Source organism: Lepisosteus platostomus, chromosome 5, assembly GCF_059453375.1.
Source record: "Lepisosteus platostomus isolate fLepPlt1 chromosome 5, fLepPlt1.hap1, whole genome shotgun sequence".
NCBI lineage: Eukaryota > Metazoa > Chordata > Actinopteri > Semionotiformes > Lepisosteidae > Lepisosteus > Lepisosteus platostomus.
The window spans coordinates 46,473,604-46,608,348 of NC_142615.1; the positions used below are offsets into that span (position 1 = coordinate 46,473,604).

General features: G+C 45.6%; 1 long non-coding RNA gene, 45 other non-coding genes and 18 pseudogenes across 46 annotated transcripts; 14 read left to right on the top strand and 50 right to left on the bottom strand.

The window, feature by feature from the left end:
* Positions 1-1,165: 1,165 nt before the first annotated feature.
* Positions 1,166-3,480, top strand: LOC148667441 (uncharacterized). The gene is made up of 5 exons (XR_015936950.1): positions 1,166-1,619; positions 1,779-1,951; positions 2,343-2,407; positions 2,651-2,760; positions 2,987-3,480. It is a non-coding gene; the product is annotated as an uncharacterized LOC148667441 (long non-coding RNA).
* An 896-nt stretch (positions 3,481-4,376) lies between these two features.
* LOC148667442 (5S ribosomal RNA) lies at positions 4,377-4,495 on the bottom strand (annotated as a pseudogene).
* Positions 4,496-8,112: 3,617 nt separating this feature from the next.
* Positions 8,113-8,185, bottom strand: trnak-uuu (transfer RNA lysine (anticodon UUU)). The gene has a single exon. It is a non-coding gene; the product is annotated as a tRNA-Lys (tRNA).
* Positions 8,186-9,727: 1,542 nt separating this feature from the next.
* trnaa-cgc (transfer RNA alanine (anticodon CGC)) lies at positions 9,728-9,799 on the top strand. The gene has a single exon. It is a non-coding gene; the product is annotated as a tRNA-Ala (tRNA).
* A 1,317-nt stretch (positions 9,800-11,116) lies between these two features.
* Positions 11,117-11,189, top strand: trnak-cuu (transfer RNA lysine (anticodon CUU)). Its single transcript has one exon. It is a non-coding gene; the product is annotated as a tRNA-Lys (tRNA).
* A 3,462-nt stretch (positions 11,190-14,651) lies between these two features.
* trnat-cgu (transfer RNA threonine (anticodon CGU)) lies at positions 14,652-14,723 on the bottom strand. Its single transcript has one exon. It is a non-coding gene; the product is annotated as a tRNA-Thr (tRNA).
* A 730-nt stretch (positions 14,724-15,453) lies between these two features.
* trnai-uau (transfer RNA isoleucine (anticodon UAU)) lies at positions 15,454-15,547 on the top strand. The gene is made up of 2 exons: positions 15,454-15,491; positions 15,512-15,547. It is a non-coding gene; the product is annotated as a tRNA-Ile (tRNA).
* Positions 15,548-21,468: 5,921 nt separating this feature from the next.
* trnal-aag (transfer RNA leucine (anticodon AAG)) lies at positions 21,469-21,550 on the top strand. The gene has a single exon. It is a non-coding gene; the product is annotated as a tRNA-Leu (tRNA).
* A 12,688-nt stretch (positions 21,551-34,238) lies between these two features.
* On the top strand, positions 34,239-34,296 carry LOC148667449 (U7 small nuclear RNA). The gene has a single exon (XR_015938977.1). It is a non-coding gene; the product is annotated as a U7 small nuclear RNA (small nuclear RNA).
* A 946-nt stretch (positions 34,297-35,242) lies between these two features.
* On the top strand, positions 35,243-35,300 carry LOC148667450 (U7 small nuclear RNA). Its single transcript, XR_015939061.1, has one exon. It is a non-coding gene; the product is annotated as a U7 small nuclear RNA (small nuclear RNA).
* A 13,102-nt stretch (positions 35,301-48,402) lies between these two features.
* trnar-ucu (transfer RNA arginine (anticodon UCU)) lies at positions 48,403-48,495 on the top strand. The gene is made up of 2 exons: positions 48,403-48,439; positions 48,460-48,495. It is a non-coding gene; the product is annotated as a tRNA-Arg (tRNA).
* Positions 48,496-52,611: 4,116 nt separating this feature from the next.
* trnam-cau (transfer RNA methionine (anticodon CAU)) lies at positions 52,612-52,683 on the bottom strand. The gene has a single exon. It is a non-coding gene; the product is annotated as a tRNA-Met (tRNA).
* Positions 52,684-54,058: 1,375 nt separating this feature from the next.
* Positions 54,059-54,146, top strand: trnay-gua (transfer RNA tyrosine (anticodon GUA)). The gene is given in 2 exon segments: positions 54,059-54,095; positions 54,111-54,146. It is a non-coding gene; the product is annotated as a tRNA-Tyr (tRNA).
* A 3,478-nt stretch (positions 54,147-57,624) lies between these two features.
* Positions 57,625-57,706, top strand: trnal-uag (transfer RNA leucine (anticodon UAG)). The gene has a single exon. It is a non-coding gene; the product is annotated as a tRNA-Leu (tRNA).
* Positions 57,707-61,154: 3,448 nt separating this feature from the next.
* Positions 61,155-61,227, top strand: trnaa-cgc (transfer RNA alanine (anticodon CGC)). The gene has a single exon. It is a non-coding gene; the product is annotated as a tRNA-Ala (tRNA).
* Positions 61,228-71,363: 10,136 nt separating this feature from the next.
* Positions 71,364-71,482, bottom strand: LOC148667456 (5S ribosomal RNA). Its single transcript, XR_015938511.1, has one exon. It is a non-coding gene; the product is annotated as a 5S ribosomal RNA (ribosomal RNA).
* A 534-nt stretch (positions 71,483-72,016) lies between these two features.
* On the bottom strand, positions 72,017-72,135 carry LOC148667457 (5S ribosomal RNA; annotated as a pseudogene).
* A 537-nt stretch (positions 72,136-72,672) lies between these two features.
* Positions 72,673-72,791, bottom strand: LOC148667458 (5S ribosomal RNA; annotated as a pseudogene).
* Positions 72,792-73,328: 537 nt separating this feature from the next.
* On the bottom strand, positions 73,329-73,447 carry LOC148667459 (5S ribosomal RNA). Its single transcript, XR_015937397.1, has one exon. It is a non-coding gene; the product is annotated as a 5S ribosomal RNA (ribosomal RNA).
* Positions 73,448-73,984: 537 nt separating this feature from the next.
* LOC148667460 (5S ribosomal RNA) lies at positions 73,985-74,103 on the bottom strand (annotated as a pseudogene).
* Positions 74,104-74,640: 537 nt separating this feature from the next.
* LOC148667461 (5S ribosomal RNA) lies at positions 74,641-74,759 on the bottom strand. The gene has a single exon (XR_015938440.1). It is a non-coding gene; the product is annotated as a 5S ribosomal RNA (ribosomal RNA).
* Positions 74,760-75,296: 537 nt separating this feature from the next.
* Positions 75,297-75,415, bottom strand: LOC148667462 (5S ribosomal RNA). Its single transcript, XR_015937399.1, has one exon. It is a non-coding gene; the product is annotated as a 5S ribosomal RNA (ribosomal RNA).
* Positions 75,416-75,952: 537 nt separating this feature from the next.
* On the bottom strand, positions 75,953-76,071 carry LOC148667463 (5S ribosomal RNA; annotated as a pseudogene).
* Positions 76,072-76,608: 537 nt separating this feature from the next.
* Positions 76,609-76,727, bottom strand: LOC148667464 (5S ribosomal RNA). Its single transcript, XR_015938441.1, has one exon. It is a non-coding gene; the product is annotated as a 5S ribosomal RNA (ribosomal RNA).
* Positions 76,728-77,264: 537 nt separating this feature from the next.
* LOC148667465 (5S ribosomal RNA) lies at positions 77,265-77,383 on the bottom strand. The gene has a single exon (XR_015938203.1). It is a non-coding gene; the product is annotated as a 5S ribosomal RNA (ribosomal RNA).
* Positions 77,384-77,920: 537 nt separating this feature from the next.
* LOC148667466 (5S ribosomal RNA) lies at positions 77,921-78,039 on the bottom strand. Its single transcript, XR_015937400.1, has one exon. It is a non-coding gene; the product is annotated as a 5S ribosomal RNA (ribosomal RNA).
* A 537-nt stretch (positions 78,040-78,576) lies between these two features.
* LOC148667467 (5S ribosomal RNA) lies at positions 78,577-78,695 on the bottom strand (annotated as a pseudogene).
* A 537-nt stretch (positions 78,696-79,232) lies between these two features.
* Positions 79,233-79,351, bottom strand: LOC148667468 (5S ribosomal RNA). The gene has a single exon (XR_015937247.1). It is a non-coding gene; the product is annotated as a 5S ribosomal RNA (ribosomal RNA).
* Positions 79,352-79,887: 536 nt separating this feature from the next.
* Positions 79,888-80,006, bottom strand: LOC148667469 (5S ribosomal RNA). The gene has a single exon (XR_015937401.1). It is a non-coding gene; the product is annotated as a 5S ribosomal RNA (ribosomal RNA).
* Positions 80,007-80,542: 536 nt separating this feature from the next.
* Positions 80,543-80,661, bottom strand: LOC148667470 (5S ribosomal RNA). The gene has a single exon (XR_015937248.1). It is a non-coding gene; the product is annotated as a 5S ribosomal RNA (ribosomal RNA).
* A 536-nt stretch (positions 80,662-81,197) lies between these two features.
* On the bottom strand, positions 81,198-81,316 carry LOC148667471 (5S ribosomal RNA). Its single transcript, XR_015938512.1, has one exon. It is a non-coding gene; the product is annotated as a 5S ribosomal RNA (ribosomal RNA).
* Positions 81,317-81,852: 536 nt separating this feature from the next.
* On the bottom strand, positions 81,853-81,971 carry LOC148667472 (5S ribosomal RNA). The gene has a single exon (XR_015937402.1). It is a non-coding gene; the product is annotated as a 5S ribosomal RNA (ribosomal RNA).
* A 537-nt stretch (positions 81,972-82,508) lies between these two features.
* Positions 82,509-82,627, bottom strand: LOC148667473 (5S ribosomal RNA; annotated as a pseudogene).
* Positions 82,628-83,164: 537 nt separating this feature from the next.
* Positions 83,165-83,283, bottom strand: LOC148667474 (5S ribosomal RNA). Its single transcript, XR_015938204.1, has one exon. It is a non-coding gene; the product is annotated as a 5S ribosomal RNA (ribosomal RNA).
* Positions 83,284-83,820: 537 nt separating this feature from the next.
* Positions 83,821-83,939, bottom strand: LOC148667475 (5S ribosomal RNA). Its single transcript, XR_015937249.1, has one exon. It is a non-coding gene; the product is annotated as a 5S ribosomal RNA (ribosomal RNA).
* Positions 83,940-84,476: 537 nt separating this feature from the next.
* Positions 84,477-84,595, bottom strand: LOC148667476 (5S ribosomal RNA). Its single transcript, XR_015938544.1, has one exon. It is a non-coding gene; the product is annotated as a 5S ribosomal RNA (ribosomal RNA).
* A 536-nt stretch (positions 84,596-85,131) lies between these two features.
* Positions 85,132-85,250, bottom strand: LOC148667477 (5S ribosomal RNA; annotated as a pseudogene).
* A 537-nt stretch (positions 85,251-85,787) lies between these two features.
* LOC148667478 (5S ribosomal RNA) lies at positions 85,788-85,905 on the bottom strand (annotated as a pseudogene).
* Positions 85,906-86,442: 537 nt separating this feature from the next.
* LOC148667479 (5S ribosomal RNA) lies at positions 86,443-86,561 on the bottom strand. The gene has a single exon (XR_015937403.1). It is a non-coding gene; the product is annotated as a 5S ribosomal RNA (ribosomal RNA).
* A 536-nt stretch (positions 86,562-87,097) lies between these two features.
* Positions 87,098-87,216, bottom strand: LOC148667480 (5S ribosomal RNA). The gene has a single exon (XR_015937250.1). It is a non-coding gene; the product is annotated as a 5S ribosomal RNA (ribosomal RNA).
* Positions 87,217-87,752: 536 nt separating this feature from the next.
* LOC148667481 (5S ribosomal RNA) lies at positions 87,753-87,871 on the bottom strand. Its single transcript, XR_015938513.1, has one exon. It is a non-coding gene; the product is annotated as a 5S ribosomal RNA (ribosomal RNA).
* Positions 87,872-88,407: 536 nt separating this feature from the next.
* On the bottom strand, positions 88,408-88,526 carry LOC148667482 (5S ribosomal RNA). The gene has a single exon (XR_015937404.1). It is a non-coding gene; the product is annotated as a 5S ribosomal RNA (ribosomal RNA).
* Positions 88,527-89,063: 537 nt separating this feature from the next.
* LOC148667483 (5S ribosomal RNA) lies at positions 89,064-89,182 on the bottom strand (annotated as a pseudogene).
* Positions 89,183-89,719: 537 nt separating this feature from the next.
* Positions 89,720-89,838, bottom strand: LOC148667484 (5S ribosomal RNA). Its single transcript, XR_015938205.1, has one exon. It is a non-coding gene; the product is annotated as a 5S ribosomal RNA (ribosomal RNA).
* A 537-nt stretch (positions 89,839-90,375) lies between these two features.
* Positions 90,376-90,494, bottom strand: LOC148667485 (5S ribosomal RNA). Its single transcript, XR_015937251.1, has one exon. It is a non-coding gene; the product is annotated as a 5S ribosomal RNA (ribosomal RNA).
* Positions 90,495-91,031: 537 nt separating this feature from the next.
* On the bottom strand, positions 91,032-91,150 carry LOC148667486 (5S ribosomal RNA). Its single transcript, XR_015938545.1, has one exon. It is a non-coding gene; the product is annotated as a 5S ribosomal RNA (ribosomal RNA).
* A 536-nt stretch (positions 91,151-91,686) lies between these two features.
* On the bottom strand, positions 91,687-91,805 carry LOC148667487 (5S ribosomal RNA; annotated as a pseudogene).
* A 537-nt stretch (positions 91,806-92,342) lies between these two features.
* Positions 92,343-92,460, bottom strand: LOC148667488 (5S ribosomal RNA; annotated as a pseudogene).
* A 537-nt stretch (positions 92,461-92,997) lies between these two features.
* Positions 92,998-93,116, bottom strand: LOC148667489 (5S ribosomal RNA). Its single transcript, XR_015937405.1, has one exon. It is a non-coding gene; the product is annotated as a 5S ribosomal RNA (ribosomal RNA).
* Positions 93,117-93,653: 537 nt separating this feature from the next.
* Positions 93,654-93,772, bottom strand: LOC148667490 (5S ribosomal RNA; annotated as a pseudogene).
* A 537-nt stretch (positions 93,773-94,309) lies between these two features.
* LOC148667491 (5S ribosomal RNA) lies at positions 94,310-94,428 on the bottom strand. Its single transcript, XR_015938087.1, has one exon. It is a non-coding gene; the product is annotated as a 5S ribosomal RNA (ribosomal RNA).
* A 537-nt stretch (positions 94,429-94,965) lies between these two features.
* LOC148667492 (5S ribosomal RNA) lies at positions 94,966-95,084 on the bottom strand. Its single transcript, XR_015937406.1, has one exon. It is a non-coding gene; the product is annotated as a 5S ribosomal RNA (ribosomal RNA).
* Positions 95,085-95,619: 535 nt separating this feature from the next.
* LOC148667493 (5S ribosomal RNA) lies at positions 95,620-95,738 on the bottom strand (annotated as a pseudogene).
* A 537-nt stretch (positions 95,739-96,275) lies between these two features.
* LOC148667494 (5S ribosomal RNA) lies at positions 96,276-96,394 on the bottom strand. Its single transcript, XR_015938382.1, has one exon. It is a non-coding gene; the product is annotated as a 5S ribosomal RNA (ribosomal RNA).
* A 537-nt stretch (positions 96,395-96,931) lies between these two features.
* Positions 96,932-97,050, bottom strand: LOC148667495 (5S ribosomal RNA). The gene has a single exon (XR_015937407.1). It is a non-coding gene; the product is annotated as a 5S ribosomal RNA (ribosomal RNA).
* Positions 97,051-97,587: 537 nt separating this feature from the next.
* Positions 97,588-97,706, bottom strand: LOC148667496 (5S ribosomal RNA; annotated as a pseudogene).
* A 537-nt stretch (positions 97,707-98,243) lies between these two features.
* Positions 98,244-98,362, bottom strand: LOC148667497 (5S ribosomal RNA). The gene has a single exon (XR_015938383.1). It is a non-coding gene; the product is annotated as a 5S ribosomal RNA (ribosomal RNA).
* A 537-nt stretch (positions 98,363-98,899) lies between these two features.
* On the bottom strand, positions 98,900-99,018 carry LOC148667498 (5S ribosomal RNA). Its single transcript, XR_015937408.1, has one exon. It is a non-coding gene; the product is annotated as a 5S ribosomal RNA (ribosomal RNA).
* A 537-nt stretch (positions 99,019-99,555) lies between these two features.
* LOC148667499 (5S ribosomal RNA) lies at positions 99,556-99,674 on the bottom strand (annotated as a pseudogene).
* A 537-nt stretch (positions 99,675-100,211) lies between these two features.
* LOC148667500 (5S ribosomal RNA) lies at positions 100,212-100,330 on the bottom strand (annotated as a pseudogene).
* Positions 100,331-103,515: 3,185 nt separating this feature from the next.
* On the top strand, positions 103,516-103,680 carry LOC148667501 (U1 spliceosomal RNA). Its single transcript, XR_015937957.1, has one exon. It is a non-coding gene; the product is annotated as a U1 spliceosomal RNA (small nuclear RNA).
* A 1,387-nt stretch (positions 103,681-105,067) lies between these two features.
* trnav-aac (transfer RNA valine (anticodon AAC)) lies at positions 105,068-105,140 on the bottom strand. The gene has a single exon. It is a non-coding gene; the product is annotated as a tRNA-Val (tRNA).
* A 14,081-nt stretch (positions 105,141-119,221) lies between these two features.
* On the top strand, positions 119,222-119,340 carry LOC148667503 (5S ribosomal RNA; annotated as a pseudogene).
* A 10,747-nt stretch (positions 119,341-130,087) lies between these two features.
* trnal-uaa (transfer RNA leucine (anticodon UAA)) lies at positions 130,088-130,170 on the top strand. The gene has a single exon. It is a non-coding gene; the product is annotated as a tRNA-Leu (tRNA).
* Positions 130,171-134,745: the final 4,575 nt, after the last annotated feature.

The following is a 134,745-nucleotide window of genomic DNA, read 5'->3' on the forward strand; positions in this document are numbered from 1 at the left end:
AACAATCTCAATAGCTATATTTTTAACCAGTTATTAATATCAACTGATGCCTCATTTAGCTTGTACCTTGTTATTGATTTTTTTACAACCCTTTAAAATAAGTCATTTTGAAAGGTTTCTGTATGAAAATGTTAAAAATCTTATCAGATTTGTTGATCATGGAAATTGCTAAGAATTTTGGTTAGCTATGTTAAACTAGTTTTCAGTATTATATTGAAATATTATAATTTTCTATTATATTACAGACTTTGATTCTGATCCTGGTACTCCAAGTACGTCCATTTCTCTGCCTTCAAAGTTCCCAAAATAAAGGAAATTAATTTATTGTAAAAAGTTACAGATCAAGTTGATTAAATAATTTAATTTGATATGAAATATTTTACTGCCATATCTTTTCTGTTTAGAAAAGAAGAAGCCACTGAAGCTGCCAGTGCTACCCCCCAAACTGAGGTTCTCTCCTAGGAAGAGAGTCTCCCAAACCTCACTCAGCTGTTCAAGTACGCTTAAAGGTAGGTTATTGCAATCAAAGTTAAAATGTTTTCTTAATGTCCTTAGAAGATAATCATCATCAATCATATTTAAAGACAAGTTAACACTATTCTTTATGTTATTGAAGCCCAACAATCAAAGGTGAGAACCTCCCCAAGGAAAAAAAACGGTGCTAAGTTCTGGCTTCAACATTCCTGAAGTTATTACTACATTTTTTGCCTACATCTAATTACTCTATGAAATTCACAAGTTAATTTTTTTATTACGTCTGAGGTTATGTCACTATACTTTCCTAAGTCTGGAGAACTGTCTACCATAAGCGAATTATATTAAAAGATTATTGGACTTGTGAAAATTTTACGTCCATACTTAAATATTAAGTTAATCTGCAATATTATATTAACAGCCCAGGTAGTCCAAATTGTGACCTCACCACGCAAAGTTCGAAGCCCTAAGCAAGTTATAAGACCAAAGTCTTCAACTGAACCCCAGAGTCACCATGCCTCCTCAGCTTCGCACTCACCCTCGCCTTCTCCCTCATCTCGATCAGCTGAGGAAATAATGGCTTTATAAATGTTTTAACACAAGGCTTTGTAGACAATAGTACATTACTTGTATCATATTTATTAAATTATTAAATTTAAGAATAGTTTATGATCCCTCTGCATTTGATAGGTATGAGATTATTGTTAACTTTTTAGTTTCTAGTATCAAACCAGGATTGGCCAGATGGCAGAAATGATCCTGGAAGACTGTCAAAAAGTATGTATTTTTTATTGTATAAAGTAATAAATAAAACTACCCATATTATAGTTTTACACAGAATGTATTTTAATTATGTGTAGGCTCATACACAATATAAAAATATGATGTGTTTTACCACAATGCTACAAACGACACAAACATATTCAAAATTGAAGCTATTTTTTAAAATAAATACACCAATGGAGTTTAATTGACATTGTTTATAGAATCCTAGTTCAATGACAAACTAAATGACTAAATTGAAATATTGAGTTGTGTGATAAAGTAAATGTTTTCCATAACTGAATTCTTTTCAGAGTCTCCCAGGAAGAAGACCACGTCCAGATCAGAAGAGAAGAGAGAGAGATATCCTCTTTCAAAAGGAAGTAAGTACAGTTAAAATAAACTACAGATGTGGGAATTTTTACATTTTAAGATTATTAATTGCATGTAGCAACACTACAGTAATGCTAATGTGACAATAGTGTAAGAAACTCCTAACCTAATTCCTTTTAAATGCTGATATAAAATATAAATAATTTCAGAGTTTCAGAAGCAGGTATTGGGCCTCCTGATAGAGATGAGGGATGAATTGAGGCGTTTGGGTAGGTCCACAGAACCGGTGGACTCCCAATTCCACATCAGGAGGCTGACCACAATGGGAGAGTTCTGTGCATACGAGCAAGCACTTGACAGCATGGACAATCAAAACCTGCTGGTACGATATTATATTCTCACTGTGGTGTAGAAAATATTCACTACTAATGTTTTAGGTTTCAGATAGGTCATAATTTTATAGCCTACATCTGATTAATATGATCCATCTCTGGCATACGTTCATATTTTTAGTTTATAATGTATAATCTTGCTTATCCTTTAATGGCAAAATAAAGTGTTTTCATGTTCTAAAAAGTTACTACAATTTTTTTTACTTTGAAAAATGGTCACTTTGTATTTATAGACTGAGAAAATACTGCAAAAAAGTGCAGTTAATATGTGAAAATGTGTTTGTTTCATTGAATGGTCATGTGTAATGGGTATGTCTGATTAGTTGATTAATGAAGATCTAGTAGCTTCTAATATTATTGGTAATATAATATTATTTCCAGATAAACCAACTTCAGAGAGTAGGCGGCAGTGATGTTAGAGAGAGTGTGTTCACAGTCTTGTCAAGGTATTGCTTATTGTTTTTTTTAAATGTTTTTACATTACATTTTTACTTTGATCAAGTGAACATATCCACAGAATTGAGCTTATAGATACCTATGTGTTAACCACTGAATGTGCAAGGTGTAAAACTGCAAACTGCAAAATTGCAAAAAAAGGATTACAGTACTACATTTGATCCTAAATATTTGAGTAAATAAATGTTGAGTGGAAAAAAAGTCTAAACTAAATGTCTGAATTTGGTTTTCAGACTTATGACAAATGAACTGATGACAGAATTCAACTTCGCTGGCACAAACCGAAAAGATAAACAACAAAAGAGGGGCCTGGGAGACACAAATCTTTATAGAGTAATTAAAGGTACTTCTATTCTATGTTGTACTTTCAAACTTACTCTTTAATTAGGACAGGGTACTCTTTAATTAGGACAGACTTTATTGCTCAATCGCTATGATGCAAGCCAAATTTTATCCGTTTATTTCAGCTTTGAGCTTAGTAAACCTTATTGGTTCATTTTTGAGGTTATACTCAAGAAGATATTAATCATCATTTATTTGAGTAGTAATATTATATAATTTTCTCCTAGCTGCGGTGCTGAAGTCCCACCCTACATCGACAGAAAAAGAAATAAAGGAGCACGCAATGCGTTACTTGAAGAATGCATATGCAAGGCAGGGGGCCAGGAGATCTGGACACTGAAAATAATAGGTTTCTGGTCCTGTTAGGACAATAAGACAGGGTTTGCAAATGGTGGACAAAAATCGTCTTAACTTCAATTGTAATATTTTTTTTCCTTGGAAATATAGAAGTTGTACATTTTAAAATTTATATTTGAATCAAAATGTGGTTTTGAGTTAGTGTGTTAATGTAATTAGTTTGTGTTTGTCATTACTATACTGTATATTGCCATGTTACCAGAATTTGTAGCTGAAGTTTAAGACTAGTTGTGTTTTTTATGATTATTGCCCATATGTTGATTGTTGATTGATTGTATACAATGTATAATTTGAAATACATATTTTTCAGGTGTGAATGTGTATTTTCAGAATAAATTTCTAAACCAAATCATTGGCTTGGTTTACTTGTTTCTACACCTACAAAACCTATCTGATGTATAATAGACCTCTAACCATATACGTATAATAGACCTCTAAAGTTATCCGTATAATAGACCTCTAACCATGTATGTATAATAGTCCTCTAAAGTTATCCGTATAATAGAACTCTAACCATGTATGTATAATAGTCCTCTAAAGTTATCCGTATAACAGACCTCTAACCATACACGTATAATAGTCCTCTAAAGTTATCCGTATAATAGACCTCTAACCATGTATGTATAATAGTCCTCTAAAGTTATCCGTATAATAGAACTCTAACCATATACATATAATAGACCTCTAAAGTTACCCGTATAATAGAGCTCTAACCACATATGTATAATAGACCTCTAAAGTTATCCGTATAATAGAGAGGACAGCTCCGTCACGTCTTTTACGATGCTGCTTTTTTTCCCTTGCGTTTTTCTCTTCTTCCCACGTTCTCTCTCTTCACTGCCTTCGCCTCCGCTCTGTTTCACTTCAGTCTTTCACTCTTGCTTCCTTCCAATAAGGACGGAGCTGCGGGAGAAAGGGCGCTATAGAGGATCGCTGTGGATAGCTGCTGCTGTGCTTTGACACCTGAGCTCCGTGGAAAACGATCTCAATACAATTCTGAAAAACGCGACTCCCAGAACGCCAGCCGAACAAGTCTCCACAGCCGAAGCGCTGTGTCTCTTTTCAGCTGGCGATAAACCTTTTCTCGATCCTTTGCGGACTTGTAAAACTGTTCATGATCAGAATAAAAAATGCTCACGCTAATACACAAGCACCCATGTCTCGCCAAAGCTGACAAATGAACAGACGGAAAAGCCGCACTGCACACATGAACAGGGGAATGAGCGAGCGAGCAGGGACAATGCACCTCCTGCGCTTAAGAGCTTACAGCACCTGGTATTCCCAGCCAGTCTCCCATCCAAGAACTAACCAGGCCCGTCCCTGCTTAGCTTCCGAGATCAAACGAAATCAGGCATGCTCAAGGGGGTGTAGCCGTAAGCGAGAATAGGGCTCACTGGCACCCTTCTTATAGAGAGGACAGCTCCGTCACTTCTTTTACGACGCTGCTTTTTTTGATTGTTTTGTGATTTTTTGCGATCTACCGGGTTGATTGCATACTTGATCTTGTGGTTTTCTGTGGTAAAACTGTGATTTCGTACTTAAAAGTAATACTCTTTTAAGTTTAACGATGGTTACTAAAAGGTCTGAATTCGAGTCGCTAGTAAGCATTCTCTCTAGCAGCGACAAGTCTGACCACGATCTCCGCCATATCTCCATCAGCAGAGAAGTTAGGAGAATAAACCTCCATTCTGTGAGAGAGCTAGCAAAGGACATGGAGAGATTTGACCCTGCAGTGTCAGAGAATAATATCGAGAGTTATATTCAGGACCTCAGGTATAACCTGCAGTACCTGCCAAACGCCACAGAACAGGAGAAAGTGTTTCTGGTCAGGAAAACTACCAGCAGAGCTGTACATGAGTGGATGGCTAGGCAGATGAAAGAAGTCTGTAATGACTTTGAACAGCTTTGTCATGCACTTATCGAGGAATACAGTGCGTTTATTGACCCGACAGCTGCGATAGCCGCCGCCCTTAACATTAAGCACGAGAGAGCAGAGTCCCCCCGCGAATATTACGAGAGACTTAGATGAACTTATTTTGCAGGACGAAATGATGAGGGTTGCGAGGAGAACACACATTTCAAGGGTTTATTCATCGCGAATCTCCACCCGTCAGTCAGAAAGATGATCTTAATGCATACAGATGCACAGACCATGAAAATGACTGATATTAAGAGATTCGTGCAGAAAGCCCGAATGGGAGTATGATGTCCAAAGTCGCTCTGAGCAAAAAGCTGCTAAAGCAACTGTATTCGCCGTCAGAGCCAGCAGGGTTAATTCCCCCCTGCTCGAAGGAGCACAGGCTCCTGAGCTGGCTAATCCCCGTTCCAAAGCAGGCACGCAGGACCGCACCCAGCATCCTAAGTGCCATGAGAACACCGGGGGAGGGAAAGGGCTAGAAAAAGCTGAACAAAAAGATTCAGTAGCCGCCCGCCTGGCCAGGCTTGAACAAGCTTTATTAGGACAGGGACAACCGCTCCCCAAGGCTGCCGGAAGCGTGAATGAGCTGATACTCTCCACTGGAGGAGGCGGAGACCCGCCCCCTCTCCCTCCCTCAGTCTATCTGATTGAGCGGAAGGGTTCCTGCCTGGATGAATTCAGCCACTCCCAAGTGAGTGCTGACTCCACCCCTGAAGTCACAGAGCAGGCAGTAAAACACAGAGGAAAAGCAGGAAGCTTTTACCTCGAGGCTGCCATGGGAGATGTCTTACCCAGTGAGACATTGATTGACACTGAGGTTGAAAGGTGTTTGATGTCATACGGCAAGCTCAAACGGGTAGAAAAAGAAAAGGGCATGCGACTCAGGGAGGAACTGTTGGTGGATCACCAGAAAGGCAAGGTGTGGGAACAGGTCAAGGCTCCTAAGCCTTCTGTACAGAAGGAAAGGGGGTCCAAAAGGCAGACTGTGCTCACACAGTGCCCACCGAACACAGAAGCCTATGTGGAGATTCCTTCTGTTCCCTCTGGACAAGAAATGAATTATTTCCTTGTTTCCCAGATGTACAGGGAAGTCGTGTCCCGGCCAAGGTCCCAACAGCCTCCATGCCACAGGAGCGGTGCTCCAAGCAGCCGCCTGATCCACCAGGTAAAGCACACCCCTTTTACATCCCTAAAGAGGAGCAGATCTCCCCACCTGGCGATGAAAAGGAGCTTTCCCTGTGCACCCTGGCACCCAAGAGGGGTCAGGAACACCACCCTGCAGTGGTGGAAGGGATCCAGATGGCAGGAGAGCAGGTTGGCGATGTAGCCCTCACCCTTAGCCCTGAGAGGTCCTCTATTAGTGAGGATCTGCTTGAGCAGCTGTCACAGGGCCACCGCCAGGTGCCCCTGGTGCAACATTCACAGGTTAGACAGGAGGTCCAGCTGGACGCTGAGACTACTGCGCTGTGGACACACCTGATCCCAGATGCCGATTCCCTCTGCTGTGACCCAGGGAACCTGCAGTCAGGTAACATTATTTCTCACAACTGCCAGGTATTGAGTGAGACTGACCTGATTGTTCCTGCCTCAACGGCAGGGTTGCCAACACACCCAGTCCCCCAGAAGGGACAGGGAATGAAAGCCGACCCGGTTTTCTTACAGCCACCAGCTCAGTCTGTCAGTCTGAGTCTGACCAACAGTGGTTCAGCCAGACTGGAGCTGGATGGTCAAGTCACCCGCCTGCCAGTGCAGGACATCGCAAAGGGGGGTGTCAGAATCCCCGCCCGCACTGACATGGGCCTGGTGGGTGATAGCGAGTTCGAAGGCAGTGAACTAGCTATCCCACTGCTGGGGCAGCTCCCTGAACCCTTAGCGAGGGAAGGGGGGAGCGAGCAGGTGTCCTACACCTACCCCCAGCGAACGGTTGTAAACATCCCGATAGAGGGATTCCTCAATCAGGAGGTGTGCAGGGTGGACCTGAACAGTGAGAATGGGATAACAATCCCAGATCACTCAGGTGCTCCAGATGACCACTCAGCCGAGGGTCAGGCATGCTCCACCGCTGCACCGCCCCCTGCAGGGTTCCTAGAGCACATGTCACGATATTAGTTCCCCCTCCTTAAGGGTGCTCCAGCTCTTTCACTTAAGACTTTATTCTGTGCACCTGTTTCCCATTCCCAGCCCACCTTAAAAGCCAGGCGCTGACGCTCATCTATCTCTGCATCTGATTTCCATATCGTGCGAGTCCGGGACCTGGAAGCGCCTGGTCCCGTTAAGGTTTTAACCTCGGTTCCCGTTCCTGTTCCCCGTCCGCCGGTTCCGACCCGGCCTTCGTGGTTTTTAATTCTTGCTCTGATGGATCTTCTGGTTTTGGACTTTATACTTGGTTTTGGACTTGTGTTATTAGGGATATGTTTTTTTTTCATGGGGAAAACTAGCCCGAGCAAATGTAAAGTTTAGAGTAGCGCTCAATAAAAATGATCAGAACCCAAAAGCGCTTCTTATGCGCATCAGTATATTCCGATACCACTGGTTCTGCAGAAGAAATAAGAAAAGCCGAACTCAAAGCACTGCGGTGGCATTACGGGTACTCTGTCTGCTGCTGCTTTAAGATCTACTCACACCGTGTTGCCATTAAGGCTACCTAGTTAAAAAAAACTTATCGTCACCTTTTTGAACGTGATTATTAGACACCCGTTAAATCTCCACCGAGGTTTCTTGAGAGATCGTTCAGCGAGCGAGTAATAAAAAAAACTACTTTGCTTCCAACCTCTGCTGTCTCTGTAAACTCGGACGTGATGATATGCAGTGTGCCTTTCCTCTTGTCGTATTCAAGAGTACTCACTGTGTGAGCTCCTCGCTGCGTGTTCTGTACTCTACTGTGATTTAATTTAGATGATTACGTGGAGTAGAGTGACAAGATCTACTTGAACATTTTCGGTTTGTGAAATGAAACACTAAATACACTACTGTAAATACAAGTAATGGACATTTAAAATAACCACAGTACAGCTAGAAGAGTGAAAGATAAAAGACTACTTAGAATGACATTCACAATAGACTTAAGAACGGCACAGCCGCCCGAACAGGGACTTGAACCCTGGGCCCTCAGATTAAAAGTCTGATGCTCTACCGACTGAGCTATCCGGGCTCTGAAAAAAAGGCGACACTCTCGGGATCCTGGCAAGTCACGTGTCTCTTGTGCCGAAGAGCAGTCATACCTGACCTGTCTGGAATGACCACTGACAGACTTTAACCAGAAGCGACGGCACCACTCCCAGTAGAATGAGTGAGAAATACAGCACGATATGAGTAGTTAAGCGGCTCCTACAATCCATCTTTCCTCACATTACTGATTTTTTTCAATAGCATTTTGACCTTTTTTCACATTCAGATTTTTTTCACATTTAATAAAATCTTTTAATCAACAACATTAAAAAGAAAACAAATGGAACATTTTTTTGGAACAATAATTAAAAAAAAAACTTTCAATGCCTTGGTTGTATACGTGTGCACACCCTTTATAAAGGGAGTTGCAACAGTGCTGAAATTTAAAGAGCATTTCTGTAGAGAAAACAGCATTTTTTCTGCCTTGATGTTAAGCTTAGGGAGCCTATCTTTTAGAAATTCTATTTTTTAACACCTTGCACAGCCTCCCGGCAGACTAACAAATATTTTTTTGGAGAAATTGGCTCACACACCGGAAAACACTAACGTTTATTTACGTTAGAGTATGTAAAACTCAGGCTTTAACAGATGTTTATGATGTTTCACACGGGGTGTTACCTGTTGTAGTGTTTCAAAAGATATTAGCTGACCATAAATTATCTTGAAAAGACTTGTGTTTGTACTGACTGGGATTCATACCCGACTCAATTATTTGGAAGGCGCCTGTACCACCAACGCACTTCCGAGAAGCACCTGCAAATTAGCACAATCCTCTCTCTCACCTACAAAGTCATGGAGACACACACGTCCAATGAAAACTAATTTTATTCACTGAAGGCTCCACTCATTTGTTGTGATGTCATTTTAATTAATATTAGCTTTGATAAGGTGTCGTTTTTGCCTCTTAAAGTTAAAGTCTGCTCCTTTCTTCCTGGTATAGAAATAACATGTTCCATCTTTGTTTAAAAACACCACTAAAAGTAAATTTTTCAGCTCTAACGACTGTGTGCATTGCCAAGACATCTCAAAAGGACTTATCAAATAAGAACACGATCCTTCCTATTACCATTCCTGTGGTTGGGGCGTTGTTTCACCCTTTTATTTTCTTCTACAATATTTGCAGACTGGGCTTTATCACTCGAGATGTACAGAACAAGTGTGCATCGGTCCATGAAAATCATCAGTAGTGCTGTTTTTCTATGCATAGTTTAATCAAGAGCACTTAAAAGATGCAAAAAGCTTTCAAATAAAACAGAATTGAAAGACAGTCGAGTAATGAGGCAGAAAAAAAGCACTCCCCCGTCTGGGAATTAACCACCGTCGCACGTGTGACTGGATACAAAAATAATAGATTGATTTGTTCCCAGTCTCTTGAAGCTTCAATGCGATTATTTTTCCTTCCTTATTTCTTCATTCCCATTAATTTACTCTGTAGTAGAGGAAACGCGAAAGTGGGAAACTGGAGTGAGTGGTGGATTGTGATCAGTGAGCATCTGGACAAGTCTGTTCCATTACCTTTGCCATCGGGGATGTAGCTCAGTGGTAGAGCGCATGCTTCGCATGTATGAGGTCCCTGGTTCAATCCCTGATATCTCCAGGTGCTTTGTATTACATTACTTACATCGCAATCTTCTGTTGAGTGAGAACTCTTTGCTTGTGTTCAGAGAGAGCCAGGTTTAGATAACTAAATGCAGGCACACTCGACTTGCTGCAGAGTTGCGCTGCTGTTTTAAATGTACCTCATTTAGTTCTGTTAAACCTTAAATTATTTGAACTAATAATTTAGTTCAAATTCAGAAAATTCAGAGATTGCTTCACACTTGTCGTGGCTGTTGCAGAAAACACCTGTTGAATCTCGCCCGGGATTTCCTGAGAGATTATTCAGCGAGCGAATCCTCCTTCTGAACTCCGCACTAAACTGAAAGCTTCACGAACTCCTCACTGCGTGTCCTGTACTGCTCTCGTGTAAATGTTAAGCACAGCCATAAACACACTTTGAACTTTTTCCGTTTAAGGAAAATGCAAAAGAGCATGACAAGTATTGATCGTATAAAATATCCATGGCACAACTCGAGAAAGTACTGAAGGACTACACATCGACTTTTGATGATTACAAGAGATTCAAGAAACACAATCGTCCGCACCTGGGTTTGGATCCTGAACGCCAGAGTTAAAAGAACATAAGCCACGTTTATGACCTATAAACTCTCTTAATTGTCTTATAGTTTATGAAATAAAACAATTTCTTAATAATCACGTACTGTTGATAGACGATTTATTGATTTTTTACAAAATCACAATTACAAACTTTTTCGGTTAAACTGTTATTCACATACTCTAACATAAATAAACGTTAGTGTCTTCCGGTGTGTGAGCCAATTTCTCCCAAAAATATTCGTTAGTCTGTCGGGAGGCTGTGCAGGGTGTTAAGAAATAGAATTTCTAAAAGACAGGCTCCCTAAGCTTAACATCAAGGCAGAAAAAATTCTGTTTTCTCTACGGAAATGCTCTTTAAATTTCAGCACTGTTGCAACTCCCTTTATAAAGGGTGTGCACACGTATACAACCAAGGCATTGAAAGTTTTTTTTTTTAATAATTGTTCCAAAAAATGTTCCATTTGTTTTCTTTTTAATGTTGTTGATTAAAAGATTTTATTAAATGTGAAAAAAAATCTGAATGTGAAAAAAGGTCAAAATGCTATTGAAAAAAATCAGTAATGTGAGGAAAGATTGATTGTAGGAGCCGCTTAACTACCCATGTCATGCTGTATTTCTCACTCATTCTACTGGGCGTGGCCGTCGCTTCTGGATAAAGTCTGTCAGTGGTCATTCCAGACGGGTCAGGTATGCCTGCTCTTCGGCACAAGAGACACGTGACTTGCCAGGATCCCGCCAGTGTCGGTTTTTTTTCAGAGCCCGGATAGCTCAGTCGGTAGAGCATCAGACTCTTAATCTGAGGGCCCAGGGTTCAAGTCGCTGTTCGGGCGGCTGTGCCGTTCTTAAGTCTATTGTGAATGTCATTCTAAGTAGTCTTTTATCTTTCACTCTTCTAGCTGTACTGTGGTTATTTTAAATGTCCATTACTTGTATTTACAGTAGTGTATTTAGTGTTTCATTTCACAAACCGAAAATGTTCAAGTAGATCTTGTCACTCTACTCCACGTAATCATCTAAATTAAATCACAGTAGAGTACAGGACACGCAGTGAGGAGCTCACACAGTGAGTACTCTTGAATACGACAAGAGGAAAGGCACACTGCATATCTGCAGAACATCACGTCCGAGTTTACAGTGACAGCAGAGGTTGGAAGCAAAGTAGTTTTTTATTACTCGCTCGCTGAACGATCTCTCAAGAAACCTCGGTGGAGATTTAACGGGTGTCTAATAATCACGTTCAAAAAGGTGACGATAAGTTTTTTTTTAACTAGGTAGCCTTAATGGCAACACGGTGTGAGTAGATCTTAAAGCAGCAGCAGACAGAGTACCCGTAATGGCACCGCAGTGCTTTGAGTTCGGCTTTTCTTATTTCTTCTGCAGAACCAGTGGTATCGGAATATACTGATCCGCATAAGAAGCGCTTTTGGGATCTGATCATTTTTATTGAGCGCTACTCTAAACTTTACATTTGCTCGGGCTAGTTTTCCCCATGAAAAAAAGACATATCCCTAATTACATAATTTCACTTTTTTCTTATCAACGAGTAGAAAGAAATAAAATATATACTTCATTATAAGTACTGTATCTGGGAACAGTGTGTAGATGACAGGTTTGTGACTTTCTCATGAGCACGGTATATGAATCCTTCAGATTAAAGACACTGTGAGCATTTGAATAAAATTAAGATAGTCTGTCCCAGCTCGCCGAGATGGTATAGTGGTCAGTACTTTGTGCTGTGACCGCAATACCCGCGCTTTGAATCCGGGTGACAGCAGCCCAAGACAAGAGAGTTTCCTTCGTCTATGTTATTTCAGTGAAGGGGGGGCATGCGTGTACAGCAGCGATCATCGAGTTGATGTGTTGCCCCATATAAGCAATGTGAGCCAACACTGCTTTACAAAGGAGCACGGTCTGATCTTATAGTTGATAATCTGGAGACCAGACCTCTTCTCTGACGAGAAGAAAAGGTCAGGAGCCGCAGTATTTAATGTAAATAAGAGATTTCATTTTTTTTCTGTGGCGCAGCTAGTACCAAACACTTAATCTCGGGGTTGTGAATTCGAGCTCCACGCTGGTAAGAAATCATATAGGTTATGATAAATTTACTTTTTTAAATAAAAAGTAATATTATAAAACTTTCCCGATACCAGTTTGCAGGTGATATGTTCTTTATAAAAGTAATCTTTAGTATGGGATCAATAACCGCGCCAGAACAAATATCGGTAAGAAATCGCCTGTCACTAATGAATTTAAGGAAAGTAGAGACATAGTCAGAAAACCTACATATAGGAAATGTTAGTTACTTTGTATGTGCTTTAGCGTTTTCTTTTATATACCGAAAAAAAGGTTCAAGGCGTTCTAATCGCTGTACTCCTCGTAGATAAGACGAAATCACAATACAGTACAGGACACGCAGTGAGGAGCTCACGCAACGAATAGTATTGAACATGCCAAGCGTAAAGGCACACTGCACATCTGCGAAACATCACATCCTAGTTTAGTTACAGTGAGATTATAGACTGGAAGCTAGGAAGTCTCAGATCAATTTTTTATTAAATGTTCAAGCAAACCCAAATACCTTTGCAAGAGACATTTCAGAATCCCAGTCAAATCCAGTATGATTGCTGGATCCCTCGAATTCGACAATATCACAGATCTGCAGTCCACGTTGTGCAAGACATACCGCCCAGAGCATTTCTAAGACAGGAAATACATTTTCGTTACGAAAAGAGATATACTGTACGTAGAGTGAAATGGTCTGGTACGAGTCCTAAGTTTGAATAGTTCAAAATAGACGAAAAAGGGTAATTACAGACTCTTTCGAAATGTAAGAACATTAAAGCTGTGCGGACCTTATCTTGATTTACCTAGTTTAATCGTTTTCAGAAAGTGTAATTTTATTATTTTATGTACCCTTGACGATTCTACTGATGTTATAAGTGCTCTTGTTTATATTGAATCTATTTTGTTGTTCAAATAAAAAGTAAAAAAAAAAACATTCCGGATGCGTCTGCTGTAGAAATAAAATGACATCAAAGGCGTTGTACGTAGAGTTCTGAAGCCTGTTCCACAGAAGAACTAGCTGAGATGAAAAGTTCGATATTCTACTGGCAGGGCTATTCCCGTCAACTCAGTTTCTTTCTGAAACAACGTTTTCCAAGAAAAACTTACACTTTGCAAAATTTGAAATAAAATACTTGCTTAAAAGTGCAGATTATTTTTTTCCCAAAAACTGTAAAAGGAGAAAACCGACTTGTTGGAGTCTCTGTCGTACCATTGCTCAGTGCGGTCAGGTCGGGACTAAAACGATAGTAAGGTGCTGGTTCAAGCACATCTAGGCATGCCTTTCTCACTGTTCCATCGTGAACATCATCTAGAGAAAAAGTGGCATGTAATGTTTAATACATTATTGGCCTTATTAATAATTTGAGGGAATATAAATGCTTTGCATGTATCGAATTACAGCACGTAACAACTGAGTACCTGAGTCGATATCACCGGGCAATTTCCAATAACGACCAACATCAGACACTTCAAGAAAAATAAGATTCCATATCTTGGAATGTAGGGCGGGAGAATTCATTTATACTCCTGTTGCATCTTGAGCTAAACTTTTTTTAAAAAAATATGACGCAGATTTGCTCAAGATGCTTGTAATCGCCTTAAAGAGAGTTTTCATGAAAACGTACATCGGGTAGCTCTCCACTGTTAATTGACAGAACTTTTGAAGAAACTGTTCTTATATAAGCAACATACAAAAACGCGCTATGGTATCTCATTGTATGTCCTTTTTTACTTAAAAAAGGTCTTCTTTAGCTCAGCTGGCAAGACCTGGGTTCGAGCCAATGCAGTGAGGCACGAACTAGGGTGGGAGCTGCGAGGGCACAAGCCCTACAACCCGAATCCGTTACAATAACAAAAGGACAGACATTGAAATATGGGCTATTTCGAAGTCGCAAATGTGAGATATAAAGTAGGAATTCTGAGTTACTAAGTCGCAATTCTGAGTTGCTAAGTCGGAATTCTGAGATACCATAGCGGGTTTTTTTTTTACTCCCTGGCGGAAACGGGCTTCCATAGAAATCCGGGTTGTGAATAACAACTGTCACTACACACGATTGAGTTCTTGAGGCTGGCACCTAAGACAACTCAGCCATCCTGACAAGCAGTGGAGGATGCCCGTTACTTTGTCAAAGGATTATTAACTACTTTTCTTTTCTTATTATTACAGAGATTTCTACATTGCAAGACAATTGACGATTTAGATAAAGGTATATCGTGGCACGCAAACCAGGCACGGACGGGGTTTGAACCCGCGCTTTTCGGTTTACGAAACCGATGCCTTACCACTTGGCCACCGCGCACACAGTTTAGTTTTTTTTCCCATCAAGGCTAATACATTTTGAAAAAAAAAATCTGTGCGCAAATTGCAATGGCAGGAGAAGTAAAGAATATAGTTCTTCTGTGGAGCTGGCTTCAGACTCTGCTTATAGCGCCCGTCAAATAAAATAGATATTTTATTTTTACAGGAAGACGCATTCCGAAATGTATCTCTGCAGTTTTAGAAAAGTTTTGAATGGTATATTTTATACAACGCACAAACCGTATTCTAATTGCAGACTGCAGATCTGTGCAGCAATCGTACTACATTTCACTGTGATTCTGAAATACTTCTAGCAAACATATTCAGGTTTCCTTGAACTTTAATAAAAAACTACTTCGCTTTCAATCTCTGGTGTTACTGTAAACTCGGACTTGATGTTCCGCAGATGTGCAGTGTGCCTTCTTGTCTTATTCAAGTTTACTGGATTTGTGAAACAAAAATAAAAAATGGACAGTTTCAGACACATGAAGACTCATAAATGTCACTACAAATGACAAATTTGTAGTGTAAATCCGCCGGGCTGATTTACGTGTCTGACCATCTCTCTCCTCCCTCTTCGGCAGTGAGCACTATTTTTTCATTTTCTTCCCTTGTAGTTTCCTCGCTCTTTTACTGTCCCTTTCTCCCACGGAGAGACGGAAAACATGCCGAAATCGTTTTCACCCTGTGTTTGTGCAACGTCAGTGTGTGAAGGGAAAGCAATCTACGTGGCTCCAGTGGCGCAATCGGTCAGCGCGCGGTACTTATACAGCAGTGCACAGCGGAGTCATGCCGAGGTTGTGAGTTCGAGCCTCACCTGGAGCAGTGTGGCCTGTCCTTAGCTACCGAAAGCAACCGTCCACTTTAGATACTGTCGTCCTTAACACCTTATCTAACGGGATTGTAGCTTGTTAGGTGTTTGCTGGAGATCCAGTCTAAATTAACATCAAAGGAACAGGTAAAGGTTTATTCCACGTCACACCCGAAGAAGGGTCCACGTTGTGTTTCCTTCTCCTTTCAGCATGGTATAAACCTATACTTTTTCCTTTGCAGCTGACGCAGGTCACTACTTAAATTCCCATCAGCTGTGGACCCCCAGCTGATCTCTACACAGATAGATGAGAGATATCTTCTTAGATGAGAGGTCTGCTGGGACTAAGGGAGCACGATGGGGTACTGAAGACTTGAAAAAGCTCTCGCATTAGATTCTGTTTTTGTTGTTTCCCAGATTTGTTTTTAATGTTCTTTTTGTTTTGAAGTTGTTCCTTTAAGTATTTGTTTATTTTATTTTCTGTAGTCGTTAGACTACTACAGTGATTTACCTAGGTTCCCGGAAGGCTTCTTGCATCATGGTTGTTGTGTTTTTGGGTTACAAGTATTTTTTTTCTATTGATAGGACCCCACGCATTACTGTGGGACTAGTTAACTTAAGTTCTTACATTGTACCTGAAATTACCACATAAACTACTACTCTGTTTTCTTTTTTTTAAATAAAGGCACAAATGATGTTTTTTTTTTCTTGCAGCTGATTGGCAATGACCCTACAACGGGTCATTGCAACGAACGTGGCTGCTGAAATTTGTCTACTAAACCTGTTCTCAATTGCAACAAACCTAAAATAACATATGCTGCCCATTAGATGTTACCGATGTAGGAGACTAACTTAAACCACCTCTTCACAGGGTTTATGTAGTTCAGTAGAGGAACAGTCGATCGCATTTGAACTGTTCTGAATGTAGTGGAAATAATATAGTCACAAAGTAACGAACATACGCACCACTTGCTTGAAATATTTACTGTAGCTAAAATTGTTTTCTAGACACCACAACTATTCACAATGAATTTGATGAATACATGTCTTTATTAATAAAAGTGTAATTTATTAATAATTAAGATTAATGTATATCTTTATTAGTAGCTGTATTACCGGTAATGCATGTACAGTCCTTAATATGGGATAGTGAACTTTCAGGTATCCTGGGGAGGTAAGAAAACTGAAATGAAGGAAATACATATTTAAAGGGGGTGTAAGTCTTAAATGTGTTCTGTTACATCTGGGTGTTAACTGAATAGATTGTATTACTTATTGTGATTTGACACATGTCTGTCTCAGGAGACAGCAGAAAAATTGAGGAATTTGCAGGTACAGAAAATAACTTGAACTGAACAGGCAAATGTAAGGTTATGTTAAAGAAAAATAAACTTTGTCACCTTTTTCAACATGATTATTTAAGACAGTTTATCGGAACCGTATCTCTCCTCGATTCTGTGGCTGTGGTCCAACAGTAACGGTGGTGAAACAAGCAGAATGTGCGGAAAGAATTGGAGACGTAACGGGAGACTCATCCAGTCGATAGAAGGGTTGTGTACGCTGAGAAGTGTAGTTTAAAAGCTTAACGAGCCAGGGAGGAGTCAAACCTGCAATCTTCTGAGCCAAAGTCAAACACATTATCCATTGCACCACTGGCTCTGATACCCTAAAGCCACCACTGTAAGCTTTGTGCTGTCATTAGTAATACTGTAGCACTCCGGTGTTCACAACAGCCCCCCACCACCAGGAACTCAAACCCAGGCCTCCTGCATCACTCAACAGGGACCTAGCCTGTTGAGCTAAAGAGCAATCTCCCTTCAGTCCTGCGGCTGTGGCCCTGCTATTACAGGGAAGGGCAGTGACATCACCGCTCTGGTAAGCCGGCTCTTACACACTCAATGGTGGCCGTATGCGTTACACTCTCCCCCGCTTAACTCACCAACCTCAGCAAAGGGCTATCCCATCCCACTGCTGACACCAATGTAACGCTCCAGGGTTCACATGGGCATCCTCGCCACTGCCACATCAGGTCAGTCCCCCACCGTCAGGGACTCAAACCCAGACCTCTGGCATCACTCAACAGGGACCCAGCCTGTTGAACTAAAGGGAGACCGTCCTTAAGCTCAAGCGGCTGGGTCCCTGTTGAGCTATGGTGGCAGTCGCAGGTTTGAGTCCCCGACGGTGGGGGGCTGACTTAAGTGGCAATGGCAAGGGTGCCCGCCTGAACCCCCAACCATTACAATACTATACATCGCTCCAGTCCAAATTTTCTCAATTAGATTCACGTGTTTTCTACTTGTATTTAGCTACTAGGTCTTTCGTTTGGTCTGTTTTAAAAATAGCATCTCAAACGATTTTATGTGTCATGCTGAAATTCACACACGGGGGACGTCACATGAAAGACAATCACAGATAAGATGTTGCATTTAAAAAGAAATCCAGAGTGGCAGTAGAAAACAAAGCCTTATACACGAGATGCAAGTGCTCTACCACTGAACTAAACTGACAGGCACTTTTGCCTGCAGCTCTTTAATTGAGTTAGGGAGAGTGAAGGGTCTACACAGTGTACAATTTAAAGGTCGAAGCAAGACAATCTGATGCGAGGAGAATTCACAAAACGAGCCTCTGCTTTATCGTTTACTGAGCATTCAATGAACGTCTAAGTGAAAGACAAATTCACTATTTTCACTTTTTGTTTAAAGAACACTTTTATCACGTTCTGCACTCCCGGTGTTTAACGGTGTTCTTTTCTACACTCCTGATTTGAGGATCCCCAGCTAAAATATTTTTTAAATACAACAAAATTCCGATATATTGAATAGTATTTATGTTTACATTTATATTCACTCGTGCCAAAAGCTTGTGTTCTCTGCATATATCAGGATGTGGAAAGAGGCCCAATCACATCTGGAGTAGATAGTATTTAGGTCAAAGCTAATTCAAAGTGCATCTCTGGGTGTGTTTGAATTACCTACGTGTTTGACTGAAGGACAAGCTCACGGTGCCATAAAAATTGACACTCGTCATCTTTTCTTCTACATTCACAGGTTTTACGCTAAAGACAAAAAAAAATTTTTTGTCGTTTTCATGCCAGCTGGCACTAATTATTCTGCACTGACAGGGAAGATTAGTATTTTATCTATCGCAATATGTGTGGAATTTGTTTTTAAAAAAGTTGTTCCAGAAATGAACACTTCCATTAAAGTTAAGGCAGACACCTGTTGCTGTCCACAACGACCAACTCTGCATGGCAAGAGAGGAGAAAAGCACTGTGGTGATTTCAACCCAGAAACTTATTTACTAGACATGCACATTAACCAGCTAAGCCACAGCACCAACAGAGCACTATCCTTTTACAGCCTCTTAGACACACCGCTCTGAGATACCTGCGTTCTGTGTGTGCTGAGCCTGCTCGCTGAGCAAGTGATGAGAAATGGCTTTTATCTGGTAATTTCAAGTCCAAGGAGCTCAATATGCTTTTTATGTTTGACATCTTCAAGGAAAATGGTGAAATCGCAGGTGGAAGAGGAAAATGATCCTTGAGTAGAGGAAAGACGACCATCTTGAGTACTAACTCATGTCAGGAGGCTAACTTCTGGGATGAGGTGGTGGAGTGGTAAGGTGATGGACTACTAATCCATTGTGCTCTGCACATGTGGGTGTGAATCCCATCCTTGTGAAGTTCAGTAGTTGACAAATGTGCCTTTTTAAACTGGGTGTGCTTTCGTTTCGTCTTTCGCTCCTGTACTACAGCAGTAATATTTCTAGATGTGCATGAACATGGTATAGTAGGCTGACGGCAGGAACACGGGGTCCACAAGCAGTGACAGTATCAGAGGTGTCTGCGGTGTGTTGGTTTGTGAGCACTAATAAAATAACTTGCCGTGGAAGCACGTGTGCCTGCATTAATACAGCTCCATTGAGCAGAAAAAGCAACACAAACACCGACTTGTCAACAGGAAGTTTCCGTAGCTGAAAACACAGCCATTGTGCTCCAGGTGAAGCTTGTGTCGCAGGATGTGGGTCATTGAGGCAGTCACGGGCTGGGATTGATTGGGTTATGTTGATTTGTGTTACAGGGTGTGGGTCATTGAGGCAGTAACAGGCTGTGATTGATTAGGTTATGTTGAATTCCAGGATGGTGTCAATGTTGCCTCTCACTCAAGGGGGTGACTGCAGTTGTCCCAATTAATACAGGAACAGTCAGTAAAAACAGTCAAACCCAAGTCGTTCAGGGAGCAATTAGGTATCGAGACTTGGAGGTGTGAGGAGTCGCTGAGCCAGTTTTAGCCAGACCAAGGGGTGAACTGATAAGGTTCCATGACACCTAGCTCAGCACTCCCACACCCCTCAAACAACACAAGCTTCCTCCTGGAAAAATACTGGGCAGACCTGATTCTGACAGGGACAGTGGAAACCCCCCTGAAAGGGATTGGCTAAGGAGAGGGATAAAAAGACCTGAGACAGAACAGAGGGGGCTCCCGATTCCCACTGGATCCTGGAGACGACACAGGCAGCACAAGGGAAGCTGCAGAGTGCAAGACCCCGGAGGAACTCTGCAGAGACTTCTAATACCTGGAGGCAAGGATCTACTGGTTCAGTAACTGACGACAACGAGAGACATTGGCATTGAAACAGAGGTACTGTACAGACTTTTAACACCTGAAGGTGAGGAACAAGGAAACTGGCACAGCTAGCCGATTCAAACTGAGAGGAATGTAATACAGTCGCAGAGGATTTCTATTGTAACCTGAACAGAGACTGGGAAAATAGGACTGGGTGATACCCCTCTCCTCAAAGTGGGCCATCAGAGACTACAGGTACTAAGTAGAGACGTTCGAGTGACCTCTCTTTAATATTTTACAGGAAAGACTGCTGCCCCTCTGTATTCATTATGACCCTGGGAAGGACCTTTTGCTGCTGTGAATTCTGTTTTCGTTGTGTTTTTGGGTGATAGTGCATGTGAATGTAGTTGGAAAATAAAAAGGGCACTTATACAATACAAATGCTTGTCGCTGGTCTATGTGTGCATTGGTGATTCTAGGAGATAAACAGAACCTGTGGTAATGTAGAGGGGCCCTAGCACCCCGTTTGTATTGCTAGGTGGTATAGTCGTACACGAGGCAGGAACATCCCTCGCCCATAGGGTTCACCTTACTGTGACACCTTCTTCATCTATGTTTTTTGAGTGCACTGCAAATGATCTTAGTATCGAAGTGCCGTCCCACATAACCGATCCGAACAGTCTGCTTTACAGAGGAGCACTGCCGGAGCTTATCGTTGGCAACGATTGCTGGATCCTTTGAATTCGACTGAACTATAGCACAGATCTGCAGTCCACCATTAGAATACTGTGGGTGTGCTGTATAAGCCATACCGCCCAAAATAGTTCTAAAACAGGAGAAGCATCCTCGTTTAGGAATGTGGTATAAAGTGAAATGGTCTGGGAAGAGTCCTACGTTTGAACAGTTCAAAATAGACGTAAAGGGGTATTTACGGACTCTTTCGAAATGTAAGAACAAGCTGTGCGGACCTTATCTTTATTTACCTTGTGTAATCGTTTTTCATAAAGTGTAATTGTATTATAGCATGTGCCCCTGACGATTTTCTTGATATGTTATATGTGCTCTTGTTTGTGTTGTATGTAGTTTTGTTGTTCAAATAAAACGTAAAAGACACAACTTTCTGGATGCGGCTGCTGTAAAAATAAAATGACATCAAGGGTGCTGTACGCAGAGGTCTGAAACCTGCTCCACAGAAGATCTTTATCCAGAGGTGTTAAAGAAGTCGAGATCTCGCCATGAGAGGGGAAGCATCTCAGAAAAAGCAGGTGCAGTCGGTTCCACGGTCATAACGCCACTAAATCGGGCGACAAGAGCAAAACCCACCCGGCTTCCTCTGGGCAAGTAATGAGACAAAGAGACAGCACACAGCGGGTAGCGTGACCGAGCGGTCTAAGGCGCTGGATTAAGGCTCCAGTCTCTTTGGGGGCGTGGGTTTGAATCCCACCGCTGCCAGGTGCTCCTGTTGAGATGCCCTTTCAGCTGGCTTCAGACAAAAGGGAGGGAACTGCTTTTTGGCAGTCTCTCGAGAAACTAAGCAAAGTGTTTAAAGATACTTTCTCAGCTTGACATCAAGGCACAAAACAAAAACCTTCTTGCGTCCTCTCAACCCAAAAGCGCTTTGCCACTTTTTGCGTTATGGAGGGAACGACGTCTGCCCAGATCACTTTTGTGTCAATGCAAATCGTAGTGTGCCCTCCGTTTTAATGTTGGCTGTGCTGGCGTGCTGCTTCTGTCTGTGAAACTTGAATGTTCTGCTTCTTCACACCAAACCGTCGGCGGGGGTTGAGCTTGTTAAATCTTTGCGCATAGCGCTCCTTTGGAAGTACTTTGTCCAAGTTCAAAAGCGATCGTGGGATTTACTTCATGCGTGCAAAAAGCATGCCTCGCACGACAGATCTAAATGGGGAATGGAGCCTGCTTCTTGCTGTTTTTCCTGTGGTTGCAGTTACAAAGTTGATCGTGCTTTCACATTCTGTTAACAGTATTCACTGGCTGAGCTTTATCAGTTGGTTCGTAAAGGAATCTCTGCTTCGGTTCCAGAAAAGTCATCTGTAGTGTGTTTTTTTCCGTGCCCATGGCAGTCTTTTAAAGCTGGTAGTAATGGCGGCGAAGTTAATTTTTTATCCTCTTTAAAAGAATAAGGACGGGCTGGGGCGAGCTCCATTTACCACTCTTTCAGCTAACCGCCGAACTCGCGAACTGATTACACTGCAGAGCCACAGGCGCCTCGCTTTTCTCCATTCTCTGGGTCAGGGTGAAAAAAAAACTTGCTGGTATTAGCTGGCCTGCTGGGAGCACCTCTTCTTCACTGATAAGCAAGATTTGTGTTTCATCTTTCGCAAGCTGTATAGATTTCTTTCAAAACAAGTTGTTCCAGAAAGGAAACGAACACTTGCATTCACCTGAATTAAAAGGCATGGGATTTGCCCATAAGGATAAATTCTGTACAGTAAGACAGGTAGAAAGGCACCGCTGGGAATCGGACCCAGGATCTCCTGTTTACTAGACAGGCGCTTTAGCCAATTAAGCCACGGCGCCAGCAAAGTGCTGTCCTTTGACAGCCACTTGGACACGTCTCAACTGCTCTGAGACATCTGCGTTCGGTGTGCACCGAGCCTGCTCGCCTTGCAAGTTGCCTCATTTACATGCGATAGCTCCACCACTAAGAGAAAGGATGAGAAATGGCTTTTATCTGGCACTTTTCATGTCAGAGGATCTCAATCTGCTTTCCGTGTACAAGAGGATGTCCAACTCATGTAGCTAAAGACGTAGACGACAGTGCTCCACTGAAATCTTGATCTCACAACCCTCGGCATGACTCCGCTGTGTTCTGCTTTAGACAAAGGGGGGAAAAGACTTCTTTCATCACACGTTTTGCACTGTTTACGGTGTTTGCAGTGCTCTTTCTTAAATGAAAACCAGGAATCGGCACCATATGAGGTGAAACTAGATAATATTGGATCAAGTAGCCTCGCCATTCCATGCGTGACGTGAGCAAAGTGTAATTCCTGTCTTTATAGTGTGCTTGTTAGAGACTTAGCTGGCACCCAGAGCGCTTTAAATCCGGGAGTCAGCAGCCCAAGACAAGAGAGTTTCCTTCGTCTATGTTTTGTGCGTGAAGGGGGAAACCATGCGTGTGCTGCAAACAATCTTAGTATCGAAGTGCCGTCCCACATAACCGATCCGAACAATCTGCTTTACAGAGGAGCACTGCCGGAGCTTACCGTTGGCAAACTGAAGACCAGGCTGACCTCTTCTGTGACTCTTGAACACTGAGTCTCAAGGTTGTGAATTCAAGCTCCACGCTGGCGGGAAATTCCATAGGTAATGATCACATTTTCTTGCATGCTTCTGTAGGGTTTGGGCATTTACTTGGACAATTATTAATTGTAGCAGTAAATCACAAAATTGATTCTTTTGATGGCTTTACAATCCAACCATGCGATATAACTCAAACAACGCACAAACACAAGTACTAATACACGAGGATACATTTATTAATACATAGAATATGCATATAAACAGATCTTATCGAGAGGGTTATCAGAATACAAAAGGTATATATTCAGTCAGTTACAAAGAGTTACATATATCAAGAGGACATACATTCAGTATATCAATCATTTAGACCGTTTCTTAATTGAACTTGGTTATAACTTCTACATTAGATACTCAAAACAAGTACATAACTCTTAGGAATTAAATTGATATCAACTGGTTGGGATAACAATTGAATTCTCGAGCAGTAATGCAGTGAAGTTGAATACTCATCCAATCTCTGGGGATTCAGATCTCCTGCGGGCACAAAGAAACAGTTTCAGGCTGTTGCTGTCCAATCAGTGCTCTCTGGCTCGGTGCCAGGCTGTGCTGTGCGGCTTGCGACGGTGCGCTGCTGATGCTCACTGACCGGCTAGTTAGTGTTGGCTTTAACTAGCAAAGTTTGCGCACAGGAGAAAAGATGACTGTGGGTCCCAGCAAGTCAGGAAGAGGACCGGTTCGTTCCTGATGAAGAGCTAGTTCTGAATAGTGATTCAGCTCTCCACAGTTCTGACCTGTTCACGAGGCCTGCTGCTGGTGTTAACCTCGGGTGGATCCTCTGGTTACTCTCTGGCAACCTCCGCTCTCGACTCTTAGAACAAAGGAAAGTTCTGGCACTCGAACACACTGGCTGTTCCGTGGTATTCCGGGTTGAGTCTCAGGATGGTCAGGAGGAACGCTGCGAGAATGTCCTGCCCTTGGGAGCCTTCTGCTCCTGGGCCGTCCTGCCCTGGAATTCTCCTTTGAATTCCCTTTAGAAAAGTCCACAGAATTCCACCAGGCCCTCTGTGTTGCCTGTTTTTACCTGGAGGAACTTCAGCTCATTGATTAGCTGAAAGTTCCATGGGCATCAGAGTCCCACGTGGGTTACTCGGCCCTACCAGTCCCTGATTGGTTGATTAAGGTGAGATATGAGTCACTTACTCCTGACACTTAGGAATGCAGTCCAGATGTCCATCTGGCACTCCCTAGACAGATAGGCACCAATGGATGACCATTGATCATGATAGCCAGGCTTAGCTAAGTGCATCCCCCTTTGGGAGCTGTCCCTTATCAAGAGAAAACATCTTTAAATCAGCCTGCATGAAAAGCTTCTCTGTGGTGCACCACAGAGATGAAGAGAGAGATGGGGCCTCATTTGGGAAAGCACAGCAACACTTAATTCTGTCTTATTAACAAGCATTGCCGCTACATATCCCCCCTTTTTGAAGGTCACGAGGTCCTGAGGCGTTGTTGCCTTCAAAACAAAACAGAGTTAAGTGATGTCCCTTGCCATTAGAACATTAACCTTAAATGTCCACATTACTCCTCGAGAATTCATACAGGAACCAGCATTGGGAACAAACAGGATGAATAACATCTGGAGTACGTATAAACAAGGTAGGAGACATCATCTCAGTCTAGGAATTACACATCAGGAAGTTCACTGTCAGTATCTGATACCTCTGTAGTAGATATTTGGGGAGAAGTCACTTCCTTTCTTTTGACATTCTACCTTTGAGTCATTCGTGCTACCCAGAGTATATCTTGATGTAAGAGTACAACAGTCAGAGTACACTGTCAGTCATGATCCAGCTACCCGGCAGTAGTGTTACAATAACACCAGTTCCTGTTCCCAGCCCCCCGATAAACCACAACACCTGTGTTGGATATCTGCTAGGGTGGTTTGGAGGTTTGTTCCATTAAAGCAACCTCTTCAGGGCTTACTGTTTCTCGGATTTCTATCCAATTCAATAGTGTGGCACCTGAAGGCATCCACGACCTCAAGTTTGGTCTTATATTGTCTGGTTACAGACCGTACAGTGTTAAGTTCAAGCTGTACTATGGCCTCCTCGGGAACTTGCAGGAAAACTGTTTGATTAGGTAGCTGCATTGCAGTAGCTGTATCATGCCTGTCACAAGTCATAGTGTCAGTTAAATGTGGTGTGCTGACCAGCCATTTACTTCCCACCTGCACTTCATGGGGTTCATTAACCTCCCTCTGCTCGTTAGTAGTTTTACACCCTTCATTGGTGAATCGTTTAGACACAGCCAATGGATAGCTTTGGTAGCCATACCCATCTCAAGATTTGGAACCAAATTAAATCTTGGATTGCCTTCTGGGTGAGCTATGAGCGATGGGGTTAATGTCACATACTCCTCTACTGAGAAGAGTAGAATCAAGTGGGTTGGGATTTGTGCCATGGTTAGACTGGCTACAGTGGCACTAAGCCCCCATAACAGGTCTTGTGTCAACATTCTGGCATGTTGCACACAAGCATAAACCCATTGTATAACACTGGCAATCATGTCCACTGGTTGGGGGATAAGGTTTAACCCTGTTGCATAGAAAGTTGCCTGTAGGGTTTTCCCTAAGCTTTCCAGCCTTTGCTGCTGTCGATACAGTCTGTCACTACCCTCTGGCATCTCTGACACCTGCCTTCTTGGGGCAGTCAGGGTGAGAGTGCCAGTAGCACACAAACCTACCAGAAAAAGCAAACGTGCAACAGTGGTGGCAGCAATCAGTCCTCCCAAAAGTCTTTTCAGGTGGCTGATCCCAGTCATCTCCTTCTGAGTGATTGTTGCCTTTCTAAGCTGGCGCAGCATGTACATGGTGTCTTTCTCAGTATGCCATGTGGCATCTTGGGCACCAACATCCTGGAAATCTGGGGAGATCTGACGCAGCTGCTGATGCTGCTCCTCCTTTTCCAGGGCATCTGCTTTTTCAATTTGTTCATGCCTGTGCTCTAGGAACCCTGCAGGGGGTGGTGCAGCGGTGGAGCATGCCTGACCCTTGGCTGAGTGGTCATCTGGAGCACCTGAGTGATCTGGGATTGTTATCCCATACTCACTGTTCAGGTCCACCCTGCACACCTCCTGATTGAGGAATCCCTCTATCGGTATGTTTACAATCGTTCGCTGGGCGTGGGTGTAGGACACCTGCTCGCTCCCCCCTTCCCTCGCTAGGGGTTTAGGGAGCTGCCCCAGCACTGGGATAGCTAGTTCACTGTCTTCGAACTCGCTATCACCCACCAGGCCCATGTCAGTGAGGGCGGGGATTCTGACACCCCTCTTTGCGATGTCCTGCACTGGCAGGCGGGTGGCTTGACCATCCAGCTCCAGTCTGGGTGAACCACTGTTGGTCAGACTCAGACTGACAGACTGGGCTGGTGGCTGTAAGAAAACCAGCTCGGCTTTCATTCCCTGTCCCTTCCTGGGGACTGGGTGTGTTGGAAACCCTGCTGTCAAGGCAGGAACAATCAGGTCAGTCTCACTCACTACCTGGTAGTTGTGAGAAATAATGTTACCTGGCTGCAGGTTCCCTGGGTCACAGCAGAGGAAATCGGCATCTGGGATCAGGTGTGTCCACAGCGCAGTAGTCTCAGCGTCCAGCTGGACCTCCTGTCTAACCTGTGAATATTGCACCAGGGGCACCTGGTGGTGGCCCTGTGACAGCTGCTCAAGCAGATCCTCACTGATAGAGGACCTCTCAGGGCTAAAGGCGAGGGCTACATCACCAACCTGCTCTCCTGCCATCAAGATCCCTTCCACCACTGCGAGGTGGTGGTTCTGACCCCTCTTGGGTGCCAGGGTGCAGAGGGAAAGCTCCTTTTCATCGCCAGGTGGGGAGATCTGCTCCTCTTTAGGGATGTAAAAGGGGTGTGCTTTACCTGGTGGATCAGGCAGCTGCTCGGAGCACTGCTCCTGTGGCAGGGAGGCTGTTGTGACCTCAGCCGGGACATGACTTCCCTGTATATCTGGGGAACAAGAAAATATTTGTATTTCTTGTCCAGAGGGAACAGAAGGAATCTCCGCATTGGCTTCTATGTTCGGTGGGCACTGTGTGAGCACAGTCTGCCTCTTGGCCCCCCTTTCCTTCTGTACAGAAGGCTTAGGAGCCTTGACCTATTTCCACACTTTGCCTTTCTGGTGATCCACCAAAGGTTCCTCTCTGAGTCGCATGCCCTTTTCTTTTTCAACCCGTTTGAGTTTGCTGTGTGACATCAAACACCTTTCAACCTCAGTGTCAATCAGTGTCTCACTGTGTAAGACATCTCCCATGGCAGCCTTGAGGTAAAAGCTTCTTGCTTTTCCTCTGTGTTTTACTGCCTGCTCTGTGATTTCAGGGGTGGAGTCAGCACTCGCTGGGGAGTGGCTGACCTCATCCAGGCAGGAACCCTTCCGCTCAATCAGATAGACTGAGGGAGGGAGCTTTATCTAACCCTTTCCCTCCCCCGGTGTTCTCATGACACTTAGAACGCTGGGTGCGGTCCTGTGTGCCTGCTTTGGAATGGGGCTTAGCCAGCTCAGGAGCCTGTGCTCCTTCGAGCAGGAGGGAATTAAACCTGCTGGCTCTGACAGCGAACACAGTTGCTTTAGCAGCTTTTTGCTTAGAGCGACTTTGGACATCATACTCCCAGGCTTTCTGCACGAATCTCTTAATATCAGTCATTTTCATGGTCTGTGCATCTGTATGCATTAAGATCATCTTTCTGATTGATGGGTGGAGATTCGCAATGAATAAACCCTTGAAATGTGTGTTCTCTTCGCAACCCTCATTTCGCCCTGCAAAATAAGTTCGTCTATGTCTCTCGTAATATTCGCAAGGGGACTCTGCTCTCTCGTGCTTAATGTTAAGGGCGGTGGCTATCGCAGCAGTTGGGTCAATAAACGCACTGTATTCTTCGATAAGTGCATGACACAGCTCCTCAAAATCATTACAGACTTCTTTCATCTGCCTAGCCATCCACTCATGTACAGCTCTGCTGGTAGTTTTCCTGACCAGAAACACTTTCTCCTGTTCTGTGGCGTTTGGTAGGTACTGCAGGGTATACCTGAGGTCTTGAATATACCTCTCGATATTATTCTCTGACACTGTGGGGTCAAATCTCTCTATGTCCTTCGCTAGCTCTCTCAGAGAATGGAGGTTTATTCTCCTAGCTTCTCCGCTGACGGAGATATGGCAGAGATCGTGGTCAGACCTGTCGCTGCTAGAGAGAGTGCTTAATAGCGACTCGAATTCAGACTTTTAGCAACCATCGTTAAACTTAAGAGTATTACTTTTAAGTACGAAATCACAGTTTTACCACAGAAAACCACAAGATCAAGTATGCAATCAACCCGGTAGATCGCAAAAGATCACAAAACAATCAAGCACTGCTTAAAGAACAAGGGGAACTTTTTTCCTTTCGGCTTTCAGCACACTGTATTGTCGTGTATGAAACCCGCGGCGTTTTATGTGAATTATTTCGCTTGGTTGACTCATTTCATTCTTGCCATAGCCCACCCAGGGACGCCAATAAAAATGTAGTGTGCTCTTTGAAGGCACCAGTTCTGTAGGGTTTGGGCATTTACTGGGACAATTATTAATTGTAGCAGTAAATCACAAAATGATTCTTTTGATGGCTTTAGAATCCAACCATGCGATATAACTCAAACAACGCACACACACAGGTACTAATACACGAGGATACATTTAGTAATACATAGAATATGCATGTAAACCTAACAGTTCTTATTGAGAGGGTTATCAGAATACAAAAGGTATATATTCAGTCAGTTACGAAGAGTTACATATATCAAGAGGACATACGTTCAGTATATCATTATATTCATTATATCAGTATATCATTCATTTAGACCGTTTCATAAATGAACTTGGTTATAACTTCTACATTAGATACTCAAAACAAGTACATAACTCTTAGGAATTAAATTGATATCAACTGGTTGGGATAACAATTGAATTCTCGAGCAGTAATGCAGTGAAGTTGAATACTCATCCAATCTCTGGGGATTCAGATCTCCTGCGGGCACAAAGAAACAGTTGCAGGCTGTTGCTGTCCAATCCGCGCTCTCTGGCTCGTGCCAGGCTGTGCTGTGTGGCTTGCGACGGTGCGCTGCTGATGCTCACTGACCGGCTAGTTAGTGTTGGCTTTAACTAGCAAAGTTTGCGCACAGGAGAAAAGATGACTGTGGGTCCCAGCAAGTCAGGAAGAGGACCGGTTCGTTCCTGATGAAGAGCTAGTTCTGAATAGTGATTCAGCTCTCCACAGTTCTGACCTGTTCACGAGGTCTGCTGCTGGTGCTAACCTCGGGTGGATCCTCTGGTTACTCTCTGGCAACCTCCGCTCTAGACTCTTAGAACAAAGGAAAGTTCTGGCACTCGGACACACTGGCCGTTCCGTGGTGGTCCGGGCTGATTCTCAGGATGGTCAGGAGGCGCGCTGCGAGAATGTCCTGCCCTTGGGAGCCTTCTGCTCCTGGGCTGTCCTGCCCTGGAATTCCCTTTAGAATAGTCCACAGAATTCTACTGAATCCCACTGAATCTTACTGAATCTCCCTGAATCTCTGTGTTGCCTGTTTTTACCTAGAGGAACTTCAGCTCATTGATTGGCTGAAAGTTCCATGGGCATCAGAGTCCCACGTGGGTTACTCGGCCCTACCAGTCCCTGATTGGTTGATCAAGGTGAGATATGAGTCACTTACTCCTGACACTTAGGAATGCAGTCCAGATGTCCAACTGGCACTCCCTAGACAGATAGGCACCAATGGATGACCATTGATCATGATAGCCAGGCTTAGCTAAGTGCATCCCTCTTTGGGAGCTGTCCCTTATCAAAGGAAACCTTAAATCAGCCTGCATGAATAGTTTCTCTGTGGCTGCACCACAGAGATGAACAGAGATGAACTTAATTCTTTCTTATTAATAAGCCTCGCCGCTACACTGACATTTGCTCTGCTTTAAGTAATCAATGAAGAACACAATGTGCTTCACTAGACTCCGGTCCAAACAGGATTAAAAGCCAGCAAGTATACCTTTTCAAATTGACGTCAGCAGGGACTAGATTGGCACTTTAACCAGTGCCTGATTGGCTCAGTCAGTAGAGCATGGAACTCTTTATCTCAGGGTTATGAATTCAATTTTGGGTGATACAGGTGTTCTCATTAATTAAGTTTCCTGTTCATCTTTGACCATGTTACATCTTGATGGTGACTCAAATTAAGAAAAAAAGGACTGATCTAGCTCCTCATCTGAGTAGATAAGTCATAGACTCCGTAGATAACCTATTCATACCAAGCACTTGGATGCAGCTTCACCTATCACAACTAGTATTTAACATTATAATAGCTCCTGTCTATTTACACTATAATTTACACTAGTGTTTCCTTAAAAATTGCTTGTAAGAATGAGACATTACACATGTATTCCAATAAAATAAATAGTATTAATCTTTTCACTGTAACAGTTTCACTGTGACTTGGCAGATAACTGGCAGTGATCAATAACCACACCAAAAAATATGGGAAAGCAATGGGGAAAATCGACTCTTCAACATGTGGAAATGTATTACTGAGAGGAGGAGTCCTTTTCTCTTAGGTCAACACTCTTTGTAAGAGTCAATTCTCCCAGCTCACATCCCTGGGTTTCCGTAGTGTGCCTGCAAAGAGTGATCAATTTGAGACAGGTAAACGTCCTGATTTTATTTAACAAAGCTAGATGCACATTTGCTAATGCTGCCTTCATTGTAATAGGCGGTTTATTTCTCGAAAGCACGTTATGTAAAAAAAGAAAAAATGAAAACATGGATAACAATCTTTCAAAGCTAAAGATTTTACTTTTGAGAACTGGACATTTTATGTTTCTGGGTGCTTTTGAAATGCTGGTTTTAGAACTTTGCTGTGCTTCAAGCATAATTTTTCACCTTATAAACTGGGTATTGAGTGTTAGGGTTAGTGTTTTTTATTTTGATGACTTAGTAAAATGTCTGGAATTTTTTCACTTTGATATTATAGAGCACTTTGTGTTGATGAGTGCAACAATTCTCAGTTAAATACATCATGGTTCCATACTGTAACACAATAAAATGTGAAAAGGCCAAGGGGGGTGAATAGTTTTTATAGGCACTAAACGTATTACAAAAATATAATGCTTCATTTTATGGAAACTTCTTACTATAACCACCAACACACTCGCTGTTTAAGCAATGGGGGTTTCACAATCCTCTTTCTCACTGGTAATGTTATGAGCAGGAAAAGCACCATTGAAAATGGATTTCAATCACTCAAAACTAATAGTTGTCACACCCTCTACAGCTAGAGGGCGCTCCCACTCTGTCCTGTCCTAGTTTCCCTGTGCTTTGCTTGTCCTTCTGGTTTGTCTTTGTCTGGGGCTATATATTTCCGGGTCACCCTTTCCTCCTCATTCAGTATTGAGGGTTCATATGTCTTCAGACCTGCCTAGCACCAGGCCATCTCCTCCGCAACCTGAGGACTTAAGTTTCTACCCGACATCATCTGACCTCCTAAACGGGCTAACACCCGTTTTGCCACTACACATAGGGCCTATTTTGCTCTCCTGGCCATTCCACGGTATGCCCTTATAACATCCGTGACAGTAGTTCCAACGCTGTGCTGCCCTTTTAATTAACATTGGCTGTAACAATGTGTTGTTTTTGTCTCTTAAAGGGTCTGCTCCTTTACTCCGTCTTGCCAGTGTCGTATAGAATTGAGTACCCATAAAATCTGAGACCCCTTTCAAAGTCTGCATGTGCAGTGGACATAAGAGGCTTGGCGCGTGTCGCAATTGTTGCCCTATCTACTAAGCCCATCCTCCAAGTTTGCACTTCTGTGATGTAGTCTCACAGGCCTGAGAGACATAGATTTCACACATGTAATTACTTATAAAAGCCAACAAACCTTTTCTGAGTGGTCTAAGGCTCTGTGTTAAGGTTGCAGTCCCCCTGAAAGCTGGGGTTATAGTCCTGACGTTATACTTCAACTAATTCTCAGTAAATAGATCTTGCAGTACTCTGAGTGCCAGCTAGCTATGGAACAAGTGCGCTATAAAGACAGAAATTACACATTGTTTGTGAGGCTGTGTGCTCCTGTATGGTCTAGTGGTTAGGATTCTGGATTTTCACCCAGGTGGCCTGGGTTAAACTCCCAATAAGGGAAACTTTTCTCTTCCCTTATGTTTTCCAAATAAGCAGCTCAGTGTAGAAAAGAGCCCCGTTAAGCACTGTCAGGAGAGCTAAACTTTTGATAAAAGAGATCGCTTGTTTCCTCCTGCTTTCGAACTGAAACCCTTCAGTGTGTTAAGAGAACGTGAAAATCACTACACTGCACAAGGTGGGGAGGAGTGACTTGCAGAGAAAAGGACTCAATCCAGGAAAATATTTCCACATTCTGGAGAGGAGATTTTTTCCATTCCCCCACTTTTGCAGCCTGACCTCCTCTATTTCTAGAGATCTGTAGAATGTGGAGAAAACGTTTGAAGTTGTTACTGCTACCTCCCCTTGCTTTGAACAATGTGTGGAGTTGTTTGAGTCAAAAAGAGTGATAGTTCAGGCCCATGGGAAGATCCACATTCAACTGTGCATGTTGTTTTGTTCTCAGAGTTTGCAAAGATGGAGGACATTCGCACCTGGCTAAGCCAGTATTCTATAGTCCTTCATGGAACTGAGTTCAGAGGTGCTGACGGAATAAAAACAGGAGGTTGAGGAACATGGGGGTGTTCAAAGGCATTGAGGTTCCAGTCAAGGGAGCAGGTAGCCTGGCCCTGTCCATTATTAGAGCACTATAACCTAAAGAGATGGTTTCATATATATTGTTTTGGGTATTGTCATGGAAATATAACTATCAAGGAAGCCACAAAAGAGAGTTCTCACCTGAGTAAGATCTTTATTTCAATATTGCAATATTGGGAGCCCTGCTGCCACTTCGCAAAGTGCAACCAGAGACTCAATTTGTTACAAGCAGTACAGGGTTTTTATAAGACGTTGCGCTGTAAAAAAGTTCAGCACTTGGACCCTTCTAAAACTTCCCCTTTCTCTAAGAGAAAACAGATTACATCATAGAGCGAGAGAAGAAAAACTAGATTTGTTATTCAAAGCTTATCAGTTACTTTCAGCTAATTCTAATGACCCAGACAGCATATATTGTTTTGGTACATTGTCTTCTAAACTAAACTAACCTAAACAGTGTACTTTGTTGACGAACTGTAGCACAGCAGTTACATCCTTGAAATATATTATCTAAAAGCACCAATATATTTCTCTACATTTTTAAGAATCAATTTACTTATTAGATTTCCACTTCAGTATATTTATTAAAGTTTCCTATTTTGTGATTCTTTGTATTTGTTTGTGAAATTAAAATAGTTCTTAAAAAATAAATGGAAGGTTTTTCTGAAGTCAGAAAGCCAATTTATTTGGTGGAAAAACAGACTGGTGAAGCTCCAACAAATAAATCCAGTTTATTTGTTTACTTTTTTTTCTGAAACAACTGAATTAGATGGTGTGCTAATATGCAACCTAACACCAGTGTGAATAACTAGAAGAGGGGAGCAGCGCTATTCCAGACCATGGGAGCTTTGTGATTGGCTGGCACAGATCTCTAATTTGCATATCAGATTTGGAAATATAACACTAAATTTAGTGGATTTAATTTACACTCAAGAGTCACCTACTGTGTATTGCCACTTCATTTTTTTTATGAGTAGCTGTAATTACCAGTTGACAGCTTTTATTTGTTTAATTTTAAATTGTTTTGTATTATCACGCTGAATGGCCTGTACTCGAGGTTTGGTAGGGTATATGTGTTTTTGTTTTTTTTCACCAACTGGATTTTTTGCTCTTTTAGTATTTGTCTAGAAGGCTTTCTGAAGTCAGAAAGCCTGTTTTCTGGTAAAAAAATAGATGTGTTTAACAATAATTTTCAAACAATTTAATTGGGACTTTTATGAATAAAAAGATCTTGTATGATAGTTTGAAGAACACTGCTGTTGTCAGCTGACTTTTAGTGAAGCTCTTTCCTCTGGCCACCTGCACAGAATTTTCTTGTGCCTTTAATTTCAAGATGTAAAACCTAACAAACAGTTGCGTTTGTTCATGTATATTTCTGAAACTGTTAAATGAACTACTGTGTGTAAATCTGCAAATGTTGTTTGATAGGATGCTGGATAAGCAAAGTACTTTCTGATTGGTTAGCCAGATATCATATTTGCATACAACATTTGAAACAAAACCATGTGGTCTCTTTCTTATATGCACTGAACGTTACAACCACATTCTTCTACATCTTCTTTATGAGCAGGTTAGTTTGAAAGCCATTTTACACGTTTTGTGTTCAATTTGAAATGCTCTTACATTCTTGAAATCTTGTGTTAGGCAGGATATGTCAGCTTCAGTAAACTTTCTTTACAGGGTTTATTGTTCTTTTAGTCCTTGTCCTTCATATCTTATGAGAAGGTTCACAAGCTTATCTGTCAAACTACAATCTAATGGTTGTGTTTAAATTCCAGGTCATTTGTTTACATTTTTTAACAATAACAAGAAGAGGAGAGCAGCTCCATTCCAGACCATGGCAGCTTTGTGATTGGCTGAGCCAGATCTCTCATTTGCATATCAGATTTGGAAGAATAACACTAAACTCTCTTCTTGCATGGATTTAATTTACACCCAAATATCACCTACTGTGTATTGCCACTTCAGTTTTTTATTAGTAGTTAGGATTGCCTGTTGACAGGTTTTATTTGTTTAATTTTAAATGGTCTTGTATTATCACCCTGAATCGCCTGTACTCAAAGTTTGGTAAGGTACATGTGTTTTTGTTTCCTTCAGGAAGTGGAATTTTTGCTCTTTTAGTATTTGTTTAGACGGTTTTCTGAAGTCAGAAAGCCTAGTGTTTTGGTGAAAAACAAACATCTGTATTAATATTTCTCAAACAATATAAATAGGGTCTTGCATTTGGATATCTTGATATAGCTGTGTGCTTCTGTAGTATTCCTGGTATTTGACTGTGGTTACTTGGGTTCAACCTTAGGTGTGGGAACGTGTCTTTTTCACCCTTTAGTTTCCAATTGATCAGCACAGTATAGAAAATAGACCCATAAAGCAACGTCAGCAGTGACAATTGTGAGAAAAGTGATCACTTGTTTTCGCCCGCTTTCAAACAGAAACCCTTTGCTGTGATAAGAGAATGTGGTAACCACTACACTGCGCAAGGTGGGAATGGGTGACTTGCAGGGAGTGTTGAACTTCGAGAAAGGACTTCTCTCAGGAATATATTTCCACATTCTGAAGAGGAGATTTTCTCCATTTCTGTAGTCTGACTTCCTCTATTGCTAGAGAGCTGTAGAATGTGGAGTCACCTATCCAACTCTAGAAACAGTGTGTAGGTAACAGGTTTGTTACTGCCTGATGAGCACAGTAAATTAATACAGCAGAAGACTGTGAGTATTTGAAGAGAATTAACAATGTTCTACGTCTCGCCACGTTCAATGCTGCTGTCATTTCTGTAATATTGTGATTATCACTGTTACAACCCCAAGTGTCTATGGGTAAAGGGGTGTAACATTTAGGATAATTTTTGGAAGCAGGTGGGTTCTGGTGAGGGACTAGGAAGCGTAATAACAAGGGTTGGTGCAAAGGTGATGATTTTAAGTTGAATAAGTGACTGGTAGGACACAATATCACACAGGGTAAGGAACTAGTGTGGTGCCAAAGAAAAGAAAATAACAAACAAAATGGAGCTGGCTAGGAAAGTGAGGGAAAGCTAATCTGACTACAGAAAACCCGAAACACACGGTCTTTGGTATCTTCAACACCCTAGCCAACCTCCACTGACTACCCAAAACCATACAAGACAAATGGCACTCACCCGTACTAAACTAGTGTTAGTAATACAAAATCAACATAGTGCGTAGAATGTACCCAACAACCTAAACTAAACTATACACAAAAGTTCACACAAAAACACAAGTGAACCAGGAATACAAATAAGGGAAGAGAGTAATCAACAGGAACAGTGTACAATAGAACACAAAGGTTGAACATATAACACATTAGGGCAAGGTAATGGCAAAACAAGGATAACACAAACAAACGAAAGTATAAAGAAACTAACAGAAACCAACAACACAAGAAAGCCGAAGTTATACGAAAATACACACACAAAGCAAAACAAACCAACAAAGCCGAAACAAAATCAGAAGCGAAGCGATAACCAAAACAAAATGAAGCGAAGCAAAAACGAAGCAGGACCAAAGTCAAACGAAAGGCTTCTCCTTCCTGAAAACCTCCATGTTATATGCTGAATAAGGTGCAGTCTGATTGGCTGAGAGGCTGATTGATGATGATGTCATACGGAACAGTGCTGTAATGGTGGGCCAATGGGGAAGGGAGAACAATCAAAGGTCAGCAGTGTGGAACATAACAAAAAAAAAACACACACAGACCACACACTGGGACGTAACAATCACATTCATCACACATGCGCAAGATCCCCTGTTTGAAATCAGGCAGAAACAGGTGTCTTTTTATCCGCTCAAGTTTTGTACTTCTGCCAGTGTTTTATGGATCTTGTTTCTCTTATTGCAAGAACACGCATTTACCGTGTCATTCATGATTACGCCAAACAGCCAGAAGATCATGGCACCTTTCAGATAGTCATTCCTCTCCTTCCTAAATATCCCTATAGACAGGCCATTTCAGCAGAACTGACAAACGTGCCAAAGCAACCTGATAAGACCAGGTCCTTGGAGTCACTTCTCAGTCAGTTACTGCTGCCGAAATGCGAGCCCTTCCTCCAGCCTGAAGAAGTTGATCCTACATTACTCATATGGAAAATGTATCTACCAGACCTCAGAGAGCTAAGCTGGATCACTTCCCTTCTGAATGACATCTCAGTAACACTCTACCACTCCTCTTTGTGCACTCATGCTGGAACAGTGGGTGGCTAATGCAGACAGCATTATTATTTATACTTACTCATCAAAAGAGGATAGCTGAGAAAAACGTGACAGTATTTAACCTAAATGGCAAACAACAAAGACAGCTTTGCAGCCTACGCATGCTGACGCAGCTACCCACCTGAACTACTACCGCCTACAGCTGCTGCGACCCACTATGCCTTCCTCCAAATCTTTTTCTAGATCTCTTCGCCATACCTTTGCCTACTGCCCTGTCTCTCTCACACCTGAAGAAGGCTCCACGGCCGAAACGTTGTGTTCTCTTTCTTCTTTTTTTCAGCATGGAATAAACCTATTACTTGTTCCTAAATAATAATAATACTATTTAAATACATACAGGTCTTACTTAATATTATTTTGATTAAAAATAGTACGTTAATAAGCAATAAATGGCACATCAAAATATTGTGAAGGTGAAGATCATACAACATCAACTACAAATGTGGAAATTTAACAATTTTAGGATTATAAATTGCATGTAGCACATTAACAACACTACAGTTATGCTAATGTAACAATAGTGTAAGAAAATCCTGACCTAATTCCTTTCAAATGCTGATACAAAATGTGAATGATTTCAGAGTTTTGGGTATTGGGTCTCCTGATAGAGATCAGAGATGAACTGAGGCGTGTGGGAAAGTGTACAGAACAGGTGGACTCCCAATTCCACATCAAGAGGCTGAGCACAATGGAAGAGTCCTGTACACACAAGCAAGTCTTTGACAACATGGACAATCAAAACCTACTGGTATGATATTATATTCTCTCTGTGGTGTGGAAAATATTCACTACTAGTATTCTAGGTTACAGATAGGTCATTATATGACAGCTTACATCTGATTAATAGGATCCACCTCTGGCATACTTTCTTTTTTTAGTTTATAATGTATAATCTTGCTGATCTTTTAATGCCAAAATAAAGTGTTTTACAAAAAGCTCCATGTTCTAAAAAGTTACTACAACTTTTGAACTTTGAAATATGGTCACTTTGTATTCTATGACTGAGCAAATACTGTAGAAAAGTGCAGTTAATATGTGAAAATGTGTAATGGGTATGTCTGATTGGTTGATTTGTGAAGATCTAGTAGTAGTTGATGATTAGCCATATGTTGATTACAATATTGTATATAATGTACTATAATTTGTGACTACTTAAATTACCATCAGCTGTGTACCTCCAGCTGACCTGTAAACAAATATATGAGAGAGGTATACTGAGACGAGAGGAGCACTGAAGACTTGAAAAAGCTCTCGCATTAGATTCTGTGTTTTTGTTGTTCCCCAGATTTGTTTTTAATGTTTTGTTTTCTTTTTCTTTTGAAGTTGTTGCGTTTGGTTGTTTTTTTTTCATAGTTGTTAGACTACTACAGGGATTTACCTAGGTTCCTGGAAGACTTCTCGTTTTGTGTTTGTTGTGTTTTCGGGTTACAACATTTTATTTTCTATTGATAGGACCCCACGCATTACTATGGGAGTAGTTAACTTTAGTTCTTACATTGCACCTGAAATTACCACATAAACTACTACTCTGTTTCCCTTTTTTTAAAAGGCACAAGTGAAGTTTGTTTTTCCTTGCTGCTTATTGGTAGCTACAATGGGTCAATTGCAATAAACTTATATACAATAAACTCCACTGAAATTTGTCAGCAGCTCTGTACTAAACCTGTTCTCAATTGCAACAAACCTAAAATAACAGCTGCTGCCCATTAGATGTTACTGCATTAGGAGTCTAGCTTAAACCACCTCTTCATAGGTTTTAAGCAACTCAGTAGCGGACTAAGCAGAACAATTGATCACATTAGAACTGTCTTGAATGTAATGGAAATAATGTACTCATTAATTAACAAGCTTATGCACCACTTGCTTGAAAATTATTATTATATTTAACTAAAATTGCTTTCCAGACACCACAAATATTCACAATGAATGTTATCATAACACATCTTTAGTAATACAAATGTTATTTATTAATAATTAAGTTCCATGTATATCTTTATTAGTAGCTGTATTACAAGTAATGCATATACAGTCTTTATTATAGTTAGTTTTCAGTTATCCTGGGGAGGGAAGAGAATGGAAATTAAGGAAATAAAAATTTAAAGGGCTTTTAAGTCTTCAATGTGTTCTGTCATAGCTGTGTGTTGTCATATCTGGGTGTTAATTTAGTATATTTGTTGTATTATTTATTGTGATTTGACACTACACTTGTGTTTCTCAGGAGAAAGCAGTAAGATTTTTTTTTATTTGAGGGTACAGAAAATTGTATTGTACGGCCAAATGTAAGGTTACATTAAGAAACCCTTATTGTTACCTTTTGCAACGTTATTTATTTAAGACGGTTCTTCGGAATAGTGTCCCTTACGTATCTGTGACTGCAGTCCAACAATAACGGTGCTGAAATAGCCGGAATGTGTGGGAAGAAGATGGAGATGGAACAGGAGGCTTATTCAGTCGATAGAAAGGTTGTGTCGGAATGAACACACTACGGTTATGGTATTGGGTTTAAGAGCATTACGATCCTACAGTCTCCTGATCCATAATCAGATGCGTTATCCAGTGCACCACTGGCCCTTGTACCGCATTCCTCAAGTGCACCACTGTGAGCTTGCACCACTACAATAATAAATCGCCCCAGTCCAAATTTTCTCAATAAGGTGCATGTTTTCTATGTGTATTTAGTTAAACAGTCTTTCATTTTGTCTGTTTTAAAAATTGCATCTCTTAAAAACAGACAAACGAGTTTATGTGTCGCGCTGAAATTCACACATGAGGGAATTCAAACGAAAGAAATCACAGAAAAGATATCGCGCTTAAAAAGAAATCCAGAGTGCAGACACCGGTGATAGAAAACAGAGCTTCATACGATGCATGAGATGCTTTACCTCTGAACTAAACTCGGCTCTTTAATCGTGTTAGGAAGAGTGAATAGCCAACAGTGTACATTTTAAAAATCAAAGCAAGACAATGAGACAAGAAGAGAATTCGGAACACGAGCCTCTCTTTCATTGTTTAATGAGCTTTTGATGAACGCCTAAGTGAAAGACAAATTCACTATTTTCACTTTGTGATTAAAAAACACTTTTATCACACGTTAAGCACTCCTGATGGTGTCGAATAGTTCTCTTTTCTACCCTCATCATTTGAGGATCCCCAGCTAAAATATCTTTTTAAACTACAACAAAATTGCAATATTTTGAATACTATTTAAGTTTACATAGTCACATTCCCGGTGATATTGACTTAGGCACTCAACTATTAACTTCTTGTAGTTAGCCAAAAGTTTGAAATCTCTGCAACTATCAGGATGCTTAAAGACATCCAAAGAAACCCCATCATATTTAGGGGAGATGGTGTTGAGGTCAGATTAATTTGAAATGCGTCTCTGGGGACTTTTGATTTACCAACGTTATGTTTAACTGAAGGATATGCTGACTGACTGTGCCATAGAAACTAACGCACATCACCTTTTTTCTACATTCACAGGTTTTTGACTAAAGACAAAAAAATCATTTTTGTTTCCTTGCCAGCTGGCAGTAATTCCTCTGCACTGACAAAACAGATGAGTATTTTATCTTTCGCAATTTGTATGGATTTTTTTAAAAACAAGTTGCTCCAAAAATTAAATGAACACTTCCATTAAATTTAATGTAGAAGCATGTTGCTGTCCATAATGATAAACTGTGTGGCAAGACAGGCACCACTGGGACTCAACCCCAGGATCTCCTGTTTACTAGGCAGGCACTTTAACCAACTAAGCCACAGCATTCTCGCATCCTAGTGTTAATCCCGCATCAGCAGGGTCAGCTTGTCGGCACGCCTGTCTCCATTTGGTGGTTTGAGCTGACGCTGCCATGACGTTCCCATTAAATGCGACCGAGAATACTCCAACCGGCGCGCCGCTACGCCTGCTGTCGGAGAACTAAGCCACGGCACTGGCATCAAATATCCCTTTTACAGCCACTTGGACACATCTCAATTGCTCTGAGACACCTGTATTCAGTGTGCGCTGAGCCTGCTCGCTGAGAAAAGTGACGAGAAATGGCTTATGTCCAAGGAGTTCAATATGCTTTTTATGTTCAATGGGGTGTCCACTACAGCTAACACTGAAGCGCAGCACAGGCTCTGTGGTTTGACATCTCACAAGGTAAATGTTGAAATTGTAGGTGGAAGAGGAAAATTACCCTTGAGTATGGGGAAAGAGGCAACTCATGTCCGGAGGGGGCTGAAGTGTGTATGGAGGTGGCCTAGTGGTTAAGGCAATCTCCTCTTAATACATGATACTCTGCACAAGTAGGTTTGAACCCCATTCTCCTCGAGGAAGGGCTTTGACACATTTTGACCTTTTTAAACTTGGTGTGCTTTCGTTTTGTTTCTTCGCTCCTGTCCTACAGCAGTAATATTTCTATAGGTGTATGATCATGGTAGGCTGACAGCAGGAACACGTGGCCCACAAGCAGTGACAATATCAGAGGTGTCTGCAGTGTGTTGGTTTGTAAGCAACGATAAAATAACTTGACATGGAAGCAGGTGTGCCTGCATTAATACAGCTCCATCGAGAGGAAAAAGTAACACAAGAACCGACATAAATTCAACAGCACGTTTCTGCAGCTGAAAACAGAACATACTCCACGTGATGATTGAGCTCACAACCTCGGTATAACTCCACTATAAAAGCACCACAACCTGACCAATTGCGCTACTGGAGCAGCACAGCACAGTAGCACATTTTCCTCAGTGCACTCAAACAGTGCTTCTTCCCTAGCCTACCAGCTTCAAGACTTTTTTAAATTGATCAAAGATTCATTGGAAAAGGTTTGTTGATGGGTCAGGTGGGAATCACACCCAGATTCACTGCTTGCAAGGCAGCTATGTTCATCATTATACCCAGGACTGGCGCCAGGGGAATGATCTGTAGGGGGGGGGGGAGGTCTGAAATCCTGAGGGGGGTAGTGATATTTCGGTTTAAATGGAGCCATTGCAACCATCCAAGTGAATTCTCGCAAGCATGCCACTGATTAGTATTTCATGTTAGAAGATAACGACAAGCAATCTGGTATTTAGTGATGAAGAACAGTTCCACGTTCATCAGAACTCACGTGATTATTTTTGCCTGGAGCATCAACCATATGTGTTCATTTTTGCAACAACATCAACGGTAACGAGGTTCTGAATCATTAAGAAATCATTGTAAAACCAACAGAAAGTAGAAACTTCTATAACTACAGTCCTAGTTATATAACCATTGTAAGTATAAGGATAAACTACTGCAAGGCATTGGTCCACCTGAGCAAATAAGGTCATAATAATGTTGACACCCCAAAACATAGACACTATGTAACGTGCTGTTCCTGGACAGATAGCCCTCCTGCACATTAAACAGTCTGATGTGAATTTGGGGTTAGTGTAGTTATCTGACCATTGACAATTTATCCAAAACTGAGGGGGGTGGGACTGTTCAGTTGAGGGGGCGATTTTGGCATGCCAGTAACATTTTGACAAAACGTCCAAGAGTTACGAAAACACTTACTTTGTGTATAAAGTACATTGTGTACACACTGTAAGTTCAGAACGCGAGAAATACTGCTCAATATGGGATCCTGTCCAGGAATATCAGGGCTGTAAGGGGGTCAGATCTATAGATGTAGTAAACACATTAGTGGAGACAGTGTGTCTGCCCTCTGTGTGAGAGCCAGACAGGAAAAATAATCTGTGGTCTGGGAAGAAGAGACCCTCGTTGGAAGAGCGGTGCTTCTCACAGGAGAGAATGAAAAAAAATATTTTTCTCCTTGGGGGAATTAAAAGCACTTATGGGGAGTGGTGTGATGGTAGTGCATCTGATACCACATCAAAAGGTTGTGTGTTCAAATCATGTTGAGATCGGATGATGTATGTTCAGGTTCAGCTGGTGCCGAACCCAGGAATTAGACCATGCCGTTTGGTTTTATCTGTACACCACATAGATAATCTAAATGAAATAACAGAGCAGTACAGGACACGCATTCAGGAAATTACACAGCAAGTCATTTTGAACATGACAAGAGAAAAGGCACACTGCACATCCGTGAAACATCACGTCCGACTTTAGAGACAGTTACATCACAGAATGGAAGTTTCAGGCCCCTTTTTCATTACAGGTTCAAACTAACCTGAAAGTTACAGAGTTTTAGGTCACTTTTGTATTAAAATGTGTCTGAAGCCTATAAATATAATTTGCCCTTTTTTAAATTGTGGATGAAATCCAATCCCATGTACCAAGACCTTACAGTATATTCATGTTAATTAAAATGACTAATGCTATTGGACATTAGCTGGTGCTTTTTGTAACGATTTGCTATTTCATGCTGGAAAGAAGGAAACCTGACCAACGTTTGCTTTCAGGTGCGGTTCATTCACATAATGGACTTCTATTTCTGAGTAGCCTGATTTAAAAACACACGAACCCGGTAGAAGTCGAACCTCCAATCTCATGATGCAAAATCAGACGCGTTATCCATGAAACCACTGGCCAATCATGTAACTGAATTGCACCATGGTGAGTTCAGCACTGCAACTAGTAATTACTAGTAATAGTAATAATCCCATCCTAAATTTCTAAGTGAGAAACGTGTTTTCTACATTTTTATCAGTTTTAAAATATCATCTCTTTAATACAGACAAAGGGTTTGTGTTTCACTTTGAAATTCTGATTGATTTAGAATTCAAAGAAAAAGATGCTTTCTTCAACAACACAGTGCAATTATGACATCTTTCACTCTACTTCTCTCTTGTAGTAAAGCAGACCTTGCAGTGTGAGCATTTACTCTAGTAAATTAGGTCATGTATCATGTTAAATCACTTCTTCAAAACAAAACATTCCTGGTGCACGTTTTCTCCATGAAAAAAATACATTTTTCCCTTACATGATTTCTCTTTTTTTTTCCATCAGAGTACAGAAAGAAGAAAAAAGGGAAAAGCAGTGTCGCAAAAAAACTCCATCGCCCTTGGGAGATGTCAAGCTCATCGGATATGAAAAGTGCCCAATAAAAGCAATTTCTTTTCATTTATCTTAGCGTCAGGGCTGCTATTGTGTGTAGAGGAGGCAACTTGCTCAGCCAGCAGACTCACCGCTTACTGAATACAGGTATGTTTTGAGTGTCATGCTGATCGTCTTATAAATGCAAAAGAAACTTTTAAAGCTGATAAAGTTTTCCATTGTAATTTGCATGTAGCTACAACGTCCCTGGAAGAGAGATTTTATCAGTTGCACGTAATCAGTATTTTTTACTTTTTGTTTAGTACTGGAAATATATATTTTTTTTAATTTTTCTAAAGAAGATCTCAAGAAGTATTGCCAGGACCTACCTTTAGCATTCAATAGCGATATTAATGGATCAGAAATGTAAGGTAAATTGGTGATCTGAGCCAAAATAGTCCTTACACGCCTCCTGGAACAGTGTTCATATTCATAGCAAGTTATATTCTTTTTCAACCCCAAACGTTGCTATTGCATTAAGCTTTGTGTGACCATTAGAGGTTTCGGTAGCTTCTGGAGAGCGCACTTTTCCAAACTGAAACCTATAAGAACATTATTCAAGACGCACCATGTCCCAGAATCATTCATCGGGACTAGGATTAATATCAATGGAAAGTACTTCAAAATAAAAGATTTAACTGAAATATTAAAAGAGTAGGAAAGCATTTAAAGTAGAAAAAAATCAGTTCAGATGATATTTAATTTTTTGAGAAATGGGCACATACATCAGCTCAGTGAGCAGTGCGAGGTGCTCTTCTGGAGATGATGTTAAATTAGTTAAAATCATGTGATAGTTAAAAAAGCTTAATACTTAGTTAAACAGCCAGCACAAATGGTTGCGTTTGTGATTATGTCATTTCTCTACTACAGCAGCGTCGGTAAAAGACCCTCTGAAAGCAGTAAGGCTCTGCACAGCTGAATTCGTTGCTATTTGGAGAAATCCACAAACTCGTGTTTTTCATGTGCTTTAAAAGACAGCCATACTCACCGACAAAATAAAGACACTGCTGCTGATTTTTTCCGAAGCACAGTTGACCTTTCTGAGCCAATTGATGAAGCTCACCCAATGAATACTATAGCAGAAGGTGGAGGAAAGTGCAACTTTGTAACTATCACAACCACAGGAACAACTGCAAGAAGTAGAATCAATTTCCCATCGAATGGTGGTGTTGTCTGAGGTACGCGATGTGAGCGTGTGCAGAGAATCCCACAATCTCTTCAAAACTTGGACAAAGTATTTCTGATGGAGCGCTGTGCGCAAAGATTGAATAAGCTTTGCTCCTGCCGATGATTCTGCGTGAAAAAGCACAGCATTCAAGTTTCACAGACAAATGCACCATGCCTACTGTAGCGGCGAGGCTTATTAATAAGAAAGAATTAAGTGTTCTGAGCCTTCCCAAATGAGGCCCCATTTCTGTGTTCATCTCTGTGGTGCAGCCACAGAGAAACTATTCATGCAGGCTGATTTAAGGTTCCTGATAAGGACAGCTCCCAAAGGGGATGCACTTAGCTAAGCCTGGCTATCATGATCAATGGTCATCCATTGGTGCCTATCTGTCTAGGGAGTGCCAGTTGGACATCTGGACTGCATTCCTAAGTGTCAGGAGTAAGTGACTCATATTTCACCTTGATCAACCAATCAGGGGCTGGTAGGGCCGAGTAACCCACGTGGGACTCTGATGCCCATGGAACTTTCAGCCAATCAACGAGCTGAAGTTCCTCCAGGTAAAAACAGGCAACACAGAGAGCCTGAGAGATTCAGTAAGATTCAGGGAGATTCAGTAAGATTCTGGAGAGGATTCTGTGGACTGTTCTAAAGGGAATTCAAAGGAAAATTCCAGGGCAGGACGGCCCAGGAGCAGAAGGCTCCCAAGGGCAGGACATTCTCGCAGCGTGCCTCCTGACCATCCTGAGACTCAGCTCGGACAACCACGGAACGGCCAGTGTGTCCGAGTGCCAGAACTTTCCTTTGTTCTAAGAGTCTAGAGTGGAGGTTGCCAGAGAGTAACCAGCAGCAGGCCTCGTGAACAGGTCGGAACTGTGGACAGCTGAATCACTATTCAGAACTAGCTCTTCATCAGGAACGAAACGGTCCTCTTCCTGACTTTCTGGGACCCACAGTCATCTTTTCTCCTGTGCACAAACTTTGCTAGTTAAAGCCAACAGTGAGCATCAGCAGTGCACCGTCACAAGCCGCACAGCACAGCCTGGCACCGAGCCAGAGAGCGCGGATTGGACAGCAACAGCCTGCAACTGTTTGTTTGTGCCCGCAGGAGATCTGAATCCCCAGAAATTGGATGAGTATTCAACTTCACTGCATTACAGCTCGATAATTCCATTGTTATCCAAACCAGTTGATATCAATTTAATTCCTAAGAGTTATGTACTTGTTTTGAGTATCTAATGTAGAAGTTGTAACCAAGTTCACTTTACGAAACGGTCTTAATGAATGATATACTGAACGTATGTCCTCTTGATATGTGTAACACTTTGTAACTGATTGAATATATATCTTTTGTATTCTGATAACCCTCTCGATAAGATCTGTTAGGTTTACATGCATATTCTATGTATTAATAAATGTATCCTCGTGTATTAGCACCTGTGTGTGTGCGTTGTTTGAGTTATGTCGCATGGTTGGACTCTAAAGCCATCAAAAGAATCAACTTTGTGATTTACTGCTACAATAAATAATTGTCTCAGTAAATGCCCAAACCCTACAGAACTGGTGCCTTCAGAGAGCCACTACAGTTACATATTTGGCGTCCCTGAACGGCCGGTTTTTCTTACACTACAGAACCAATTTTAAAAACAATTGCGGCACACTACGATTCACACTGACTCAAAAGTGATCACGGCAGATGTTGTTCCCTGCATAATGCTGAAGGGACCAAAGAGCATTGCTGTTGGGAACACAAAATGAGGCTTTTTTATGCCTTGATGTTAAGCTGACAAAGACTATCTTGAAACACCTAGTTCAGTCTCTCGACAGACTGCCAAGCAAAGCTTTTACCCATTGACGTCGCAATAGAAGGAAGGTCTTAACCCACCAACACTTAGCAGTGGCAAGATTCAAACCTAACCCAGCGAAGAAAATGGAGCACAAACCCAGCACTTAGACCACCCAGCCACACTCCTTACACCTTACTCTCTTGAGAACGTCTGGTGGGTTCAGCTCTTGTTGTGCGACGCGTGGAAATGACTGCATCTTCATTTTCCGAGATGTTTCCTATCACATCTTTGTCAGCTCTGAATAAAGTGCTTCTTTGGAGCAGGCTTCAGACCTTTTATTTTATTTATAAAGGAGGGCCATTCAGAAACATGTAATTCCTGTTTTAGAAATGCTTTGGGCGGTGTGTTTTATATAATGCACAAACAGTATTCTGATTGTATACTGTAGACCTGTGTAGCAATCATACTGGACGTGACTGGGATTCTGAAATGTTTCTTGAAAAGGTATTCAGGGCTGCTTGAATCTATAATAAAAAAGTGACCCGAAACTTCCAACCTTCCAATCACTGATGTCGCTCTCCCTAAACCTGTACGGGATGTTTTGCTGATGTGCAGTGTGCCTTTACTCCTGTATTAAAAACGACCTCTGTTGTTGGGCGGAGTTGAAGGAGAACTTACTGCACAGAAAAAGTACGTAACGATAAAATATTTCTGCGCGTGAAACACATCAATCGTTCAGCATTTCTAAAATGTTTAATTGAATTGACAAAGAAATCCTCTCCTTAAACTTCGAAAAGGATTATCTGTTGAGCCAGCAGGCGTAACACTGCAGTTGCCCATTTCTCACAGGTGGTTGAAGTTGTGGATAACATTTAGCAGGTTTGGCACCATGGCTTAGCTGGTTAAGACGCCTCACTAAAAACCAGGAGACCCTGGGTGTGAATCCCAGCGGTATCTATTCGTAGACAACAGGCCACTCATTGTCAATATTTATGGAGCTTAATTTAAAGACAACGGGAGAAGCATGAGTTACAGCTTTCTGTAGCTGTTTTATATAGCGATGTATCGGTTGGCTCTGTGGCGCAATGGAGAGCGCATTGGACTTCTAGGCTTTGATAGAATGAAGTCATTCAAAGGTTGTGGGTTCGAGTCCCACCAGAGTCATGTACCATTTTGATTCAACCTTTCAAAATCCTCTAGGGATCAGTGTTGATCAAGTCAAATAAAAGACTTCTTAAGAGTCCACAGTTGAAAATGAACCAGCAGCCACAAGAAAGAAATTAGCACTGGACTGTGATCACATTACTCCTGTCCTGGACTCCTTGCACTGGCTTCCTGTCAACTTCAAAATCCTCATGCTCACCTATAAGGCTCTCCATGGCTTGACACCACAGTACCTGTCTGGGTTATCGCCCTACTCCCCACCTCACAACCTTCGCTCTTCTAATTCTGGTCTCCTATCTGTCCCCCAGTCCATCTACACTCTATGGGTGACAGGGCCTTCTCCTGTTTTGTACCAAAGCTCTGGATCTTTATTCCCAAGGATATCAGAGAGTCACCTTCTCTAAACTCCTTCAAATCCAGACTCAAAACCCTCTTCTTTAGAAGAGCCTTTAATGAACTATTCTTTACCCCTCTGTTCCTACTGTATTTAATACCACCATCTATTGTCTCCTCTAACTGTGTATTCTCATCCTGCTTATCTTGTGTATTTTTTAATTTTATTGGTTTCATTCTGTAAAGCACTTTGAAAAGCCACCTTTAAAGGCACTATATAATGTATAGATTATTATTATTAATAATAATAATGAACAGCGCATTTAACACTGAGCACATGCGGTCCTTCTTTGCAAAGGATTGCAAAAGCTGGGAATTAGCCTTTCACTCGTGTTGTTGAAGACCGTATCCTGGCTTTGTTGCAGGAAATGTCTGGATGCCATCACCGGATCAAGGAGAGGATCAGGGTTTTGGGAAGTCTTTTTGATGCCTGACACTGTGTGTTTCCTGGTTGTAACGGGTGTCATTCTGGACCTAAACAACAGAGAACACCGTTGAAATAGCTGAACTGCCTAGCGGACACTTTGTCGCCTTCTTCTGACCTGTATTTAATGCGATTCTCTGAAAACTTGGCACGTTATATCTGTGCTACCTTTATGGAGGGCACACTCATAAGAATCATAGATTCGATCACAAGCATCTAAAAATGAGCCTGAGAAAATGACATCACGCTATGAGGCTGAATGGCACAAATTCTCCTGTTACTTCTGCAGCAAATGTGTGTTTTTTGCTTCTTATTTGGCAGCAGTGGGATTCCAACTCACACCCCCAAAGAGACTAGAGCTTTAATCTAGCTCTAAATTAAAAACTAGGTGACTTGTAATGGCTGGTAGGAGAGGAAAGGTATAAATGCTTCTTTTTTGGACAAAGTCTTTATCTTTTTTTTCACCAGTTGTTTTGATCAAATTATTGTAACGCAGTGCCATATTAAGGTATAATATGTACATGAACGTCATGTCTGAGTCGATGATGGCAGCTGAGTATCGCTGGAGGACAGTTCATCATGAGTGGGTAAGCCTGCATAATGAGGGAGAAGAGATCGGCCTCTCTGATGCAGTGTCCAGTGACACTAACCTTCTGTCCTACTGTTCTCTGCTAATGTAGATGGTGAATGTTTATTTAGGTGAATGTAAGGTTTCATTCTTGTAAAATATTTCCGAGCACTTTTTTTGTTGCTGAAAATTAATCCTGAGCATTTGAATGAATTCCGATATTGTCACCTAATTCCATACATTGTTTCATCAAACTAGAACATTTAGAGGAGGTCAATTGCATTTATGAATTGCATAGTGATAGTATTTCTTTCCATTTAAATACTTCAGTCAAAAATGTAGAGAAGGTGCTCCTGTTTTCACCATTATAAGAACTGTGATGCACCAGTAATATTTACTCTCATAAAAGTATTGTAATTGTATTGTTCTGTTCTGTAACAATCTTGAGTGACACAAACCTTCTGTTTTACTGCACTACACTTCTCCAGAGGCCAGTTCAGCACACAAGGATCCTCAGTCAAACAAACACTGCAATCGCTTGATAAACGCTATTTCTCATCCTTTCTCTTAGTGTCGGTGCTACTATTGTATGCAAAGGAGGCGACTTGACAATGAAGAGAGTCTTCATGAAGGTGTGTGTCGGCAAGCTCTCCACTGTCAATTGACTGGGCTTGTGAAGAAATCAATCTCATTCAACAACCATACAAATTGCACAGCTTAAGGCACATGAAGCGAAATCTGTGAGCTGATTGACACAAAACAATGTCACTTCACATTATCTGCAAAGTTGTTTTGCTTGTCTGACCACCTCTTCCTACTTTACAGTGAGCACATATATTTCAGTTCCTTTCTCCCATGTGGAGATGTATCCACTGCCAAAACTGCTGTCTGATTATTTAAATTATCTGTAAAACTGTTACATGACTTCATCTAATTGTAAATTTATAAGACGGTCTGTGAGACATTTGTGAGAGTAGCTGAATCCCAGGGCTGGTATGGAATCACACACAGGCGGGTCTTCTGTGTGATCTGAGTCCCACTGCTCAGAGCTACAGACTGGTCAAATGGTCACTATTGTAGACACGACCATCGGACCATAGGCTACAAATAATCAATATACCGATCATAGTGTCACTACTGGTGTTTATTACATAAATACTGTATATAAATAATAAGATAATTCCACACTCATAAAACATTTATAAACATTTTGGGAGGCTGACATACAGTAAAGAAAGTAATACTGAAGAGTTTGGAAGTCCTGGAAAGCGTTAATAGATCCTTCTTGCTTTCGACCTGGAACAGAGCCCACAACTGCCAGATCAGTGACCCCTGAGCCCAGTTCACAGAGAGGAGAACCAGGAGCTCTTCTATGTCTCTAAGAGGGCTGGGAGGAAAGATAAAAGGGGGAAATGTGACATGAGTCCAGGCTGTTCTGTCTGATATTGTTCATGTAGCAGCACTGATTGTCTGAATATCTTCTGGTTCTGGATTGTGAGGATAGAGAGCAGTACGGAGTTGAGATCCTGTCTGAGTGTGAGTCTGAGCTGTGAATCTCACTGAGAAGAGAATAATGATTTTTTATTCTGCCTGAGAATTTTCCTGAGAATTTTTTTCTTTTCCAAGTGGTGTTACATCCCCTTCAGATACTCTACACAGACTGCCAGAGAGAAGAGGATAGAGAGATGGACAGATAAGAGCACACACAGCAAGAGACACCGACGTCTTGATTTACTTTGAAGCAAGTGTTAATTTCTTTTCTGGAACAAGTTGTTTCTGAACTTCAAGAAATTCATACAACTTCTGAAAGATAAAATACAAATCTTGCTTCTCAGGACAGAAGAAATGCTTCCAAAAAATGCCAGTGATTTTTTCTCCTTTTAACGAAAAGTGGAGAAAAACAACAGCAGTGCAACTCCGTCGGCTTGATTTAGCTTAATACAAGTATTCACTTCCTTTTCTGTAGATTACAGCCTGCGAAAGATGAAATGAACTTCTTGGTTACTCTTAGTCAGTGCAGAAGAAATACTGCCAGCTGGCAGGAAAATGACAGTATTTTATTTTCTTTAACTACAAACATGTGAGTTGTGAAAAGCAACGGGAATGTGTCCCTGTGCAGCTGTTAAACAAAGGGCTGGTGGGTCAAACGTACTCAGGGACGTGCTTCAGATTGTGATGATGTAAACAAAATCTCCGCTAAAAATTGAAGGGATTTCTTCGCAAACCCTCTTGAATGTGGCAGGAAATCTTTGTGTTTTACTCGTGTGCAACTACAACAAGTAAACAAATAAGTACCTAAGTCAATGTCCAAGAAAACCATCTTCACGTGTGGAATTTTTCTTTAACTGGCTGTTGGGAGAATTCATTTATACACCCGTTGTATCCTTAGCAAAAATATTTTAAAATTAGAACACAGATTTGTTGGAGAACTTGACAATCCTTGACAATCATTATTAAATGAGCATTATACAAATGTGCGTTGATATTTTTAATATGTACCTTAATTGTAATATATATATACATAATTGCTTTGATATGGATGTTCATTTGAAGGAATTGAGGAAACTATGAAGGATCGCAGAACAACCAAAGATACATTTGGGCATCTGCTATTGGTAAAGATGAAAGAGTACCTTAAGTGTGAAGCTTTCATACACACGAGAGAAAAAAACAGTTTTAATGCACTTCATTAAACTGATGGTATGCTTATCAATCGTGCATAAAGTGTACATAGCAGAGGATGGTTTCGATCCATCGACCTCTGGGTTATGGGCCCAGCACGCTTCCGCTGCGCCACTCTGCTGACAGCTGCTATAATGTGATTCAACACAACTGCTCTATCTTTGCTTTCTAAAAGTGCGCCCGAGATGAAAAGTCTAAACGGTAAACGCAGACGTCACTTTGAGCACTTGGTCTTTTATAGCACAAATCATCACCCGCTGCTCTACATGGGCGTGTCTTCAATATCGTTGAGAACCAAACCTTCTGCTTTCCGAGGCAACTGATTCTTTCGTCGTTAATTCCCAAATCTTCAATGAGAATCAGTGAAACGAAAATCAAACACATGTACACACTCGCGTCCTAACCTGAAAGAAAAATCTACACCCACTTTATAATACTGAAAATGATTCAGGAAGTACAGCAAAGTTCTAAAACCAGCGAATGCATCTGCATACAGTACATAAAATGTCAATTTTTCAAAAGTAAAATCTTCAGCTTTGAAAGATTACCATCCATATATTTTCGTTTTTCTCTTTTTTTACATAACACGCTTTCGAGAAACAAACTGTCTTTTAATTAAGGTTTCATTAGAAAATGTGTATCTTGGTTTGCCAAGTTAAAATCGGCACATCCCAGTGGGCAAAAGATGTAGAATATACGACTATTGAACGCATACCAGACGTGTAACTGTGCTCCGTAACTGGTCTAGAATGAAATTGATTATATGTTTATTATACATAAATGGTTGTAGTTCTATTATACGGATAAATTTAGAAGACTACTATACATATATAGTTAAAGGTCTATTATACATCAAAGAAAGATTTTTATAGGTGTAGAAACTAGTAAATAAAGCCAATGATTTATTTTAGAAATTTATTCTTAAAATATACAACTATTCACACCTGAAAAATATGTAGTTCAAATTATACATTATATACAATATTGTAATCAACAAATGTCTAACCATCATAAAAAACACAACTAGTAAACTTCAGTTACAAATTCTAGTAACATGGCAATATATATATATAGTAATGCAAACACAAACTAATTACATGAACACGCTAATATTTAACTCAAAACCACATTTCGAAACTTCTTTATTTCCACGAAAATATTATTAATGTAGCACAAACGCTACTTTCTAATAAAGACAGAAAGAAACTATTTGTTTTGTGTCTCATGGTGATCCTCCTCTCGATACTAATGACATGTTTAATATGATCCCTCGAGAAAAAAAAGGAGTCAATTTCCGCCTGGAATGATTGATGCCCCATCAAACATTTTGTAATATCCCTGGAAGTTTATACAGTAGAATCCTGGTTCGTGGCTTAAATTCAAGGTAAACAAGACTAAGGAAACGAGTTGGAAACTTGATGTCGAAGTGGGATTTAAATCACCCGGAACATTTCACTACATTGGGCAGTATGTGCTAGGGGGCATTGCTTGACATCCCTTCGATAGCTCAGTTGGCAGAGCGGAGGACTGTAGTGGAGTCAGTAGGGAATCCTAAGGTCGCTGGTTCGATTCCGGCTCGAAGGAAGGTGCTTTTTGTGTACTTTAATCAAAGAGTTAAAAAAGCGAATCTGTTTCATTCAGACATTTATCAAAAGTTCAATAAACGACGAAGTAGAGGTTCCTGTTCCGAATTCAGCCCACGTCTGATTGTCTTGTTTTGGCCAAGATCCGATCTTTGAATTAAGGGACTACTCTGTCTGCTTTGTAATTCAAAACTACATACAAATGTCAAGTTTTTTGTAGATATAAAGGTGTTCTCTGTTTTCAAAGGATAGGTACTTAATTGGCATAATGATTTGGTATTGATTTTGTATCGTTGTATTATGAAGTTTGTGCTTTCTGTGTTTTTATCGTATTGTGAACTTATTTTTTAAACAAATGCTTACAAAGGCAAACAGGGCACACATCTGTTTATACCAGTGGTGAATTGTACATTTGTACAAGCTACTGTGCACTTCTGGGAGTATAACAGGTTCGATATAAAGTGGCAAAAATATAAAAGGGGAATATACCCCAGACTGCGTATAAGCTCTCGTTGTGACTGTTGTTTTATTTTTAGATAAAAATGGCGTACTGTGCACGAAATGTTGCAGAAACACAATTTGATATTTTAATAATTATTATTTTAATAATTTGATCAAATTGAGGCCCAGGATCCAAATCTTCAGTTCTGATTTTTTTAAGTGATATCTTTCCTTCCTGTCGTGGAAGTCACACGATGTGAGCAATTGTTTTTTTTTACGTTGCGATCCAAAGATCCTCAGGCGCACTGTAACCAAACCAGGATGGATTCTGCTCGGAGCCGGACTGAGCTCATTCTCACTCCCTGTGCTAAAAACAGAATTAGCTCTTCCCCGAACATCGTCTACAGCTGCTGGATGGTGCTCTGCGTCTTACTGCTCCGGCAATTACTTTGACGAAAGACAGATCACTTGTGCGCTTTTAACCTTCTCGCAGCTACAGCTATAGCCCTGAAAAAAGCATTAGCTTTATCAGTTTTTACATTAATCTATTTTGAATCAAAGTTTGATATTTTTTTTTTTGCATTTTACATTACAATTATAATAATAATAATTATTATTATTATTACGCACACTTATATAGCGCTGTTCTGGATACTCCACTCAATGCGCTTTACAGGTAATGGGGACTCCCCTCCACCACCACCATTCTCCTGAATGATCACAGAGAGTCAGGACCTCGGTTTTACGTCTCAGCCGAAGGACGGCACCTGTTTACAGTTTAGTGTCCCCTTCATTGTACTGGGGTATTAGGACCCGCATGGACCGCAGGGTGTGCGTCAAGCGACAGAAACCAGACGTGTGTCGGGCTCGGCTGCGAGCAGGACAATGACATCACAGGGACAAAGTAGAGGAAATCAAAAGGGTTCTATAAAAGACCTGTGTAAGCTGTTGGTTTGCAGTCTGGACTCTAAATCCTCCGATCCGATTTTAAATCTCTCTAATACCTGAGCTGCCGCTTCTTCCGAGTATTTATTCGTATACTTATTATGTGTAAGTGTATAGATGAAACCTTTCATATATTGTTCAGTTTAAATCAAAATGCTTTACTAATACAAGAGAGAAGTATAGTATGAAGGATGTGACAAATCTATGATTTCTTGGAACAAAACGGTTTTTATTTGCATTCGAAATGAAGCGGAATTTTAGCGGGACACACAAACCCTTTGTCCTTTTTAGAGTTTTTAGAGTGAACAGACATAAATGTAGAAAACGTGTTTTTTAGCACTACAATAGCAGGGTCAGTGGCATAATGAATAACGCGTCAGGCCTCGCGTCAGAAAATTATAAGTTGGACTGCCGTCTGGCTTGTTGCGTTTATACCACTTACGTTGTTTTATATAAATGAACTCCACCTGAAAGCTATAGAAAACACTTTGGGTAAGTTGTCTGCAGCCTCATGCGAATTTCGACAACTTACCCAAAACACTGTACTGTCTGGAGATCAGCTCCAGCTCTGAACTCAATTGCAATGAAAAACCATGCGTAACAAAACTGGAGAACAGCTGAACTTGTGTTCAGTTCGGTGATGAGGGATCAGAACTGTCCTTGTTGTAATTAGCACAAACTGCACAGGCTCTGAATCAGACCATGTCAATTAGTCTGATCAATGTAGGACACGTTAATGTAGAATTATTAAAAGGTTTATTAGTTAGTTAGTTCAGGTTTACCCACCTGAACTAATGTAGAATTATTACTTGGTCTGTCTCTTGTTTGTATATAAATGAATGTCTCTGACAACTTAATGTTAGTTTTACGATGTAGGTCAGACGTTGACATATGCACGAGTATACTAAATGTCTCACTCCTGATTCAACTCATGTTCTATAGGAGATTGGCGATTCCTCCTGTTTCTCATACAACCATATCAGAACAGAAGCCCATTTCACCCAGCTCTGATTCAAGATCGACTTGCATCTTTATCCCTTTTTTGTTCGTGATCATTATTTTCTTTAGTTATGATCAATATTGAACTTTTTCTATGTGAAATGACAATAATCAAACATGCAGGCAGATTTTTGAAAAGTATTCGGAATTGACAGGGTGCCCCTTTGGAACAATCGTCAGAAATTGTGAGAAAATGAAAGTTATGTAAGTTATGTAAGCTCTCACACAAAGCATTGAAGATTGGAATCTGAGTGTAAAAAAGTTACCCGTCTCCCAATGATAGGCAGGGATACACACCATGACTCGAATAGACTCAGCGAACTTTAACACCTATGATATTACGAGTGCTTTGCACGTGTCGAATTTCAAGAAGGAACTACTACAACAGTTGTGGACATAATTCAATACCACCGGCAAAGTCCAATGCCGGCAACATCTGAGAAAATAATGTTCACTCATGGAATTTGGTCTTTGAATGGCTGGCGGGAAAATTCATTTATACTCCTGTTGCACCCTCAGCTGAAACATGTTAAAATAACAACTCAGATTTGTTGCAGAACCTGACAAGAATTATTGGGTTAGCACTGTATGTATTCTTGTATATTTACTTTAATTTTAATATAAATGTAAACATGCATGCTGTATAAGCTATTGTAATTTTAAAATATGTTAGCTGAGGATGCGAAGGGGGCAAGGAACTGTAAAAAAGGCTGTTATTTGAATAAAATTGGCGATCACAAGAAAACCACAATTTATGTGGTATTATCATCAATATCCTTCAAAATCTACATTCAAATGAAGGATTTGAAGAAACTATGAAAAAAGCAACAGTAATAGCAGAGGATTTTGATTTTTGCTCTTCAAGTCAGCAGATCACCGTAGAGTTACACCCCTACAAACAGCACAAAGGATGAATCCCACCACCTTCATTATTGCTGTGTTTGTGCCAGTGAAAGTAGCGTTTGTGTTATTGAAAGCATCTCGGAAGATGAAGGTGCAGTCACTTCCACATGTCATGATATCATTAGATCTGACGACAAGAGCTGAAGCCCCCCCTAGTCCAAGCCAGCAATGTGAAGATGGGTATGGAGGAAGGTAGCGTGGCTGAGTGGTCTAAGGTACTGGATTTAGGCTCCAGTCTCTCTGGGGGCGTGGGTTTGAATCCCACTGCTGCCAAATATTAATGTTTTAAGACCTGCAATACAATCAGTAAAAGCGCTTTTTGTTAGGCTGCGGGAGGTGTTTAGAGATAGACTTTCTAAAAGACAGGCTTAACATCAAGGCAGAAAAAATATTTTTTCTCAATAGAAATTCTCTTTGGCACGTTCAGCTTTATGTAGCGAACAACATCTGCCGAGATCACTTTTGAGGCAGTGCACATGATAGTGTACCGGCAAGTACATTTAATATTGGCTGTGGTGGTGAGCTGCTTTTGTCTGTGAAACTTTTAATTCTTCACGCCGAATCGTTGGCAGGGGTAAAGCTTATTAAATCTTTGAACATAGCGCTCCATCAGAAATACTTTGTTCGTGATCAAAAGAGATCAGAGGATTAACTTCATGGATTCACATAGCATACCTTACAGGAAAGATTTAAAAGGGGAATTGATTGTGCTTCCTGATGTTGTTCCTGTCGTTTCTTTGGATACAAAGGTGAATGTTCTTTGACGTTCTGCTAGAGTATCCACTGGGTGGGCTTTATCAATCAGCTCGGAGAGGTCATCAGTGCTCCGTCTCTGGAAAATAATCAGCACTGTCGTTTTTCCCTGTGCTGTCTTTTAAAACATATAAGATCACGAGTTTACAGATTTCTCCAAATAACAACTATACATTTTAACCCAGCGGTTACCATTCCTTCAATCCAATAGTTTTACTCCGGGTAAAAAGCAGCGAAATATATAGAGAGATTATATTCAAATATTTAAACGTTCTTATTGGATTACCTGTATGGAGATATCGCTCAGAATTCCTAATATGATTTTGAGTTCAGTTTTGCTTTACTACTTTCAGAGTCTTTTATTGACCTTGCTGAAGCAGAGAAGTGACATAATCACAAATGCGACTTACCTGTGCTGCTGTTTTTGGTTAATAATGATTATTGCAAGGAAAAAAAACAGCTCCTTGCATTAAGAGCAAGAGCAACCAACACGCTCGCTTGTTGAGTTGGGTTTTTTTTCCGTGGTGCTCTTCCTCAGATGTAAAGTTATTTGGCGAGCAAGGACCTCTGAGAAGGAGCCTGAATCCATCAAGAACTCAGAAATTCTAATATCGCACTACTGTCTTGTGTACAGAGATCTGCTTCTTCCTTTTTGAGTGTTTTGGTGTTTAAGAGCACGCTTCCTACCTCGAATGTTAGTTTCAGGAGATGTGCTACCGGATAAATGATTATCTTGAAAAGGTTTGGGGATGCACTGGCCGGGATTAAAACCCGGCTCAATTATTTGGAAGTCACCTGTACTACCAACACACTTCTAAGAAGCACCCGCACATTTTCGCAATCCTCTCTCTCACCTACAGTTATGAAGACACAGACGACCAATGAAAACTAATTTGATTCACCCAAGGCTTCACTCTTCTGTTGTGATGTTGTTTTAATTAGTGTTAGCTGTGATGAGGTATTGTTTCTGTCTCTTAAAGTTTAAGAGTCTGCTCCTTTCTTCCTGGTATAGAAAAAAACATGTTCCATCTTTGTTTACAAACACCACTGTAAATTATTTGTCCATCTCTAAAGCCTGTGTGTATTGACAAGGCAATTCAAAAGCACATATTAAATAAGAACACGATCCTTCTTGTTACCATTCCCGTGGTTGGAGCGTTGTTTCGCCCTTTAACGTTCTTCTACAATATTTACAGACAGGGCTTTATCACTGGAGTTGTGTGCATCGGTCCATGAACATCAACTGTACTGCTGTTTTTCTATGCGTAATTTAATCGCAAGCACTTAAAAGATGCAAAAAGATTTCAAGGAAAACATAATTGAAAGACAGTCGAGTAAGGAGGTAGAAAAACGCTCTCCCCCATTGAAGAATCAACCACCGTCGCCCATGTGACTGGATATAAAAATAAATTATTCATTTCAATTATTCATGAAGGGTGGATTGTGGTCAGTGAACATATGCACATCTTTAAGTCAGTTCCACCATCTGTGCCATAGGGGATGTAGTTCAATGGTTTTCATGTATGAAGTTCCGAGTTCAATCCCTGGCATCACCAGATGTCTTACATTATTGTGCTCACATCGCAATCTTCTGTTGAGTGAGAACTCTTTGCTCGTGTTCATAGAGAGACAGGTTTACACAATTAAACTCAGTCACACACGAAGTGCTACAGTGTTGCTCTGCTGTTTTAAATGTACCTCCAAAGCATTTTGTTCTGTTAACTACCAAATGATTTGAACTAATTTTACATCATATTCAGGAAATCCAGAGAAGGTCATCAGACTTTTAGTGGCTGTTGAAGAAAACACCTGTTGAATCTCACCAGGGATTTCTTGAGAGATCATTCAGCAAGCGAGTTAACAGGGGTTAACGTAGAGAGTGGCGGAGGTGGGATGTCAGGGCTTGACGTCACTGCTTTATGCAAAGAATGGAGGGGTGGTCGTCAGGGCTATATGACTGTGCTTCACGCAGAGAGTGGTGGGGGTGTGATGTCAGGGCCATACGACAGTGCTTTACACAGAGAGTGGCGGAGGTGGGATGTCAGGGCCTGACAACACAGCTTAACGCAGAGAGTGGATGGGTGGGTGTCAGGGCCATATGACACTTCTTTACGTAGAGAATGGCGGGGGTGGGATGTCAGGGCTTGACGACACTGCTTTATTCAAAGAGTGGAGGGGTGGGTGTCAGGGCTATATGACAGTGCTTTCCGCAGAGAGTGGTGGGGGTGGGATGTCAGGGCCATATGACACTGCTTTACACAGAGAATGGAGGAGGTGGGATGTCAGGGCCTGAAAACACAGCTTAACGCAGAGAGTGGAGGGGTGGTGTCAGGGCCATACGACACTTCTTTACACAGAGAGTGGTGGGGGTGGGATGTCAGGGCCATATGACACTGCTTTATACAGAGAGTGGCGGGGGTGGGATGTCAGGGCCTGAAGATACTGCTTTACGCAGAGAGTGGCGGAGGTGGGATGTCAGGGCCTGACAACACAGCTTAACGCAGAGAGTGGAGGGGTGGGCGTCAGGGCCATACGACACTTCTTTATGCAGAGAGTGGTGGGGGTGGGATGTCATGGTTATACGACAGTGCTTTCCATTGAGAGTGGTGGGGGTGGGATGTTATGGCCATAAGACACTGCTTTATGCAGAGAGTTGAGGGATTGATGTCAGGGCCATACGACAGTGCTCCACTCAGGCCTCTGCTTGAATTTGTACTCCTCCTCTCTCCCTACCTCTACCTCTATGATATTTGCACTTTCTGGAGAGGCGATTTTCTCCACTTCAGTAGCCCGATTGCGTGGAGAGGGCTGTAGAATGTGGCACCGCCTTTCCTGCTCCGTCCATGACAGGCGTGCTGGTCTCTGGAGAGAGAGCACGGTCCATCAGCGCACTCCAATAAAGGCACTGGAAGCAGCTGAAACGCATTGGCGAAGCTCAGCACTGGGCCGCTGGGCACATCTTACCACTGTTTCCGTAGTGTAGTGGTTATCATGTTCGCCTCGCATGCGAAAGGCCCTCGGTTCGAAACCGGGCGGAAACAGACTGGCTTCTTTTGTCGCATACAAATGGGTTGTACAACTTTTAACTAGCAAATGGAAGAGGGCTGAAGTAAGAGACAAGATGTAAATAGGGTTAACTTAAGTCAGTTCTGCCTGAAAATTAGACTTATAAGCAACAGGGGTTTATGGCAGGAAAGGGGGTTAACTGATAAGGATTCCAGATGCGAGGGGGCATAATCTTAAACTGACCATTTGGCCAGGGTCTCTTAACTGGCCAAATACCACGACCCCCCCCTTACCATAACACCGAATGACGTCTGAAGCAGCAAGGAAGGACTATATAACCTAAAAGTTTGTACCGGCACATCGAACAATACTTCGGTTTTGTTGTTTCTTGTGGGAAACAAGACTTCGGCTTTATTGTTCCTTATGTCCGTCATGGCAGTGAACAGGTCCTGGTTACAGGATCTCTAAAAAAGGAAATAAAGACTGAAATCAGATCCGACCCACCATGCTGCCACGGTGACGGTGCACTGCCCAGTGAAAGTGGCAGCCTGTCCCTGGACTGTGGGAAACTGGAGCACCTGGAGGAAACCCCCACAGACCAGGGAGAGAACATGCAAACTCCACACAGACAGCACCCACACCCCAGGTCCAGCACTGTGAAGCATGCCCGGCGATGCGGAAGGGCTTTTACAAATGAGTGTGTAACTCACACTGGTGCCCAGGATGGCCTGCTACCGGAACGCAACCTAATTTTCTTAATGCAGTTTGTTCGAAGCGGTTTGCAGGAGCTGGAGGTGAGGACTGAGCTGGGGTCCAGTGTGCAAGAGTGACTACTGATGTCGTGTGTGTGTGTGTGTGTGTGTGTGTGTGTGTGTGTGTGTGTGTGTGTGTGTGTCTGGATCATTGTGAGCGCCGTCAGGTTTGTGTATTTGTTTAAACAAGAGGATGTGTCTGTGCGGGTCTGACTCTGTGTGAGGGTGCAGCTCTAACTGTTCGCGCGCGGGCGTGTCTATCTCTCTACAATGCATGAGGGGCTAAATCTGCCTCTGAGAAACTGACTTTTCAGAAGAAAAATCTATGAAAAGGCACGGCCTGGCCCTCTTCTCTTGCTCCCGACGTATAACACACTGGGGGATGAAGCTGGTGTCTTCAGCTGTAACCCTAGCTATTTATGCAAACAGCTCTTTTATGAAAAGCAGCTCTAGGCCTAGACAAGAGGAACAGATAAAACAAATCTTAGATTTATGGCTTATTCAAAGCAGACTGAGCGCTGCTATACTGTATGTAGGAGCCAGAGATGAAGAATGAGCTATTTAAGGAAATCAGGAGTGTGAGAGAGGGAGTGTGTGTTTTTCCTCCCAATAGAGAAGGCTTGTGGTTCTTTCTGCTTTTCTGCACAGGCTGCCAACATAAGTACGTGTTGGGTTCTTGGTTTGAATGCTCGAGTTGTCAGGCTGGCGTTTTTTGTTCCTATTGGAGCCCATAATTGTGAACAAGGCGCTTGAGGACGTCTCTGTGCAGGTGTGCGTTTGTAATGACGTGTGTGCGCATCTCTGTAGCGGATGTTTCAGTAAAAAAACGCATTTAAAACATTCAACCTTTTCATGTTCCTAATATTCTTTCATTCTTCACAATAATAACTAAGGTTGCTGCTGGAAGAGGTGTTAGTGGGGCCAGCAGGGGGAACTCTCACCCTGTGGCCCATGTGGGTCCTAATGCCCCAGTATAGTGACGGGGACACTGGAAAAACTGTAAACAGGTGCCGTCCTTCAGATGAGACGTAAAACCGAGGTCCTGACTCTCTGTGGTCATTAAAAATCCCGGGGTGTTTCTCGAAAAGAGTAGGGGTTTTACCCCAGTGTCCTGGCCAAATTTCCCATTGACCCTTACCAATCATGGCCTCCTAATAACCCCCATTTATGAATTGGCTTCATTACTCTGCTCTCCTCCCCACTCATAGCTGGTGTGTGGGGAGCGTTCTGGTGCACTATGGCTGCCGTCCCATCATCCAGGTGGATGCTGCACATTTGTGGTGGTGGAGGGGAGTCCCCATGTCCTGCAAAGCGCTTTGAGTGGAGTGTCCAGAAAAGCACTATATAAGTGTAAGCAATTATTATTCATTATAATGTAATAAGTCCATTATTTCTCACCCCTCCATTGCAAGGCATACACAACACAAACACCAGGAACAATTATCTCAGAAGTGAATTGCAAATGTATTGAGTTGTGATGCAACTGTAACTTGAACCTAACATGACTGTGGCGTGCATTTTTGAAATTGCATTTTCACAGCTGAAATACAAAATGAAGCTGATCGCAGTCCAAACTCAAGGTATTGTTGTAAAACTAAATATTCAACATGTTTCTACCTGTCCCTTTTCAGCTCACTCAGAAGTCCACAGCCTGCAGCCTGGTGCCTCTCTGTCTCCCCCCTCCACACTGCTGGTCCAGTGGAGGTGCTGTTTGATCCTGCACGATCTGTCCGGAATCGTATAGTCTTACTGAGCAGCGCAGGGCTCCCTGGCCCCAGGTACGAACAGTGAGTGTCAGTGCAGAACAGCTCTCTGACACTCCGCTCCCTCACTCCAGCTGATCAGGGCAACTACACAGTGAGGGACCTTAATGGAAGCAGTATCAGCACTGTGATCGTCACTGTGGGTGGTGAGCAGGTCTACAGTAGGATCACTAGAGGGCTCTATATTCTTGACAGAGTGTGTTCTTATATCATCCTCTGTCCTGATTGTCTTTCAGCTCACAGAGACAATGTCACCCTGCAGCCTGAAGCCTCTCTGTCTGTCCCTCTGTTCACTGGAGAGCCAGTGGAGGTGCTGTTTGATCCTGCAGGAGGTGGAAACTGGACCTCAGTGTGTTCTGTCCAGAACAGCACAGCCAGCTGTGTCCCCCAGTACAGTTTTTTTTTATTTTTGATGATTAGCCATATGTTGATTACAATATTGTACATAATGTATAATTTGAACTCGATATTTTTCAGGAGTGAATGATTGTATATTTTCAGAATAAATTTCGAAACCAAATTATTGTCCCTCGATCTCTGTCTCTCTCTTGTCCTGCTGTCTGTCTGTCCCTGCCTCTCTGTCTCTCTCTCTTTCAGCCCCGTCTGTCAGTCTGTCTGTCCTTCTCTCTCCTTCCTCTCTCTCTCTCCTTCCGCTCTCTCTCTCGGTTTGTTTGTCCCTCAATCTCAATCTTTCTCTTTGCCTGCTGTCTTTCTGTGCCTTCATCTTTGTGTCTCTCTCTCCTTCCTTTCTGTCTGTCTCTCTGTCTGTCCTGCGTTGTCCCAGCTGGGCCTGTCTCCCCGGCTCTCTGCCTTCAGCTCTGTTCGCCGATGTCCCACCAGCCCGTCTCTCTCTCAGCCTGTCTCTTGACTTGCAGGAGGAAGAGGAGGTGGAGACAGCTCCTCCGGCAGGAGAGAGGAAGAAGGTCAGTGCTGGTCCCACCCTGCCTCCTGTCCTGTCTGTGGTGGAGTTTCGCCATCTTGTCTGTCTTGTCAGCCCTGTCTGTCACTGTCTCTCTCCTCCTCCTCTCTGTGCTGTGGTGTCCAGTCAGTGTGTCTCTCTCCTCCTCTTCTCTGTCCTATGGTGTACAGTGGGTCAGTATTAGTGGGCTACACCCAGGCTCACTCACTGCGAGTGTGATCTCAGCAGAGTCTCTGTACTCTTGGGACACTTGACTCACCTGTCTCTCTCTTTCTCTCCCTGTGCTGTCCCTCTCCTGCCCCCTCTCTCCCTACTCGGACTCCAGCTGGAGGAGGTCCAATCACCACCTCCTGTGAGACAGAAGAAAAAGAAAGTGGGTAATGCTCTGATTCTCTCTTTACTCCTGTCCAGTGTCCAGTCAGTGTGTGTGTATGAACCCCTCTCTCTCTCAGTGCAGTGTTCATGTACTGGAGTGTCCAGTCAGTGTGTGTGTATGAACCCCTCTCTCTCTCAGTGCAGTGTTCATGTCCTGGAGTGTCCAGTCCGACTCTTAACGTGACTCTCCTGTCTCTGCTTCAGAAGTGCTGGTGCGTCTTTTTAAAGTCCCTGAGCTGCATGTCGGTGGAGACAGATGATAAGGACGAGCCGATGGAGGCGGCGGAGACCGTGTGTCAGGAGAGGAAGAGCGAGGGAGAGGAGGAGCAGGCTGCCGGGAAGAACAAGAAGAAGAAGAGGAGGTGCAGGTGAGCAGACAGGGGGACGCCGCCCGGTCGTGTCTGTGATTCAAGAAGGAGTCTCCTCTTGCTGTTTGATGTCATGGTGATGTCCGTGTCTGTGTCCCTCACACCTGCAATAACAATATTCTTTCCAGGTTCCTTTCCTGGTTCTGTGCCAGCTAAGATCGGAGTCGCCTTCCCCACCAAGGACTGGACTGGACTGGACTGGACTGGAGCTGAGGGACACCAAACTGGACTGGACTGGAGCCAAGGGACCCCAGACTGTGCTGGACCGAAGCTGAGGGACCCCAGACTGCACTGGACCGGAGCTGAGAGACACCAGACTGGACTGGACTGGAGCTGAGGGACCCCAGTCTGTGCTGGACCGAAGCTGAGGGACCCCAGTCTGTGCTGGGCCAAAGCTGAGGGACCCCAGTCTGTGCTGGACCGAAGCTGAGGGACTCCAGACTGTGCTGGACCAAAGCTGAGGGGCCCCAGACTGGACTGGACTGGAGCTGAGGGGCCCCAGGCTGTGCTGGACCGAAGCTGAGGGACCCCAGACTGGACTGGACCAAAGCTAAGGGACCCCAGACTGTGCTGGACTGAAGCTGAGGGACCCCAGTCTGGACCGAAGCTGAGAGACCCCAGTCTGTGCTGGACCGAAGCTGAGGGACCCCAGTCTGGACTGCACTGGAGCTGAGGGACCCCAGTCTGGACCGAAGCTGAGGGACCCCAGTCTGTGCTGGGCCGAAGCTGAGGGACACCAGTCTGGACTGAAGCTGAGGGACCCCAGACTGTGCTGGACCGAAGCTGAGGGACCCCAGTCTGTGCTGGACCGAAGCTGAGGGACCCCAGACTGTGCTGGACCGAAGCTGAGGGACCCCAGACTGGGCTGCACTGGAGCTGAGGGACACCAGACTGGACTGGACTGCACTGGAGCTGAGGGGCCCCATACTGGACTGGACCAGAGCTGAGGGGCCCCAGACTGGACTGGACCGGAGCTGAGGGACCCCAGATCCCAGTCTGGACTGAAGCTGAGGGACCCCAGTCTGGACTGAAGCTGAGGGACCCCAGACCCCAGTCTGGACTGAAGCTGAGGGACCCCAGACTGGACTGTGGAAAACTTTCACATTATCTCCACCTGAGTCCTCAGATCGTCTGCATGACCTTGTATTATTAAGTATTATTTTAAGGTCCTGTGATGATCGTAAGATGGGGGGGGGGGGTGTGTCCCTTGACATTAATCTGTATTGTAATTTTTGTTCTTTTGTTAAGCATCATTAAAATGTTTTTTAAAAAAAGCTTTTGGTTTTTTCCCTCCCCCCCCGAAACGAACGAACAGAGTCTGTCTTTCTCTTTCATCCCGGAGAGTTTGTGGTTGATGGATTGAGGCCGAGAGCCCTCGTTGTCGGCGTGCCACCAGTTAGCGGGGCTAAAGCAGGGGGGGCATCGTGTCCAATACTCCTTGAAACGAGACAGATTTCAAGCCACCTCCGTCTGAAGAGAAGGAAGTTGACCACGAACTCCAGGGTGTCCTAGGAAGCTCTTTAGCCATCGTTTGCCCAGCAGCCATCTCACCCTGCAGCTCCCAGCTAGCAGCCCCCTCCCCACTGGAGCCCAGCAGGTAGAAGCCTGGTCAGTACCTGGAGGGGAGACTCCTGGGAAAAACTGAGGTTGCTGCTGGGAGAGGTGTGAGTGGGGCCAGCAGGGGGCGCTTTCACCCTGCGGTCTGTGTGGGTCCTGATGCCCCAGTATAGTGACGGGGGACACTGGACTGTAAACAGGCGCCGTCCTTCGGATAAGACGTCAAACCGAGGTCCTGATTCTCTGTGCTCATTAACAATCCCGGGGTGTTTCTGGAGAGGAGTAGGGGTGTTACCCCAGTGTCCTGGCCTGATTCCCCCCCTGGTCTTGACCCATCATGGCCTCCTTATCACCCCCCCTCTCTGAACTGGCTCCATCCCTCTGCTCTCCTCCCCACTGAGAGCTGCTGTGTGCTGAGCGGACTGGAGCATCATCCACGTGGGGGCTGCACACTGGGGGGGCTGGAGGGGATCCCCCTGACCTGGGAAGAGCTCTGAGTGGAGAGTCCGGACGGATTAATTATTATTATTATTATTCGTGCTGCACTGGGCTTCAGTCCTGGTAGTGAGAGGGGGATCTGTGATCAGTACAGATACTTATGACTGTATAATAATACACGATAGAAATGGAAAACAGGGTAGCGCTGTAGTCTCTTCGAAACGTTTTGAACTGCCAGAAGAAGTTTTCACAACCCGGACTCGTGAAGGTACAGGTCTTCTCCCTTCGTCCGGAGTAAGGTGAGAGGTTATCCCCTCGGGGCGCAGTATCCCCGATGCACCCCCCCACCACCACCCAAAATGACACACACTTCTGTGACGATTGGGAGACCCCGGTTCGATCAGCCCCTGCGGTGTAGGAAACGACCCGCTGGAGAGAACACGCAGACTCCACACAGAAGGGTCACCTCGGCATTTATTCCAACAGCAAAACACCAGAGAGAAACGGGTCTCCGAAAGATGAGCGCACACCGGGAAAAACACTACGGGGTCATTACAAATGGGAATAGGAGTTCTTTTTTTCTTTTCCGGACGTCAGTTGTATCGTGTCCTGGTGATTTCTCCTGTTTCGAACGGAGTTCAATGTCACGTTTCTACTTTATTAGAGAGAGGCACTGAACTTTGGGGAACGTGACATCCACCCAGTATTACTAGTAGGTTGATAAATATAAATGTTCTTTTTCCCCCCGTATGATACCTCGCGAAATATAACGATGGCCAACTCCTTAAGTCGAAATTTAAACCCTTCTCACGCTACAAGACAGTCCGTCAACATCGCCGCGGCCCGAAGCGCGACCTTCGGTATGACGTTGGCGGAAGGGGGTAGGGTAAGTACGTCACAGCCGGGGGAAGCCCCTATCACGTGAGAGGGGTGCTGCGGGCGACGAGCCCCCGGGGGCGAAGAGAAGTTGATTTGCGTGGGGTGTGGAAACACTACACGACCGGGCAAGCGAGCCGTTTTTTTTTTTGTTTTGTTTTTTCAGAACATCAGAACAACCGCAGAGATGACCATCGATCCACTCCGGACGTTTCCTTTTTTGTCCTTTTTGGCCTCCAAAATAAAAAAAAAAACTGGGATCCATCGTGGCGTTGCCAAATTAAAACGTCAACCACTTTTCGGGCTTTCGTGCTGTCCATGATGAAACCGTCATGGTTGTGTAAGGATACGTTACGTCACAGACCGGCGGCGCTCGGACGTGAGGAGTGTCGTTACGTTTTTGAAACGGGCACGTCAGACAAGATCTCTGACAAGATCTCTGAAAAACCCAAACCTGTAAGATTCAATTTCAATTCAGTTTTTTTTATATAGCGCCTTTCACAACAAGAATGCCCCAAGGCCCCGAACAAAGGAGTTGTTCCACACCCCCGCCACCCTCTGTGTACAGTAGAGCCCCCTGTACTGACTGGAGGAGCTCACCCAGCTGTGTCTGGAGAGAAGCCGGGGTATCGGCTTCAACCACAGGGCTGGGCGGCTTGTTCCCCACCCCCATCCCCTTCTGTGTACAGAAGAGCCTCCTGTCCTGACTCCAGTAGGAAAGGTCACCTGGAGGCAACGGCTTCTTTTAACAGATCACCTCGGGAATCGGGAACAACGGAGCTGTGTGCGGCCGTCTGTACGGAGGGGTTCAGCGCGGGGGGGCTCCGGGCTCGGGTCTGGACCCGGGGGGCTGTCTGTGTGGAGTCTGCATGTTCTCCCTGTGTTCTTCGGGTCCAAAGACAGGCTTTTGGGCTAATTGGCTTCTGGGAAAACTGGCCCTGGTGTGTGTGTGTCCTATGATGGAGTGCTGTCCTGTCCAGGGTGTGTGAGTGTGTGTGTCTGAGTGTCCTGTGAGGGACTGGTGTCCTATCCAGGTTGTGTGTGTGTGTCCTGTGATGGACTGGTGTCCTATCTAGGATGTGTGTATGTCCTGTGATGGACTGGTGTCCTGTCCAGGGTGTGTGAGTGAGTGTGTGTGTGTCCTGTGATGGACTGGTGTCCTGTCCAGGGTGTGTGAGTGAGTGTGTGTGTGTCCTGTGATGGACTGGTGTCCTGTCCAGGGTGTGTGAGTGTGTGTGTCTGTGTGTCCTGTGATGGACAGATGGTACCAAGCCTGGACACCCATGAGACACTGGCTTCCTCAGAAGACTCTCACGGAGGGCACACTGTCCCTAACCCGGGTCCAGAAGAAACTACACTGATCTATAATTCCTGCGCCTCGGAAGGGTTTATGACGTCTATGTCCGGCGCCCGCGCCCGTGGACTGGCGGTTTGGCGTCGCGCTCCGCAGCTCGAGCTTCGGTGCGAGGCAGGGCGGGAGGGAGCCGATGTGGCCTCGGCGCCATCTTTGCTGGTGAGTCAATTGTGACCGTTGCGGTACAATAAACCATCAATAAACCTTTTCCCACCCCGTCCAGTATTTCTGTCGCGGCCCACGTCCCTTACAATCGACAAACTATAAAAAAAACAGTAGCCCTTCGCAACATTACACGCCATTTTTTTTATTTTAAACGTCCGCTAGATACGCAGGTGGTTCGATACCTGTCTTATCCTCGCCGGCGTCTTTATACCGGCAAGTGAATTTTATTTGGGGTCCCTCAGAATTGTGACAGAAATGTCAGTGAACCACAATAAAAAACGAAACTTTTTTTTTAAAGGCGGTGAATGGATTTTTTGAGTAACCGTGTAGCGACTAACGTAAGGAAAAAAAGTTGTCTTTCCCTACGAAGACGTTTTGGTACAGGACTTTCTTTAAATATCAGTTGTGCATAGCGTTTTACAAAAAGTTGATGATGATCTTGGAGATAATTGCAAAGGAAAATTGAGATAACTACCAAAACATTACGTGTGAAACGACAGGACAGAACTTTGAACCCACAAAGAAACAAAGGTATGAAATATTGCCTCGTCATGGGGGGTTGATAATTGTAGTAAGTGTTCCTAATTTTCGTAAAGAAATGTATATTATGGGAGTCACACGTGAGATTTAGTGTATATACGTTTCATATTGTGCATATATACGGGGTTAAAAAGTGGAATGAGTATGATTATAAACTCGTGTGTCCTATAATCAGATAATTTTTGAACAAGCTTTGATTAGACAGGTGAAAAACAACATCAGATCCTTTATTTTAATATATTCTCACGTCTGAATATCAGCTTCTCCCCTCTGGCCAACATTTCAGGGCTCCCAGGTGTAGATCCCAAATTGAAACAAATATTAATTTGTTACCCAGTTAAACAGTTAATAGAAGTGAGTGACCAGGGTAAATAAAGGTGGGTCAGTGTAAACTGTTTATTCTGGACCAGACTTCGTCATGTGTGATATGTCATGACTTCTTATATTAAGTTTTATCTTTATATTTAGTTCTACATGTGTAATAGATGCGATGTGTGTCCATAAAAAGGTTTCTCCAGGGGAAAATCAAGTTCGTTTTAAAACCGTGTTTCCTTTTTAGGGTAGGTTTGCATTCCAAGTGTGGGGTTTTTGCCTTTTTGTATTTTTGCTGAGACAAGTTGCCTTTCTTATACGCAGAGGGATCTGCTCGTGAGATGTCCGCTTGGTCCATTTCTGAGCTCAGTATAAGGTGTAGAAAGCATGACTGTCATCATAACCCGCATCTCACCCAGGTGTGGAATAATGTTGTGACTATTGCTTCAGCAATAACATGCTGATTGCATGTTTCTAGATGGGAATAACAGAGATCTCAACTACTGAGGGGCCTTATTAATAAAGTCTCCACAGCCGAAGCGCTGTGTCTCTTTTCAGCTGGCGATAAACCTTTCCTCGATCCTTTGCGGACTTGTTAAACTGTTCATGATCAGAATAAAAAACGCTCACGCTAATACACAAGCACCCGTGTCTCGCCAAAGCTGACAAATAAACAGACGGACAAGCCGCACTGCACGTGTGAACAGGGGAATGAGCGAGCGCGCGGGGATAGGGCGCCTCCTGCGCTTAAAAGCTTACAGCACCTGGTATTCCCAGGCGGTCTCCCATCCAAGTACTAACCAGGTCCATCCCTGTTTAGCTTCCGAGATCAGACGAGATCAGGCGTGCTCAAGGGGGTGTGGCCGTAAGCGAGAGCAAGGCTCGCTGGCACCCTTCTTATTGAGAGGACAGCTCCGTCACCTCTTTTACGACGCTGCTTTTTTTGCCTTGCGTTTTTCTCTTCCCACGTTCTCTCTCTTCACTGCCTTCGTCCCCGCTCTATTTCACTTCAGCCTTTCACTCTTGCTTCCTTCCAATGAGGACGGAGCTGCGGGAGAAAGGGCGCTATAGAGGATCGCTGTGGAGAGCTGCTGCTGTGCTCTGACATCTGAGCTCTGTGGAAAACGATCTCAATACAATTCTGAAAAACGCGATTCCCCGAATGCCAGCCGAACAAGTCTCCACAGCCGAAGCGCTGTGTCTCTTTTCAGCTGGCGATAAACCTTTCCTCAATCCTTTGCGGACTCGTAAAACTGTTCCTGATCAGAATAAAAAACGCTCACGCTAATAAACAATCACCCGTGTCTCGCCAAAGCTGACAAATAAACAGACGGACAAGCCGCACTGCACGTGTGAACAGGGGAATGAGCGAGCGAGCGGGGATAGGGCGCCTCCTGCGCTTAAAAGCTTACAGCACCTGGTATTCCCAGGTGGTCACCCATCCAAGTACTAACCAGGCCCATCCCTGTTGAGCTTCCGAGATCAGACGAGATCAGGCGTGCTCAAGGGGGTGTGGCCGTAAACGAGAGCAAGGCTCGCTGGCACCCTTCTTATTGAGAGGACAGCTTCGTCACCTCTTTTACGACGCTGCTTTTTTTCCCTTGCGTTTTTCTCTTCTTCCCACGTTCTCTCTCTTCACTGCCTTCGTCCCCGCTCTATTTCACTTCAGCCTTTCACTCTTGCTTCCTTCCAATGAGGACGGAGCTGCGGGAGAAAGGGCGCTATAGAGGATCGCTGTGGAGAGCTGCTGCTGTGCTTTGACATCTGAGCTCTGTGGAAAACGATCTCAATACAATTCTGAAAAACGCGACTCTCCGAACGCCAGCCGAACAAGTCTCCACAGCCGAAGCGCTGTGTCTCTTTTCAGCTGGCGATAAACCTTTCCTCGATCCTTTGCGGACTTGTTAAACTGTTCCTGATCAGAATAAAAAACGCTCACGCTAATACACAAGCACCCGTGTCTCGCCAAAGCTGACAAATAAACAGACGGACAAGCCGCACTGCACGTGTGAACAGGGGAATGAGTGAGCTAGCGGGGATAGGGCGCCTCCTGCGCTTAAAAGCTTACAGCACCTGGTATTCCCAGGCGGTGTCCCATCCAAGTACTAACCAGGCCCATCCCTGTTTAGCTTCCGAGATCAGACAAGATCAGGCGTGCTCAAGGGGGTGTGGCCGTAAGCGAGAGCAAGGCTCGCTGGCACCCTTCTTATTGAGAGGACAGCTCCGTCACCTCTTTTACGACGCTGCTTTTTTTCTCTTGCGTTTTTCTCTTCTTCCCACGTTCTCTCTCTTCACTGCCTTCGTCCCCGCTCTATTTCACTTCAGCCTTTCACTCTTGCTTCCTTCCAATGAGGACGGAGCTGCGGGAGAAAGGGCGCTATAGAGGATCGCTGTGGAGAGCTGCTGCTTTGCTTTGACATCTGAGCTCTGTGGAAAACGATCTCAATACAATTCTGAAAAACGCGACTCTCCGAACGCCAGCCGAACAAGTCTCCACAGCCGAAGCGCTGTGTCTCTTTTCAGCTGGCGATAAACCTTTCCTCGATCCTTTGCGGACTTGTAAAACTGTTCCTGATCAGAATAAAAAACGCTCACGCTAATACACAAGCACCCGTGTCTCGCCAAAGCTGACAAATAAACAGACGGACAAGCCGCACTGCACGTGTGAACAGGGGAATGAGCGAGCGAGCGGGGATAGGGCGCCTCCTGCGCTTAAAAGCTTACAGCACCTGGTATTCCCAGGCGGTCTCCCATCCAAGTACTAACCAGGCCCATCCCTGTTTAGCTTCCGAGATCAGACGAGATCAGGCGTGCTCAAGGGGGTGTGGCCGTAAGCGAGAGCAAGGCTCGCTGGCACCCTTCTTATTGAGAGGACAGCTCCGTCACCTCTTTTACGACGCTGCTTTTTTTCCCTTGCGTTTTTCTCTTCTTCCCACGTTCTCTCTCTTCACTGCCTTCGTCCCCGCTCTATTTCACTTCAGCCTTTCACTCTTGCTTCCTTCCAATGAGGACGGAGCTGCGGGAGAAAGGGCGCTATAGAGGATCGCTGTGGAGAGCTGCTGCTGTGCTTTGACATCTGAGCTCTGTGGAAATCGATCTCAATACAATTCTGAAAAACGCGACTCTCCGAACGCCAGCCGAACAAGTCTCCACAGCCGAAGCGCTGTGTCTCTTTTCAGCTGGCGATAAACCTTCCCTCGATTCTTTGCGGACTTGTTAAACTGTTCCTGATCAGAATAAAAATCGCTCACGCTAATACACAAGCACCCGTGTCTCGCCAAAGCTGACAAATAAACAGACGGACAAGCCGCACTGCACGTGTGAACAGGGGAATGAGCGAGCAAGCGGGGATAGGGCGCCTCCTGCGCTTAAAGGCTTACAGCACCTGGTATTCCCAGGCGGTCTCCCATCCAAGTACTAACCAGGCCCATCCCTGTTTAGCTTCCGAGATCAGACGAGATCAGGCGTGCTCAAGGGGGTATGTTCGTAAGCGAGAGCAAGGCTCGCTGGCACCCTTCTTATTGAGAGGACAGCTCCGTCACCTCTTTTACGACGCTGCTTTTTTTCCCTTGCGTTTTTCTCTTCTTCCCACGTTCTCTCTCTTCACTGCCTTCGTCCCCGCTCTATTTCACTTCAGCCTTTCACTCTTGCTTCCTTCCAATGAGGACGGAGCTGCAGGAGAAAGGGCGCTATAGAGGATCGCTGTGGAGAGCTGCTGCTGTGCTTTGACATCTGAGCTCTGTTGAAAACGATCTCAATACAATTCTGAAAAACGCGACTCTCCGAACGCCAGCCGAACAAGTCTCCACAGCCGAAGCGCTGTGTCTCTTTTCCGCTGGCGATAAACCTTTCCTCAATCCTTTGCGGACTTGTTAAACTGTTCCTGATCAGAATAAAAAACGCTCACGCTAATACACAAGCACCCGTGTCTCGCCAAAGCTGACAAATAAACAGACGGACAAGCCGCACTGCACGTGTGAACAGGGGAATGAGCGAGCTAGCGGGGATAGGGCGCCTCCTGCGCTTAAAAGCTTACAGCACCTGGTATTCCCAGGCGGTGTCCCATCCAAGTACTAACCAGGCCCATCCCTGTTTAGCTTCCGAGATCAGACGAGATCAGGCGTGCTCAAGGGGGTGTGGCCGTAAGCGAGAGCAAGGCTCGCTGGCACCCTTCTTATTGAGAGGACAGCTCCGTCACCTCTTTTACGACGCTGCTTTTTTTCTCTTGCGTTTTTCTCTTCTTCCCACGTTCTCTCTCTTCACTGCCTTCGTCCCCGCTCTATTTCACTTCAGCCTTTCACTCTTGCTTCCTTCCAATGAGGACGGAGCTGCGGGAGAAAGGGCGCTATAGAGGATCGCTGTGGAGAGCTGCTGCTGTGCTTTGACATCTGAGCTCTGTGGAAAACGATCTCAATACAATTCTGAAAAACGCGACTCTCCGAACGCCAGCCGAACAAGTCTCCACAGCCGAAGCGCTGTGTCTCTTTTCAGCTGGCGATAAACCTTTCCTCGATCCTTTGCGGACTTGTAAAACTGTTCCTGATCAGAATAAAAAACGCTCACGCTAATACACAAGCACCCGTGTCTCGCCAAAGCTGACAAATAAACAGACGGACAAGCCGCACTGCACGTGTGAACAGGGGAATGAGCGAGCGAGCGGGGATAGGGCGCCTCCTGCGCTTAAAAGCTTACAGCACCTGGTATTCCCAGGCGGTCTCCCATCCAAGTACTAACCAGGCCCATCCCTGTTTAGCTTCCGAGATCAGACGAGATCAGGCGTGCTCAAGGGGGTGTGGCCGTAAGCGAGAGCAAGGCTCGCTGGCACCCTTCTTATTGAGAGGACAGCTCCGTCACCTCTTTTACGACGCTGCTTTTTTTCCCTTGCGTTTTTCTCTTCTTCCCACGTTCTCTCTCTTCACTGCCTTCGTCCCCGCTCTATTTCACTTCAGCCTTTCACTCTTGCTTCCTTCCAATGAGGACGGAGCTGCGGGAGAAAGGGCGCTATAGAGGATCGCTGTGGAGAGCTGCTGCTGTGCTTTGACATCTGAGCTCTGTGGAAATCGATCTCAATACAATTCTGAAAAACGCGACTCTCCGAACGCCAGCCGAACAAGTCTCCACAGCCGAAGCGCTGTGTCTCTTTTCAGCTGGCGATAAACCTTCCCTCGATTCTTTGCGGACTTGTTAAACTGTTCCTGATCAGAATAAAAATCGCTCACGCTAATACACAAGCACCCGTGTCTCGCCAAAGCTGACAAATAAACAGACGGACAAGCCGCACTGCACGTGTGAACAGGGGAATGAGCGAGCAAGCGGGGATAGGGCGCCTCCTGCGCTTAAAGGCTTACAGCACCTGGTATTCCCAGGCGGTCTCCCATCCAAGTACTAACCAGGCCCATCCCTGTTTAGCTTCCGAGATCAGACGAGATCAGGCGTGCTCAAGGGGGTATGTTCGTAAGCGAGAGCAAGGCTCGCTGGCACCCTTCTTATTGAGAGGACAGCTCCGTCACCTCTTTTACGACGCTGCTTTTTTTCCCTTGCGTTTTTCTCTTCTTCCCACGTTCTCTCTCTTCACTGCCTTCGTCCCCGCTCTATTTCACTTCAGCCTTTCACTCTTGCTTCCTTCCAATGAGGACGGAGCTGCAGGAGAAAGGGCGCTATAGAGGATCGCTGTGGAGAGCTGCTGCTGTGCTTTGACATCTGAGCTCTGTTGAAAACGATCTCAATACAATTCTGAAAAACGCGACTCTCCGAACGCCAGCCGAACAAGTCTCCACAGCCGAAGCGCTGTGTCTCTTTTCCGCTGGCGATAAACCTTTCCTCAATCCTTTGCGGACTTGTTAAACTGTTCCTGATCAGAATAAAAAACGCTCACGCTAATACACAAGCACCCGTGTCTCGCCAAAGCTGACAAATAAACAGACGGACAAGCCGCACTGCACGTGTGAACAGGGGAATGAGCGAGCTAGCGGGGATAGGGCGCCTCCTGCGCTTAAAAGCTTACAGCACCTGGTATTCCCAGGCGGTGTCCCATCCAAGTACTAACCAGGCCCATCCCTGTTTAGCTTCCGAGATCAGACGAGATCAGGCGTGCTCAAGGGGGTGTGGCCGTAAGCGAGAGCAAGGCTCGCTGGCACCCTTCTTATTGAGAGGACAGCTCCGTCACCTCTTTTACGACGCTGCTTTTTTTCTCTTGCGTTTTTCTCTTCTTCCCACGTTCTCTCTCTTCACTGCCTTCGTCCCCGCTCTATTTCACTTCAGCCTTTCACTCTTGCTTCCTTCCAATGAGGACGGAGCTGCGGGAGAAAGGGCGCTATAGAGGATCGCTGTGGAGAGCTGCTGCTGTGCTTTGACATCTGAGCTCTGTGGAAAACGATCTCAATACAATTCTGAAAAACGCGACTCTCCGAACGCCAGCCGAACAAGTCTCCACAGCCGAAGCGCTGTGTCTCTTTTCAGCTGGCGATAAACCTTTCCTCGATCCTTTGCGGACTTGTAAAACTGTTCCTGATCAGAATAAAAAACGCTCACGCTAATACACAAGCACCCGTGTCTCGCCAAAGCTGACAAATAAACAGACGGACAAGCCGCACTGCACGTGTGAACAGGGGAATGAGCGAGCGAGCGGGGATAGGGCGCCTCCTGCGCTTAAAAGCTTACAGCACCTGGTATTCCCAGGCGGTCTCCCATCCAAGTACTAACCAGGCCCATCCCTGTTTAGCTTCCGAGATCAGACGAGATCAGGCGTGCTCAAGGGGGTGTGGCCATAAGCGAGAGCAAGGCTCGCTGGCACCCTTCTTATTGAGAGGACAGCTCCGTCACCTCTTTTACGACGCTGCTTTTTTTCCCTTGCGTTTTTCTCTTCTTCCCACGTTCTCTCTCTTCACTGCCTTCGTCCCCGCTCTATTTCACTTCAGCCTTTCACTCTTGCTTCCTTCCAATGAGGACGGAGCTGCGGGAGAAAGGGCGCTATAGAGGATCGCTGTGGAGAGCTGCTGCTGTGCTTTGACATCTGAGCTCTGTGGAAAACGATCTCAATACAATTCTGAAAAACGCGACTCTCCGAACGCCAGCCGAACAAGTCTCCACAGCCGAAGCGCTGTGTCTCTTTTCAGCTGGCGATAAACCTTTCCTCGATCCTTTGCGGACTTGTAAAACTGTTCCTGATCAGAATAAAAAACGCTCACGCTAATACACAAGCACCCGTGTCTCGCCAAAGCTGACAAATAAACAGACGGACAAGCCGCACTGCACGTGTGAACAGGGGAATGAGCGAGCGAGCGGGGATAGGGCGCCTCCTGCGCTTAAAAGCTTACAGCACCTGGTATTCCCAGGCGGTCTCCCATCCAAGTACTAACCAGGCCCATCCCTGTTTAGCTTCCGAGATCAGACGAGATCAGGCGTGCTCAAGGGGGTGTGGCCGTAAGCGAGAGCAAGGCTCGCTGGCACCCTTCTTATTGAGAGGACAGCTCCGTCACCTCTTTTACGACGCTGCTTTTTTTCCCTTGCGTTTTTCTCTTCTTCCCACGTTCTCTCTCTTCACTGCCTTCGTCCCCGCTCTATTTCACTTCAGCCTTTCACTCTTGCTTCCTTCCAATGAGGACGGAGCTGCGGGAGAAAGGGCGCTATAGAGGATCGCTGTGGAGAGCTGCTGCTGTGCTTTGACATCTGAGCTCTGTGGAAATCGATCTCAATACAATTCTGAAAAACGCGACTCTCCGAACGCCAGCCGAACAAGTCTCCACAGCCGAAGCGCTGTGTCTCTTTTCAGCTGGCGATAAACCTTCCCTCGATTCTTTGCGGACTTGTTAAACTGTTCCTGATCAGAATAAAAATCGCTCACGCTAATACACAAGCACCCGTGTCTCGCCAAAGCTGACAAATAAACAGACGGACAAGCCGCACTGCACGTGTGAACAGGGGAATGAGCGAGCAAGCGGGGATAGGGCGCCTCCTGCGCTTAAAGGCTTACAGCACCTGGTATTCCCAGGCGGTCTCCCATCCAAGTACTAACCAGGCCCATCCCTGTTTAGCTTCCGAGATCAGACGAGATCAGGCGTGCTCAAGGGGGTATGTTCGTAAGCGAGAGCAAGGCTCGCTGGCACCCTTCTTATTGAGAGGACAGCTCCGTCACCTCTTTTACGACGCTGCTTTTTTTCCCTTGCGTTTTTCTCTTCTTCCCACGTTCTCTCTCTTCACTGCCTTCGTCCCCGCTCTATTTCACTTCAGCCTTTCACTCTTGCTTCCTTCCAATGAGGACGGAGCTGCGGGAGAAAGGGCGCTATAGAGGATCGCTGTGGAGAGCTGCTGCTGTGCTTTGACATCTGAGCTCTGTGGAAAACGATCTCAATACAATAATGAAAAACGCGACTCTCCGAACGCCAGCCGAACAAGTCTCCACAGCCGAAGCGCTGTGTCTCTTTTCAGCTGGCGATAAACCTTTCCTCGATCCTTTGCGGACTTGTTAAACTGTTCATGATCAGAATAAAAAACGCTCACGCTAATACACAAGCACCCGTGTCTCGCCAAAGCTGACAAATAAACAGACGGACAAGCCGCACTGCACGTGTGAACAGGGGAATGAGCGAGCGAGCGGGGATAGGGCGCCTCCTGCGCTTAAAGGCTTACAGCACCTGGTATTCCCAGGCGGTCTCCCATCCAAGTACTAACCAGGCCCATCCCTGTTTAGCTTCCGAGATCAGACGAGATCAGGCGTGCTCAAGGGGGTGTGGCCGTAAGCGAGAGCAAGGCTCGCTGGCACCCTTCTTATTGAGAGGACAGCTCCGTCACCTCTTTTACGACGCTGCTTTTTTCCCTTGCGTTTTTCTCTTCTTTCCACGTTCTCTCTCTTCACTGCCTTCGTCCCCGCTCTATTTCACTTCAGCCTTTCACTCTTGCTTCCTTCCAATGAGGACGGAGCTGCGGGAGAAAGGGCGCTATAGAGGATCGCTGTGGAGAGCTGCTGCTGTGCTTTGACATCTGAGCTCTGTGGAAAACGATCTCAATACAATTCTGAAATACGCGACTCTCCGAACGCCAGCCGAACAAGTCTCCACAGCCGAAGCGCTGTGTCTCTTTTCAGCTGGCGATAAACCTTTCCTCGATCCTTTGCGGACTTGTTAAACTGTTCCTGATCAGAATAAAAAACGCTCACGCTAATACACAAGCACCCGTGTCTCGCCAAAGCTGACAAATAAACAGACGGACAAGCCGCACTGCACGTGTGAACAGGGGAATGAGCGAGCGAGCGGGGATAGGGCGCCTCCTGCGCTTAAAAGCTTACAGCACCTGGTATTCCCAGGCGGTCTCCCATCCAAGTACTAACCAGGCCCATCCCTGTTTAGCTTCCGAGATCAGACGAGATCAGGCGTGCTCAAGGGGGTGTGGCCGTAAGCGAGAGCAAGGCTCGCTGGCACCCTTCTTATTGAGAGGACATCTCCGTCACCTCTTTTACGACGCTGCTTTTTTTCCCTTGCGTTTTCTCTTCTTCCCACGTTCTCTCTCTTCACTGCCTTCGTCCCCGCTCTATTTCACTTCAGCCTTTCACTCTTGCTTCCTTCCAATGAGGACGGAGCTGCGGGAGAAAGGGCGCTATAGAGGATCGCTGTGGAGAGCTGCTGCTGTGCTTTGACATCTGAGCTCTGTGGAAATCGATCTCAATACAATTCTGAAAAACGCGACTCTCCGAACGCCAGCCGAACAAGTCTCCACAGCCGAAGCGCTGTGTCTCTTTTCAGCTGGCGATAAACCTTTCCTCGATCCTTTGCGGACTTGTTAAACTGTTCATGATCAGAATAAAAAACGCTCACGCTAATACACAAGCACCCGTGTCTCGCCAAAGCTGACAAATAAACAGACGGACAAGCCGCACTGCACGTGTGAACAGGGGAATGAGCGAGCGAGCGGGGATAGGGCGCCTCCTGCGCTTAAAGGCTTACAGCACCTGGTATTCCCAGGCGGTCTCCCATCCAAGTACTAACCAGGCCCATCCCTGTTTAGCTTCCGAGATCAGACGAGATCAGGCGTGCTCAAGGGGGTGTGGCCGTAAGCGAGAGCAAGGCTCGCTGGCACCCTTCTTATTGAGAGGACAGCTCCGTCACCTCTTTTACGACGCTGCTTTTTTCCCTTGCGTTTTTCTCTTCTTTCCACGTTCTCTCTCTTCACTGCCTTCGTCCCCGCTCTATTTCACTTCAGCCTTTCACTCTTGCTTCCTTCCAATGAGGACGGAGCTGCGGGAGAAAGGGCGCTATAGAGGATCGCTGTGGAGAGCTGCTGCTGTGCTTTGACATCTGAGCTCTGTGGAAAACGATCTCAATACAATTCTGAAATACGCGACTCTCCGAACGCCAGCCGAACAAGTCTCCACAGCCGAAGCGCTGTGTCTCTTTTCAGCTGGCGATAAACCTTTCCTCGATCCTTTGCGGACTTGTTAAACTGTTCCTGATCAGAATAAAAAACGCTCACGCTAATACACAAGCACCCGTGTCTCGCCAAAGCTGACAAATAAACAGACGGACAAGCCGCACTGCACGTGTGAACAGGGGAATGAGCGAGCGAGCGGGGATAGGGCGCCTCCTGCGCTTAAAAGCTTACAGCACCTGGTATTCCCAGGCGGTCTCCCATCCAAGTACTAACCAGGTCCATCCCTGTTTAGCTTCCGAGATCAGACGAGATCAGGCGTGCTCAAGGGGGTGTGGCCGTAAGCGAGAGCAAGGCTCGCTGGCACCCTTCTTATTGAGAGGACATCTCCGTCACCTCTTTTACGACGCTGCTTTTTTTCCCTTGCGTTTTCTCTTCTTCCCACGTTCTCTCTCTTCACTGCCTTCGTCCCCGCTCTATTTCACTTCAGCCTTTCACTCTTGCTTCCTTCCAATGAGGACGGAGCTGCGGGAGAAAGGGCGCTATAGAGGATCGCTGTGGAGAGCTGCTGCTGTGCTTTGACATCTGAGCTCTGTGGAAAACGATCTCAATACAATTCTGAAAAACGCGACTCTCCGAACGCCAGCCGAACAAGTCTCCACAGCCGAAGCGCTGTGTCTCTTTTCAGCTGGCGATAAACCTTCCCTCGATTCTTTGCGGACTTGTTAAACTGTTCCTGATCAGAATAAAAATCGCTCACGCTAATACACAAGCACCCGTGTCTCGCCAAAGCTGACAAATAAACAGACGGACAAGCCGCACTGCACGTGTGAACAGGGGAATGAGCGAGCGAGCGGGGATAGGGCGCCTCCTGCGCTTAAAAGCTTACAGCACCTGGTATTCCCAGGCGGTCTCCCATCCAAGTACTAACCAGGCCCATCCCTGTTTAGCTTCCGAGATCAGACGAGATCAGGCGTGCTCAAGGGGGTGTGGCCGTAAGCGAGAGCAAGGCTCGCTGGCACCCTTCTTATTGAGAGGACAGCTCCGTCACCTCTTTTACGACGCTGCTTTTTTTCCCTTGCGTTTTTCTCTTCTTCCCACGTTCTCTCTCTTCACTGCCTTCGTCCCCGCTCTATTTCACTTCAGCCTTTCACTCTTGCTTCCTTCCAATGAGGACGGAGCTGCGGGAGAAAGGGCGCTATAGAGGATCGCTGTGGAGAGCTGCTGCTGTGCTTTGACATCTGAGCTCTGTGGAAAACGATCTCAATACAATTCTGAAAAACGCGACTCTCCGAACGCCAGCCGAACAAGTCTCCACAGCCGAAGCGCTGTGTCTCTTTTCAGCTGGCGATAAACCTTTCCTCGATCCTTTGCGGTCTTGTAAAACTGTTCCTGATCAGAATAAAAAACGCTCACGCTAATACACAAGCACCCGTGTCTTGCCAAAGCTGACAAATAAACAGACGGACAAGCCGCACTGCACGTGTGAACAGGGGAATGAGCCAGCGAGCGGGGATAGGGCGCCTCCTGCGCTTAAAAGCTTCCAGCACCTGGTATCCCCAGGCGGTCTCCCATCCAAGTACTAACCAGGCCCATCCCTGTTTAGCTTCCGAGATCAGACGAGATCAGGCGTGCTCAAAGGGGTGTGGCCATAAGCGAGAGCAAGGCTCGCTGGCACCCTTCTTATTGAGAGGACAGCTCCGTCACCTCTTTTACGACGCTGCTTTTTTTCCCTTGCGTTTTTCTCTTCTTCCCACGTTCTCTCTCTTCACTGCCTTCGTCCCCGCTCTATTTCACTTCAGCCTTTCACTCTTGCTTCCTTCCAATGAGGACGGAGCTGCGGGAGAAAGGGCGCTATAGAGGATCGCTGTGGAGAGCTGCTGCTGTGCTTTGACATCTGAGCTCTGTGGAAAACGATCTCAATACAATTCTGAAAAACGCGACTCTCCGAACGCCAGCCGAACAAGTCTCCACAGCCGAAGCGCTGTGTCTCTTTTCAGCTGGCGATAAACCTTTCCTCGATCCTTTGCGGACTTGTTAAACTGTTCCTGATCAGAATAAAAAACGCTCACGCTAATACACAAGCACCCGTGTCTCGCCAAAGCTGACAAATAAACAGACGGACAAGCCGCACTGCACGTGTGAACAGGGGAATGAGCGAGCGAGCGGGGATAGGGCGCCTCCTGCGCTTAAAAGCTTACAGCACCTGGTATTCCCAGGCGGTCTCCCATCCAAGTACTAACCAGGCCCATCCCTGTTTAGCTTCCGAGATCAGACGAGATCAGGCGTGCTCAAGGGGGTGTGGCCATAAGCGAGAGCAAGGCTCGCTGGCACCCTTCTTATTGAGAGGACAGCTCCGTCACCTCTTTTACGACGCTGCTTTTTTTCCCTTGCGTTTTTCTCTTCTTCCCACGTTCTCTCTCTTCACTGCCTTCGTCCCCGCTCTATTTCACTTCAGCCTTTCACTCTTGCTTCCTTCCAATGAGGACGGAGCTGCAGGAGAAAGGGCGCTATAGAGGATCGCTGTGGAGAGCTGCTGCTGTGCTTTGACATCTGAGCTCTGTTGAAAACGATCTCAATACAATTCTGAAAAACGCGACTCTCCGAACGCCAGCCGAACAAGTCTCCACAGCCGAAGCGCTGTGTCTCTTTTCCGCTGGCGATAAACCTTTCCTCGATCCTTTGCGGACTTGTAAAAGTGTTCCTGATCAGAATAAAAAACGCTCACGCTAATACACAAGCACCCGCGTCTCGCCAAAGCTGACAAATAAACAGACGGACAAGCCGCACTGCACGTGTGAACAGGGGAATGAGCGAGCGAGCGGGGATAGGGCGCCTCCTGCGCTTAAAGGCTTACAGCACCTGGTATTCCCAGGCGGTCTCCCATCCAAGTACTAACCAGGCCCATCCCTGTTTAGCTTCCGAGATCAGACGAGATCAGGCGTGCTCAAGGGGGTGTGGCCGTAAGCGAGAGCAAGGCTCGCTGGCACCCTTCTTATTGAGAGGACAGCTCCGTCACCTCTTTTACGACGCTGCTTTTTTTCCCTTGCGTTTTTCTCTTCTTCCCACGTTCTCTCTCTTCACTGCCTTCGTCCCCGCTCTATTTCACTTCAGCCTTTCACTCTTGCTTCCTTCCAATGAGGACGGAGCTGCGGGAGAAAGGGCGCTATAGAGGATCGCTGTGGAGAGCTGCTGCTGTGCTTTGACATCTGAGCTCTGTGGAAAACGATCTCAATACAATTCTGAAAAACGCGACTCTCCGAACGCCAGCCGAACAAGTCTCCACAGCCGAAGCGCTGTGTCTCTTTTCAGCTGGCGATAAACCTTTCCTCGATCCTTTGCGGACTTGTAAAACTGTTCCTGATCAGAATAAAAAACGCTCACGCTAATACACAAGCACCCGTGTCTCGCCAAAGCTGACAAATAAACAGACGGACAAGCCGCACTGCACGTGTGAACAGGGGAATGAGCGAGCGAGCGGGGATAGGGCGCCTCCTGCGCTTAAAAGCTTACAGTACCTGGTATTCCCAGGCGGTCTCCCATCCAAGTACTAACCAGGCCCATCCCTGTTTAGCTTCCGAGATCAGACGAGATCAGGCGTGCTCAAGGGGGTGTGGCCGTAAGCGAGAGCAAGGCTCGCTGGCACCCTTCTTATTGAGAGGACATCTCCGTCACCTCTTTTACGACGCTGCTTTTTTTCCCTTGCGTTTTCTCTTCTTCCCACGTTCTCTCTCTTCACTGCCTTCGTCCCCGCTCTATTTCACTTCAGCCTTTCACTCTTGCTTCCTTCCAATGAGGACGGAGCTGCGGGAGAAAGGGCGCTATAGAGGATCGCTGTGGAGAGCTGCTGCTGTGCTTTGACATCTGAGCTCTGTGGAAAACGATCTCAATACAATTCTGAAAAACGCGACTCTCCGAACGCCAGCCGAACAAGTCTCCACAGCCGAAGCGCTGTGTCTCTTTTCAGCTGGCGATAAACCTTTCCTCGATCCTTTGCGGACTTGTTAAACTGTTCCTGATCAGAATAAAAAACGCTCACGCTAATACACAAGCACCCGTGTCTCGCCAAAGCTGACAAATAAACAGACGGACAAGCCGCACTGCACGTGTGAACAGGGGAATGAGCGAGCGAGCGGGGATAGGGCGCCTCCTGCGCTTAAAGGCTTACAGCACCTGGTATTCCCAGGCGGTCTCCCATCCAAGTACTAACCAGGCCCATCCCTGTTTAGCTTCCAAGATCAGACGAGATCAGGCGTGCTCAAGGGGGTGTGGCCGTTAGCGAGAGCAAAGCTCGCTGGCACCCTTCTTATTGAGAGGACAGCTCCGTCACCTCTTTTACGACGCTGCTTTTTTTCTCTTGCGTTTTTCTCTTCTTCCCACGTTCTCTCTCTTCACTGCCTTCGTCCCCGCTCTATTTCACTTCAGCCTTTCACTCTTGCTTCCTTCCAATGAGGTCGGAGCTTCGGGAGAAAGGGCGCTATAGAGGATCGCTGTGGAGAGCTGCTGCTGTGCTTTGACATCTGAGCTCTGTGGAAAACGATCTCAATACAATTCTGAAAAACGCGACTCTCCGAACGCCAGCCGAACAAGTCTCCACAGCCGAAGCGCTGTGTCTCTTTTCAGCTGGCGATAAACCTTCCCTCGATTCTTTGCGGACTTGTTAAACTGTTCCTGATCAGAATAAAAATCGCTCACGCTAATACACAAGCACCCGTGTCTCGCCAAAGCTGACAAATAAACAGACGGACAAGCCGCACTGCACGTGTGAACAGGGGAATGAGCGAGCGAGCGGGGATAGGGCGCCTCCTGCGCTTAAAAGCTTACAGCACCTGGTATTCCCAGGCGGTCTCCATCCAAGTACTAACCAGGCCCATCCCTGTTTAGCTTCCGAGATCAGACGAGATCAGGCGTGCTCAAGGGGGTGTGGCCGTAAGCGAGAGCAAGGCTCGCTGGCACCCTTCTTATTGAGAGGACAGCTCCGTCACCTCTTTTACGACGCTGCTTTTTTTCCCTTGCGTTTTTCTCTTCTTCCCACGTTCTCTCTCTTCACTGCCTTCGTCCCCGCTCTATTTCACTTCAGCCTTTCACTCTTGCTTCCTTCCAATGAGGACGGAGCTGCGGGAGAAAGGGCGCTATAGAGGATCGCTGTGGAGAGCTGCTGCTGTGCTTTGACATCTGAGCTCTGTGGAAAACGATCTCAATACAATTCTGAAAAACGCGACTCTCCGAACGCCAGCCGAACAAGTCTCCACAGCCGAAGCGCTGTGTCTCTTTTCAGCTGGCGATAAACCTTTCCTCGATCCTTTGCGGACTTGTAAAACTGTTCCTGATCAGAATAAAAAACGCTCACGCTAATACACAAGCACCCGTGTCTCGCCAAAGCTGACAAATAAACAGACGGACAAGCCGCACTGCACGTGTGAACAGGGGAATGAGCGAGCGAGCGGGGATAGGGCGCCTCCTGCGCTTAAAAGCTTACAGCACCTGGTATTCCCAGGCGGTCTCCCATCCAAGTACTAACCAGGCCCATCCCTGTTTAGCTTCCGAGATCAGACGAGATCAGGCGTGCTCAAGGGGGTGTGGCCGTAAGCGAGAGCAAGGCTCGCTGGCACCCTTCTTATTGAGAGGACAGCTCCGTCACCTCTTTTACGACGCTGCTTTTTTCCCTTGCGTTTTTCTCTTCTTTCCACGTTCTCTCTCTTCACTGCCTTCGTCCCCGCTCTATTTCACTTCAGCCTTTCACTCTTGCTTCCTTCCAATGAGGACGGAGCTGCGGGAGAAAGGGCGCTATAGAGGATCGCTGTGGAGAGCTGCTGCTGTGCTTTGACATCTGAGCTCTGTGGAAATCGATCTCAATACAATTCTGAAAAACGCGACTCTCCGAACGCCAGCCGAACAAGTCTCCACAGCCGAAGCGCTGTGTCTCTTTTCAGCTGGCGATAAACCTTTCCTCGATCCTTTGCGGACTTGTTAAACTGTTCATGATCAGAATAAAAAACGCTCACGCTAATACACAAGCACCCGTGTCTCGCCAAAGCTGACAAATAAACAGACGGACAAGCCGCACTGCACGTGTGAACAGGGGAATGAGCGAGCGAGCGGGGATAGGGCGCCTCCTGCGCTTAAAGGCTTACAGCACCTGGTATTCCCAGGCGGTCTCCCATCCAAGTACTAACCAGGCCCATCCCTGTTTAGCTTCCGAGATCAGACGAGATCAGGCGTGCTCAAGGGGGTGTGGCCGTAAGCGAGAGCAAGGCTCGCTGGCACCCTTCTTATTGAGAGGACAGCTCCGTCACCTCTTTTACGACGCTGCTTTTTTCCCTTGCGTTTTTCTCTTCTTTCCACGTTCTCTCTCTTCACTGCCTTCGTCCCCGCTCTATTTCACTTCAGCCTTTCACTCTTGCTTCCTTCCAATGAGGACGGAGCTGCGGGAGAAAGGGCGCTATAGAGGATCGCTGTGGAGAGCTGCTGCTGTGCTTTGACATCTGAGCTCTGTGGAAAACGATCTCAATACAATTCTGAAATACGCGACTCTCCGAACGCCAGCCGAACAAGTCTCCACAGCCGAAGCGCTGTGTCTCTTTTCAGCTGGCGATAAACCTTTCCTCGATCCTTTGCGGACTTGTTAAACTGTTCCTGATCAGAATAAAAAACGCTCACGCTAATACACAAGCACCCGTGTCTCGCCAAAGCTGACAAATAAACAGACGGACAAGCCGCACTGCACGTGTGAACAGGGGAATGAGCGAGCGAGCGGGGATAGGGCGCCTCCTGCGCTTAAAAGCTTACAGCACCTGGTATTCCCAGGCGGTCTCCCATCCAAGTACTAACCAGGTCCATCCCTGTTTAGCTTCCGAGATCAGACGAGATCAGGCGTGCTCAAGGGGGTGTGGCCGTAAGCGAGAGCAAGGCTCGCTGGCACCCTTCTTATTGAGAGGACATCTCCGTCACCTCTTTTACGACGCTGCTTTTTTTCCCTTGCGTTTTCTCTTCTTCCCACGTTCTCTCTCTTCACTGCCTTCGTCCCCGCTCTATTTCACTTCAGCCTTTCACTCTTGCTTCCTTCCAATGAGGACGGAGCTGCGGGAGAAAGGGCGCTATAGAGGATCGCTGTGGAGAGCTGCTGCTGTGCTTTGACATCTGAGCTCTGTGGAAAACGATCTCAATACAATTCTGAAAAACGCGACTCTCCGAACGCCAGCCGAACAAGTCTCCACAGCCGAAGCGCTGTGTCTCTTTTCAGCTGGCGATAAACCTTCCCTCGATTCTTTGCGGACTTGTTAAACTGTTCCTGATCAGAATAAAAATCGCTCACGCTAATACACAAGCACCCGTGTCTCGCCAAAGCTGACAAATAAACAGACGGACAAGCCGCACTGCACGTGTGAACAGGGGAATGAGCGAGCGAGCGGGGATAGGGCGCCTCCTGCGCTTAAAAGCTTACAGCACCTGGTATTCCCAGGCGGTCTCCCATCCAAGTACTAACCAGGCCCATCCCTGTTTAGCTTCCGAGATCAGACGAGATCAGGCGTGCTCAAGGGGGTGTGGCCGTAAGCGAGAGCAAGGCTCGCTGGCACCCTTCTTATTGAGAGGACAGCTCCGTCACCTCTTTTACGACGCTGCTTTTTTTCCCTTGCGTTTTTCTCTTCTTCCCACGTTCTCTCTCTTCACTGCCTTCGTCCCCGCTCTATTTCACTTCAGCCTTTCACTCTTGCTTCCTTCCAATGAGGACGGAGCTGCGGGAGAAAGGGCGCTATAGAGGATCGCTGTGGAGAGCTGCTGCTGTGCTTTGACATCTGAGCTCTGTGGAAAACGATCTCAATACAATTCTGAAAAACGCGACTCTCCGAACGCCAGCCGAACAAGTCTCCACAGCCGAAGCGCTGTGTCTCTTTTCAGCTGGCGATAAACCTTTCCTCGATCCTTTGCGGTCTTGTAAAACTGTTCCTGATCAGAATAAAAAACGCTCACGCTAATACACAAGCACCCGTGTCTTGCCAAAGCTGACAAATAAACAGACGGACAAGCCGCACTGCACGTGTGAACAGGGGAATGAGCCAGCGAGCGGGGATAGGGCGCCTCCTGCGCTTAAAAGCTTCCAGCACCTGGTATCCCCAGGCGGTCTCCCATCCAAGTACTAACCAGGCCCATCCCTGTTTAGCTTCCGAGATCAGACGAGATCAGGCGTGCTCAAAGGGGTGTGGCCATAAGCGAGAGCAAGGCTCGCTGGCACCCTTCTTATTGAGAGGACAGCTCCGTCACCTCTTTTACGACGCTGCTTTTTTTCCCTTGCGTTTTTCTCTTCTTCCCACGTTCTCTCTCTTCACTGCCTTCGTCCCCGCTCTATTTCACTTCAGCCTTTCACTCTTGCTTCCTTCCAATGAGGACGGAGCTGCGGGAGAAAGGGCGCTATAGAGGATCGCTGTGGAGAGCTGCTGCTGTGCTTTGACATCTGAGCTCTGTGGAAAACGATCTCAATACAATTCTGAAAAACGCGACTCTCCGAACGCCAGCCGAACAAGTCTCCACAGCCGAAGCGCTGTGTCTCTTTTCAGCTGGCGATAAACCTTTCCTCGATCCTTTGCGGACTTGTTAAACTGTTCCTGATCAGAATAAAAAACGCTCACGCTAATACACAAGCACCCGTGTCTCGCCAAAGCTGACAAATAAACAGACGGACAAGCCGCACTGCACGTGTGAACAGGGGAATGAGCGAGCGAGCGGGGATAGGGCGCCTCCTGCGCTTAAAAGCTTACAGCACCTGGTATTCCCAGGCGGTCTCCCATCCAAGTACTAACCAGGCCCATCCCTGTTTAGCTTCCGAGATCAGACGAGATCAGGCGTGCTCAAGGGGGTGTGGCCATAAGCGAGAGCAAGGCTCGCTGGCACCCTTCTTATTGAGAGGACAGCTCCGTCACCTCTTTTACGACGCTGCTTTTTTTCCCTTGCGTTTTTCTCTTCTTCCCACGTTCTCTCTCTTCACTGCCTTCGTCCCCGCTCTATTTCACTTCAGCCTTTCACTCTTGCTTCCTTCCAATGAGGACGGAGCTGCAGGAGAAAGGGCGCTATAGAGGATCGCTGTGGAGAGCTGCTGCTGTGCTTTGACATCTGAGCTCTGTTGAAAACGATCTCAATACAATTCTGAAAAACGCGACTCTCCGAACGCCAGCCGAACAAGTCTCCACAGCCGAAGCGCTGTGTCTCTTTTCCGCTGGCGATAAACCTTTCCTCGATCCTTTGCGGACTTGTAAAAGTGTTCCTGATCAGAATAAAAAACGCTCACGCTAATACACAAGCACCCGCGTCTCGCCAAAGCTGACAAATAAACAGACGGACAAGCCGCACTGCACGTGTGAACAGGGGAATGAGCGAGCGAGCGGGGATAGGGCGCCTCCTGCGCTTAAAGGCTTACAGCACCTGGTATTCCCAGGCGGTCTCCCATCCAAGTACTAACCAGGCCCATCCCTGTTTAGCTTCCGAGATCAGACGAGATCAGGCGTGCTCAAGGGGGTGTGGCCGTAAGCGAGAGCAAGGCTCGCTGGCACCCTTCTTATTGAGAGGACAGCTCCGTCACCTCTTTTACGACGCTGCTTTTTTTCCCTTGCGTTTTTCTCTTCTTCCCACGTTCTCTCTCTTCACTGCCTTCGTCCCCGCTCTATTTCACTTCAGCCTTTCACTCTTGCTTCCTTCCAATGAGGACGGAGCTGCGGGAGAAAGGGCGCTATAGAGGATCGCTGTGGAGAGCTGCTGCTGTGCTTTGACATCTGAGCTCTGTGGAAAACGATCTCAATACAATTCTGAAAAACGCGACTCTCCGAACGCCAGCCGAACAAGTCTCCACAGCCGAAGCGCTGTGTCTCTTTTCAGCTGGCGATAAACCTTTCCTCGATCCTTTGCGGACTTGTAAAACTGTTCCTGATCAGAATAAAAAACGCTCACGCTAATACACAAGCACCCGTGTCTCGCCAAAGCTGACAAATAAACAGACGGACAAGCCGCACTGCACGTGTGAACAGGGGAATGAGCGAGCGAGCGGGGATAGGGCGCCTCCTGCGCTTAAAAGCTTACAGTACCTGGTATTCCCAGGCGGTCTCCCATCCAAGTACTAACCAGGCCCATCCCTGTTTAGCTTCCGAGATCAGACGAGATCAGGCGTGCTCAAGGGGGTGTGGCCGTAAGCGAGAGCAAGGCTCGCTGGCACCCTTCTTATTGAGAGGACATCTCCGTCACCTCTTTTACGACGCTGCTTTTTTTCCCTTGCGTTTTCTCTTCTTCCCACGTTCTCTCTCTTCACTGCCTTCGTCCCCGCTCTATTTCACTTCAGCCTTTCACTCTTGCTTCCTTCCAATGAGGACGGAGCTGCGGGAGAAAGGGCGCTATAGAGGATCGCTGTGGAGAGCTGCTGCTGTGCTTTGACATCTGAGCTCTGTGGAAAACGATCTCAATACAATTCTGAAAAACGCGACTCTCCGAACGCCAGCCGAACAAGTCTCCACAGCCGAAGCGCTGTGTCTCTTTTCAGCTGGCGATAAACCTTTCCTCGATCCTTTGCGGACTTGTTAAACTGTTCCTGATCAGAATAAAAAACGCTCACGCTAATACACAAGCACCCGTGTCTCGCCAAAGCTGACAAATAAACAGACGGACAAGCCGCACTGCACGTGTGAACAGGGGAATGAGCGAGCGAGCGGGGATAGGGCGCCTCCTGCGCTTAAAGGCTTACAGCACCTGGTATTCCCAGGCGGTCTCCCATCCAAGTACTAACCAGGCCCATCCCTGTTTAGCTTCCAAGATCAGACGAGATCAGGCGTGCTCAAGGGGGTGTGGCCGTTAGCGAGAGCAAAGCTCGCTGGCACCCTTCTTATTGAGAGGACAGCTCCGTCACCTCTTTTACGACGCTGCTTTTTTTCTCTTGCGTTTTTCTCTTCTTCCCACGTTCTCTCTCTTCACTGCCTTCGTCCCCGCTCTATTTCACTTCAGCCTTTCACTCTTGCTTCCTTCCAATGAGGTCGGAGCTTCGGGAGAAAGGGCGCTATAGAGGATCGCTGTGGAGAGCTGCTGCTGTGCTTTGACATCTGAGCTCTGTGGAAAACGATCTCAATACAATTCTGAAAAACGCGACTCTCCGAACGCCAGCCGAACAAGTCTCCACAGCCGAAGCGCTGTGTCTCTTTTCAGCTGGCGATAAACCTTCCCTCGATTCTTTGCGGACTTGTTAAACTGTTCCTGATCAGAATAAAAATCGCTCACGCTAATACACAAGCACCCGTGTCTCGCCAAAGCTGACAAATAAACAGACGGACAAGCCGCACTGCACGTGTGAACAGGGGAATGAGCGAGCGAGCGGGGATAGGGCGCCTCCTGCGCTTAAAAGCTTACAGCACCTGGTATTCCCAGGCGGTCTCCATCCAAGTACTAACCAGGCCCATCCCTGTTTAGCTTCCGAGATCAGACGAGATCAGGCGTGCTCAAGGGGGTGTGGCCGTAAGCGAGAGCAAGGCTCGCTGGCACCCTTCTTATTGAGAGGACAGCTCCGTCACCTCTTTTACGACGCTGCTTTTTTTCCCTTGCGTTTTTCTCTTCTTCCCACGTTCTCTCTCTTCACTGCCTTCGTCCCCGCTCTATTTCACTTCAGCCTTTCACTCTTGCTTCCTTCCAATGAGGACGGAGCTGCGGGAGAAAGGGCGCTATAGAGGATCGCTGTGGAGAGCTGCTGCTGTGCTTTGACATCTGAGCTCTGTGGAAAACGATCTCAATACAATTCTGAAAAACGCGACTCTCCGAACGCCAGCCGAACAAGTCTCCACAGCCGAAGCGCTGTGTCTCTTTTCAGCTGGCGATAAACCTTTCCTCGATCCTTTGCGGACTTGTAAAACTGTTCCTGATCAGAATAAAAAACGCTCACGCTAATACACAAGCACCCGTGTCTCGCCAAAGCTGACAAATAAACAGACGGACAAGCCGCACTGCACGTGTGAACAGGGGAATGAGCGAGCGAGCGGGGATAGGGCGCCTCCTGCGCTTAAAAGCTTACAGCACCTGGTATTCCCAGGCGGTCTCCCATCCAAGTACTAACCAGGCCCATCCCTGTTTAGCTTCCGAGATCAGACGAGATCAGGCGTGCTCAAGGGGGTGTGGCCGTAAGCAAGAGCAATCCTCGCTGGCACCCTTCTTATTGAGAGGACAGCTCCGTCACCTCTTTTACGACGCTGCTTTTTTTCCCTTGCGTTTTTCTCTTCTTCCCACGTTCTCTCTCTTCACTGCCTTCGTCCCCGCTCTATTTCACTTCAGCCTTTCACTTTTGCTTCCTTCCAATGAGGACGGAGCTGCGGAAGAAAGGGCGCTATAGAGGATCACTGTGGAGAGCTGCTGCTGTGCTTTGACATCTGAGCTCTGTGGAAAACGATCTCAATACAATTCTGAAAAACGCGACTCTCCGAACGCCAGCCGAACAAGTCTCCACAGCCGAAGCGCTGTGTCTCTTTTCAGCTGGCGATAAACCTTTCCTCGATCCTTTGCGGACTTGTTAAACTGTTCATGATCAGAATAAAAAACGCTCACGCTAATACACAAACACCCGTGTCTCGCCAAAGCTGACAAATAAACAGACGGACAAGCCGCACTGCACGTGTGAACAGGGGAATGAGCGAGCGAGCGGGGATAGGGCGCCTCCTGCGCTTAAAAGCTTACAGCACCTGGTATTCCCAGGCGGTCTCCCATCCAAGTACTAACCAGGCCCATCCCTGTCTAGCTTCCGAGATCAGACGAGATCAGGCGTGCTCAAGGGGGTGTGGCCGTAAGCGAGAGCAAGGCTCGCTGGCACCCTTCTTATTGAGAGGACAGCTCCGTCACCTCTTTTACGACGCTGCTTTTTTTCCCTTGCGTTTTTCTCTTCTTCCCACGTTCTCTCTCTTCACTGCCTTCGTCCCCGCTCTATTTCACTTCAGCCTTTCACTCTTGCTTCCTTCCAATGAGGACGGAGCTGCGGGAGAAAGGGCGCTATAGAGGATCGCTGTGGAGAGCTGCTGCTGTGCTTTGACATCTGAGCTCTGTGGAAAACGATCTCAATACAATTCTGAAAAACGCGACTCTCCGAACGCCAGCCGAACAAGTCTCCACAGCCGAAGCGCTGTGTCTCTTTTCAGCTGGCGATAAACCTTTCCTCGATCCTTTGCGGACTTGTTAAACTGTTCCTGATCAGAATAAAAAACGCTCACGCTAATACACAAGCACCCGTGTCTCGCCAAAGCTGACAAATAAACAGACGGACAAGCCGCACTGCACGTGTGAACAGGGGAATGAGCGAGCGAGCGGGGATAGGGCGCCTCCTGCGCTTAAAAGCTTACAGCACCTGGTATTCCCAGGCGGTCTCCCATCCAAGTACTAACCAGGCCCATCCCTGTTTAGCTTCCGAGATCAGACGAGATCAGGCGTGCTCAAGGGGGTGTGGCTGTAAGCGAGAGCAAGGCTCGCTGGCACCCTTCTTATTGAGAGGACAGCTCCGTCACCTCTTTTACGACGCTGCTTTTTTTCCCTTGCGTTTTTCTCTTCTTCCCACGTTCTCTCTCTTCACTGCCTTCGTCCCCGCTCTATTTCACTTCAGCCTTTCACTCTTGCTTCCTTCCAATGAGGACGGAGCTGCGGGAGAAAGGGCGCTATAGAGGATCGCTGTGGAGAGCTGCTGCTGTGCTTTGACATCTGAGCTCTGTGGAAAACGATCTCAATACAATTCTGAAAAACGCGACTCTCCGAACGCCAGCCGAACAAGTCTCCACAGCCGAAGCGCTGTGTCTCTTTTCAGCTGGCGATAAACCTTTCCTCGATCCTTTGCGGACTTGTTAAACTGTTCCTGATCAGAATAAAAAACGCTCACGCTAATACACAAGCACCCGTGTCTCGCCAAAGCTGACAAATAAACAGACGGACAAGCCGCACTGCACGTGTGAACAGGGGAATGAGCGAGCGAGCGGGGATAGGGCGCCTCCTGCGCTTAAAAGCTTACAGCACCTGGTATTCCCAGGCGGTCTCCCATCCAAGTACTAACCAGGCCCATCCCTGTTTAGCTTCCGAGATCAGACGAGATCAGGCGTGCTCAAGGGGGTGTGGCCGTAAGCGAGAGCAAGGCTCGCTGGCACCCTTCTTATTGAGAGGACAGCTCCGTCACCTCTTTTACGACGCTGCTTTTTTCCCTTGCGTTTTTCTCTTCTTTCCACGTTCTCTCTCTTCACTGCCTTCGTCCCCGCTCTATTTCACTTCAGCCTTTCACTCTTGCTTCCTTCCAATGAGGACGGAGCTGCGGGAGAAAGGGCGCTATAGAGGATCGCTGTGGAGAGCTGCTGCTGTGCTTTGACATCTGAGCTCTGTGGAAAACGATCTCAATACAATTCTGAAAAACGCGATTCCCCGAACGCCAGCCGAACAAGTCTCCACAGCCGAAGCGCTGTGTCTCTTTTCAGCTAGCGATAAACCTTTCCTCGATCCTTTGCGGACTTGTTAAACTGTTCCTGATCAGAAAAAAAACGCTCACGCTAATACACAAGCACCCGTGTCTCGCCAAAGCTGACAAATAAACAGACGGACAAGCCGCACTGCACGTGTGAACAGGGGAATGAGCGAGCGAGCGGGGATAGGGCGCCTCCTGCGCTTAAAAGCTTACAGCACCTGGTATTCCCAGGCGGTCTCCCATCCAAGTACTAACCAGGCCCATCCCTTTTTAGCTTCCGAGATCAGACGAGATCAGGCGTGCTCAAGGGGGTGTGGCCGTAAGCGAGAGCAAGGCTCGCTGGCACCCTTCTTATTGAGAGGACAGCTCCGTCACCTCTTTTACGACGCTGCTTTTTTTCCCTTGCGTTTTTCTCTTCTTCCCACGTTCTCTCTCTTCACTGCCTTCGTCCCCGCTCTATTTCACTTCAGCCTTTCACTCTTGCTTCCTTCCAATGAGGACGGAGCTGCGGGAGAAAGGGCGCTATAGAGGATCGCTGTGGAGAGCTGCTGCTGTGCTTTGATATCTGAGCTCTGTGGAAAACGATCTCAATACAATTCTGAAAAACGCGACTCTCCGAACGCCAGCCGAACAAGTCTCCACAGCCGAAGCGCTGTGTCTCTTTTCAGCTGGCGATAAACCTTTCCTCGATCCTTTGCGGACTTGTTAAACTGTTCCTGATCAGAATAAAAAACGCTCACGCTAATACACAAGCACCCGTGTCTCGCCAAAGCTGACAAATAAACAGACGGACAAGCCGCACTGCACGTGTGAACAGGGGAATGAGCGAGCGAGCGGGGATAGGGCGCCTCCTGCGCTTAAAAGCTTACAGCACCTGGTATTCCCAGGCGGTCTCCCATCCAAGTACTAACCAGGCCCATCCCTGTTTAGCTTCCGAGATCAGACGAGATCAGGCGTGCTCAAGGGGGTGTGGCCGTAAACGAGAGTAATGCTCGCTGGCACCCTTCTTATTGAGAGGACAGCTCCGTCACCTCTTTTACGACGCTGCTTTTTTTCCCTTGCGTTTTTCTCTTCTTCCCACGTTCTCTCTCTTCACTGCCTTCGTCCCCGCTCTATTTCACTTCAGCCTTTCACTTTTGCTTCCTTCCAATGAGGACGGAGCTGCGGGAGAAAGGGCGCTATAGAGGATCGCTGTGGAGAGCTGCTGCTGTGCTTTGACATCTGAGCTCTGTGGAAAACGATCTCAATACAATTCTGAAAAACGCGACTCTCCGAACGCCAGCCGAACAAATCTCCACAGCCGAAGCGCTGTGTCTCTTTTCAGCTGGCGATAAACCTTTCCTCGATCCTTTGTTGACTTGTAAAACTGTTCCTGATCAGAATAAAAAACGCTCACGCTAATACACAAGCACCCGTATCTCGCCAAAGCTGACAAATAAACAGACGGACAAGCCGCACTGCACGTGTGAACAGGGGAATGAGCGAGCGAGCGGGGATAGGGCGCCTCCTGCGCTTAAAAGCTTACAGCACCTGGTATTCCCAGGCGGTCTCCCATCCAAGTACTAACCAGGCCCATCCCTGTTTAGCTTCCGAGATCAGACGAGATCAGGCGTGCTCAAGGGGGTGTGGCCGTAAGCGAGAGCAAGGCTCGCTGGCACCCTTCTTATTGAGAGGACAGCTCCGTCACCTCTTTTACAACGCTGCTTTTTTTCTCTTGCGTTTTTCTCTTCTTCCCACGTTCTCTCTCTTCACTGCCTTCGTCCCCGCTGTATTTCACTTCAGCCTTTCACTCTTGCTTCCTTCCAATGAGGACGGAGCTGCGGGAGAAAGGGCGCTATAGAGGATTGCTGTGGAGAGCTGCTGCTGTGCTTTGACATCTGAGCTCTGTGGAAAACGATCTCAATACAATTCTGAAAAACGCGACTCTCCGAACGCCAGCCGAACAAGTCTCCACAGCTGAAGCGCTGTGTCTCTTTTCAGCTGGCGATAAACCTTTCCTCGATCCTTTGCGGACTTGTAAAACTGTTCCTGATCAGAATAAAAAACGCTCACGCTAATACACAAGCACCCGTGTCTCGCCAAAGCTGACAAATAAACTGACGGACAAGCCGCACTGCACGTGTGAACAGGGGAATGAGCGAGCGAGCGGGGATAGGGCGCCTCCTGCGCTTAAAAGTTTACAGCACCTGGTATTCCCAGGCGGTCTCCCATCCAAGTACTAACCAGGCCCATCCCTGTTTAGCTTCCGAGATCAGACGAGATCAGGCGTGCTCAAGGGGGTGTGGCCGTAAGCGAGAGCAAGGCTCGCTGGCACCCTTCTTATTGAGAGGACAGCTCCGTCACCTCTTTTACGACGCTGCTTTTTTTCCCTTGCGTTTTTCTCTTCTTCCCACGTTCTCTCTCTTCACTGCCTTCGTCCCCGCTCTATTTCACTTCAGCCTTTCACTCTTGCTTCCTTCCAATGAGGACGGAGCTGCGGGAGAAAGGGCGCTATAGAGGATCGCTGTGGAGAGCTGCTGCTGTGCTTTGACATCTGAGCTCTGTGGAAAACGATCTCAATACAATTCTGAAAAACGCGACTCTCCGAACGCCAGCCGAACAAGTCTCCACAGCCGAAGCGCTGTGTCTCTTTTCAGCTGGCGATAAACCTTTCCTCGATCCTTTGCGGACTTGTTAAACTGTTCCTGATCAGAATAAAAAACGCTCACGCTAATACACAAGCACCCGTGTCTCGCCAAAGCTGACAAATAAACAGACGGACAAGCTGCACTGCACGTGTGAACAGGGGAATGAGCGAGCGAGCGGGGATAGGGCGCCTCCTGCGCTTAAAAGCTTACAGCACCTGGTATTCCCAGGCGGTCTCCCATCCAAGTACTAACCAGGCCCATCCCTGTTTAGCTTCCGAGATCAGACGAGATCAGGCGTGCTCAAGGGGGTGTGGCCGTAAACGAGAGCAATGCTCGCTGGCACCCTTCTTATTGAGAGGACAGCTCCGTCACCTCTTTTACGACGCTGCTTTTTTTCCCTTGCGTTTTTCTCTTCTTCCCACGTTCTCTCTCTTCACTGCCTTCGTCCCCGCTCTATTTCACTTCAGCCTTTCACTTTTGCTTCCTTCCAATGAGGACGGAGCTGCGGGAGAAAGGGCGCTATAGAGGATCGCTGTGGAGAGCTGCTGCTGTGCTTTGACATCTGAGCTCTGTGGAAAACGATCTCAATACAATTCTGAAAAACGCGACTCTCCGAACGCCAGCCGAACAAATCTCCACAGCCGAAGCGCTGTGTCTCTTTTCAGCTGGCGATAAACCTTTCCTCGATCCTTTGTTGACTTGTAAAACTGTTCCTGATCAGAATAAAAAACGCTCACGCTAATACACAAGCACCCGTATCTCGCCAAAGCTGACAAATAAACAGACGGACAAGCCGCACTGCACGTGTGAACAGGGGAATGAGCGAGCGAGCGGGGATAGGGCGCCTCCTGCGCTTAAAAGCTTACAGCACCTGGTATTCCCAGGCGGTCTCCCATCCAAGTACTAACCAGGCCCATCCCTGTTTAGCTTCCGAGATCAGACGAGATCAGGCGTGCTCAAGGGGGTGTGGCCGTAAGCGAGAGCAAGGCTCGCTGGCACCCTTCTTATTGAGAGGACAGCTCCGTCACCTCTTTTACAACGCTGCTTTTTTTCTCTTGCGTTTTTCTCTTCTTCCCACGTTCTCTCTCTTCACTGCCTTCGTCCCCGCTGTATTTCACTTCAGCCTTTCACTCTTGCTTCCTTCCAATGAGGACGGAGCTGCGGGAGAAAGGGCGCTATAGAGGATTGCTGTGGAGAGCTGCTGCTGTGCTTTGACATCTGAGCTCTGTGGAAAACGATCTCAATACAATTCTGAAAAACGCGACTCTCCGAACGCCAGCCGAACAAGTCTCCACAGCTGAAGCGCTGTGTCTCTTTTCAGCTGGCGATAAACCTTTCCTCGATCCTTTGCGGACTTGTAAAACTGTTCCTGATCAGAATAAAAAACGCTCACGCTAATACACAAGCACCCGTGTCTCGCCAAAGCTGACAAATAAACTGACGGACAAGCCGCACTGCACGTGTGAACAGGGGAATGAGCGAGCGAGCGGGGATAGGGCGCCTCCTGCGCTTAAAAGTTTACAGCACCTGGTATTCCCAGGCGGTCTCCCATCCAAGTACTAACCAGGCCCATCCCTGTTTAGCTTCCGAGATCAGACGAGATCAGGCGTGCTCAAGGGGGTGTGGCCGTAAGCGAGAGCAAGGCTCGCTGGCACCCTTCTTATTGAGAGGACAGCTCCGTCACCTCTTTTACGACGCTGCTTTTTTTCCCTTGCGTTTTTCTCTTCTTCCCACGTTCTCTCTCTTCACTGCCTTCGTCCCCGCTCTGTTTCACTTCAGCCTTTCACTCTTGCTTCCTTCCAATGAGGACGGAGCTGCGGGAGAAAGGGCGCTATAGAGGATCGCTGTGGAGAGCTGCTGCTGTGCTTTGACATCTGAGCTCTGTGGAAAACGATCTCAATACAATTCTGAAAAACGCGACTCTCCGAACGCCAGCCGAACAAGTCTCCACAGCCGAAGCGCTGTGTCTCTTTTCAGCTGGCGATAAACCTTTCCTCGATCCTTTGCGGACTTGTAAAACTGTTCCTGATCAGAATAAAAAACGCTCACGCTAATACACAAGCACCCGTGTCTCGCCAAAGCTGACAAATAAACTGACGGACAAGCCGCACTGCACGTGTGAACAGGGGAATGAGCGAGCGAGCGGGGATAGGGCGCCTCCTGCGCTTAAAAGCTTACAGCACCTGGTATTCCCATGCGGTCTCCCATCCAAGTACTAACCAGGCCCATCCCTGTTTAGCTTCCGAGATCAGACGAGATCAGGCGTGCTCAAGGGGGTGTGGCCCTAATCGAGAGCAAGGCTCGCTGGCACCCTTCTTATTGAGAGGACAGCTCCGTCACCTCTTTTACGACGCTGCTTTTTTTCCCTTGCGTTTTTCTCTTCTTCCCACGTTCTCTCTCTTCACTGCCTTCGTCCCCGCTCTATTTCACTTCAGCCTTTCACTCTTGCTTCCTTCCAATGAGGACGGAGCTGCGGGAGAAAGGGCGCTATAGAGGATCGCTGTGGAGAGCTGCTGCTGTGCTTTGACATCTGAGCTCTGTGGAAAACGATCTCAATACAATTCTGAAAAACGCGACTCTTGAACGCCAGCCGAACAAGTCTTTAAGTGGAAATCTAATAAGTAAATTGATTCTTAAAATGTAGAGAGCTTTGCAAAGAAATATATTGGGGCTTTTAGATAATATATTTCAAGGATGTAATTGCTGTGCTACAGTACGTGCAGAATTTTAGAAAACAGTGCGTCAACAAAGTACACTGTTTAGGTTACTTTAGAAGACAATGTACCAAAACAATATATGCTGTCTGGGTCGTTAGAATTAGCTGAAAGTAACTGATAAGCTTTGAATAACATATCTAGTGCTTCTTCTTTCGCTTTTTGATGTAATCTGTTTTCTCTTAGGGAAAGTGGAAGTTTTAGAATGGACAAAGCGCTGAGCTTTTTTACAGCGCAACGTCTTATGAAAACCCGGTACTGCTTGTAACAAATTGAGTCTCTGGTTGCTCCCAATATTGAAATAAAGACCTTACTCAGGTGAGAACTCTCTCTTGTGGCTTCCTTGATAGTTATATTTCCATGACACCGGTTTTAATGTCTGTAGATTGTATCTTATTTTTATTTTTTGTTTTGTTTCATGTTCATATTATGTGTTTTCACCCAGTTGACTCCAGTTAATAACAGTTTACCCAGTTAATAGCCACTTTTTATGCGCGAAAAACGGGTGATCTTTCTATCTCGTGATCAGCTTAGTATCTTTCTGTAAGTTTTTTTCTTCTTAATTAAACGTTTAAAATACATGAATTTCATAAAGACAACACACGTTTCGAACAGAAAAAAATCATATTCTGTTCTCTTCCTGGTATGTATAACAGATCAGCAGGTCTTATTTTCCCAATTGCTTTTTTCCACTGTATTTATCATAATGGCTAGCCAATGTCCTCTCTTAGCTAGGTAATGTTACTTGTGGATGTGCTTCTGCATTGCGTAGAAGCACATGTATCCATAGAAAGTGTATTATACTACTATTTGAGCTACAGTACATAAAAATAATTATATCGTTATTAATTTCTTTAGGTACGTGATTCCATATTATATTCCCTATTAATCAAATTCTAAAAGTATGCTTTTGTTTACTCCGATAACGAGCACATTCACAGAAAATGTGAATATCTTATGACTTTTCACAAAGTATATAAAGTTAAGATGGTCAGAAGGAGCATGTAAAAACGTTTCCGAAACCTGGTAAAATCTTACTACATGTAAGACTTTGATGCTTAAAATGTTTAGGAAGAAAGTGGAATACTGGTGTGTATTTTTTCTTTAAACTACCAATACCAGCCATATACAGTTTACACTATATGTTTATGTTCCTAAATTAATATAGTTTATGGTGGTGTATCGTGGTTGTAGAGGTTTGATGGGTTTACTGAGACAATTATTAATTGTAGCAGTAATCACGAGGTTGTTCGTTGTGGCTTTTAGAAAATCAATCGTCAGAACAACTAACAACGCACACACACGGGTTCAATACACGAGATACATTTATTCACATAAATTGTGCACCAAACATATACTAGTCTGCCTGGATACGAGCGGCAGACCTTACTGTGAGGGTTATCAATATACAAGGTATATAATCTCGAAGAGATGCCAACACAAAGAGATACACAACAGAGAATATATGTCAATATATATCGTTCGGTTACCAAATCGCTAATCAGTGTTATTACCCACTGTTACTCTAAACTCGGAAGTAAATACATTACTCATGAATTAAATTGATAACAACTTGTGTTGAGGTACAATTGAATTCTCGAGACACAATGTAGAACATGGGGTTTACTTATCCACTGTGTATGGATTTGGAATCTCCCGGCACGAACACCAAGTCACTCTTTTGCCTGGGAAGAAGCTGGTTCGTTCCTGGTCCAGCGCTGCTTCTGAATAAGCTATTCAGGTTGTCGATGAGGGTCCAACTGTAGGCTGCCGTTGATCAAGCGGATCATTCATGTTGGTAGAATTCTGAGTACGTATGGGATCCTCGGCCTCGCGCTTAGAACAAAGTCCAAGTCCCTTTGCAGACAACAGCAGTTGTCACGTGATTGTCTCTGAGGATGCGCGAAAATGGCCAAGGAGAGCCCCGATCTGAGCTTGCGCTCCCTTTTTGACCAAGACATAGATGTGTGCTGATTGGTTGAGAGTTTGGCGGGCATTAGAGACCCACGTGGTATTACCACGCCCTGCCAGTCCCTGATTGGTTGGTCAAGGTGAGATATGAGTCACTTACTCTTGACACTTAGGAATGCAGTCCAGATGTCCATTCGGCACTCCCTAGACAGATAGGCACCAATGGATGACCATTGATCATGATAGCCAGGCTAAGCTAAGTGCATCCCCATCTGGGAGCTGTCCATTATCAAAAGAAAACATCTTAAATCAACCTGCATGAATACTTTCTCTGTGGCTGCACCACAAAGATGGAGGGTGAGATGGGGCCTCATTTAGGACAGAATACCACGGCCTAATTCTGTCTTATTAACAAGCATTGCCGCTACAACGGCATCTCTCCTGTCAAACTTCCTCCTGACATGTTTGACAGGATCTGGGCCGTGGTGAACAGTGGGAAAGACGCCCTGTGGAGAGTGAGGAACATGGGGCTGTTCAAAGGCATCGAGGTCCCAGTCAAGGCAGCAGGTAGCCTGGCCCTGTTCATCACCCGAGAGAACTATTACCTCAGAGATCTGTGGAGAGAAGGGAGGGAGGAAGCAGAAAATCTGTGGGAAATTGAGAGCATAGGTCAATATCTCAAGAAACTGTGAAAAACATTATCATGTTTAAGTAAAGAATGTGATTTGCACCAGAAAAAAATAAATTGTTGCTATATAACTGGTACCGTGTCAAAATGTAATGAGATGGGATTATATATACTGTTTTAAGTATGTATATTAATGTAAAGCTTTCTAATTTGTGATGTCCTGTATTTTTTTGTGAAAAGAAAATAAAGTTCTTAAAAAATCGATTCACCCAGGGCGAGGCTCGGCCATTGCACTCCGGCTGTGCTGACCCCTGCGAATTCCCCAAATGTGGGAATCTCGACTGCATAATTTCTGGTAGTGGGGGACTGCGTTCGCGCTCTCTCCTGATGTGCTTGGTCAAATATCAGATACGGGAGAGTTAGGACACCATGAGCTGCGATAGGATCCCAGTTCGAAAGGAGTCGATGCCACTGCTGGTTCCCGGTTTCTTTTAGTTAGAGGTCCGGAGAAGCATTTCAAGCTGGTTACACTACTCCTTCCGGACATTCATTCCCTTTTCAAAGTCAGTCGTTTTGCTGTTGTCTGCATTATTTAGGCTGATTATCGAGGTTAGCCTTTATTTGGTCATGGGGGCCTCGGTACTGTATGCTAATTCTCAAGACAGTTTCACCCGTTTTCTGATTGCTAGGTTCTGTACCAGTGCAGACATGTCAAACAGTGAATAGCTGTACCTCTATTGTATCCGTGCTCAATGAATGAAATCAGTATTAAATGAATATATGTATAGTTATACGAAAAACAAGTGGTTTATTGACTCATCTTCATTTGCAGATTTAGAGGCAGCTTCGATATTCGGGGGAGGCATAAAACATGGTGCTGATCTTTGGAAAGCAGGAGGCAAAACTGACACGTTCTCATACAAGGAGCTGAAACCAGGCCACCTGGGTGAAGATCAGGTATCGTAACCGCTAGACCATATGGGAGCATACAGCCATGTTGTGCGTGCGTCATGTAAGCAAACTGTAATTGCTGCCTTCATGACCTGCTTGATGGAGAAAACACACAAGAGAGTTGGCACTCAGAGTGTCGAAGGGTTGATGTATACTAGGGCTCAGTTGAAATGCAGCGTCAGGACTTTTCCGACTAGTGTCACACAAAGAGAGTACATCCTTTCCTACTGGCTGTGTATGTCTCGGTAACTCGCTGTGATCGTATAGTGCTCAGAATTTGTGTTGTGGCCGCAACAACCCCGGTTCGAATCCACATACTGGCAGAATAGGAGGAGTACTGCCTGACTGGATCGTTGATGAACGACAGAGGCCACTCCGACCTCTTCTTGGTTTTCTTCAATGACTTACTAAGGATCTTCTTCACATTCGCCCATGCAGGGGAAGCCAGTTACACCAAAGCAAACGCAGGAAAGTGCATTTCAAGCAGAGACCAGGAGGGACTTTTTTACACCGAGAGTGGTCGGAGAATGGAACAATGCGCCCAGCCCTGTTGCTGGAGCCGATTCTTGATGAGATCTTGGGCTCACTAAGAGGCCCCCGCTGGATGCTAATCTTTCTGTTGTTCTTGCAGGTCCTGCGCTGCTTTTGAGCCGACAGAGCTCGTCCTGGTCTGTCGGCACAGCCCAATTGCAAATGATCGGCTCCACGTACAGAAGGAACGTGCGTTTGGTACAAGAGTGCACGAAGGCACCGGAAATACATTGGGAACAAATGACCGGTCGTTCAAGACCTCTGTGAAGTACAGGAGCGTGCAAAACGAGTCTGCTTCCACCCGGTCTCGAACCAGGGACCTTTCGCGTGTTAGGCGAACGTGATAGCCGCTACACTATGGAAACCTGCAGGGACCGCTGCTGGTGTCTTGCTTGCATTTCGGGCTGAGAAAGGGACGCGTCACTTTAGGCAGGGTGCGCTGGAGAGAGGAACAAAGGGCGCGATGAAACAAAATACCAAAACCCGGGATCAAACCAGGGACCTTTAGATCTTCAGTCTAACGCTCTCCCAACTGAGCTATTTTGGCGGTGCGCAGAGCCCACAGCCACCTGCTCCAGCCTTCCTGTGTTGCGGCATGAGCGCACCAAGAGTAGCGGGAGAGTGTTGCAGGAACATCACTCTGAAGGAAAGCCACCCAGGTGCGCCCTCTGAGCTCTGTCCAGCGCATCTTCCTCGCATGGACTCCTGCCTGCGACGGGCAGGAAACAATTAGCAAGAACAGAACGACACCCCATGGGTGTCTCATGACCACACCTTAGGTTGTGACACGTGCAGGTGTGAGGGGTTGCCGGGCTACTTTGGAGCAGAGCTTGGGCGGAGGGGGGGCGGGAAAGCAGACAAAGAGGTGACACCTCAAGGTCTGCACGATCACAGCTCTCCGCCGCCCCAGGCTTCCGCTCGATAAGCTACTGGACACACCCGCCCCTCCTCACACAGACCGTGGAAAAGCCCCCGAGTGTGAGGGCTCTCTCTTCCTCCCAGGAGCTCTTGGACACGACGCACAGACAGGGCGCGGGGAGCCGCCGCCTGCAAACACGGCTCCAGGCAGGAATCCACTCCGCAGGAACCGCAGAGCAGAGGAGATGGGGGCAGCTTAGCTCCTGTGCAGAGACCTGAGCTGTTGTTGCTGCGGACGCTGTCTTTTCTGCACTCGGGGTAGGAGTGAATGTTGAGTTGCCCTTAGAAATGAAGCAGAGCACTTCAACGGCACGGTTGTGTGTGTGTGTGTGCGCCCTGGTGATTCTGGGAGACAGATCGAACCTGGGCTGTGGTTTAAATGCTATTGGTTTGTGAACAGAATACCCTTATCCCAGTGCATTGTGCCACATTAAATAAACGCACGAGAAAAAGAGATTCAGAACGCAAAGCTGTGTCAGTGTTCTGTGTAAAAAATCGGTTTGAACATCACAGGAGCTGTTTTTAATAAGCTGCTGAGTAAAGAATATTGTAGCATTTACAGGTTCTTTTCAGAACAAAGGACGAGTGGAGACGCGATTAACAAACAAGCGCTTTGTTATTAATACTCACACTTTGTTATGAACACTACCATTAAAACTACCAGTTGTACTCTCACTAATGTTAAAATGAATACACTAGTAGTAGTATTAGTTGCTGCCCGTGACGTCACATACACTCTCTGTGACGAATGCGAGACACCTAGACACATACAGTGATGTGCCGGCTGTTGCCGTGGTTACCATACTTATGATTTATAAACACTGGAAAAATGTATTTAAACTGTTACTTACATACATTTATCAACTTGGAATATAATTTTCTAGCTCTAGGATAGAGTTACCTAAATAATAATATGAATAATCATTGTTTAATTTCGGATTGAACATTATTAACACTAAACGCACTATGGTAATTGATCGATACAGTCTTTATTGACTGTTTTCTAGATATTTAAACAGGGTCAAGAAAAGAATCAGTACTCACCAATCAGTGAAGTTAATCGATTATTCTATGGTCCTTCAGCTGAATAATACTTCAGCATACTTCAGCAGTATGTCCAAAATTCAGCAGCCAGAATCCTGACCAGATCTAGTGCAAGTGTTCACATTACTCCTATCCTGGAGTCCTTGCACTGGCTTCCGGTCAAATTCCGCGTAGACTTTACATGGCTTGGCACCTCAATACCTGTCTGAACTTTTATCGCCCTACTCCCCACCTCGCAACCTCCGCTCTTCAAATTCTGCCCTCCTTACTGTCCCCCAAGCCCGTCTACATTGTATGGGCGACAGGGCCTTCTCCTGCTATGCCCCCAAGCTCTGGAACTCCTTGCCCAAGGATATTAGAGAGTCACCTTCTCTAAACTCCTTCAAATCCAGACTCAAAACCCTCCTTTTCAGAAAAGCCTTTACTTAACTGCTTCCATTCTTCACCCCTCTGCTCTTCTTAATACCATCTTCCACGGTCTCCTCTATTGTTATTGTTGTATTGTTGTAATTATAATTGTGTCCTGTCTTGTGAAATTTTCTTATTTATTGTTGTAGTCTTCTTATTTATTGTTATTGTCATCCTGTAAAGCGCTTTGAGAAGCCACCTTTAAAGGCGCTATATAAAATAAAGTTTATTATTATTATTATTATTATAATAAATTGGTTGTCGATACATAAGTGATCAATAATTCTCCTCCGTTCCCTCCGCGCATCTCCCGCGGTCTCGCTCTCTGATCCCAGCACTCTGGCTGGTGTCTGTGACGTCACAGCGCTCTTTCTGACAAAGCAGAGCTGGAGGAGACTCCTGTCCGGAGCCCGGGGGGCTTTTCTTACAGATATAAAATCTCCCCCCCCAAAAAAACCACACCGGACTGTGAAGAGAAGCGAATCATCACAGTTGGAGAAGGAGAGCGACAAACCTAGGAATAAAATTCATTAAACAGAAAAAAAAGTTTACATCGCAGATTATTGCGTTACAAAGCGTACCCATGTGGAGCAGTAGAGGACAAGCACGAGTCCCTGAAATAAGCGCTTTTAAGAGTTTTACACAAATCTTCAGAGTAAAGAAGCCAGGAGGATCAGACTCCTGATCCTGGAGGTTAAAATGTGTATCCTGGTTTTATTTCCACCCAGCTCTCAGTTCCATTAGTGGTCTGATGATTTAAATTAACTGTATAACTGTTACCAGACTTAATCTAAATTGTAAATTTATAAGACTGGCTACTAATAATAAATATACTGATCAAAGTGTCAATACTGGTGTTTATAAAATAAATACTGTAGCATTTGCAGGTTCTTTTCAGAACAAAGGACGAGTGAAGACGCGATTAACAAACAAGCATTAACACAAAACCAAACACAGGATATACACACACATGAGGAGACTGAGGGAACAAGTACACATAGTTAGGGTGGTAATTACCTAACAACACACTATACTTTTACAAGACTACACAGGGCACTAGAACTACTAGGACATTATTTACACAGGTAGGGTCAGCCGCTGGTCATCGTGCTGACCCTCAGACTCTCCCCGGCTACCACTCCCAGCATGCCCAGCGGTACTACGAGCGCCTAGGGGCACTTTCTCCTCACCACCAGGTGAGGGCATTACACTGCCCCCACCTGAAGCGTCTGGCGTCTGGCGTCTGGCGTCTGGCGTCTCGCCGACGTCGAACACCCCCCTCAGGCTGTACTCGTACTGGTCTAACTGCTGTGGAACCCTGCGCCGCAGTGACGGCTGGCGACCCACGGACGCCCCACTATCGTCCGGCTCCAGCCCCGGCTGCTCCTGTAGAGCCTCCCCACACGGCTCCTCCTCCCGGGCCCGGTAGGGGGCCAGGCGGTCTCGGTGCAGGACCACCACTCTCCCCCGTGTTCGCAACCGGACACGGTAGCAGACTTCACCCACCACCCCGAGTACCTCAGCGGGACCCTCCCACGACGGCGCCAGCTTAGGGCTGAGGCCTTTGCAGCGGCGCGGGTTGTACACCCAAACCGAGTCCCCGGGCTGGAAGGCAGGCCCCCTGCAGCGCAGGTCGTAGTGCCGCTTCTGCCGGACCCCCGCCTGTTTCAGGTGGGTCCGTGCAAAGCTGTGCACCTGCTGCATCCGCTGCCGCAGGTCCCACTCGTAGTCCGGTCCAGCCGGCGGTGCCGACCCGTCTCCGGGCGGCGGGCCGAAGACCAGGTCCACCAGGGTTCGCATTTCCCGGCCCAGCATGAGCGAGGCCGGGGTGCACCCGGTGGATTCCTGGACCGCGGTCCTATACGCCCAGAGCGCAAGGGGGAGGTGGCGGTCCCAGTCCCGTTGGTGCCGGGACACCAGGGTGGCCAGCTGGGTGGCGAGCGTCCGATTAAACCGCTCCACCAACCCGTCGCTCTGGGGATGCAGCGGTGTGGTCCGCGTCTTAGTGATCCCCAGGTGCTGGCACACTCTGGCGAAGACCTAGAAGTTACGCCCCTGGTCACTGTGTAACTCCTCCGGCACCCCCAGCCTGGCAAACATCCCCTCCAGCAGTGCATCGGCCACCGTGGGGGCACTCTGGTCCGGGAGGGCGTAGGCCTCCGGCCACTTCGTAAAAATGGCCACCAAGACGTAGCGCTTCCCAGCCTCGGTGCGCGGAAACGGGCCCAAAACGTCCACCCCCACCCGCTCCATAGGAGCCCCCACCTGGTGTTGTTGGAGGGGGGCCCGAGAGCGCTCGGGGGGACCCTTCTGCGCCACGCACACCGCACACGTTTGGCAGTACCGCTGCACGTCCCGGTGGCAAAGACCCCAATAAAAATGGCCTCGGAGACGCTGCAGGGTTTCTTACCGCCGAAGTGCCCCATGCCCGGCTGGCCGTGCACCGCTCGGAGCACCGCCCCGCGGAGCGACCGAGGCACCACCAGCTGCCACCGTACCTCGCCACTGGAGGGTACCCGCCACCCCTGGCGCAGCACCCCGTCCTTTACCTCCAAGGCCTCCCACAGGGTGCAGAGGGCCTTGACGGACTTCGGGTGCGGGGCGAGCTTCTCTCGCGTAGGCCGCACTCCTGCTGCCCTCCAGCGGAGCACCGGCCCCACGTCAGGATCAGCTGCCTGACGCTGCGCCAGGTCTGGCAGGCCCACCCCCAGCGGCCCCTCCCGGGCCGTGGCCGCGGTGCTCACCCCCGCCACGGTGCGGACAGCCTCCTCACGCTGCTCCCGCCAGGCGCAGTGGTGGCAGTCCGCGGCCTCGCAGGGGCGCCGCGAGAGAGCGTCGGCATTGAGATGGCGAGACCCCGCACGGTGCACGACAGTGAAGTCGTACTCCTGCAGGATCTCTATCCATCGCGCCATCTGCCCCTTCGGCTCCTTAAAGTGGAGCAACCAGGTGAGGGACGCATGGTCGGTCCTCAGCCGGAACCGGGTCCCGAACAGGTACGGCCTGAAGTGGTGGACCGCCGCCATCACCGCCAGCAGCTGGCGACGGGTCACGCAGTAGTTCCGCTCAGGCCTAGTCAAAGCCCGACTATAGTAGGCCACTACGCGCTCCCCATCCGGCCCCTCCTGCGCCAACACCGCGCCCACCCCCGAGTCACTCGCGTCGGTGTTGAGAACATACGGCAACCGCGGGTCGGGGTAGGCCAGCACGGGGGCCCCCACCAGAGCTTCACGCAACCGGCCGAAGGCAGTCTCACAGCCCGAGTCCCAGTCGAAACGGCGGCCCTTGTCGGTGAGGCGGTGCAGCGGGGCAGCAATGCTGGCAAAGTCCCGGACGAACCTCCGGTAGTACGAGGCCAACCCCAGAAAGCTGCGGAGCTCCGTGACGGTGCGTGGAGTCGGCCAGTCCCTCACTGTGGCGACCTTACCTGGGTCCGTAGCCACCCCTTGCGGTCCAACAACATGTCCCAGGAAGCTCACCTCCCGCCGCAGGAGCTCGCACTTGCGGGGGTTGAGCCTCAGGCCAGCACCGCCTGGAGGTTCGTCAAGGCCTGGTTGAAGCCCCGGGCATGAACCAGCAGATCATCCAGATACAGCACACACTGGTTCCGCGGGACAGATGCCAGCACCCTCTCCATCAGCCTCTCGAACGTCGCCTGGACATTGCACAGGCCAAAAGGCATGACAGTAAACTGCCAGAGGCCCTGGCCGATAGAAAAGGCCGTCTTCGGGCGAGCATCGGGAGCAAGCGGTACCTGCCAGAAGCCGCAGCGGAGGTCCAGGGAGCTGAACCAGGTCGATCCGGTGATGTAGTCTAGGGCATCATCTATCCTCGGCAGGGGGTAGGAATCTTTCCGGGTGACCTCGTTCACCTTGCGGTAGTTGACGCAGAACCTCCACGAGCCGTCTTTTATTTTTACCAGTACAGCTGGCGCCGACCACGGGCTCGCGGAGGGCTCAATCACCCCCGCTGTGGCCATCTCCCGGATCTTTTCCTCGGCGGCGGTCCGCTTGGCGTGAACCATGCGTCCTGGTGGGATGCGGATGGGCCGAGCGTCGCCGGTGTTGATCTCGTGTTGGACCAGGGCAGTGCGGGTGCAGTCCTCATCTATCGCCGCAAAGAGATCCTCGTTCTGGGCGAGTAGCGCCTGGAGCCGCTGCCGCTGGTCCTGATCGAGGCCCTCGCAGCTCCGCTGGTAGAGATCCTCAACGGCGCGCCTCGCTTCCACGCAACGCTCGGCTCCCGCCGCCGCCGCCTTGTCTGGCCCCCCGGCTGACTCGGGAGCAGGATCCAGCACGCTCGCTCCCCGGCTCACAGGCCTGGTCTGCCCCGGCGACTGCCGCCGCCGCCGCCGCCACTGCCTCTTTTTCTCCCAGCTCCAGCAAGCCCGCGTCCCTCGGCCTTCGCCGGGCCTGCCCTCCACCAGGTGAAGTCGCTCCCCCTGCCACACCAACTCAAGTCCAAACTGGCCCCCACTCGCTGCAGTACGTCCAGCCCCAGAATGCAGTCCTCCTGGATGGGTGCGAGGTAGCAGGGGTGGCGCACCGTGGCTGCACCTAGATGGAAGGCAAGCACCTGTTTCCCCTGGACTGCAGCGAGCTGTCCCGTCACGGTCCATAGCCGCAGGCTGGAGGCCTCCCATCCTGGCGCACTGCGTCTGCTGCCACTTCCAGTCACCCCGAACACGGCCTCAGCCCATGTAGCAAGGGCCAAGGCCTGCTCCAGCGATGTTGGCGCGGCCAGCTGCACGTGGCGCCGCAGCTCCTCGGGTGAGAGGGCCTTGAGAAAAGCCTGGAGAGCCATCTCCCGCTGCGCCTCCCGGGGGAAAGTTGGGTATCCTCGGCGGGTGAGGAACGCGACATCAGCGGCAACCGGGCCCAGTCGCTCTCCTGGTCGGCACCGCAGCAGGGCCAGCCTCTCCCGCATCAAGTCTGGCGCCTCCTCTACACCGAAACGCAGCTGGAGAGCCGCCGCCAGCGCCGTGTATTCGCCTCTGTCCTCCTCCGGGACATCCAGGAGCACCTGGCAGGCCACTCGTTCCATCTCCGCCCGGCTCCAGCCATTCGTCCGGGCCGCGAGCTGGAACTGCGCCTCGTAGATTTCCCACGGCGCTTCCCCATTGTAGCGACCTGGTCGCACCCGCGCTGATGGGTGTGGGAATCTCTGATCGGCTCCAGCAGGGAGAGTATCCTCTATCTGGGGTGCCCGCTGACCAGGAGTAGCGGCCAGTTGCCCCAATTCTACCGGCAAAACCACTATTGAATAGCCCTGGTAAGGGCTGTGGCTATCTGTCGCACCCAGGAGTTGCTCAGGCTCCCTATGTGCGCTGCCGATGGGTTCTGTTTCTTCCAGCGTCAGCCGGCGCTTAACAGAATCGGGTAGTGTCTGCCACGAGTTGTCCATTCTGCCCACTTCTGACACTAATGTAGCGTTTGCAGGTTCTTTTCAGAAAAAGGACGAGTGGAGACGCGATCAACAAACAAGCATTAGCTTTATTCGTTTACAACCACACAAAACCGAACACAGGATCTACACACACATGAGGAGACTGACGGAACACGTACACATATTTAGGGTGGTAATTACCTAACAACACACTATACTTTTACAGGACTACACAGGGCACTAGAATTACTAGGACATTATTTACACAGGTAGGGTCAGCCGCTGGTCATCGTGCTGACCCTCAGACTCTCCCTGGCTACCACTCCCAGCATGCCCAGCGGTACTACGAGCACCTAGGGGCGCTTCCTCCTCACCACCAGGCGAGGGCGTTACAATATGGACTCCCGGGAGGCTCCCATACTTCGGATTCTTGCGTTCTTATCAGAACATACTGATGCGCAAACATATTCATTACCATATTTCAAAGCATTGGAATAATATCGTACAATCGTATATCGTATAATATATCGTATAATATATAATGTCGTACAGCAACACAAAAACAGGAAGACAAGTATCATAGCTACTATAATCGGTGTTAGTAACTTAAAGAAAAACATTCCCCCTGGCCCAAACAGTGATTCTAACCAGGAGAGAAAGGGGTGAGGCTGTAGAATGAGGCATTAAAGCACATACATAACAAGATGCATTAAATTTCTTTAACTTTACTGTATGATTTATAAGTTTATACCACAAATTACTCATATCACCCTCATTATCAGTTTCATTCAGCCAGTTTGTATACAAAGAGGCTTCGCATTTAGATTCTTCCTCTTTCTGGGTGGTGACAGGCTTCCACATAAAAAGGAAAAAGGCTGGGCACATCAGTCCCAAGCATGTGATCCCCATCTATCCCTGTGGAGACATCACTCCTGCGCTTTGCTCAGTTCGTTTGTGACCTTTTTACAGTGGGAAGCATGAATTCAGGGCACCCTTTCCGTGACTTTCACAGCAGTCGCAGTGGTCAGCAGCCGTGGTACGGCCCCCTCCACCTGAGTGAACACCACTTCTTTTTCCTGAAGTCTTTCACCAGAAGAGTAATAACTCTTAGAAAAATCTACACATTGTTCCACTGCCTCAGCTGTGCCATTTTGCAGAACAATTCTAGCTGAAGTTGTAAAATTTCTCATTGGCCCGTTCCTGCAAAACATCTTATTATGAACAAACAAACCATAATAATAATGTGCATCTACGGGAATCACTCCCAAGGGTAACCCCCCCTTAAAACTATATTGTTCTACCCATCAGGTTCTGCCACTAGATAAGAGAACCTTTCCCATGAAATCATTTGTTGACCTTCATGATCCCTTCAGGGCGTACAATTAGCACAGAAGCAGCAGCTTTAGTCCACATGTTTTTCAAGCAGGATATTAACAGTATGATTATAATGAATAATACCAGACACACAAATATGTATTGAACCAGAGACCCTCTCCAGGTTCCTAGCACAGACTGTAGCCATGCACCAATGCCCCAATCATCTGGATTATAATTATGATATATATTTTTCTTCATCATAGATGTGCTTTGCTAAGTCATTAATTTGCTAATAATTGTCTAGAATACAAGTACTGTTTAGTCTTTGCTCACCTAAACAGCTGTCTATCACCCTAATAGAGAATGGCCTAAAACTGTGATTATAGCGAGGAGCATACAGTTATTTCCATTCTAATACATCTGAGTTACACTCAGACTAAAAGCAGGGCTATTTACCCATGCCAATACACCTAAATAATCACCTCTATCAAAGGGGATTACTCCCATGAGCATCTTTTATAGCAATACAATCCCAACAGGAGCTCTGATTATTATTTGTGGCTGACTGATAAAGTATTGATTCCATATCCCCATTTATAAAAGTAAAACTCCTTACACTTAACAGGTACACTGTCACCCCCCCCCCCCCTCAGGAAGCTCAACAAACACAGAAACAGTGACAATATAATAATGTTCACTCAGTCTCCGGTGCAGTGGTTCGGTGTCAGCGCAATGCGTAGATCCAGCGATCTCATCCTGTCACTCAGATGGCAGAGTCGGTAGTCAGTTGCACTTGATATGGTCCTTCCCAGCAGGGTTGCAACATCTGGCAGGGTATATCTTCCTCACCCACACCCACTCGCCAAGTATCAGATCGTGTCTTCCCTCTACTGGAGGTCTCCAAGCATCCAGCACCTGTTCACCAGCCCCGTGCACCACTTCAATTAACAACCTACAATACTACAATAGAGAAATAGCAAATTCAACAATCCATTAGCCAAATTCATCCCTCCAGGAAGTTTCGTTGATTGGCCTGTGATGATATCAAACAGGCTCTATTACACAGTTCTGTTTGATCCAGCCCGCATCCCATGGCGTTCCTTCAGTCTGATGTCTAGTCAATCTTTTCTGTTCCTTCATTCCACTGTTCCAGCAGACTGAGGGTGATCTCAGTCCATCTCACCCCGAATAATCCAGCCACAGCCTGTCTCTTGATCATAATACATGCGGTAGGGCAGTGCCCACCAAGGGCTTATCTCCATCATCAAGTGTTTGGTAGACACAGAGGCAGTGACAGCAACCCACTGGGAAAACAGATTATAAGAGCCAAGGTTGTAAACATTTGCTACTGCATGAAAGGTTTCTCAGGAGCAGGCCTTTTGAGCTGTAGCACCTGCACCTGAACTGTAGTTGAGTTCCTTTGATAAGCACATAAGTGGCTACTGCTTCAAACACGGTCCCCACCCAGGTTTGGGTAACCGGCACACCATTTGACTCACACCCAGGTGTCCGACAGAGTGCATTAGTCGAGCTACAAAGGGCATTAGGCTGTGAGGGCATGCAGAGCGTCCAGTGTGCTGGCAGCACCACACTCTTTTCTAACCATGTCCTTTTCTCTGCTTTAGAGGCCTCAGCCTGAATATCCTGTAGCTGTCCCCTTTTCACCAACAGAGGTCTCACAGGGGTCTCAGACTCCTGTTCTACCAGGACTGTGCACCTGACAGCTACATCTGCAAAGTTGTTCCCTCGAGTTACTGGAAACATTTCTTTATTATGTGATTTATACTTTACCACAGCTACTTCAGTCAGTAGCTGCAAAGCTTCTAACAGTTCAGAGACAAACCCAGCATTCTTGACTGGAGTCCCTGCCATGTTGGGGAAATCCCTATTCCTTCACTGCCATCCAAAATTGTGGCATACACCAAATGTATATATACAGTCTATATAAATTGCTACAATTTTCCATTTAGCATATTTACAAGTTTCAATTAAATATTTTCATTCGGTCTGCTAGTTCTACACCAGATTATTCACAGTTTATACAGCCAGGCAGGTAGCCTGCACAACACATAAACACGGCCCCTTGGCCACCGCATCAAGGGGTCCTGAATAATAATAACCCACCAGACTATGCCTATCTCCATGCTACTGCACCAGCACAATGGCTCACAACCCATTTCTTTCACTTACAGACAGATTACATACAGATGATCCGTCTGAGGGAATACAGTCCAGGGCCAGTGTCTGCAAGAAAGCTTGTTTCAAAACATCAAAAACGGTTTCTGCTGCAGGGGTCAAGGCAATTTTGTCTTTAGACTGCACTACCCCCCTTAAACCAATACGTCACTGGACAAGCTCGTTCTGAGAAGGCATTCACCCTGGCTTTATCATGTAGTTGGTTTTATACTCCTTTTTTTCCTCTTTAGATCCAATACTTGGAGAAGCCCGGCCTTATGGATTCCCTGATTAGGTAAAACAATCACAATATCACATAACTCTATTGAGTTAGTTTACATAAATGCTATTTCATGCAGTAATTCCTTATAAAATGCTGCAGTCTGGGCCTAAAATAGGTCTGGGGTGTCCCCCACCCACATCAGTAGTTGAAACTGTACATCTTTTCCCAAGCAGACTGTGACAGCTTATATTTGCTTTAAACACAACCCTTGCACCCCTTCTCCTGTAGCCTCCTGTTACCCGTTAGAAAACTTTATATCACATCTTTATGCTGTTTTAGTTTAAAAACAGGACAGCTGTGCTCCTGTGTCCCCCAGTTTCTGGTTACAGTTAAGATTATTTCACTTTTATTTAAATCCTGAGATAAATTTAGGAAGGCTACAGAGGGGTTTACTAGATTAAAACTGTTAGTTCACGCACGGCTCTCGTTTCAGCTTCTGACATGTTCTTTAATTGTGAAATCAAGCCTCTTTCTTACAATTTCTCCAAAAAACACCTTTTTTTTAGTAACTGCACACCAGCTTATTAGTAGTTTTGTCTTTGGGGTTTTATATCTCGGTATAACATTAAAGTCGCACAATAATTTCGACAAACTGGCGGCTCCCTTTTCTCCTCCTTGGGAGTCTTTTTACCTCCCATTTGCAGCGCTCGCACTTCTGCATGCATGCTTCGCGAGTTATTAAATCAAATCTGTTTCCGCTGTCCGTAATATCAGGAAAGCATAGTTGTACATTCTTGGCAACATCAGGTTTTAACCCACTCAAGTAAATTTGTTTTATTACTGTGGAAGTATCTTCATTCACTTCCTTCTCATCGACTAACCCCGAGTATACTATCCATAAAGCTATAAACCTTTCTGTAAAATCTGAAAAAATCCTCACTTCCTTCTGCTGACATGCTGTTACTTTTCTCTAATCAGTTTTCGGTGGGTAATGCTCTTTCAAAAATCTCCACACTAATTCCCACCCTTCTCCTAGATTCTCTCTTAAGGCGTTCTATTTCTTCTTTTGCTGTTTCTTTTTCTGCATATATAACTTCGTTTCGTTCAGCCATTGCTTTTAGCTTTTCCATCAGAGATTTTTGCGTCTCATCTATGACATTCTGTTGAATTCTCAAATATTCCTCTAAATATTGTTTATTTTTATCCAAATGTTCATACACTTTTCTACATTCCTGTTCAGCCTAAATTCCGTCTGACACATTTCTTTTAAGTTTCACTTTGGATTAATCAAACTTTTTTTTTTCTTCACACCAAACCATTTTCACGTCTCCCACGCGCCCCGCGGAACCCCCCAGTCGAGACAAACTGACGAACTATCACAATTCGGGAACACGGACCAGGTTCCAAATCCTGGCTTTAAACACACAGTTGAATCGAGTTACCATTTTCGGCTCTTCTGCGAGTACAGTTCTAGTTACTACCTTCAGCTGTACTGCAGTCGTGTACCAGGATGCAACACCTGGATTGTTTCGCACGGGCAGGGCGAGACGCTATTCCTTCAGCAATCCCTCCTTTTCTACCCCACCTTCACAAAACAGGCATCTAAAAACACATACACCATTAACTCATTTTTCTGTTGTACTTGCTTCAGCAACACAGCAACATGGAGAGGACAAGGGACTTTTTAGAAAAGAGGAGTCCTTACCTCTTTTTAGAAGCGGACGCCTAACTTTTCCTCTCCATGTCCGTGTGGATTAATTTAGATGGATACTTCTTCATCATTTGGGTCACGTATCCGCCAATCGGTCCCATTTTCATCTTTGAATTTTAATTTCCCATTTTTACCGATCGGTGCCTTACTTAGAACCTTATCACATCAACTACTCCGCAGAGCAAAAACCACACGTCTGTGTTAAGATAAGTTCTTTATATGAGTCCCAGACTCATCAAACCCGCGTGAGAACACCCCTGTGGCTCGCTTCTCAAACTATTAAATTTTAAGGATCACTTACTGGCGTCAGACAGCTGCCAATTCTCCAGACGCGTCTCTGGAAGGATAAACAATTTATCCTCCGAGGTTCGTCCAATTTTGCTAAAATTGTCAGGGACGGATGGAGTTTCAGCAGCCGTTCGCGTTTAGGTTTCTGATCCCGGACGAGCCCTCAAATTGTCATGGAACTATCAAGGAAGCCACAAGAGAAAGTTCTCACCTGAGTAAGGTCTTTATTTCAATATTGCAAGCCCTGCTGCCACTTCGCAAAGTGCAACCAGAGACTCAATTTGTTACAAGCAGTACAGGGTTTTTAAAAGACGATGCGCTGTAAAAAAGCTCAGCGCTTTGTCCCTTCTAAAAGTTCCCCTTTCCCTAAGAGAAAACAGATTACATCAAAAAGCGAGAGAAGAAGCAATAAGATTTGTTATTCAAAGCTAATCAGTTACTTTCAGCTAATTCTAATGACCCAGACAGCATATATTGTTTTGGTACATTGTCTTCTAAAGTAACCTAAACAGTGTACTTTGTTGATGCACTGTTTTCTAAAATTCTGCACGTACTGTAGCACAGCATTTACATCCTTGAAATATATTATCTTAAAGCACCAATATATTTTTTGCAAAGCTCTCTACATTTTAAGAATCAATTTACTTATTAGATTTCCACTTCAAGACTTGTTCGGCTGGCGTTCTGGGAGTCGCGTTTTTCAGAATTGTATTGAGATCGTTTTCCACAGAGCTCAGATGTCAAAGCACAGCAGCAGCTCTCCACAGCGATCCTCTATAGTGCCCTTTCTCTAGCAGCTCCGTCCTCATTGGAAGGGAGCAAGAGTGAAAGGCTGAAGTGAAATAGAGCGGGGACGAAGGCAGTGAAGAGAGAGAACGTGGGAAGAAGAGAAAAACGCAAGGGAAAAAAAGCAGTGTCGTAAAAGAGGTGACGGAGCTGTCCTCTCTATAAGAAGGGTGCCAGCGAACCTTGCTCTCGCTTACGGCCACACCCCCTTGAGCACGCCTGATCTCGTCTGATCTTGGAAACTAAACAGGGATGGGCCTGGTTAGTACTTGGATGGGAGACCGCCTGAGAATACCAGGTGCTATAAGCATTTAAGCGCAGGAGGCGACCTATCCCCGCTCGCTCATTCCCCTGTTCACACGAGCAGTGCGGCTTGTCCGTCTGTTTATTTGTCAGCTTTGGAGAGACACGGGTGCTTGTGTATTAGCGTGAGCGTTTTTTATTCTGATCAGGAACAGTTTTACAAGTCCGCAAAGGATCGAGGAAAGGTTTATCGCCAGCTGAAAAGAGACACAGCGCTTCGGCTGTGGAGACTTGTTCGGCTGGCGTTCGGGGAGTCGTGTTTTTCAGAATTGTATTGAGATCGTTTTCCACAGAGCTCAGATGTCAAAGCACAGCAGCAGCTCTCCACAGCGATCCTCTATAGCGCCCTTTCTCCCGCAGCTCCGTCCTCATTGGAAGGAAGCAAGAGTGAAAGGCTGAAGTGAAATACAGATGCAGCCATTCAAAATGAGCGTTAAAAACCCGCGGTAAAGTAACCAACCCGCAGGGCACCGTAGGGCACCGCGGTAAGTGATTGGCTGGCCAAAATGACCGACAGGGGCACTCGTGGTGCATTGGTTGGTAGTGAAAAGATTTAATAATTTAATGTCTTTACTGTGCACGTTTCAATCCGCTTAGTTTTGAATATTTATATGGAATTTTACCACTAAAGGGAAATTTTAGTAGCTGAGCATAAAAAGAAGAGGAGCATAATGCATCTGAAGGTCATAAACGATATTAATTTAGGAACATAAACATTACTGTATGTACATAAACTGTACTGTGTATGGCTGGTCTTGATAGTTTAAAGAAAAAATACACACCAGTCTTCCATTTCTCCCTAAACATTTTAAGCATGAAAGTTTTATGAAACGGTACCCAAATATGTGATTGCTGTATAGAATGAATTTTAATTTTTAAAAATTATTTAACACGAAAATTAAGCTGTTTACATCTTCCGCCTGAGAACAGTCACCCGTTGCTACCCAACGCAGAAACACAGCCACTAACTAGCAAAGAGAGGACATTAGCTAGCCAATATGATAAAGAAATAAATGATTATTTTGTTTATTTCTTTTGCACATTTATTTGAACATTTCCATCGATTGTACAAGCACTTGGAAACTGTCCAATCCCTAGTTCATCAAGCATTTACCAGTCTGGCGCCGGTCTGTGTCTTCTAGGATATAATGCCAGCGAACTCTTGTTTTTATGTCCACTATAACTACGCTGGGCAAACGTTCCGGGGTCAAATTCTTCCAGCACGGTTGTACCTTTAAAGCGGAGATGACGGCACCGAAATTTTTTGGCGCGCCTTCTCTTTAAAGCCATGGCCAAATATGAAGACAGTACGTACAGTTATAATTCAAACGGAATTAAAAACTACACATCCCAGTTACCATGGTGGTGCTTGTGATCATTGCGTTTAACCAACGAAACAGGGCGAAAAATCAGTCACATGACTTTGGGGCAGAGTTTCGAAAGCTTAACCTATCAGCAACAAAGCGAAATTTACACGATAGGCTACCTCAAACTGTCAGTTACACGACTGTGTATGTCGCTTAAGCCACACCTATTTGGCATTTTAGTTATGGAGGCGAGAAGACGCCCCCCCCCCTCTCTCTGGGTGTCTGATTTGCCGCCATCTTTAACTGTTCGGTGTCCGAATCGGAGTAGCTACGCGTACGAAATAAAGTTAATCCCAACTACAAAACATATATTTTTGTGGTAGGAGGGCGCAAAACATCAGTATTTTCTGCTATTAATTACTGTACGATTTATAGTTGAAATCTGAGCCTAGATATAAAGTTAGATATAAAGTTAAAATCTCGACAAAGCAATGTAGGAAATACAGAGAAAATAAATCCTTTCTGACATCTAAAATCAGTTTCGATCAAGGTCTCTAAAACGAACAAGAAAAAGAGGATTTTCGGAGGGCAATTACTCTGTGTTTATATAGAATAACTGATTTTTGAGCAATCTAATTTCTTGTTCGTTTAAAACAGTGAAATGTCAGCTGCAAAAGATCGCACCAGAAACAGCACTCTCTCTGCCTGTCATAGATGTTCAGGAAAGGCTGGATGAAGTCATGTCAAGTACAATAATTCGGTGATCAATAATAACAGTTGTAGGACAGTATATAAGGAGGATAAGGATTTTGAAGTTGACTCGAAATCTGATAGGTAACCAGTGCAAGGACTTGAAAACAGGTATAATGCATCCCTGATAGGATTCTAGGTGTCATATTCTGAACATATTGAAGATTGCTCAGTGTGGATTTAATTTCCCCAGTGAACAGGATGTGCATTTATTAATTCTAGAAAAAAAGCCTTTCTTGATTTCTCTAGTTCTTAGTTTCTCTAGTTCCCTTTAAAATAAACTATTATTCCACAATGCAGAGTATTACATGGCCAGTATTTACACATGATATTTGTGATTTAAAGAAATTAACACAAGCAGCTTTTGGAGATTTAAGTGTTGGCTGAGTTATTGCAGGATAAAAGACTAGAGATGTTGGCAAGAAGAAGATAATTTGGGGAAAGCTGAGGAATACACTTATAACAAGAACACTTCCTAATGGGGTTAGGCATACTTTTGATGAAGATGATGAAGTTAACAGACTATATGTTTACATAGATACTGAAATAAGGATTGTATTTTAGATTATGTGTAGTTGCTGGCATTGAACTGTGTGTTGGATGCACATGAATTGAAGGAATGGGCAAACATAGCTGATGCGGATCCACAGAGCCAGCATATTAAGATGTTTATAATTAGAGGCAATTTGTTTAAATAACTAGGTATGGATACTGATGTGCAAGAGAGGTGGAAAGGCTGTTTCCTTAAGCCAGCACTATAAGATATTTTATTCTCAGTGAGATGCTGCCATTTCATAGTGGGTTTCTAACACTGTGTATAGTTCCATCCACACAGTGCCTTTACTTCCATCCATTTCTAATCTCTTTATCCAGTACAGAGGATTTGGAGCCTATCCCAGTAAGCAACGGACACAAGGCAGAATACACCCTGGACATAGTGCCAGTCCATCACAGGACAGACAGACACAAACACACACACACCAGGGCCAGTTTTCCCATAAACCAATTAACTTACAAGTATGTTTTGGAGTGCGAGAGAGAGTCATATCACACATATGGAGAAAAACCATCTAACCCAGAGAGAACATGTAAACCCCACACACACAGGATGGCAGGAATTGAACCTAGGACCCCACTACTGCAAGATAGCAATGCTAACCACTTTGTCACCATTATAAATGGATGGATATCTTAGTTATCTTTCTAGTTCACAGGTTTGCATGCATAATTTAATTTTGAAAGCCACTGAGACATCAGGTACTACTGTTGTATTTATGAAAAAGAAACAAAACAAAAAACATACTAACAACTGTGCCATCCTACTTCTTAGTTAATACATTGTATTATTCATAAACAGTTAACATTGTTAGCAAAATATTTTGAATTATATTTAACCCTATTTTTTCTTTATTGTTGTATTTAACTTATTATATGATAGTCAGACTTAATGTATATTTGAACAATGAAAATATATTTTTACAAGATGCGGGGGAAAGTGCAACAGCTTATTACAGTGCTAAATTTAATATTATTGATTGCTAATAGTTTATGCTAACACCTAACTTTCTTAATTAGATGTATTTAAAACAGTGAACTAAGTGTAACATACTATTCAGAAATACAATCGAAAATAGTTTTGTGGTGTTTGTATGGATGAAACGTTTCTAAAATGTATAACGTAACAAAATTAAAGACGATTCTTTAATCTACTTTACGAGTACAACCCCCTCTCTGCCGGAGTGCTGGCTGTGACGAATTAAACCGGTTTCACAGGTTTCAATCACAGACCATGTGACATGGGAGTCAGGAAACTAACACACAGCGCCACCAGATTTGATAACGCTATAAAAACGCTATAAAATAATGTGACTAGGCACCGAACAAGTTTACAGCACAGTACAATAATAAATGCTGACCATGACTTTAGAAGCATAAATTGCCTTACACTCAATTTAAACACAAGCTGTCTTTAGCCCTCTAAGCTGGTTCATACAGAAATGTAGAGATCCAGGCTCAGAACACACAGCTTCATTAGCGAATACATATGCAGGACAACTAGAGAAGACGTTTTAAAGAGGATGGATTTTTAGAAACATCCCATCAGTGACATCACTGAAGTCAACTCCTAGGTACTGTAACTGTCGTGTGGATAGTTTCACAAGAATCAGACAAAGGTTTAAGCATCACTTGTTCTAGATAAAACTGCAAAAAAAAACAACAACCCATAATGTACTTCTTTGCGGCTCTGTTTGCCCAAATCATATATTCACAACTTCAAATTTAGAAAATAATATTACGTACCCAAAATCCGCAATATGGAAACAGAACCTGTGTAATTGTTGATAGATGATGTACTCGTAACATTTTTAAAAGACGAACTACAACATTTAAAAAATGACTTGTATGTACTTGATATCTCTAATCAATCCACGGCGACATTGTTAAAGCAGAGTCCCAGTAAAACGAAACTAAAGCGCCCTGTGCATACCGTTTCGCGCTTCTTATTAGTTGCTCAAAAGTAATTTGACCGTATGAAATGCATAATATAAACCTAGAAACATATACGTGAGCAGTATTTACGTACTGTAGTATCGGTGTTAAGACATACCTCTCAAATACTGTAAATCAAGTTAAAAATATCTCAAGACCGATTCTGGTCATAATGAAACCATGTTTCGTTTATGTTTTCTTTAAAGTACCGAGACCAGCCATATACTGTATGTTTATGTTCCAAAATTAATATCGTTTATGGCCTTCACACGCGTTGCAGTATGCTCCTATTCTTTTTATGCTCAGCTACTAAGATTACCCTTCAGTGGTAAAATTAGATATGAATATTCAATACTTAAACGGGCACAGTTAAGACATTAAATATACATATACATACTGTATACAGTACAGTTTTCATACAGTAATATGTTTATGTTCCTAAATCAATCTCTTTTATGAGCATGTGAAAGGCATGGTGAATCGATTATCAAAAATTACTGTACTTTGCATGATTGGAAACAAATGCGTGATTGCGAAATGCTGTGGTGTTACTTTTACAAAGACGGTCAATGAAAAAAAGAATGTTGACCAGGGCAATACTTTGAGTTTACACTTACAGCTTGTCCAAGGTCATTCATTATTAATACTATTAGTAATATCTTCATTAAAGACTTTGATGGCCACAGCTCAAACATGAGAGGTTGAGCTTTATTAGCTCCACCTTGCCGAAATTCTGGATACTATTATTTTGCTTGTCATATTATAGGAGAATTTACGGTAACTAGCTGTATTTACCGGTAACTTGCGGTAGACTGCGTACAGCGTACCGGAAAATAATGCGGTATCGCCCACGCATTTTGAATGGCAGCATCTGTATGTCCCCCAGCTCTGAGCCCATTGGGCCTGCTGGTGTGACCAGAGCTGCAGCGTCGCCATGCTGGTGGGGTCAGTTCGGCTTTTCTGTTGGAATGAACAGGGGGGTTACATGATGGTGCTGTCTGTGGTCTGGCTGTCCTGCTGGTCTGGATGAGGGGTGCGTAGTGTGGTGCAGGTTCTTGTCCCATCCTGCTCTTGGTCCAGGTTGGAGGGTTGCACCGATTCTGAGTCTTGTTAGCTGGTATGGATGGGTTTGGGGGTGTTGATACCAGAGTGGTCCGGGGGGGGGGGGTGCAGGTGTCTTGGGGGCATTCTTGTTTTTCTGTGAGTTCAGGTTGATTCTGTTGGTTTTGCCACGAATCTCCCTCACGCAGGCAAGTGCTCCCGCATTCCTACGAGCTCTCCCCATACCAAACGTGCACGTGTCAATCAGTCCTCTACTTAAACCCTCATCTGCCCCCCGGTCATTGCTCACGATTGAGATTCTCTCCCGGAGCTTACGTACTAACTACACCTTTGCCTTACTACGACTTCTCCCCTGGACCTCGACCCCGCTTTTCCGACTACCGCTTTAGCCACTCGATTTTGTACCTTCGCCTGTTTTAAGCTTTCTCGGATCCTGACCCCAGCCTGTCTCTTCGTTTACGCCTCTGCCTTCTGAATCCACACCGACGCAACTTCTACGCCTTCCCGGACTCCGACCCCTGCCAGTCCCTCGACTACACTTTCGCTTGTCGATTCTGTGCCTACGCCTGTGCTACGTGTGGAAGACCGAGTCAAAAGGTCAGGACAGTGACTATGCGTGGGAAAGGTTTCTGTTCGCACCTAAGACCACTGTCTTAGGTGCAAACTAAAGCCTGTGATTCCTCACACCCATTCAACCAGAGAAAATTGAAACAGATTGTAGGATGCCAAATGGCACCCCCCTGTCCTGTTTGTTTGACTTCTGACACTGCCCCTTTCCCTGTATGTTCCTTTGATATGTTAAAGTATTGCCTACTTTTAATGTATAAAAAAGGAAAGTATAACTTCAGTCCAGTGAGCATGTCTTGAGTGCTAGGGGAAACCCTTTCTCTGTGATATGCTCCCCTTCAGCTGATTGTATTAAAGATCTCTGTTGACAATCTCCCAACCTGAGTGAAGACTGAGTTTTCTTCGACATACGCCTTCCCGGACTCAGACCCCTGCCTGTTTACTCCGACTACGCCTGCGTCTCGCGCCAACCCTACCAAGGGCACCGCATTGGATCCCTATCCTCAGCAGTCAGCCCCTGCGTGACAGGTTCTGAGTGTCTTGGTTACATCCGTTTGTGTGTATAGATGAAAAAGCTATTGAAGAGCACCCCGACACCCCCCACCCATCTCGGTGGAAGTTGCCATGTTCAAAAAATCCTAAAAAGATAATTAAAGTTTCACACAACAAAGCATGACTGTGAAAGGTCAGGAGGCCTGCCTAATGGTGGTGCTGGCCCCACTAGCACCTCTTCCAGCAGCAACCTTAGTTTTTCCCAGGAGGTCTCCCATCCAGGTACTGACCAGGCTCACACCTGCTTCAGTACTGAAGGCTGCTGATTATGGCCAGCAGCCATATCACCCTGCAACTCACAACTGGCAACCCACTGAAGCTAAGCAGGTGTGAGCCTGGTCAGTACCTGGATGGTAGACCTCCTGGGAAAAACTAAGGTTCCTGCGGGAAGAGGTGCTAGTGGGGCCAGCAGGGGGTGCTCACCCTGCGGTCCATGTGGGTCCTAATGCCCCCAGTATAGTGACGGGGACACTATACTGTAAACAGGCGCCTTCCTTCGAATGAGATGTAAAACTGAGGTCCTGACTCTCTGTGGTCATTAAAAATCCCATGGCGTTTCTTGAAAAGAGTAGGGGTGTAACCCTGGCGTCCTGGCCAGATTTTCCCATTGGCCCTTACCAATCATGGCCTCCTAATAATCCCCCTCTTTGAATTGGCTACATTTCTCTTCCCTCCTCCTCACTGATAGTGGTGAGTGTTCTGGCGCACTATGGCTTCTGTTGGATCATCCAGGTGGATGCTGCACATTGGTGGTGGTGGAGGGGAGTCCCCATTACCTGTAAAGCGCTTTGAGTGGAGTGTCCAGAAAAGCGCTATATAAGTGTAAGCAATTATTATTATTATTATTAATGAGCACAACACTTGATTACAGTAAAAAAATCATTAAAAAATAAAGAAATGTTCCACAACTCAAAGCAAGGTTATATAAGGTTAGGGGAGCTGTCTGATGTGCAAAACACCTGGTTGCAGCACTGTGGCTGTTGTGCTTGAAGAGCTATTGACTCATGAATAGCACCCTCCTATCACCATGTACCGCCTGTCTAATGGTGCCATATTGAAAACATCATAAAAAAATAAAGAAAAGGGACACAGCCACAGCAAGATTGTATAAGGTTAGGGGGCCTGTCTGGTGTGTAAAACACCTGGTTGCAGCACTGTGGCTGTTGTGCTTGAAGAGCTATTGACTCGTGAATACCACCCCCCTATCCCCATGTACCGGCTGTCTAATGGTGTCATATTGAAAAAATCATTACAAAATAAATAAAGGGGCCGCAGCCACAGCAAGGTTGTATAAGGTTAGGGGGCCTGTCTGGTGTGTAAAACATATGGTTTCAGCAGTGTGGCTGTTGTATTTGAATTGCTATTGAGCCATGAAGAAGACCCACCTATCCCAATGTATTACCTGTAGTGTTACCTTCAGAAAATCATTAAAAAATAAAGAAAGGGGTCACAGCCACAGCAAGGTTGTATGAGGTTAGGGACCTGTCTGGTGTGTAAAACATATGGTTTCAGCAGCTGTTGTATTTGAATTGCTATTGTAGCGGCAATGCTTGTTAATAAGACAGAATTAAGCGTTGGTATGCTGTCCTAAAGGAGGCCCCATCTTACCCTCCATCTCTGTGGTGCAGCCACAGAGAAAGTATTCATGCAGGCTGATTTAAGATGTTTTCTTTTGATAAGGAACAAGCTCCCAGACGGGGATGCACTTAGCTAAGCCTGGCTATCATGATCAATGGTCATCCATTGGCGCCTATCAGTCTAGGGAGTGCCGAATGGACATCTGGACTGCATTCCTAAGTGTCAAGAGTAAGTGAATTATATCTCATCTTGACCAACCAATCAGGGACTGGCAGGGCGTGGTAATACCATGTGGGTCTCCAATGCCCGCCAAACTCTCAACCAATCAGCACACATCTGGGTCTTGGTCAAAAAGGGAGCGCAAGCTCAGATCGGGGCTCTCCTTGGCCATTTTCGCGCATCCTCAGAGACAATCACGTGACAACTGCTGTTGTCTGCAAAAGGACTTGGACTTTGTTCTAAGCGCGAGGCCGAGGATCCCGTACGTACTCAAAATTCTACCAACGTGAATGCTCCGCTTGATCAACGGCAGCCTACAGTTGGACCCTCGTCGACAACCTGAATAGCTTATTCAGAAGCAGCGCTGGACCGGGAACGAACCAGCTTCTTCCCGGGCAAAAGAGTGACTTGTGAGGACTCGCGGTCACACTCTGTGCATAGAGACTTTCTACTAGCCAGCCGGACTCCTGGTAGATCCCCTCGGAGCAACGACTGCCCTGCGCGCCGCAGTCAGATTTCTCCGCCCGTCCTACTCCGAGCTGCACCTTGACTGGTTGGCCGGTAGCCAGAGGACGCCGGGACAATGCCCATTGGACAACCACTGCAACAGAGGCTGCAACAGAGCCTGTCAGCTGGATTGGTGTTCGTGCCGGGAGATTCCAAATCCATACACAGTGGATAAGTAAACCCCATGTTCTACATTGCGTCTCGAGAATTCAATTGTACCTCAACACAAGTTGTTATCAATTTAATTCATGAGTAATGTATTTACTTCCGAGTTTAGAGTAACAGTGGGTAATAACACTGGTTAGCGATTTGGTAACCGAACGATATATATTGACATATATTCTCTGTTGTGTATCTCTTTGTGTTTGCATCTCTTCGAGATTATATACCTTGTATATTGGATAACCCTCACAGTAAGGTCTGCCGCTCGTATCCAGGCAGACTAGTATATCTTTGGTGCACAATTTATATTAATAAATGTATCTCGTGTATTGAACCCGTGTGTGTGCGTTGTTAGTTGTTCTGACGATTGATTTTCTAAAAGCTACAACGAACAACCTCGTGATTACTGTTACAATTAATAATTGTCTCAGTAAACCCATCAAACCACTACACTATTGAGCCATGAAGAAGACCCACCTGTCCCAGTGTATTACCTGTAGTGTTACTTTCAGAAAATCATAAAAAAATAAAGAAAGAGGCCACAGCCACAGCAAGGTTGTATGAGGTTAGGGGCCCTGTCTGGTGTGTAAAACATATGGTTTCAGCAGTGTGGCTGTTGTATTTGAATTACTATTGAGCCATGAAAAAGACCCACCTATCCCAGTGTATACCTGTAGTGTTATCTTCAGAAAATCATAAAAAATAAAGGTTCCACAACCCAAAACAAAGCTGGGAAAAGTCAGAAGACCTGCTTAGTGTCCAAAACACTTACTTGCAGCATTGTGGGTGCTGTGATTTAAATGCTATTGGTTTGTGAACAGAATACCCCTATCCCAGTGCATTGTGCCATATTAAATAAAAGCAAGAGAAAAAGAGATTCAGAACGCAAAGCTGTGTCAGTGTTCTGTGTAAAAAATCAGTTTGAACATCATGGGAGCTGTTTTTAATAAGCTGCTGAGAAAAGAATATTTTAATCTTCCTGCTGTCAGTAGTATTGTCAATATAGTTGACCCTTACCTGAATGAAAACAGGGCGTAAAGGAAGGGTTTCAGAAATCAAACAAAGCTTTATTTCTGTGCTTACAGTCTGGGTAATTGGAGACTGCGCTGTTCTGCTTCCTATGGTCATAGGCGGGTTATTCGCACGAAGCCGTATTGAACAGTATTTCTCGCGTTGTGAACGTCTGTTCACAGCGGTCCTCCGGGTTCCAGTAAGTGCGTAATTACGCATCGATGAAAAACCGGAGGTTTAAAAAAAGATAATTAGCCCACTGATAGTTTGATGTAGAGGCTGTGGAAATATCCACAAGTCTTGGTCTTTAAAATGGATTTGGTTTGACGGCGTTCTGTGCTTCCATTGGGAAGATATGGACAAAAGAATATTCGTGCTCGGTCAAAAAAATGTCATTAAAACGAAAAAGTAAAGGCTGTGAAAGCATTCACAATGTATTTTATACACAAAGGAAGTATTCTCGCAACTCTAAGAGGTTTCGTGGTTTAATTTTTTTTAATTGTTGAATCATATTTAAATGTTAAACAACTGAAGAGCATCTTGCTGTAGACCAGGATGGCCGAGTGGTTAAGGCGTTGAACTTAAGATCCAATGGACAAATGTCCACGTGGGTTCAATCCCCACTCCTGGTAGTGTTGTAATAAGCTTTAAGTGACAGAACACTCTATTTAAATATGAATTTACTAAATTTCATTTCAGTTCTCTTCACTCCCACTCCCTGGCATAACTGAGCTCTCACTATCGCATACTGAAGGCTTTACATGCATTAGCTGTGATACAGCTCCCAATAAAGACAGAATCAAACTGTTTGTTCTATTTCTCATGGTGAGCCTCTTCTTGATCCAAATGAAATGGATCATTTAATATGATGCCTCGAGAAAAAAAAAAGGAGTGAATTTCCGCCTATAATGATTGATGCCCCATCAAACATTTTGTAACATCCCCGGAAGATTATACAGTAGAATCCTGGTTTGTGGCTTAAATTCAAGGTAAACAAGACTAAGGAAACGAGTTGGAAACTTGATGTCGAACTGGAATTTAAGTACCCAGAATATTTCACTTCATTGGGCAATATGTGCCAGAGAGGAGCACTTTAAATCCCTTCGATAGCTCAGTTGGTAGCGCGGCTGACTCTATTAGAAACAGTTAGGAATCCTTAAGTTGCTGTTTCGACTCCAGCTCGAAGGAAGGTGCTTTTGTGAACTTTAATCAAATAGTTAAAGTAGCGAATCTTTTTCACTCAGACGTTGATCAAAAGCTCAATAAACGATGAAGCAGAGGCTGTTGTTCCGAATTCAGCTAACATCTGGTTGTCTTGTTTTGGCCAAGATCTGATCTTTGAATTAAGGGACTACGCTGTCTGATTTGTAATTCAAAAGTAGATACAAATGTCACTGTTTTCAAAGGATAGGTACTTAATTGGCTTTATGATTTGGTATTGATTTTGTATCATTATATTATTACGTTTGTGCTTTCTGTGTTTTTTATCTTATTCTGAACTTATTTTTTAAACAAATGCTAACAAAGGCAAACACAGCACATATCTGTTTATACCAGCGGTGAATTGTACATTTTTATTAAGTACAATCTACTGTATTTTTAGAACAAAATGGCATACTGTGCACGATATGTTGCAGAAACACAACTTGATATATTATTTTAATCATTTGACAAGTATGAGGTCCCGGATCCAAATCTTCAGTTCTGATTTTTTTTTAAAGTGATATCTTCTCTTCCTCTCATGGAAATCACAAGATGTGAGCCAAAGAGCCTCAGACGCACAGTCTGACAGTAACCAAACCAGAATGGATTCTGCTGGGAGCCGGACTGAGCTCATTCTCACTCCCTCTGCTGAAAACAGAATCTCTCTTCCCCGAACATCGTCTGCAGCTGCTAGATATTGCTCTGCGTCCTACTGCTCCAGCAATTCCTTTGACCAAAGACAGATCACTTGTGTGCTTTTAAACTGCTTGCCGCTACAGGTTCTTTGATGGCTCATGCTGATCGTCCTGTGGATCCAAAAGAAAATGTTAAAGCTGATAAATGTTTGATTGTAATTTGCATCTAGATACAACGTCCCTGGAAAAGATAATTTATTAGTTGCGTGCAATCGGAATCTTTTACTTCACGTATGGTAGTGGAAATAGTTTTAAAAATGTTTTCTAAAGAAGATTGTATTGCCAGGACCTGCCTTTAGCGCTCAGTAGCGATGACGCTGTTGATATAGATGGAGAAGAAATGTAAGATGAATTGATGATCTAAGCTAAAATAGCCCTAACACGCCTCCTGTAACAGTGTTTGTATTCATAGCAAGTAATATATTTTTTCAAACCCGAACGTTGCTTTTGCATTAAGTGTTATGTAACCATTAGCGGTTTCGGTAGCTTCTGAAGAGCGCACTTTTCCAAACTGAAGCCTATAAGAACATTATTCAAGACACACCATGGCCCAGAATCGTGCATCGGGACAAAGATTAACATCCATTGAAAGTACTCCCAAATAAAAGATTTGACCGAAAAATTAAAAGAGTAGGCAAGTATTAAAACAAAACCATAACTTCTTGACTTCCAATCTCTTTCCTGGTTCAGGCCATGTAAAATGACATATTCAGTGGACTCATGCCGAGGTTGTGAGTTTAAGCCTCACCTGGAGCAGCCTGGTTTTCTGTCTTGACAGGTAAACAGTGTTTTGTGTTATTTGCTAAATGGAGAGAGGATTCTGTGTTAATTGTGCTCCTCCTGGGAGAGGTCAAGATGAGAAGTTCACCAGGCTGGTGGTAAATATCCTGTCCAGGAATATCGGGGCTGTAGGGGGTCAGATCTATAGATGTAGTAAACACATTAGTGGAGACGGTGTGTCTGCTCTCCGTGAGAGAGCCGGGCGGGAAGAATAATCTGTGGTCTGGGAAGAAGAGACCCTCGTTGGAAGAGCGGCGCTCCTCACAGGAGAGAATGAAAACAATCTTTTTCAGGGACGCTGATTTTTCTCTTTGGGTGAATTAAAAGCACCTGTCGCAAGTGACCTCGTGGCGCAACGGTAGCGTGTCTGATTCCAGACTTCATTCTCTCCTGCGTCTGACTCCAGATCAGAAGGTTTTGTGTTCCAATCACGTTGAGGTCAGCTGATGAGTTTGCAGGTGCTGCTGGTGCTGAACCTGGAAATTACACCACGCAGTTGGGTTTTATCTGTACACCACATAGGTAATCGAACGAGGTAATAGCGCAGTACAGAACACCCAGTCAGGAGCTTATTCAGCAAATCATCTTGAACACAACAAGAGAAAAGGCACACTGCACATCTGCGAAACATCACGTCCGGCTTTATAGACAGTGACATCAGAGAATGGAAGTTTCAGACCTCTTTTTTGTTACAGGTTCAAGCAAACCTGAAAGTTAGGGAGTGTTTGGTCACTTTTGTATGAAAAAGTACGAAAACGTATAGACACACATCCACAAACTCACAAACACACACTCACACACTGACAGACACCACACACTCCTCACAAACCCCACACACAAACAGACACATACACTCATAACTACAAATACACTATAAATAACACTAATACAAATACCACTAATATTGCAACAGTAACACTATCACTAAGACTTACACTATCATCCTAACACTGACACAAAATACTACTACACTAATAATACTAATAATAACAGTAATGCTATCACTAAAACTAACATGACAACTAGTGTAAATAATCTAACCTTATCACTGTAATTATCACTAATATTAACAGGAATACTAGCATTAAAACAATCAATAGCACTATCATCATTAATACTCACATGAAAACTATCATTAATGTTAAAACTACCGATTCCACTCACACTAATATTAACATGAAGACACTAATATTAGTATTAGTTGCTGTCCGTGATGTCACACCGCTCTTTGTGACGAATGTGAGACACCTAGCCGTGGACAGTGACGTGGCGCCTGTTGCTGTGGTTACCATACTGATGATTTGTAAACAGTGGAAAAATGCATTTAAACTGTTACCTACACAAATTTATCAACTTGGAACATAATTTTTAAGATCTAGCATATAATTCCTAAACAATCATTTGAATAACAATTTTTTAATTTCAGATTGAACATTATTTACACTAAAGGCACTATGGTCGTGCACCTTTTCACGATGCCGGGGGTCGGAGAGAGCGATGTCTTCCTCGTTAGTATAGGACCTGTCACCTGTCCCCACCTGTCACGCGGGAGACCGGGGTACATCAGGACGCACATTGAAGTGAAAGCAGGATGCGCTGCGACATGCACTGTGCAGATTCCACCACACTAAGAGGTGAGTGGGTCTGTTCGATCACAGCGCTAGGCAAATCCCCAATCCCCTTTTGTGCGTGGCGACAAAGGAAGCCGGTCTGTTTCCGCCCGGATTCGAACTGTGAATTTTTCGCTTGTGAGGCGAACGTGATAACCACTACACTATGGAAACAGTGGTCAACTGTGCCCAGCGGCCCAGTGCTGAGCTTCGCCAATGCGATTCAGCTGCTTTCAGTGCCTTTATTGGAGTGCGCTGATGGACCATGCTCTCTCTCCAGAGACCAGCACGCCTGTCATGGACGGAGCAGGAAAGGCGGCGCCACATTCTACAGCCCTCTCCACGCAATCGACGAAATCGGGCTACTGAAGTGGAGAAAATCGCCTCTCCAGAAAGTGCAAATATCATCTTGGAGACTATAAATCCTATTGCCGAAGGTCAGCCCTGTCTACCAGAGTAACCCTCCCACAGCGATGATCAGCTCGTCTCACACGCGAGAAGTTTCGGTTGGAAACAAGCGCCCCCTCTTCTCGCACGTTTTGCACGTTCGAGTAGTTTTAATGCGGCTCTTTCGTACACGGTGCTGATCTTTTGGAAAGCAGGAGGCAAAACCGAGTCGAACCCGGGCCGCTTAGGTGAAAACCAGGAATCCTAACCCCTAGACCATATGGCAGCGAACAACCACGCTGTTCCCGGCATCATGCAAGCAAACTACATAAATATGAGAAAACACGCAAGAGAGTTGTCACTCAGAGTGTCGAAGGGTCGATGTATACTGGGGCTCAGTTGAAATGCAACATCAGGACTTTTCCGAATTATGTCACACGAAGAGAGCACAGCCTTTTCCGCCCTGCCACCTGTGTATCGGTAACTCGCCGTGATTGTATAGTGGTCAGTACTTTGCGTTGTGGCCGCAACA